At 52.0% G+C, this 105,028-nt stretch overlaps 8 protein-coding genes and 1 non-coding gene across 15 annotated transcripts; 2 read left to right on the top strand and 7 right to left on the bottom strand.

The window, feature by feature from the left end:
- Window positions 1-2,680: 2,680 nt before the first annotated feature.
- LPCAT3 (lysophosphatidylcholine acyltransferase 3) lies at window positions 2,681-17,893 on the top strand. Its single transcript, XM_054188260.1, has 13 exons — window positions 2,681-2,867; window positions 11,951-12,058; window positions 12,178-12,284; window positions 12,438-12,531; window positions 12,632-12,669; window positions 13,743-13,921; window positions 14,335-14,443; window positions 15,157-15,243; window positions 15,560-15,726; window positions 16,351-16,498; window positions 17,029-17,187; window positions 17,307-17,433; window positions 17,566-17,893. Exons 1-12 carry the CDS (start codon window positions 2,771-2,773, stop codon window positions 17,421-17,423), a joined length of 1,410 nt encoding a protein of 469 aa, XP_054044235.1. The 5' UTR covers window positions 2,681-2,770; the 3' UTR covers window positions 17,424-17,433; window positions 17,566-17,893.
- A 222-nt stretch (window positions 17,894-18,115) lies between these two features.
- On the bottom strand, window positions 18,116-20,392 carry EMG1 (EMG1 N1-specific pseudouridine methyltransferase). Its single transcript, XM_054188261.1, has 6 exons — window positions 20,240-20,392; window positions 20,039-20,140; window positions 19,560-19,701; window positions 19,120-19,178; window positions 18,797-18,946; window positions 18,116-18,437 (listed from the first exon to the last, which is right to left on the bottom strand). The coding sequence occupies exons 1-6, from the start codon at window positions 20,372-20,374 to the stop codon at window positions 18,324-18,326; spliced, it is 702 nt and encodes a 233-aa protein (XP_054044236.1). The 5' UTR covers window positions 20,375-20,392; the 3' UTR covers window positions 18,116-18,323.
- A 156-nt stretch (window positions 20,393-20,548) lies between these two features.
- Window positions 20,549-26,839, top strand: PHB2 (prohibitin 2). Of its 2 annotated transcripts, XM_054188254.1 has the most exons (10): window positions 20,549-20,728; window positions 20,823-20,907; window positions 20,987-21,066; window positions 21,363-21,547; window positions 23,395-23,524; window positions 24,000-24,103; window positions 24,519-24,596; window positions 25,147-25,223; window positions 25,456-25,461; window positions 26,270-26,839. In XM_054188254.1, the coding sequence occupies exons 1-10, from the start codon at window positions 20,602-20,604 to the stop codon at window positions 26,301-26,303; spliced, it is 906 nt and encodes a 301-aa protein (XP_054044229.1). In that variant the 5' UTR covers window positions 20,549-20,601; the 3' UTR covers window positions 26,304-26,839. The 2 variants fall into 2 exon arrangements, with proteins under 2 accessions (XP_054044229.1, XP_054044230.1); XM_054188255.1 differs by lacking the exon at window positions 25,456-25,461 and having other exon boundaries at window positions 20,550-20,728.
- Window positions 26,840-30,458: 3,619 nt separating this feature from the next.
- PTPN6 (protein tyrosine phosphatase non-receptor type 6) lies at window positions 30,459-45,729 on the bottom strand. 3 transcript variants are annotated; one of them, XM_054188247.1, is made up of 17 exons: window positions 45,584-45,694; window positions 45,303-45,393; window positions 40,325-40,620; window positions 39,930-40,052; window positions 39,437-39,631; window positions 36,133-36,355; window positions 35,296-35,412; window positions 35,015-35,128; window positions 34,510-34,606; window positions 34,020-34,099; window positions 33,773-33,922; window positions 33,522-33,653; window positions 33,084-33,238; window positions 32,735-32,802; window positions 32,182-32,333; window positions 31,336-31,433; window positions 30,459-31,215 (listed from the first exon to the last, which is right to left on the bottom strand). In XM_054188247.1, exons 3-17 carry the CDS (start codon window positions 40,330-40,332, stop codon window positions 31,107-31,109), a joined length of 1,821 nt encoding a protein of 606 aa, XP_054044222.1. In that variant the 5' UTR covers window positions 40,333-40,620; window positions 45,303-45,393; window positions 45,584-45,694; the 3' UTR covers window positions 30,459-31,106. The 3 variants fall into 3 exon arrangements, with proteins under 3 accessions (XP_054044222.1, XP_054044223.1, XP_054044220.1); XM_054188248.1 differs by having other exon boundaries at window positions 45,303-45,390; window positions 45,584-45,604; XM_054188245.1 differs by lacking the exon at window positions 45,303-45,393 and having other exon boundaries at window positions 45,584-45,729.
- Window positions 45,730-46,732: 1,003 nt separating this feature from the next.
- C1H12orf57 (chromosome 1 C12orf57 homolog) lies at window positions 46,733-47,572 on the bottom strand. Its single transcript, XM_054188259.1, has 3 exons — window positions 47,419-47,572; window positions 47,167-47,343; window positions 46,733-47,062 (listed from the first exon to the last, which is right to left on the bottom strand). Exons 1-3 carry the CDS (start codon window positions 47,474-47,476, stop codon window positions 46,914-46,916), a joined length of 384 nt encoding a protein of 127 aa, XP_054044234.1. The 5' UTR covers window positions 47,477-47,572; the 3' UTR covers window positions 46,733-46,913.
- Window positions 47,573-47,574: 2 nt separating this feature from the next.
- On the bottom strand, window positions 47,575-47,634 carry LOC128904701 (U7 small nuclear RNA). Its single transcript, XR_008464616.1, has one exon. It is a non-coding gene; the product is annotated as a U7 small nuclear RNA (small nuclear RNA).
- A 604-nt stretch (window positions 47,635-48,238) lies between these two features.
- Window positions 48,239-75,491, bottom strand: ATN1 (atrophin 1). Of its 2 annotated transcripts, XM_054188240.1 has the most exons (10): window positions 75,312-75,491; window positions 57,422-57,615; window positions 57,084-57,221; window positions 56,586-56,699; window positions 53,253-55,279; window positions 52,831-53,053; window positions 52,005-52,722; window positions 50,594-50,737; window positions 50,166-50,346; window positions 48,241-49,598 (listed from the first exon to the last, which is right to left on the bottom strand). In XM_054188240.1, exons 2-10 carry the CDS (start codon window positions 57,497-57,499, stop codon window positions 49,565-49,567), a joined length of 3,657 nt encoding a protein of 1,218 aa, XP_054044215.1. In that variant the 5' UTR covers window positions 57,500-57,615; window positions 75,312-75,491; the 3' UTR covers window positions 48,241-49,564. The 2 variants fall into 2 exon arrangements, with proteins under 2 accessions (XP_054044217.1, XP_054044215.1); XM_054188242.1 differs by lacking the exon at window positions 75,312-75,491 and having other exon boundaries at window positions 48,239-49,598; window positions 57,422-57,463.
- An 8,290-nt stretch (window positions 75,492-83,781) lies between these two features.
- Window positions 83,782-93,181, bottom strand: ENO2 (enolase 2). Of its 3 annotated transcripts, none has more exons than XM_054188250.1 (11): window positions 93,086-93,181; window positions 89,854-89,945; window positions 88,804-88,899; window positions 87,332-87,401; window positions 87,012-87,145; window positions 86,098-86,320; window positions 85,443-85,640; window positions 85,110-85,311; window positions 84,790-84,898; window positions 84,594-84,652; window positions 83,782-84,254 (listed from the first exon to the last, which is right to left on the bottom strand). In XM_054188250.1, the coding sequence occupies exons 2-11, from the start codon at window positions 89,917-89,919 to the stop codon at window positions 84,185-84,187; spliced, it is 1,227 nt and encodes a 408-aa protein (XP_054044225.1). In that variant the 5' UTR covers window positions 89,920-89,945; window positions 93,086-93,181; the 3' UTR covers window positions 83,782-84,184. The 3 variants fall into 3 exon arrangements, with proteins under 3 accessions (XP_054044225.1, XP_054044224.1, XP_054044226.1); XM_054188249.1 differs by lacking the exon at window positions 93,086-93,181 and adding an exon at window positions 90,324-90,435; XM_054188251.1 differs by lacking the exon at window positions 93,086-93,181 and adding an exon at window positions 88,452-88,510 and having other exon boundaries at window positions 89,854-89,938.
- A 267-nt stretch (window positions 93,182-93,448) lies between these two features.
- Window positions 93,449-100,414, bottom strand: LRRC23 (leucine rich repeat containing 23). Its single transcript, XM_054188253.1, has 7 exons — window positions 100,036-100,414; window positions 99,846-99,958; window positions 98,720-98,973; window positions 98,493-98,623; window positions 94,894-95,030; window positions 94,084-94,303; window positions 93,449-93,797 (listed from the first exon to the last, which is right to left on the bottom strand). The coding sequence occupies exons 1-7, from the start codon at window positions 100,147-100,149 to the stop codon at window positions 93,759-93,761; spliced, it is 1,008 nt and encodes a 335-aa protein (XP_054044228.1). The 5' UTR covers window positions 100,150-100,414; the 3' UTR covers window positions 93,449-93,758.
- Between the last annotated feature and the right edge of the window lie 4,614 nt (window positions 100,415-105,028).

The following is a 105,028-nucleotide window of genomic DNA, read 5'->3' as shown; positions in this document are numbered from 1 at the left end:
TCTCTCTCCGATCTGCCTCTCCATTTTCATGAAGCTTCTACAAATTTAGAAGTTTGAAATGCCCCTTCCTTGTCAAATGTGACTGGGGGGAGGACAGAGAGTCGGCATGCTCACATACTCGTGGGAGGTGTCCCTGCCCATGGCAGGGGGGGTTGGAACTAGATGACCTTTAAGGTTCCCTTCCAACCCAAACCATTCCGTGATTCTATGATTCTTTGAAACTGGCCTAAACACCATAAACACCCAATTAAACATGGCAATGACAGATGGATATTCAGTCAGTCCTTGGACTTTGCGAAAAGTTTGGCAAACAGCGACCAGTGAGGGTGAACAAATACAATAACCTATTTGTAAAGTCTAACCTCATGGACTCAGCTATCCAGGAGGGTTTTTAAACCCCTACTGACCATCTTGGTCTGCCACTCTGTACCTTACACTGCCTTCAAGAGACTTGTGGAGGTCAAGGCCAAGATCTCCCTTTCTTCAAGCACTTCTTTACCGCACTGCTTACTCTTCATTTTCATTTTTCTCATGTTCTCTGAGCCTTGGGGCCTTGTCCAGGCATCTTCTGATGATGTCCAAGGCTGAAGATTCCCCAGCCTCTCTTAAGCACCTGTTTCCATGGTGAAGCACTCTTTGGTCCAATTGAAATTGCCTTTGTGGCAGCTTGAGGCCGTTGATTCTCACTGCTTCACTGAGGACCTCTGAAATTACTCTGGCTCAATTCTTCCCTAGCCCCAAGTTAAGCCACACGTTGTCGCCTGCATTTGCTTTTGTGAACTTTGTGAGGTTTCTGTCAAGCCATTCCTTCATTCTTTTTTCATTCCTTATCTATTCTACTCTCTGCACTCTCTCTGTCTTCTGCTGCACTGCCCAATGTGCAGGGAAATTTGCTCTTTTGAGACTATTTCCTCTTCCTCCTCTGGATCTGTGTCTTTGCCACTATGGGGCAGGGAAATGAAGTCAGGAGAAAAAACCGCATCACTGAAAGTTAAACCCACGCCCACCAAGGCCAGTGCTCAGGAGGTGAGCCCACCCCACAGCCACACCATAACCTCACGGTCAGAGCTGCACCTAAGTCGGAGTAATCCTATGGACCAGCACAGACTGGGAGACAACGGGCTTAGGAGCAGCTCTGCAGAAAAGATCCTGGGGATCATGGCACCTTGGCCCATGATGCACCCTTGTAGCAGTGAAAGCTAACAGCACGCTGGGTGGCACGAATAACAGCATAGTCAACTATGGGTGGAGAGGAGCGATTATTTCCCTCTGCATTGCACTGATAAAGTTGTGTTTGGTATGCTGTGTCCATTATGGGTTCCCCAGTACGAGAGAGGTGCGAATAAACTGGAAAGAGCCCAGAGCAGGACCACTGGATAGGGGACTGGGGCGCTGATACTGAGGAATCTGGATTTGTTTAGCCTGGAAAAGAGAAGGGCAAGGGAGTGGCGGCAAGGTTTTTAGCCTGTTCTAAGTAAATGAAGTCTCCGTGGGCATGTTGCCTGTCAGTCCCTCTCCCAGTCAGATTTGACAAAGAATGGTATCTAATAGGTCCTACTGCCTAAAGGGTGGTTATAAAGAGGATGGAGTCAGACCCTTGCCAGGACAAGAGGCAATGGGCATAACTTGCAACAGAGGCAATTCAGAGTATAATCAGGATAAAAATACTTCCCGCAAGGCATGATTCAGCACTGGCTTAGGTGCCCAGGAAGGCTGGGAGCTCTCCATCCTTGAAAAAGTATAAAAATCGCCCGGGCAATGCCTTGAGCAACTTGATCCACCTTTGAAGTCCTGCTTGTGAAGCAGGGGTTTGGACCAGAGACCTCCAGAAGTCCCTTTGCATATAAACCTCTGTGCGAGTGCGTTTGCCCCTCCAGCTAAGTTTGGGCAATACCGCCCACCCGAAATGACACAGCAGGAAAACCGTAATGCAAGCAAGGGGGAAGAAAGAGGATCGCACCCATTGCGCCTGAAGCTTTTGCTAAGGAGGAGAACTTAGGGTGCGCTCATGGATGCCTGCATGAAGGGACACACCTGGCAGAAAGCCCTCCAACAGGTGAGTTACAAGGAGGCCGTGGAGGCAGAGCTGGCCAGTGACTACAAAGAGCTGGGAGCTGCAGGGACGTGTGCTGCTGTAAGGCCTGGTACAGGTCCCTCTGGGCCACCAGAGCCAGGCAGCCACTGTCTGTCCTCCAGGAGCCACCGAGAAGGCTCGGGAGAGTGCCTTGTCCCCAGCCAGCACAGCAGTGCCCCACGCCGAGGCTGACGGCGAGGCCGAGGCCCGGACCCAAAGCCAACGCGAAAGCCAGAGCCGGGCCCGGGCCCTGCCCGGCTCGCATGACCGTTGGACCCGCGCCACCCTCCCCGCGCGCCTCCTGCCCGCGAATAACCCCGACCCCGCCCCATCCCCTACCCCTCCCTGCCCGGCTCTCTCCTGTCCCGCCACAGCCAATGGGGAGGCGGGCTCCGCCTCGCCTGCCTGGCCCCGCCCTGATGTAGCCCCGCCCCCGGGAAGCGGTTCCTCCAATCATCGGGCGGCGGGGGGCAGCCCCGCGGCACCGCCCACTCGCGGGGTAACCTTTGCCTTAGTGAGAGCAGGGCCCTGCCCCGCTGCCACCGGCTGTCCAATCGGAGGCGCCGAGGGGGCGTGGCCTGCCCGGTCGCAGCCAATGGGTGCGGAGGGGGCCGCGAGGCGTGCGGGGGCCGTGGTGGCTGGTGCCGCTGCCGGGTTCGAGGAGCGACCGGCCGGCGAGGGCGGCCGGGGGAGAAGATGGCGATGGCGGGGTCCGGCTGGGGCCTGGCCCAGGTGGCCGAGGCCCTGGGCTCGTCGGAGCAGGCGCTGCGCCTCATCGTGTCCATCCTGATGGGTAAGGGAGGGCGGAAGGCGCGGCGCTGGGGGGTGACGGGTCTGGCGCCCCGGGCAGGACGCACCGCCCTCTGTGGGGCCGGGCGACCCAGCCGCTCCGCCAGCGGGCCGTGCCGGGGCCGGGCAGCGCCTTGCCGGTGGGGAGCTGCACCTGTGTCAGTCCTGCCGTGCCAGGCCACGTGTGGGCGCGGAACCGGCGGGCGAGCCCCCCGCCGATACCGGCCCCGCCCCAGAACGCCCCGGCCCGGCCCGGGCGGCGGAGGGTGGCCTGTGCCCGGGAGCTTGGGACCTGCCTCGCAGGGAGCTGTCGGGGCGGGAGACCTGGGCGACCCTCCGGCTCTCCCAGTGGAGCGGGGCGGGACAGCCGGTGGGTGTCCCCGCAGGGAGGTGGGGGCTCGGTGCCAGCCGGCTGCCTCCGGGGCGGCGGGGAGAGCCTGGGCGTGGAGACCTGCGGAGCTAGTGGCCGTGGTGAGGAACGGGTCCCGTTCAGGTCTGTTTCTTGAGAGGTGGTTTGGGCACAAGAAGTTTGGTTGGGAATGGCCCCGCTGCCTTTGCCACGGCATTCCCTAGGAGCAGGTGTCCGGAGGGGTGCACGCTTTGGAATCTCCACAACCCCTCTGAGATGTTGCCCCATCCAAGCGGCATCTGTCTCTGCCAAGGGACGTTTTTAGCGTCGGCAGCAATCACGGAGCTATGTGGGAGTGGCGTGCCATCACGGGGACTACCAGGTAGGGTGAGCGAAGCCTGTGAGCTCAGTGGCCAGAAGACCTGGGATGTTGTGGTGCGCTCCACCTGCAGCGCGAGGCATGTTGCAAAACACAGGCTTCTTATGCTTATCTCAACATGAGATAGTTAAGTCGCATGTAAAATGGTTAAGGCAGGGCTAGGGCTACGATGTGGGCTAATAATTGAGGGGGAGGTTATAGCTCCCAAAACATTAATTCAAATGTATGTACACATGCTGTCTGCATAAATGTGTGCAGATGCACAATGAAACTTTGGGCTTTGAAAGCTTTCGGTGGTGTAGTCACCTAGCAGAAAGGAATGAACCGAAAAGTATTTTTGAAAGGGTACAGCTGCTACTGTGTCATCTGTCAAAATAAAGTTCCTTTGGCTAACTAGAAGCCTAATTTTTAAAAAGGGATACAAGAAAAGTTGTGTCACTTCATAGCTGTGGTCTGGACCAGACTGGTTTCTGTCCTGTTTAATCTACGATGTATAAGGTCAAACTGAACCAAAACATTCTTCATGTCAAAGGTAAATATAGGGGATTGAACTGACTATCATTTTGAACTTAACTTAGAAGTTAGTTAAACCAAACTTCTTATGTAATGAAAAAAATAATAGGAAACATATACGGGACACGCACATAAGTCAGCGTGAATTAATCTAGCAGCTCCCCAGAGCTGAACGGGAAAAGTCCTGCTTTCCTTTCTCCCACGTCTGTCTCTGGTACTTTAATTGTGATCTGATTGAATTTACTTGCCTGGCAGAAACCTAAACCAGAAAAAGCAGATAGTTTACTACCAGGTCAGTCAACCAGCCAAGGGACTAGTCTAACAAGTGCTGATGCAGAAAAGGCGTTAGAGAGCGTGTGTGGAGGCAGACACACAGAGTGGTGTGATGCCTTTGCAGAAGGCACCTTGAACATACTCTCAGGGTTCCCTCTTACTATCCATACGCTAGAACTCGACACTGGAAGGCTGTTTCCTGCTTGATGTCCCATGGGTGAGCAAAACCACTTACTACTTTGAAAGGAACCGCAGATAATTATCATCTTAATGGTAAGAAGAAGTGCCCACTGCAGTCAGGAGATTCATTAAGTCCGAGATTCATGCGTGTTGTTACAAATGTCCCACGAACAGTGTTGACACAAAGCAACTGAGACGGCACAGTGTCCCTTCCTGATGTAGGCCTCTGTCTACTTTGCATAAAGTCTTAATGGATCTTTACCATTTCTATTAAAAGTCTGGGAGGCCACTCACATCTTTCCCCTGCATACCTGAAATGTATACCAAACCGGGAGGCTAGAGCTGCACCTTTCCTTGTCCTTTCTCCCTTGCTCCGTATCTCTTAATTACATGCAATTGAAGGCATAACTTCAGACGGAAGGCTTAAAGGCATGCAAAACAACCTCGCCTCTAGTTTGGTACTCTTGCACATCATGTAGATTGAACCACTTGGGCAGAGAGGATTGACTCCAGCTTTCCTGCTTAATAGACGGGTAGTAAAGCATTATACCATTGCATTAAAAGGAAGCGACAAGCACCACTCTGAGCAACATGAGAGTAGAGTGAGAAGAGTTCCTTAACCTGGCACTAATGTGAAAAGAAATTTTCATTTAATTGCAGCTTAGCTTGTAGTCCTTTTAATGTGACTAAAAGCCTTGAGCTTGTTAGTAATGCAACTAGTGCTGATGACCACTTGATAGGATGGCATGGGGTATAAATGAAAGGCATTTCCAGAAGCTGGAATGGCATTAGGACAGGTAAGGTATGGCTTTTCCTTCACTTCCTCAGTTTCAGGTGTTTGCATAGATTCAGGAAGAAAATTATTTTTGTTGGCTGCAGCTAATACTGCTGAATTGTTTCAGAACACGACGCCGAGGATGAAGCGCAGTCTTCTGTTCCAAAGATGGATTAAAAAGCTGTTGCTTATTTCTCCCTCTGTGATGCAGTTCACCATCTACACTGTGCAGTTCTGCTGCGACAGCTGTTTCTAGGGTCTCAGTGTTCAGGAGATCACCAGAAACTAGTAAAAATAACCTTTTGAAAAAGGAAGAATCGCAAAGGGCTTTTTAACTTCTTACATTAATTTCTGGAGAAAGATGAATTATTGTTGAAAAAATAGCCTGAATGGACTCTCTTGATTTTGAATAAGAGTGTTCACTTGGTCATGATCTGAAATAACCAAGCCAGGTCACTTTAAACTGTTAAAATGAAAAAAAATGACTCCTGAAAAAATTGACTACTGAAAAAAAAAAAAAAAACCAAACTAAGTACAGGGGAGAACGAGAGAAAGAGGAAGGAAGAGCAACCAAGAACAGAAATTGGAGTAGTCCTAAAGAGCACCACATTTTCTCAGTGAAGGAGTGAAGAATTTAACAGCATGCTGCTGAGTACATGATGGGGTTTTTAGTCACAGTTTTGTATTTAAATCAGAGACACCTTTTATACATCCTGCAATTTTGAAGCAGAGCATACAAATAGAGTCCATTATTCAGATTGCACAAGATTAAAAACTAACTTCAGACTTCCTGTATGTGAAGATTTACATAAACAACTTTTGAAGAAATTAGGCTGCAATTTGGCGGTATTATCAACAGCAGTAATACTTAAAGCATAGTTCTGGACCCTGTCATTTAAAAAAAATTTGGTATGTCTAGTACGCTAATGCCTGTCAATCATATGAAAATGTCTTTTGAGACATTTGCATTCTCTCTCTTGCAAAGATTCTACTTTCCATTCTTCAGGAGGTCCAGGGCCGCATGTTCCCCCAGGAGAAACTCTGTCTTTAGGTCAGCTTGGAAGACACCAATGCTTTCAGCTCCGTACCAACAGAGTTACTTGCCATTTGGCAGAGTAAGCAGCCTGAACCTATGCTTCCTCGCCTCTCGGAGGAGAACGGGAGGGAGCCCCTCCAGCGGTGCGAAGGAGAGAAAAGTGCTCCTTCTCCTGTCCTCCCGTGAGAGGAGACAGATTTCTCTCCTGCTGTCACTGCTCAAACCGTATGTGAGGATACAGAAGGCCTCATGACACTGCATTTAAAACTTTATCTTGATCTTACTTCTTGTGTGGCTGTATGATCCCAAAGAATTAAAGGCGTTTATCTGGCCATACTGTTACACAGTGGCTTGCAAGCTGCCTGACATGTTCTGCTGCATAACATGGAGGGGGGCCAACATGCTGTTTAGAGCCCTGAGCCAGAAGTGGCCCTGCTGATCTGCCCAGAACTGCCAGGAAAAGCACTGTGGAAGTGTTCCCTCATCTACAGACAGAGCAGTGACCTGCAGAAATCAACACATTCCTACTGAATAGGTGCCAGAAACCATCTGCTTTGCTTGCAAGTGGTCTTATCTCCTCCTCTCCTACCTCTCAACAATTTGTTTTACGTCCTCGGCTTATTCCCGTTCTCTGCGTCTTGTAGAATTTTAGGCTCAGTGAAATTCTGCCTGTGGTCACCCATAGCTGATGAGTTATCCCAAATCAAGTGCCCAGCTGGTCGGCCAAGCAAGAACCTTGCTGAAGGGGAGGCAAACAACTGGTTCAAATGGGTAAGAGATGGGAGAAGTTGTAAGAGGCAGCACCATCCTATCACAAGGTGCTAAAACCAGCCCTGTCACAGAGCACTTTTTTCACAGAGCTGCCTTTTTTAAACTCCCAACTTCAAATACATCTCGTTCCTTAAATAATAATAAATAAAAGAGAGAGTTGCGTGATGCTACACACTGACTGTGCCTACATTAGCAAATAAAATGTCACAGTAGGAGCAGACCTGTAGAGCTGACTAGTTTGTGTGCGGTACCTGATGTCCTAGCTGTGTGGGTTTGGGGCATTTGCTTTGCATTGGCTTCAGTCCAGTCATAAAGACTGAGCACCCATTGGAGTGCATTTTCAGTTCAGTTTCGTCGGAAGAGAGTCCTCTTCACATGCTTTGAGACAGTTCTGCTATGTAAGCTAAAGCGCCGTAAGTGGACTTCAAAAGTACACTCCTGGGCTGAATTAAAATACTCATATATATGCACCCAGTGTTCAACAAGGTGTGGGACTTTTGCAGTATTATAGACAGAAAAAGAGAATATCTTTGAAGTCAGAATATTAGGTAAGGCTTTTATTTTAACATGTCTTTTTCCTGTTGTCCCCTTCGTTTCAGTTTTAGCATTCTAATGAGAAAAAACAGAGACAATCGATCTGCTGGATGTTAACAAAGGTGGAGTTAGCTCATCAGCAAAAGGGAGAAGGGGAAAAATAGTCTGATCTGCTGTCTTGAAGATGAAACGAAGGGGAAATAAAGGGAGCAGAGATGAAAAGAATGTTTCTGGTGTTCTTATTTGCAGCTTTATCGCTGGAAAAAGACAGGTATCTTAATCACCCATTCCAGAAGGCAGCAAACTTGACAGCACTATTTTTGCTTGGAATTTGCTTTTCCTTCTGCCTAATCCAGCTTCTTGATCATTTACTTCTTTTGCTCAATTAGATTCTTCTATCGGTGGACAACCTGGGCGCCGTGCAGTTACCCTCCCAAATGGCTGTGGCGAAGAAGCTGGCTTTGTCCTTTCCTTCCAGCGCTGGGGTTCTCTTAACCAGAGATCGTCCTCATATTCCTCTGAAGGGGGGGGGGGGGGAAGGAGGAATTTATCAGCAGCAGCATGTCTTGGCTAATTTGTCCCTTTTATATCAATTGCTAATTCCCTCCTATAGAAGGTCTATCTAGAGGCAAAAAATCAACTCTGCGTGCAAACTGCCTTTTGACTCCATGGTGCATGGAGAAGGAGAATTGGAGGTCAAGAATTGTAGGATCAGGAGGTCACCTTCTGTTTTCTCCCAGAGTTATTACAGCTGGTTTCCCGCCGGGGTCCGCTCTGCCCGAGGGAGCTGTGAAAGCGGAGTTTGTCAGACCGGGGAGCTCCCGTCCCTCGGCAGCAAGGAGCCGGGAACTCCAGCCCTGCCATTTCCCAATGGCGAAAGCAAAGCAGGGCTGACATATCCGAACGTGACGGCCAGGTGTGCTTCCAAAACTGCTCCCCGGCTTTTTGTTGCGCTGATTCAGGCTCCTTCAAGAACACCCGGGTGAGGTGGGAGTACCGCCGTTGTCATCTGTAGGAATAGCTCGTTATTGAATAGGTATTTTATGGGTGTTGAAGAATGCACAGGCCTCAGCAGAATGGCCGCTGGCATTCCGTGTCCACTGCCGTTTGGGGGTTAAAGTTTCTGTCTGTGGCGTGGAACTGGCCCAGCTGTAAAACTGAGGAAACTACCTTGCGGCAAAACTGGAACTAAATTGCAGTCCAGAGTACCGGAGCTGCTCTGGATATCAGAAGAATTTAGGCTGACGTTGCGACTTTCGAACTGGAACAGCACCCACGTAGTACAAGACCGGGATTTAAATGTGTGGCTTTCTAAAAACATACATACTAGTAGCTCTGTATTTGCAAGGGCTCATAATTATTTCTCCTTCAGAGCAGCGTTGCCCAAGCCACGATACGGTCTCCTGTGTAGAGCTAAAAAGGAGTACGTGTGACAAGTGAGACAGGTCTTTAAAGAGTAGGAACACTAGTTGGGGATGGGAGAAAATAGATAAAATTTCTGGCTTTTAGAAACTTGAGATACATCATAGTATTCAGGCATAATTTAATTCTGTCTACAGCAATGGCTGGAGTCAAAAAGCAGATATTTTCTTCCCGATGAAAAGGGAATGTTTTGCAAGATTGTTCTGATTTTTGAGAGGATGGGAAATCCTTGAAAATGTGGTTTTAAAACCATAGGTGTCAATGAACAGCAATAAATTATGCTTTGCCTATATTTCTGATCTGATCTTTCTACCCCTTGCTCTAAAGGGGGAAACATTTTTCCACAGTGAACCTCAGCATTTTAACTTTTGATCTAAACCTATGGTAACGCTTTATATTTTTCTACCGCTTTCCATTTCACAAAGCTGTTGTCAGTTGTTAATATGTTTATTAAAATTCCGCAGGAAAATGGATAAGTGAAAAAGGAATCCGAGAATCTGTATGTTTCTCAGTATAAGGCTGGTAGGCAATACCGCCTCTTCTTTTTTTTTAAATCATGTGAATTGCTCTGATTCTTTGAGTTACTTCTGTATCCCCAGAGGGCCTGTGTGACGAACTCTCTTTGCCAATTCCCTTTTCCCCCCCTCAGCTGGCGTTCAGGGAGGCAATGGGGCAAATGGGACAGAAAGTGCATGCCAGCTAATGAAAAGGCGGCTCTATTAAAAATAAATAAAAGCATGGGGGAGCAGGAAGGGAAAGGGGTGGTTTGGGTAAGGCGTTTTGCAGGGGAATTTGGAGCCGCTGCTGTGGCAGGGAAGAGTGAGGTTGCCAGGCTCCGCGGGCGAAGGGCCGTGGTATGTGGGGCTGGCCGGCTGCTCAGCCCGAGAAGGCAGCCTGTGGCGTGGAAACCGGCTAAAAAAGATACAAAAGGAGGAAGGAACAGGAACAAGGAGGCAGGGAAGACCGAGAGAGGGGTGGCCAGAGGCTGAGGAAGGTTTGTAGAAGCAGCAGGTTCACACCTGGGCTCAGTAGAGCATGTCGCTGGGGATCTGGAAAGGAGCCCCAAAGTCCCGAACTCTGGGACTGCCTCCCAAGGGATCTGGGGGGGACGGAAAGGACCTTAAAATGGCTCCAGTCACACCTCACTCTATTAGCACTGACAGACTGCACGATGTGTATTTTACATAACACGATAGAGTTCCTCATTTCCTCGCACAGTAGTGACTAGATTTGGCCTTGCTTATTGGAAACCTTCCATCCATCAAACACTTCTCGGCAAAATGCGCATTTCATCACCTTTTATTACTGCTCCATATAAAACATGACTACCTACTGCTGCTGTTGCTCCATTAGTGCAAGTAGCAGAAATCCATCCACTGCTACAGATTTCAGCTAAACTAATAAGCAGTATGGATTCCAGTATTGTGGTATGTGATTAATTTCCTTTCTTTTGTTGTTTTGTTTTTAATCAGGATAAAAAAAAAACACAAGCTTGCAAAGTAAAGCAATCAAGTTACGAAATTCCAGAATTAAAGTTGCTCCTACTATGCCAGTTCAGCTCATGGTGCACATGCCTTTAGAAACACTAATTGCATGAAAAGACTTCACATACTCATGAGATGGACAATGCTTCCTGTGTCAATATGTATTAAAACATAATATATTTATTGCCTAATATGTGGCAATGTTTATTATGTGCTATGTGAACCTCACCTAGACTGCAGAATTTAATTTACTCGTGGGTTTCTGTATGGCACTTCTCACCGTACTACCAGAGTGCTTCACAAATGTTTGCTTCTCACTAGAGCCACAGATGAATAATCTGGCAGCATTCCTAAATTAGACTGAGAGCTAACATGCAGAAAATGCAAGGAAAAAACTCTTTCCACTTATCTTAGCTGCTCCATATGAAATGCTTCTGACTGATTTTTTCAGAAGTAGTACATGCGTAGTCCCAGAGGACTTGAGCTACAGCTTTGTGTGCCCAGTAGTTCACAAATCAGATGCAAATCTGAAGTTGGAGAGTTAGAAAAGAAAGAGTATGCTACTGGTGATTGCTTGAGGAACTCTCAGGTTAAAGCTGGTCAGCATCATGTAAGAACTCATTGAGGTGGGAGCGGGGATTGAATTTTTTAGGACAACGTCATAGTGTTAACCAAAAAATTCCCCCCTCTTTTTTCTTTTTTTAAATCTAGCCTCTTGTCACGTTCACTGTATTTGTCACAGAATTTGGAAGTGGAGACTAAAGTCTGTTTCATGTATTTCGGCATTATCCATTTCATGTATTGACAAACTGTAGTCCTGGAATTTCTTGCGCTTCAATGTCAACTTTGATATAATTATGTTCTTGCTAAAGTATTTTCTTCTGTGTAATATACAGAGTAATTCATCTGGCATCTATCTCCTGAGATGGAAGCACAATATCGGGAATGTATACCATTGATGTATACTGCGTTCGTGATGTTAGAATCATAGAATTGTCTAGGTTGAAAGGGACCTTTCAGATCTTCAAGTCCAACCATCAACCGAACTCTGACAAAAACCACCACTAAACCATGTCACTAAGCTCCATGTCGACCTGTCTTTTAAATATCGCCGGGGATGATGATTCCACCACTTCCCTAAGCAGCCTGTTCCAATGCTTGATAACCCCTTCGGTGTAGAAATTTTTCCTAATATCCAATTTAAACCTCCCCTGGCACAGTTTGAAGCCATTTCCTCTTGTCCATGATGTATCTATGTAAAGTGCACGTTCCTAATAACATGTTCAAGAAAGCTATGATATGGACCATTACAAATGCTTGTCTACACTAATTTACAACTCTCATCTTTTTTTTTTTCCCTTCTCTACTCAGGATATCCTTTTGCCTTGTTCCAGCGCTATTTCCTCTTCCAGAGGGAGACCTACCTCATTCATCTATACAATGTGTTCACAGGAATCTCAATTGCTTACTTCAATTTTGGTAAGATGAGTTTGGGAAGAGAGAGCCGCCTGGCCTCGGGCGTGCTGCGGTTTGGGAGGACCTATAATGGGAAAATGTCATTTCTACTTCATATCTCTCTCTCTTTCCCCCCTCCGCAGGGACGCAGTTCTTTCATTCCCTGCTATGTGTCCTAATCCAGTTCCTCATACTGAGACTAATGGGTCGCACAATCACTGCCGTCTTCACCACGTTCTTCTTTCAGATGGTAAAACTCTCTTTCTTACTGCGTCGGTTTGTAGAAAGGAACCCTCTGTTCAGTTTTGTGTTTCCCAGTAGCAACTGTGGGTGGAAAAGTGGAGACAGATCAAAACCAGCTGGACGAATTAGTTTGAATAACCCAAACAATGGTTTCTTTCAGACATACCTTATGGCTGGATATTACTTCACAGCCACAGAGCATTATGACATCAAGTGGACAATGCCACACTGTGTCTTGACACTCAAGTTGATTGGTAAGTGCCACCTCCTTCCTATCTCTTCCACTCTGCAAGCCATGCCTCAGGGAAGAACCAGCCCATCATAGGGCTTCAAATAATTGTTTCTCACCCCTAGGTCTGGCCATCGATTACTATGATGGGGGAAAAGATCCGGTGAGTAAGACACCATTTCTCCTTCATTCCCCCTCCCCTCTTCCATGTCATTCCAGTGATCTAGAGATCAGAAACTCAAGTTCAAAGGATGCGAGTTAGCAAGCTGTATTCATTGTTTGGTAAAAGCCATAGCTGAGAGGGGAGCATCTGTGAGTGTCTGAAGGCACAGAATAATGGAGTGGAAAGAAATAATTTGGAACAGAAACAGGAGTGATTAGAGATGGACAACAGTTGTTTCAGTCATGTCAGAATGTTATTCTGCCCCCTTCCAAATTCCCCACCATCTCCTTCCCCCAGATCTGTTGCTTTAGATTCCCGATCCCTAATGCTCTGTGTCTTGTGGGTAGTGTACCTTTAACTTGCAGACCATCAGCACTGGATCTCAGTTCCCATCTTCCTTTCCTTTGTTTAGTCTTGCCATATCCTTGTGAATGGTTGCCCTTTACCATTTGTTAGGGCCCTGCTTTTAGAGCAGTTGAAACAGCGAGGGAAGTCACACATCATAGTGTGTGGGAAAGGACAGAACGCTTGCTACAGTCTCTTAATCCGACTTCCAGTATCTGCATTCCCCACCTCCTGTTTGGGGCCTGACCCAATCTGGAGCATCCATGGAGTCACAGCTGACTGCAAGAAAACAAGGTTGAGCTGGAATTTCCTAACCTGAAGTTTCAAGTATTTAAAGACAATGAATTCTTGCATCCAGAAGTAGGAATTGTAGGACGATAAGGTCTCGGGAGAGTACATGTGATTGCAGTCAGGGACTGGTAGAGGTCAGATACAGTGCTTTTACTATGCTCTTGGGGATGCACATCAACAGATCCCTTCCATGTTTTGAGATTTTTTCAGAATAGAGATCTGTGCAACTGATCTCAACCATTGGATCTTGTTGCTATTTAGAAGGGGTGGGGATAGAGAGGGCTGAGGAGAGGAATGGACGTGAAGTACAAATTGGAAAGTTCCATGTACGTGGAGAGCAAGAACTGAGACCATTAAGGAGGTAGGCTGAGAACATAACATCCAGAAGTAGTATGAGATCCCCTAGGATGAAGTTAATGCCACTCCCTTTGGTGCAGGAGTTCCTGACCCCTGAGCAGCGGCGATTTGCTGTCCGGGGAGTTCCTACCTTGATGGAGGTCTCAGGATTCTCCTACTTCTATGGTGCCTTCATGGTGGGGCCTCAGTTCTCCATGACAGACTATCAGAAACTGGCAAGGGGAGAGATGACTGACGTTCCAGGCCAGAGACCCAATAGGTAATAAAAAGCCACTTAGCTCCTTGCCTTCCTAAGATCCTGAAACGCTGAATCCTCCACATGTTCCCTGCAGCAGAGTGCCTTCTTACCTGGACGCTAAAGTACTGTGACCAAAAGTCATTTATAAGACAAGGCAGTCTTTCAAAATCTGCTCATAACTCTCTGCTTAACGTCCTAGCATTGTTCCAGGGCATGAACGTCAACTACCATTTGGCATCTTTAGTACAGACTTGGTCCCAACCTGGTAATGCTGGCATCCCACCTTCCAAACAGAGGCATCTGCTGCAGTGGAACATGGTCAATCCCTGTCGCTATCTCCCCTACCTCCTCTTCTCCACTTCTGTTTTTAAAATTATGAGTTTGATGGTCTCTTTCCAAGGCTTTTCTTTGACCTTTGTATTTTTCTTTCTCAGTTTTGTGCCTGCTCTCAAGCGCCTGAGTTTGGGTCTCCTGTTTCTAGTAACCTATACCTTGTCAAGCCTGTACATCTCTGATGAATACCTCCTCTCAGATGATTATATGGTATGTATTCATGTCACAGTTCTCAGGTGTGGAAGAATTCCACTTCTCTGGAGGGCGCTGGATCTACAAGAGGGGATTATTTTATATTTTTTTTAGTTTTGTCTCAATTTAAAATAAGTCAGCAACTAGTAATAAGCCTTTTCACAACTGATTTGGCTTTACTGCCTGTCCTGTGGATTCCATTTGATGCAGAACAGGAAAGTGTTAAGATGAATTGATCCAAATGAAAACTTTTACAAATAGAGAATTAATCTTAGAAGCTACTGGGTTTTTTTGAAACCTAACAGATGTGTATTTGTGACTTTTTAATGACCTTGTATTGAACCAGTACATGCAAAGAACTAGAGTAACTCGCAAGGTTTACCAAAATCTTTGAGGTTCTTAGAAAACTCTTGACAAGTAATTCCTACCTGCAGATTATCAGCGTTTCTGTGTCAGTATGAATAAATGAGGGTGTAACTTCCGCAAGGATTATGCTAATCCCAGGGTCTTCCCAAAGTAGCTATTAAAGTACAGCCAAATATTACCAAAGGAAGGAGGATGATGTGTGACTTTGTATAAGCCGATAGCCTGGCAGTCCAGTCCCTGTAGGAGTCTCCACACATACATCAGATTAAAACAGAAGACAGTGATGAGATCTCATCTACCTTGTCTCATTATTGCCACTCAACTCTGTTTTTCATTTTTATTGTATTTCACTCTTATCTCTGCAGGAGAAGCCTTTCTGGTTCCGTTGTGGTTACATGTTGATCTGGGGAAAAATTATACTCTACAAATACGTAACCTGCTGGCTTGTTACGGTGAGTCTAGATGTCATTCTAGAAACCAAAGACAAATGAACGAAGGTAGAACCTTTGCAGCTACTTAACATGCTCTTGGACGTAGCGCTAAATGGAAGTAATCCAAATTTCTGGAGATCAGTGCAGGTCAATTGAGTTTGCTTTAAGTTAGCAAAGGCTAGCCAATTAAAAAGCAGACAGTTTTTAATCCATTTTTTCCACCTGCAGTGGTGCTTTCCACTCAATGCAGTCAGACCTTCCCCATCTCCCCATTTTCCAAAAAAAGAAAAAGGGGCAATGTTTTCCTCTCATCTTTCTCGTGAATCTTCTTCCATAGGAAGGTGTCTGCATCCTTGTTGGTCTGGGGTACAATGGGAAGGACGAGAGTGGAAAGCCTTTGTGGGATGCCTGTGCCAACATGAAGGTCTGGCTGTATGAGACAACACCTTTGTTCCAAGGGACCATTGCTTCTTTCAACATCAACACCAATGCCTGGGTGGCCCGGTGAGCAGGACAAAATCCTCCTCCTGACGTAGCGTGTCAGTAACGTCTGTGTCAACAGAACCAAGATCTTAGGCTGAGAGGGAGCACTGGAGGAACAATCTGCCAGTTCTCAGTTCTTACACTCTTTCTTTCTTCCATGTTTTGTTGCCGTCCCATTTGAAACAGGCTGCTGGGTTAGACAGATGTTTTAATTCAATCTAAAAGGGCCATTCATTAATACAGGCAAGCAGTTGATGGCAGCAGGAAGGCAGAAGCTAGAACGGGACTAGAGTGAGCCCTTTGGCCTGCCTGGTCCAACAGCCGCAGAACTGCTCCATCAGCTGGTCCCCACATCACGCCTCCCGATGCTCCCTGTGCAGTGACTCAGACAGGTTTTGGTTCAGCGCTTGCTGGGACACACAACTGAGCTCTAAAGTCCCTTCGTTTCTCATTGTTGGATGAGACACTTCTCCCAGTTAGCTGGGACTTAAGACAAGGGCTGAGGTACCTGGTATGGGGAGATGTTTGTCACCACAGGGGTACGCAAAGGCTTATGGTCCCTGGGCCCTGCACCTCTTGATGTGGAGAGATGGGAGGACAGACAAATAAACTAGAAGCACTTAGTTTGTTTCTTTTCTGCTCTAGCTACATCTTCAAGCGTCTGAAGTTCCTGGGTAACAAACTGCTGTCACAGGCACTGTCCCTGTTCTTCCTGGCCATTTGGCACGGGCTGCACTCTGGCTACCTGGTGTGCTTTCAGATGGAGTTGCTTATAGTCATCGTTGAAAGACAGGTGCGCTTTGTCTGACTTACCAGGATGGGGTGGCCGGCGTTAGCCTTTCCCCAGGAGTCTGGAAACGGCCACGCTGCAAGCTTTACTTGGATTAAATATGAAAAATAAATAGCTGCTCGCTTTGGAATTGGTGTTCAAACATGACACCGTTGTGTTGTCAGGAGTTCAGTAGGTTGCTGGCTTCTGCATGGGCGAGCCTTAAATGTATTGCAGAAGCTGACAGGAGTGGAGAACTTGGCATACGAGTAGAGGGCAACATGAAACGCTTGGCAGCTGGAGAAGCTGGAGGACAAGCACATGAGCTGAATGCCTCTGCTAAGTCTCCCAGTACTGACAGAACAATATTCCATATTTAAACTTTTTTTTCTTAATTAAAACATTGAGCAGGATGGGGTACTTAACTACTTTTTTAGACTAACTGCTTACTAAAATTCATTTTACGCAGCTGGATAGATACTTTGGCCCCAGAGTTTGCACATATAGCCAGAGGACAACCAACTGAGGAGGATTCTGTTTTTTCATTAAATTAGGTCATAAACCTTGTTCGGGACAGTCCTCCCCTGAGCACTTTGGCCTCCATCACTGTCTTGAAGCCCATCTTCTACGTGCTGCAGCAGGCTAACCACTGGCTGTTCATGGGTTACTCTCTGGTGCCGTTTTGCCTTTTCACCTGGGACAAATGGATGAAGGTATTTAGTAGCTACAACCAGACAACCCACGCAACCAGCCCTTTTCCCCTCCGTCTTCTCTCAAACGTTCTTGGCTCAAAGCTGCTTGTTGATCCCTAACCCCACCTCTCTCTTTACAGGTGTACAGGTCTATTTATTTCTTCGGCCATGTGTTGTTCTTCACCTTATTATTAGTGTTGCCTTACATTCGCAGATTAATTGTGCCACGAAAAGAAAAGCTAAAAAAAGCAGAATAATAGCCAAAAGGTAAGGCTGTACTATGTGGAGAGAATCCCGCACTTGGAGCGGGAGGTGAAGTGGGACAGCAAGGTTACATCCCAAGGTGAAAGGCAAACATGAAAACATCCAAAACAAACCCAGCACTTTTCTCTTTTTCAGATTGTACCACCTGTGCATTTTTAGGAGTCAATTTAGCACTCCGGAAGCAAAGCATCACCTGCCAAGTCTGCTGTGTTGAAGTATTACTTTTTTCAACGCGAGGAGGGGGATAGAGAAAGCCCAGGGCCAGAGACCCAAAAGGAGGGGAACGGAGTAAGCCTCCTTCCAGATCCTCCACCTTCTGTATGTTGCCTTATCTCTCTGCCGCCCTCCGGTGGACACTCGTGTCTCTCTGCTGATATCAGACGATTGTAAAACTCGATTGGAGCCACCTTCTGACTTTTCTACGTTTGTCATCCGAGATAAAAATTGCTCCTGGTCTTTTTCATATTGGCTTCAGCTCCTTTCCTCTTGGGTGCCTCGGTGTGGGCGTGCGAACTGTTGCACACCACCGAGCAAGGTGATTCTACAGGACTGAGTAGCTTCAGCTGCAGGGCCAGCAGGGCACACTTAAGAATTTCAGTTCGTGACAGACTTGGGCTGAGTCTCTGCCATAAAGGGATCAAGCCTGCCCACGTGTTAAAGATGAGAAAGTAAAATACACAAGCACTCTTACCAAAAATGACCTTTAATAGAAAGGAAAAAAAGGTCGGTGGGGCAGTCCATTTAAAGTCTCGTTGCTCCAGAAGCTACAAGGACAAAATGGAAGCCTTTTCCCTTCCGCAAGCCCAAAGTCCTCTAGGTCCATACCTAAGTAAAAGAGCCTCTCCAGAATGTGGAGTCACTGTACAGGAGTCCAGCATGACAGCAGCAGACGCTCATACTACTCCCCAGACTTCCTCAAAGGCAGTAGTAATTTTAGCACACGTCAGGGCAGCAGAAAGGGGATAGTTACTGATGGAGACCATCTTTTCTGTATAGTCAACATTGACCTAGGGGAAAAGAGAAAAAAAAAAAAAAAAATCAAGCTAGAAGTTTTCACTTAGTCCCATCTATCTCCATTGTCTGGAGGCACAGTATTTCTCCAAGGCTGAACACTGCCACAGTGAAACACAGCAGGGTAACTGCTAGCCCTCGCTACCACCCTCTCTCAGGAGGGAGGGAAGTCCCAAATGTTGCACCGTTGGGCCTTTTTTTTTTTTTTGACAAGCCTACCCAGGGGAAGAAAAGAGGGGGCGGGACAGGAGGGACCAAGCAAAAGAAAAAAAAAAAAAACCCACACTCGGAACAAGACTGAAATCTATGCTGCTAAAAATTTTTACAGCTCCAAGTAAGGGATACATGCACTTACTGAACCATGGGCAAAAGCTCCCACAACAATGGCAACTGGCTCCTCCGCAGGAACCAGTTTACGCAGATCCGACACCTTTGGAACTGCAAAAGAGGTGCCTATCTTCAGACAGCCCACAGGGAGATGATCACTGACTGGGTTTTTAATCACCTACAAAACGCAGAAAGTTAGCAGGGGCATAGAAGTAAGACACCTTGCCACATAGTTAAGTCCATAGTTTGCACAAAAATAAAATAATAATAATAAAAAAATTTACTCCTACATCACTAGTTGCAAAGGAGGAATGTTGCAACATTACCTGTGAACAGTCAAAGAATGCTTACCTTCAACAGTTTTTGAGGCCCATCAGCTGCTCGAACGCTGAGCTTATGCAGCAACTGAACTGACGAGAGAAGAAAATTGGTTAAGCTGTCTGTTCTTTTGCTGGAGGAATCCTATCCTCTACCTGGTGATCAGAGCTAAAGTACACAAGAAGTCCATCCTTAGAGTTCCCGGCATCTTCTAAAGCAGTCCTAAGAAATACTGATCAACAAGTTATTTTGCTGCTAACACAGTCTCATGCTGGCACTCCCCGCTGAGCTAAGGAACACATACTTGACCTATGCATCCTGGAACTCACCAAAAGACACTTTAATTTCTCTGCTCTTTTCTCACACTCACATTTTTGAGGTTGGTGCAACTTTTAGCCTCTTCCCAAAATTCTTCTACTCCTAACCACCTTCCTGCATTATTTTGTGACTGGTATAAAGTTTGAATCACTTACCCATAAGACCACAGAATCTATCAAAAGTTCTTGGGATTCTGGTTTGTGGATTGACTTCAATTAGAACATTCTTCTGGGTATGGATATAAACCTGCAGGAGACCAGCCCGATTCAGTGGGCTGTCCATGAGCATCAGGAGACTCTGAAATAGAAAAATGCACAGTAGGGGAAACAGAAAAGGCACCAGAGAGAGGGCTCTTGGAAAACTTCAGGGTTAGGCCCCACAAATGCAGAAGAGACCAATATGGAGGCAGAAAGGAGTTATCTAGCTGCATGAGCTCTACCGTAAAGCTGAGAAAAAGCATTCCCATAGCCAAATAAAAAGGATTACTAACAAACCACGAAAATAGCGGGTAAGGCCAAACTCAACCCTGTTTCAGGGGCACAAAGCAGAACCCCAGACCTGAGGGACAACCTCCCCCAAGCCGACCGCCGGGCAGCCCAGGCCGGCACAGACGCCACGCCGGCTCGGCCAGTACCTGGTGGGCGATGTCGGGCCGCACCTCCCCGGGGTCCCGGCCGTTCCGCAGCAGCAGCGCCTTGTGCTTGTCGCAGTTGAGGAGCTCGAACGTCTTCCCCACCTACGGCCAAAGCACCGACACGGTGGGCAAGGGCGCCCGCGGCCGCCTTCGGCCAGGCCCGGCCCAGCCCAGTCCGGCCTGACCCCCCGCCACCGGTACCTTCACGGTCTCCAGACTCGCCCCCTCCAGCACCACCAAGAGCCGCCGCTGCCCTCGGGGTCGCTTCGCCTCCAGCGAAGCATCTTCAGCCTCCTTCTCCTCTTCCTCCTCACGAGGCCGCCTGGGCGCCGCCATTTTGCGAGCACCGCCCCCGCCCCGCCCCCAGCCCGCCCACCGGCCGCCGCCACCACCCAAGATGGCGGCTGGGGCGCTCTCGTTATCTCCCTCCGGCCGGAGCCACTTCCGGAGGGCAGCGCGGCCGGAGGGCGGCGGCGGCGTGGCGGCAAGGGGGGTGGTTTCCTCGACGGAGCTTCCTCGGCGGCGGCACCTTCCGGTGTCCTTCCCGGCGGCGCGGCGCGGCCATGGCGCAGAACCTGAAGGACCTGGCGGGGCGGCTGCCGGCCGGGCCCCGCGGCGTCGGCACCGCCCTCAAGCTGCTGCTGGGGGCCGGCGCCCTGGCCTATGGCGTCCGTGAGTCCGTCTTTATCGGTGAGTGTCCCGTCCGTCCGTTGTCTAACACTCCCCACCACCACCCGGTGCTTTCCTCCGCCTCCCGCCCTGACTCTTCTCCTTCTCCCCGCAGTGGAAGGCGGCCAGCGGGCCATCTTCTTCAACCGCATCGGCGGCGTCCAGCAGGACACCATCCTCGCCGAGGGGCTGCACTTCAGGTAAGGCCCGGCTCCCCCAGCCCCGGCCCGCCCTTTCCCCGTCGCCTCGCCTGAATAACGGACCTCCCGCCCCTCACAGGATCCCCTGGTTCCAGTACCCCATCATCTACGACATCCGAGCCCGGCCGCGGAAAATCTCCTCCCCCACCGGCTCCAAAGGTGAGAGCGGCCCCGCGGGCCCGGAACGTGAGGCCTAGGTGGTGTCTGTGGGGCGGCAGGGAGGGAAAGGAGTCATAGAATCATAGAATGTGTTGGGTTGGAGGGGAGCTTTCAAGGTAATCTAGTCCAATCTCCTTGTAGTAAGCAGGGACATGTTCAACTAGATCAGGTTGCTCAGAGCCTCACCAAGCCTGGCCTTGAATGTCTCCAGGGATGGGGCCTCCACCACCTCTCTGGGCAACCTGAGTCCGGCTGCAGTGCTGGCCCCCCCTCATCATCTCTTTTCTCTTCTTCAGATTTGCAGATGGTGAACATTTCGCTGCGTGTCCTCACACGCCCCAACGCTGCAGAACTGCCCAGCATGTACCAGCGCCTGGGCCTGGACTACGAGGAGCGAGTCCTGCCTTCTATCGTTAACGAAGTGCTCAAGAGCGTGGTAGCCAAGTTTAACGCTTCCCAGCTTATCACGCAGAGAGCCCAGGTGAACTCTTCTGGAGGAGAATTACACTCCCATTGTAAAGAAACAACTAAATTGTGCATGTGGGGAATGTTATAACAGATAAAGGATAAATATATTAGGCTGGTAGATGGTGCATCCAAACAGAAAGGGTGTGGATCTGTACCCAGCTTACAGTTTGATTCTAATGCAAATAGAAACACTAAGGCTGGACCACTAGCATCTGAGAAGAAGACTGGATTCATTGTATAGAGTGCAAAACTGCACCATAATGTTATGATGGGTGAGGGAGAGATAATTTACATCATAGTTCACAAGTAACAGTAGAGCTGGCTTTTAAAAAACTATTACTTGGCTATAGTAATAGCTAGTAGTAAGAGCTATCAGTGCAAATTAAACAGTTTTAAAGGATCTGAAAAGCAAAGCGAGTGAGCAGTTAACAAAGCTGTAAACTTTCAATAATGTATGCTACAGACGGATGGTAAATATTTGTGTTTAGAAAAAAATTAGAGGGTAATCTGGAGGGGGTTGCAAAATAATAGAAATATTTAGCTATAAAAAGTCTATACCTGTAAGCTTGTGTTCTGATAATGTGATTGCCAGGGATTCTGAGAGTATCTGTTACTTATCGCAGGGGAGGGAGAGAGAAGTTGCTGATCTTCTTCTAAAAGATCCTGTGTGAGGCTGCTAGAGAGGATAAGTTGTCAGAAAGGTGAAATGCAAAGCTCTCTTAACTAGTGTGTGATCCATGACAAAAAAACGAAGAGTAGAACTAAGCGTCCAGGTCTCATTGTGAGAACTGATCTGGAATAGGGACTTCAGGGTTTTGTGGTAGGCCATGTGGTATGCACTGGAAAGATTTGTTAATGATCTTGTATAAAGAGAAAGTGGAAAGGAAGGATGTGACAGCAAAGAAACAATGTCTGCAAACAATTTAGGTTTATTGGAAGCAAAGACGACTGTAGGGTATCCGAAACTTCTGAACAAACTGGATGAATTTGCCTTCTTGTCATCTATTCGTTACTGTAAAGTGATGCATACTGAAGCAGTTGATAATCAGAAGAAAATAAAGTGACTTTACATAGTTAAGCACTTGCAGCTCACACAGTGAAGGATTCTGGCATCATTTTAGAATTGTGCTCAGAAACAGCTGCAATAAAAGTGAAATCAAATGCTAGACTGATCAAGAATGTGATACCGTAGCAATAATTTCTATTTAAGTCAATATTTGGTGCAAGACTTGTCAGCCTGCCTGAAAAAGATACTGGCAAGTTAAAAGCAACTCAGAAATTAGTAGGATAACAAAAAAAAATGTCTACCCAAAAACACTCATTGAAAAAGACAAAAAAGCAGAGTAGCCATGCTAGATGAGTAGCTACAGTAGTTAAGAGATGTGATATGTCTACAGTGTGTAGCAGTGCGTAGTGGTAACTTCTATTTTCTTCATCTGAATACAAAGATGAGGGGACAGCCAAACTGCCAAGAGTGGCAAATTCAAGGAAATGCTTATTGCCAGAACATGTGTGGGAACTGTGGAACTAGATGTGATGGGATGTGGAAGCAAAAAAACCTTTCAGGAAGGTTTTCATTTTTGTAAAATGAGTTGTGTAGTATAGTTAAGTAATAACTGTAAGTAAGCTGTAGTTTACTTCTGAAAATGCTGTATGTAGCTGTGGATATGCAGCGTTATTTAGAGGTGACAGATTTAGAGATGGTATTAACTTCAATGAATCAAGGTTTGCTTTAAGTAATGTCTCTCTTGGGCCCACTGTGAACGAACTGTGAAGAGCAGTTGTGCTTCACTTTTGGGGGGCGCAGGAAGTGAGAGTCAGCCTGTGTTTGATACTCTTTTTGCTGTATTTGTGTTTCAGGTGTCTCTGCTCATTAGGCGAGAACTGACAGAGAGAGCCAAGGATTTCAGCCTCATCCTGGACGATGTGGCTATCACAGAGCTGAGTTTCAGTCGTGAATACACGGCAGCTGTGGAGGCTAAGCAAGTGGGTGAGTTCGATTTACGCCTGGAAAGAGTGGATTGCCTTTGCCTCTTTAGTGAATTGTTAAACAAGGAAGCAGAATTTGGGATAGCGTATCACTGCTTTTGCATTGTTACGGCTGCTGAGTTATACATCTCTGCCTCCTTCGTAATGGAGCCAAACAGGTTATTTCGCAAGTATTTTCAGAAAACTTTGGGTGATAGCTAATGGGAGAGACCACCGGTGGGACTGAGTTCCCAAGACCGTAGGGTTCCTCTTCATACTGGGACTCTTATCGCTTACTATGTGGATTGTGTTCACAGGGTCTGAATGCTGTTTTAAGAAAAAATAAAGTGTACTCAGATACATTTCTTACTTGTGGATCGCCCCAGAATGCTATCTGTTCTTTCGGAAGTGAAGCCCCCAGGCCTCAACTGAAGGGTTCTGGTGGGGGCTCAGAAGATGGGATCTGCTTCCAATGCTTTTGGCCATTCTCTCTGCAGCCCAGCAGGAGGCACAGCGTGCACAGTTTCTGGTGGAGAAGGCCAAGCAGGAGCAGAAGCAGAAGATTGTTCAGGCTGAAGGGGAAGCTACAGCTGCCAAGATGATATCCTACTTCGGGAGATTTTGTGGGATGTGTCTTGTGAGCTTGACAGGCCCGAGAATCTGTCGCATTGGGCTCACGCTTAGGAGACTGTTATCAGATGATAGCTCTAAGTAGGTCACTGTCATTTATTATTTTCCCCCTACAGTTGGCTGGAGTGAGATTTGCCTGAGATTACAGGTCAGAGCAGAGAAGGCTATGAGCTCCCTGTTGTAAGGTTTAACTTTTGCTGTGTGTGACCATAATCCGTAATGTTGTTCTTGATTTGGGGTAGTAAAAATATCCCTGCCCAAAGGCCCAAGTTACTGGGACAGAGATTGCTTTTTCCCCCTAAGATGTTTGATTGTATGGCTTGGGAAAAATTCCTTGAGCGTAGGTGGCTTCTGTTAGCAGATTTTTCCCTTAACTTTTGCTGTACCTCGGTGAAGCTCTTAGCAGGAATCCAGGCTACATCAAGCTACGTAAGATCCGAGCTGCTCAGAACATCTCAAAAACGGTGAGTAATGGTGCACAGAATTACCTTTGTCCTTCTGCAGTCCTTGTGCTGTCCTCCTAGTCCAGTGGCCACATGATGAATTTAAGGCGAATGTGACCTGCCCTGTCCTGATCTTTGTTCCTGCCCAGCCGTTCTCTGCTCAAATAGAGCTTAAGATCTAGCTTGCAATGATTGTCAGTTAGATGTGAGGCTAGGAGTTCATGCCTTCCATATGACAAGGCCAGATCCACATCAGATTCCATCACCCACACCCAGCTGCAGCCACCGAAAGCTCTTGGTTTCCTGCAGGCTGGGAAAAGGGGACAGCTAAGCCTGGGATCAAAGGTCTGTCTGACAGGGAGACAGAATGAGCACTTCTTTTAGAGAGTCTGATGGCACTGGGATAGGAGGTCGGGAAGTTACAGAGTTGTTTTGGGGAATTGCTTTGATTTAATGGAGATCTTAAGTGCTGTATCTGGAGGGGGAGACAGATTCTTCGTTAGTGTTATTCTTCCATGTGCGTTTATACTCTTCTCCTTTACGCCATCTCTGCACTGGATTTCTTTTTCAGATTGCTGGCTCACAAAACCGCGTCTATCTCACAGCAGATAACTTGGTACTGAACCTGCAGGATGAGGGATTCACCAGGTAAAGGGGCCAGATGGCTGTTGTGGGTGGATTTAACTGCACCCTACTTGCGAAGCTGGTCCCCTTTCTGGAGCTCTCTCGATATCTTATTCTCTGAGAGGAGCGTGATGCCAGAGGACACAGCCAAGTTGGGAGCAGACTTACTGTGGAAATGGAGATTTTTGTTGAATCTAATCAATTTACTCTTGTTTTTCTTCCATTCCCGCGCTTTACTACATCTCCTGACACACAGAGGAAGGTAAGGCACTGTTTATTTTGATCCTCCTGTTGGGGCTTGTAACAAGAGTGTTGATGTTTGCCTGGTGCCTGGCATGTTTCTGGCTTGGGCCTTTCTGGCGACAGGAAGTTTATTCCGCCTCTACCTCAGTTTCCATTTGCGATGTGAAGCTTGAAGCCCTTCCTTGCAGGGGCCGCACAAACACCCACATCAAGTAGGAGATAATCAGTAATTGGAGCTCCGCGTGTGTCCCGTAAGGAGCCTTGCGTGGGGAAGGCAGGAGTGACTGTGGAGCGTCCTCCGATCTGTTCTGTGTATACAGGGCATCCTGCACGGGTGGCAGAGAGGGCTGTGAGAAGGCAATTAGATAATTGTAGGAGTTTGTGTTGGTTTGGTTGGATCTCTAGGAAAGATGCTCTTGTTGCGCTCCAAAAGCTTTCCAGTCCATGCTAGAAAACCCCATTCCCAGCTTTCAGAGCTGGCAGGAGCGTGGTAGCTTTGCCTAATCTGTCCAGTGTTTAGTGGGCAAGGCAGTGCCAGCTGAGCTAACAGCATGCAGCTAAAAGCTTAGATGTTTTAGAGTCACGAAGGGAAGCCAGAGCTGGTCTCTTTCTGTGGATTGTGAGATCCTTCTTCTTTACCTCTGACCAGATTTTGTCTTACGCATTCCAGAAGGCTTAAGGCGTTTTGAAAAAAGTCCCGAGTAGGAAGGGCTTAAAGTCCAGATCCTTGAGGTGTGACATCCCACACCCCCAAGTCTGTAGCCAGGGTCTGGTTCAGCTTTGTTTGTGCTTTCTGGACTAATGACTCGCTTCTCTCTCCCTTTCAGTGACAGTCTCCTACTCAAACAAGGGAAGAAATGAAAGAAACTAAAGCCTCTTAGAGCCACCGGTGCTGACCAGCAGAAGAGATGAGTGAGGAAATCTGAACTCCCTCCACTGGCGTTGTTTGCCCTCACTTTGAAGTTGTTGATCCAGTAGCCATGTTTGGTTCCCATGCCCCTGCTCCATTTGTGGTGACCCAGTTATGGGATTGGGCTCTGCCACTAGGCAGCTGGAATCCCTTCCTCACCCCACCAGTTAAATTTGGGGAGGGGGCAAGGGTGCTTACTGGTAACCCATGTGGATATAGTAATTCACCTCTAACCTTCATTAATCTTTAGATTTCTGTAGGGTAAAATCAGAGTAATTTTTTGGCTGAGCTTGGGAGTTCTGCTGCCATCAGCACCAGGCTTTTTTTTCTAGTAAATTTTGTTTCTTTCACTCTTGATCCCAAGAGAACCTGGGACTCAATTCAGGAAAATGTCATTCATTGGGTGCCTGTCACTGCTGGAATATGCGTCACTGTCTGCTCAGTGATTCTTTCAAACATTTGTAAAAATTAAACCCCCCCAAATTTATACTGTGTCTAAGTGTGCTTAGTGCTGGAAAAAGAGGTTGTTTTCCATAGGGGGAGGTGGAACAGAGCTTTTATTTGGGTGAAGGCAGAAGCAGGATGTCATGGGGAAAGGAGCAAGGAGTGGGGGGCGAGGGGGCGGAGAATGAGCAGGTGTGGGTGCCCGTATGGCTGCACCGGGTGACCAGGGCCAGTTCCTTAGTTGCCTATAGATGCTAGAGATGAGCAGAGGTTTACCTGCTTTCCCATGTCACAGCAGCATGTGTGTACTCTGTCCTGACCTCCATTCTTACACCTTTCCCCCCCCCGCCCCGCTTTCCTGGCCAAAAGCATAGGAGAAGTCTTCCTCCACTGACCGAACTCTTTTCTGTGCTTGGGTTTCAAAGGCAAAATCGCGTCTGCTTCAGGGGCTGGCTTTTCCCCTCTCTCTCTGGGCTCCCCTGTACTAGATTTAGGCCTTGGAGATTTCACAGAATCACAGAATCGTAGAGTGTCCTGAGTTGGAAGGGACCCACAGGGATCATCGAGTCCAACTCCTCGCTGCACGCAGGGCAACCTGAAAGTTAAGCCATGGATAAGAGTGTTGTCTAAACACATCTCAAACAGAAACAGGCTTGAGGAGCTCGCCATCAGCCAAAATGCCCAGGTCCCTTTCTGCAGGGCTGCGCTCCAGCCTTCTGTCCCCCAGTCTATAGATAACGGCCAGGATCACACCGTTCCGGGTGCAGCACGAGGCATTTGTTCGTGTTAAATTTCATGTGGTTGGTGATTGCGCAGCGTGCTAATCTGGCAAGATCTTGCTGTAAGGCCTCTGTCCAGTCAAGGGAATCAACGGCTCCTCCTAATTTATTACTGCCAGCTTTTAGCGTGCACTCGACTCTTGTGTCTAGGTCATTGATACAAGCTTTGAAGAGAAGCGTCCCTAAAATTGAGCCCTGGGGAGCGCTGCTAGCGACTGGCCACCAGCCTGATATTACGCCGTTTACTATAACCCTTTGAGCCTGACCCTTCAGCCAATTGTTCGCCCACTGGATTGTGTGCACGTCTAGCTGGATGCTGGACACCGTCCAGAAGGATGCTGTGAGAGACAGTATCAAAAGCTTTGCTAAAATCCCCCACATCTGTTGCCTTCCCTTAGGCCACTAGGCAGGTAACCTTGTCCTGTTAAGTTAGTAAGGCATGGCTGTCCCTTCATGCAAGGCTTTTTCAAAAACTCCCAGAATAACCTTCTCCATAATTCTACCAGGCACTGGAGTGAAAATGGGCGGCCTGTAATTACCAGTGTTGTCTTTCTTGCCCTTCGTGACAACTGGAGTAACGTTTGCTAGCTTCCGGTCAACTGGGACCTGAAGTCCAGCCCATGGGGAAGAGGGTCTGATCACAAAGTATCTTCTGTCTTCCGAATGCTTCCAACCACGTTTCTTGCCGTATCGAATGGACAGCAAGCAGCGTCCTTCCTCCCAATATACTGTGTCTCAGGTACGTGTCTTTACCCCAGGCAGCTTTCTCAGCCACGTGCTCCAGAACCAGCTGCTGATCCGGGAAAGGATGGGATTGCTGCTGTGGGGTTGTTTCTGCCTTTGGTTGCTTGAGGCAGAGTCTGCCCCCCTCGTATGTGCAGGACGGCAGGTGGCACTCATCCTTGGTGCTGTGATCCGTCCCTCCTAAGCGTGCCTGGTGCCTAGACGTAGGGTGAAGTTGCTTTTCCTAACAGGAGGAGTTCTTTCGTCTTGAAATTGCATTATTGCTGTACTGGCTTGGGAAATGCTATTCTCAGTGTTGGCGTGGCTGAAATGCTGCAGCATCTGTAGCGCTTGCCCGCTCCTTTGTACACCGTCCGGCCCTGCCTCGGCTCTGTTCATGTGTTTGGCACCAGATGAAAAGCAGGGAAATGAGCTGAGGTTGCCTGAATCACCCTGCCACTGCCTTGCTGGTGGGGTTCCTGCTCCCTCCTGCAAAACTCACGAGCGTGGGCCTGTCCGCTGGCCGGTGGCGGGGTTACAAGGATGCAGTGCCTGCTGCCAGCTGGTTCGTACAGGCCAGTAGCTGCTTCACCTTGCTGGCTCCCAGGCAGGGGCATCACCTTGCAGGCACACTGGCCCTTGCCCCTGTCCCACAAGCTACATGGAACAGAGCTCCGTCTCGTTCCTTCTCTTTTCTACCCCTTCCCCCATCTGCATTTGTGCACTAAACTGAGAGGAGAGAGCCTGGTCCTAACATCCCCACGCCAAAGCAGGGGACGATTTACAGCTGGGCTTTTGTCATAGTGGTTGATTGTGCAATTATCTTCCCACATGGGGCCTAGACATGTCTCAGACCAGAAAAAAAAACCCTGTCCCACATTTCCAAGTGTTCTTGGTCTGGATCTTAAGGTCAATTTGTGACCCAGTTCATGCTTTTCCCTAAGTGGGACTGAGCTCTTCGGGCCATTAGCTCTAACCAGGTCTGAGTCCAGGACACTTGAGCCATCTTTTCCTTTGAGTAGCAAATGTCCACAGCCTGAGCAGTATCTGTACCTGTAAATTAAAGGATCCCTGAGCACGTTCTCTGGGATCTAAGCCAGCTGCCACAGAAAGGTTCAGCTCTGCACTCTTCAGCTGTGGCTTTAGCTAAACTCTCTCAGCATTCTCCCAGATGGTTCCTGGGTACAGTTCACAGGCTGGGGCTTGGTTTTAACTGGCAAGACTTTAAAAACTATGCTGAGCCCCATTCCAACACCACCAAGGATAGGCTCCAGCGCTAAGGAATGCTCTCTGTCACTCACAGAATCATATAAATAGCGGTGGGAAGGGACATCTGGAGGTCTTTAGCCCAGGCAGCTGCTGCAAGTGGCTCTGTTGCCAGCACTAGGGTCAGATCAGCTGTGGCTTTGTCCATTCAAGTATTGAAAACCTGCAAGGACAGAGTTGCCCCGCTGAGCGTCTGTTTGGATGCTGTCTGATGAAAGCAGGCTCAGGTGTTCAACCCGAACCTCCCAAGCTGCGATTTGGCAGCGTTGCCTCTGGTTTTATTATGTCACTGCCATCATCTTCTTACCAGCCCTCTGTGTAGTTGCAGGTGAGGTGTGTTGTAGCTTAGCCCTCAGCCTCCTCTTTATCAGACTAAACAATCCAGCTGCTTTAGTCCCCCCTGGCAGGTGACTGACGAGCATCTGTGAAGTCACAATACGGCCGTGCTCTGGTCTACCTTCTCCAGAAGATGAAGTTTCGTTTCTACCAAGCAGTATCTAGGAAGGAGCAGTCAGGCTGTTTGCTGAAGCAGCCCTTATGCCTTACCCTCCAGCTCAGGCTGGGTACCACCAAAGGCAGAGGAGACTAATGATTTGGAGGCATGAGGATGACTTTTCCAAATACCAAAATTTAAGCGCAAAACCCCCCACGTCTGAGTTTGTCACAGCTAACGTTTTGTGTTCGCTTACCTGACAACTACCAACACTCAAGTGTCACAGCAAGAAGCCACCCTAATTGGTCACAGCTTCTGTTCGGGCATCCGAAGGCCGCAGGAATTGATGAAAACTAAGCAAGAGCCATTCTTGCAAGTCTTTGCAGCGCTGCAAGTGAAGCCAGGAGTACAGCTATACTCAAAGAGAAATTACAGGGGAAAAAAAAAAGTGTGACTCAGCATTCAAACAAATACATGTTTATTTACAAACAAAGGAGAAAACACGGCCATCACATTGAATTCTGGTATATTTACAGCATCCAGTCAAAAGATCAAGTAGAAAAGGGAGGATAGGGCAGAGGGTTGGTATTAAGGCAAGAGGAATTTTCCTGTTGAATTGCAGAGGAGCTGAGCTGAAACGGGGCAAAAACTCCAGAGTTTAAAAGGTGAGGCTTCAGGGAACACTACCAGGGTAAACTCTAACTCTCAGCAGCGGGCAGAGATGTAGCTCCCGTAAAGAGCGTCCTTAGCTCTTCCTCAAGAAGTCAGCTGGAGCCGACACAGCAGAGGTGTGTTTGGGCCCCAGGGTGCAGAGAGCAAAGGAAAGAAGGGCTGTGATTTTATCCCCCCCCCGCCCCCGCCCCGTTAATGAATGATGAAGGGGCAGCAGGAGACTCCACTGGCCTGCAAGGGCAAGGGACAGTGAAGTCGGTCAGCTGAGCTGGAAAGCAGTCTGGCTCAGGGCACTGAAAGGCAGCACGGAAGAGAAAGGGCAGGCCTAGTTCCGGCCCAAGCGCGAGGAATGCGAAGCCAGGACAGCCTGGATGTGAGCTCCGGCCCTGCACCCCAGGTTCAAAACCCGCCATGGGGCTACTTGCTTATTTTTATGCTTATTTTTTCTTTAGTGAGCCTTTCAGCTTCTTCTCTGAGGAGTGCTGTTTCCGCACCTTCTCCTCCTTTTTCCCCAAGTTCTCATAAACCGTTGACTCCTCTTTCTGCCTGTAAGACCAGGGAAAAACAAGGGGAAAAGTGAGCAAGAGGAAGAAGGCAGCCAAGCCAACAGGGAGGCTATTGCCAGAGGCAGGCGTAGCTGGGCCTCTGGTTTAGGTGAGCTCTTACTTGGAGGATTTTCGTGAAACCTTGCCGTGCACGTTCCTCGCTGCAGGGGGGTAGGCGATGTTCCCATATTCAGACTCGTTCGGCTTGCCTTTCTGAGACTACAGGAGAGAAAAACCGAGCTGGGAAAAGTGCGGTCTGGGAGAAGCACATGAGGAGTCATGAAGAGTTCTGTCTGTTTAACCAGAATGCTTCACGCGAGGATCTCAGCGGATTTTGGTGGAGTGCTGAAGTCCTCTGGCTCAGAGCACTCTGCCCACTGCTGTCGCAGGGGTGAGCAGCAGGGATGCAAATGTAGCCTTGTAGGGGGGTGAACAGTGGGGCAACAGATTTCTAGAGGCACCGGAATGCCTGGGAGCACCACGTGCCAGCTAAAGAATATTAAACAGGTAGCAGCAGCTAGTGGATGCTGCCAGAGGCTACAAGGAGAGAGAAAAGATGCCACTTATCAGCCAGTAGGAGAAAAGCCTTTCCACAAGGGCATGGGAGGCAACTGCAGGACCAGGATGGGAAAGACAAAGAGGAAAGGAAGGGGGCAAAGTCTTTGCCTGTCTTAGATTCAGCTTGTAACAAAACAGCAGTTGGCGGAGATGTGATATAGAACTTCTTAGTTTAAATTAAAGAATAACCAAACATCTTACTGCTCTTTAGCGGTTCAGAAGGGGTTGGTACTTGAGCTGCTAATGTTGTCCCCTGAATTTTAAAGGGACTCAAACCTTGGTGCACCATCGTAGCCTGTGTAGGTCCCAGTGCTAGCTCAAAGCTTGGGAAACGGAGCACTTGGGCTCAGAGGCAGCACCATGCAGGGCCTGAACTCGCAGGACAGGAAAGTAGAGTCCCCTTCCTCACCTGGATAACTTCCAGCTTTTTCTTGGTTGTCTCTATGAACTGGCAGATGGCCATGTAGATGAACTTGTACTGGGCCTCCGTCTGCACCATCCCTGAGCGTTGGGCCCTCACCATCTGGATGGTCTTCTGGATGTCAATGTCACAGTCCAGCCCTAGCAAGGGGCACCGGAAAAGCTTATGGATGTGTCCACTGACCCCCCCCTCCCAATTCTCCACCAAAAGCAGTCACACCAGAGGTCAATCAAAAGGTTTCCACCTCCCTCCATACTCTTTACTCCTGTATGGACCTCCTATCCCTCCTTCCTGCTCAGCATCTTCCAAGTCTGGCCCTGGAGGAAGAGCCCCAGCTCAGGGAAGCTTGAAGCCACGGTTAGTGGATACGGTGCAGAGGTCCAGCAGCTGCCACATAGCAAGGACAGCACAACATTCTCAGGGCTGTGGCAGGATCTCTCCCTCTGATACCTGATAGCCTTCATCCCTTTGCAGCTGGCTTTAAGGGCACAGCCCTACTGGGTAGGCCAATTCACTTCAAGACACTTTGGGGTCCTCTTACCGTTGGTGGAGATTGTTTCCACTATCATATCAATGACGATGATAGTCCCAGTGCGGCCAATCCCAGCACTGCAAGGAGAGGACAAGCAGAGGTCAGAGCAATGCAGCTCCCGAAACAAAATGCAGCTGCTTCTGGGGAAGGACGAGGCGCTTGGAGCAGGTGCTCAGCAACACCAACAGGCAGCAGAGGTTGGTTTGGGGGCATCGAAGAGGAAAAAGCAAATACTGGGGCTGGCATAAGCTTCGCTCGCAAGTCTCCCGGGGAAGAGCTGGTGCAGCAGGACAGACTTTCTACACCTGACCCTATAATAAGGATGGAGAATGCTTCAAACCCCAGCCTCTGTACCAACCTGCAGTGCACCAGAATAGGTCCTGCGTGTGGGATGCTCTCCTGCTTCTGGTTTATTTGGTCGAGGAAGCTGAGCACCCCTCCTGGCTCGCTGGGTACACCGTGGTCAGGCCAGCTCAGGTACTGGTAGTGCCAGATGTCACGCACAGCCTTACCCTGATAATAACAAAACACCCTACTGGTAAAACTGCAACCCAGCCCTAGCCCTGGCCTCTGTCCCAGGGGGAGGCGGATCTGAAGCCAGAGGGAACCTCCGTCTCCCACGCGCTTCTTGGTGATTCCAGCAATGTGATTCCAGCCCAAACCAGGTGGGAACAGCAGCCCCAAGACTGATACAACAGCAGCATCACCACAGCACCCAGCAGTTCCCAGCCTTCCAAGCCTACAGTGACCGTTAGGCCCACGGGCTCCATGACAGCCCTCGACCAGGCACACTCACGTTATCCATCGGACACACGCAGAGGTGCCGCAGTTTGTACTCCAATGCATCGTGCTCCCCAGCGTTCTCCACAAGGTAGGGACCGTATTCCTTCGTGCTGCCCACCTCTGGCCAGTAAGGCACACATTTGTTCTGTGTGGGCAGAGAGGTCATGGTGAGGACGGGCAGAAGGCAGGGAAGAGATAAAGAGCAGAGCAGTGGTTGGACGGGAAAAGAGGGCAGCTCCGAGGCACCTACAAACTGCTACTTACCCGCCCTTTTTCTACCTCCCGTGTGGTCATCACAATAATGCGCGTGTTCTCCTGCCACACCATTTGCCAGAAGTCATTGACTGTGGCATCCAGGCAACCCTGGCTAGCGATGTAGGTCTTGGTGCGCTCATCCGGGCTGATCAGGTTGTTCTGAGTGCGGACAAGGGGAGATCAGGATCAGAAGGGCTTCAGGAGCAGGCAGGCCCTCCCCCATTTTGGGCATACAGACATCTTTCAAGAGTCTCACCTTGACGTAGTTGGCATTGATATAGTCAGATCCAGGGATATTTGGGTCCCTTCCTTGGAGGATGACTCTGGAGTGATCAACTGGGATGCAGTGAAAGAATAAACAGAACGATGAGATACTCTGTGCCCAGGGTATCCTTCACCGAAGCTCCTTCACCGCCCCACACCACCACATTCACGTAACCCAAGTGCATGCAGCATGACCCATAGCTTTACCTCTCCTTCTCTGGAGTCAGACTGATCTCACCCCATCCTCCCACCTCTCTACCGCTATGATGGACCATGAGGAATTTGATACATCCCTCCCTCCTTCCTTCAAGGACATGTGACCTCTCTCATCATCTCTTAAATCCCCAATGCTGCACACCTCGTAACCCGCCCAGGAGGACAGAGTGGGCTGAGGCAGGGCCAGGGATGACTGGGACAGCTCTTCGTTGCCTGTCTGTGTCTACTTGTTGGTTTGGGTTTTTTTTATAGTGGAGAAGACTCACAGGGCAAGATGTTCTTGTATCGGTTCTTGCTCTTGTTTTCAGGTCTCTGGCCCTCATGACGGTCAAACAGGTGCTTGGCTTCCTGTTTTTGCAGACTCTGAGAGCAGAAGAGAGAATAGTCATGGCAAGATCGCAATGACAGGGGAGGTGGGCACTCAGAGGAACAGTGGAGACGCTGGGGACACATGGGCATGCTTGGGGGGAAGCAGAGAAGTGAAAAGCAAACCTAGACTTCAAAAGTCCAAGGTTTACACCCTTACTGTCTTGGTGACTCGTTCTCCCAAACATGAAAAAGCACATTTCTACCTTACGGGGTTCACTTAAAGATGACACTCACTCCCCAGAGGAACAGATTCCAAACGGACACTTCTTTCAGAGATAAATTGACGAGAATTTACAAGACACCTGGGGAGTTTGTGTCCAGGGAGAAATCAAGGGTGGAGAATGAGGCGGTGCACAGAGACTTTCCAAAAAGCCAGAATAATGTCCCTCAGCAGTTTCTTACATCAAATTCCTCCCAGAATCCAGCCTTGGATGTCTCCTCAGATAGACTCTTCTTGTTCAGTTCCTGCACTCTATTCTCAATGTCAGCAGCATTCACCCTCGTAGCATAGTAGGGCTGGGGATGGGAAAACACAATGGGTCAGCATGAATGAGAGACTCTGCTGGACACCAAAGTATCCTCTGTGTGCTGGGGAGAAAAGGAGGAAAGGGACGCAAAGCAGAAACAAACAGCAAGCAGGTCCCTCCCAAGGATCCCTAAAAAAGAGAGGAAATGGGATTTACCTGCTTCAGGTACACAAAGGAGCCAGACATCTCCTCAATTCCAGTCTTCTTGAAGTGCTCCACCAGATCTGCCAAGCTGTCAAACGTTTCAGCACCTCCAACTGTGTAGCGTCCATTCTAAATGGAGGAAGAACGTGTAACGTCCCACTCATAACATTCCTATAGACAAAGCTGTTAACGCTCAGGAAAAAGGTAACGCTGGGGTGCAAAGCCACGTGCAGCACCCTGTGCTATCTAGAAAAGCATTTCATCTGGCAGGGAGGTCAAATGGTAGCGTGCCTTGAGAACACTAAGTTCTGAAGAATTGACTCCTGTTCTCAGTGGATGGAAGCCCAGAGAAGGTATATTGCCCTCAGCTCTCATTTAAGGTCAGTTGCTTTCCGTCCTTGAAATCTCCCTCCACTCTCTGCATCATCCCACATGAAAGAAATAGGAGAACTTGTGACAGCCAGGTTGGTAACATCCTTCAGACTAAGTGTGGAGGCCTTGCAGATGCCCTTCCTCCCTCTCCTCCTCCAAGAACTTTTAACTCTTTCAACGAACTCATAATTAGATTGTGAATCCTCCCCTCTCTTTCACCACAAGCTCCCTGTACTGGGGCGCTCAGTCACACTGAGCCCCGCTTCCTCCCGTGTCTGAGCACCCCGCACTGCCCATGGTCGCCCAGGTTGGGGCGAGGGCATAAGGAACCTCCAAAGGTGACAGCACTTTGATCCAAATTCAGAAACACTGCTGGTGGTGTTCAAGCTGACAGGGCCCGTGCTTTTGAGGAATGATCGTCAGAGATCAGCAGAGATCTCTTCTACTCCCTTTCCTTTTGCTCTCCCAACTGCTCACCTCACACATGATCTTGATGTGCGTGACTTTGAGCCGGGCCCCAGAGGCACTGGTCGCCCCAGCTGGTGGGGCATCAGACCCAGGTTTAGGCTGGTCAGTGAGGACAGACAAGACAAAATCCCCAGGTTTGCTGAGGCTCTCCCGCACCAAGAAAGTCCAAGGGGTGGCTTTGGCCTGGAGAAGTGACTCAGCTGCAGAGCCTGACAGATGCCCATGGTACCACCTAGGAAAAAATAAGAGAGGGTCAGAAGAGAGGTGGAGATGCAGGTAGGTGGATGCCCTTTAGCTGATGGGTGAAGGACAGCAACAGTGGGGAAGGGTGAGGGAGGAAGAAAAGAAAGGGGAGACAGAGGGGAGGGAAAGAGAGAGGGAAGGAAGCCAAGGGAGGAGCAGGGTTTTGGGAAAAGCAGATGAGACAGAAAGAAGTAGAGAGCTGACAAGAAAAGGAAAGGTTTCTTTCCTTTTTCACCCCCTTTGGATGAGGTGGAGGTAGAAGGGACCCGGGGAGCAGAATGCTGGTAGCAGAGGATACAGAGGGAAAACACCAAGCGTGATACACACAAGCACAGGTAAGCGATGCTTGCTGGCTTGAAGACCAGTTTGGGGAGAGTAGTCCCTGGGTTTCAGCGTCTCTTAGCATTACTCAAACACTAGGGAAACCAAAATAAACCTCCAATGAGTCAGAAACTCTTCCATTGGCTTTAGCAGCACTCAGATGGATGTGTTGAGATCAGATCCATTAAAGAACCATCCCAGTGACCCCTCTTTCTGAAACTCAGTCACCTCTTCAGTCAAAGGATAATTCCCATTCTCTGGGCACATCACAGTGCAGCAATCAGCCTAGCCGTGGGAGTGACCACCAGGAGCCACCTGCAGCCTGTATTCTGCTCCTGGTACTTATCGCTGTTGTCGATCCATGTGCGCGTTCCTGTCGTCAATGCAAACACCCAGTCAGCAGCTCCTTCTCTCCTCTCAGCACAAGGTGAGGAGCATCCCCATTTGTCCGAGGTGTTCCCTGCCTTGCTGCAGGACTGGACCCAGGGCACAGAGGGATACAAGCAAATGGCACAGCTGCTGCCAAGCCCCTTCCCACCTACAAAGGTCACTGGGGGAGGTTTATGCCTGCCTGGTGGGATCTCACTGCACTGTGTGGTGTGGGTACAAGTGATGGTCACCAGAAGCAGGCTGGGAGATGGGATAATCCTGGCCTCTCCTCCTCCTGCAGGGCTCTGGCCCTGCAGAAACTCCAGATGTGACCCAGGTTGTCTCTGTGAAGATCCTCTAGTTCCTCACGCCTGTCCCATGCTCCACAGTCTCTTTGGACCACACCAGAAGGTCCTGGGGGCGCTGCTGAGCTGCCAAGTAGAGATGCTAAAGGCCATTTCATAGCAGCTCTGTCCTGCCTCCACAAAACTCCCTTGGAAGCTGGAGCTAGAGATGCAAACCGTAGAAAGCTGAGAGATGCTGTAAATCATCCCATTCCTCCTGGTACCCATTTCTGGTGGAGCCTCTGCTGGCTCTGGACCCATGTCAGCCCAGGGGCCACCACAGCCCTGGTGCTCGTGCTCCAGCCCCTTCCCAGCTTCATGTCAGGGAGGGGATTTGGGCCCTTCCCCTCCAGCAGGGATGGGCCTGGTTCAACCAGGCCCCTCTGGTCGTGGGATGTCCCCACCTCCAGCTGGGCTCTGCGTTCAGGGGCCTTCGTCCTGTGCCAGATGAAGGCCATGTTTGCTGCAGCTCTGCCCCACTTCCACAGAGCTGCCTCGGCAGCTGGAGACACAGCCGTTTTGGCCATCTCCCCTGGCGAACAGCATTTCAAAAGCAGGCAGCTGTTGCATCGGGCTGACTTGCAACGACCCTCCCTGTTCCCACCTGTGTCGGGTACTGCAACAAGGACCAGCCACGTTCCATACGTCACCGCGTGCACTGCCATCAAGGCCAAGCTGGAGCTCAGTAGACGAGCCAGTGTTGGTTAGAGCTGCGGGAGCGGGATTGCTGCCCACGGAGCAGCTAACAGTGGAGGCCTGGGGCGGTACTGGTATCTACAGTGAGCTTCACATTGTTAGGGCTATCGGTTCCCAAGAACTGAAATGGAATTCAGGAGGCCATGCCCCAGTCACAGAAGCTTTCATGCACTCCTGCATCTGGCCAGGGCAATGCATTCCTCTCTCCACACAACATCCAGGACCCATTGCAGATGTGGCAGACAGTTATCGTGCCTCAGCAAGTAACTTCTGTTGATCCTCACCTCACACACGGCAAGAAGTAGCCAGTGACTTTCACTCCGTGGCAGTGATTAATTTCGGAACTTCCCCCCAAAGAAGCATTCAGCCACCATGTGCCGGCGCTCAGACACGCCCCCCAGGGAATGGCTGACCCCTTCTGCCCATCAAAGAGGTCTCTGGGCCTCCCCTCCGCAGGTAGGACGTGGTTAATGGCTCCCATCCCTCCCTCCCTTCCCCCAGTAGAGCCCAGCTCTTCGAAGACACGTGATGGAAAATCACTTGGGGAGCGAGTGCGAGGAGCTTTCGTAAGAGCCTGAGGGGGGAGAGCAGAAGTTTCCAACCGCAGGGAGGAAGGGAGGAAACTGCAGGGCCACAACCCAACGGGCGAGTGGAGAGGACAATCGGCAGGCAGAGGCGAGCCCCTCTGCAGCCTGACCCCAGAGCCAGCAGGGGTGTACCCAGGAGCTTCCCCCCCGGCCATCTTTGCTCCCTGTCTGCAGGAGCACAAGGAGGAGCTGCCCGCCCCAGAGCCGGGGCACGACTGCTCCCCGCGCTGCATCAAAGCGCCTGACAGCACAACGCAAGGGCAAAACCACCTGATTTGATTTAGGAACTTGGTTGTCAGAGACATATGCAAAGCGGGGACAGGAAGGAGACTAAGCAGGCTAGGAATAGCAGGGGAACATGGTCCTGCTCTCATCTACTTGAGTCATCCAGGCCTGGAATAACCAAGGAGGTTTGGGGCAAGGCTGAGGGCTTCCACGTAACAGGTCACTCTCCATACCGCGACAGACCCATAACTAACGCCACAACCTTTGCTTTTAGGAACAGTATATAAATAGCAAGGGCAACAGGAAACCACAAGTAAAAATAGAGCCCTATTTGGTCTGCTGTGATGGGTTAAGGTACGTCCAGCTACTCCTGGGGATGCTGCCCCCACGGAAGCACAGGAGGATACGGGAGGGAGGAGAAACTTTTTGCAGGGTTTGCCCTGGGGATGCAGGCAAGGCACAAAGGCGGCCATGAAACACAGAGGAGGTCTAATCACAGACACACCAGCTGCTTTGCCTTCTCTGTACCTCTCTGTAGTGGGGTCGGAACAGTTGAGCGGGTATCGCAAGTCGATGATGGTTCCATCTTTGTCCTGCAGTGAGCCCTGTTGCTGCGTGTAGTACTCCACCAGTTCTGACAAGGTGGCAAACTTCTCCCCTCCATACAGGTCATAGAAATCCCCAGTATTCTGGATACGGATGTGGGTTACCTGGTCACCAACCCTGTGGGATAATGCACAGTGAGGCAGCTAGAAAAGAGGCAGAAAATGTTCTGCATTACCTCCTGCCATGGAACCAGAGCAAACCACCCCAGTGAAAGGAGGTGACTGGAAAAGGAAGCTCCTGGGGCAACTTGAGGGAGGGGTCTAGAAGATGCTGGGAAGCTCAGGTCCTTTTACAGCTTGGAAAGAACTCAAAGGAATAAGGACAGGGTGAAGAAGGTGCCACAGGACATGTGAGGGTCTAAGCATTCTGCGTATATAACTCTGGAAAGACAGAAGTTGGGGTCTAAGTTACGTACCGAACTGAAAGAGAAAAATCCCCCTGATTCTTCCGACTGGGTCTGGCCAGAAAGCTGCCATGGACACCCCGTCCCTTCAGTAAGGCTTCAGCTTCCAGCCCACTCAGGTCACGGTGAAACCACCTAGGAGAGGAGATAAAAACAAGACCAAGTGAATAAAAAAGGCCAGGTGCTACTGTGGTGACCTGTACAGTGAAGAATGGTCCCCAGTCAGCATCCCTAGAGATGCTCATACAGATGACAGCGGCCAGCAGCATCCCTTCCTACCTGATACCTCCCCCAGCCTACAAAAGATTTCTATTGGGATATGCCTTCTAGGATGATCCCCCCCCTCTGATCTGTCCTACTTTCACGGTCCCCCTCCCTACACACACACACTTCTCATGTCCTCTTACCTCACCATCGTGGAGGGCGAAAGAAGAGCAGGCCAAGTGGCTACCACCAGAGCAACTCAAAAAACACAGAGGAAAAATCAGTTCGCGCTGGCGAGAAAAGGGAAGTCGGAGGTCCGTGCTGGAGCACCCAATGCCAAGCTGTTCCTGCGCCTCTTGGGAGCTGGCCATGTATCTCTCCAGGCGTCTACTGTCAGTCCATTCAGACCCTCTCCATCCACCACTCTCTGGATGCACGTCTTGATCTCTGGTCCCCGGCGCAGCGCTGTGGGCACAGGCAGGCGCAAGCCCCTGCGCAGCTGGGCACGCGCGGCGCCAGGAACAGGAAGCTCTCTGAGCCATCCGCTCCCCAGCCCCAAGCTGCTTTGCACACACTTCTGCTTCTCCTTTTGCCTCTTTCCTCCCCATCCCCCCTGTTGTTTTTGGGTCCCTGTCTTTTTTTTTTTCTTTTTTTTTTTTTTCCCTGTCCCCACCAGGGTTGACTCCACGAGTGCATCTCAGCTCCCGGCCATGCTCACAAAACTCAGTTCTGCACATCCTCCCATTCCCCTTCTTCCCCAAAAGGCCAGCGAGAGCCACAAGTTCTCCCCACTCCCAAGCCCTCGCCGTGGTGCCGAGGGGACCGCGGCTGCCTGGTGTCACCCACACAGCGTCAAGGCTGAAGCGGGCAGCGCGGGCTTGCAAACATTGAGCAACGAAGCACCCTAGGACAGGTTACGACCGCCCAGCCACGCGGCTCGGCTCTGCTGGGCTGCCCTCAGCTACCCGACCAAAGCCTCCATACTCCAGCTGATGAACCCTACGGGCAGGTAAATATCCCAGCGTGGGCTCTGTAGAGCCGCAGGGGGAATCCGTGCAGACCCAGAGGCGCAGACTTCGAGGTGCAGGCACTCTAGCACTCCAAGCACAGCCGCTGCCTTCCTGAAAAGAGCCTGCTGGGGGACGCGACAGCCTCGAGCAGAGGGAGGTAGTTTGAAAGGCTACTTTCAGCAGGCCCACGCAGCACCAAGAGAGCTTAGCCTGGGACCTTCAAGATCCCAGCAGACCGATGAGGCCAAAGCTGTCAACCTGGACAGCCAGATAAAAAGAAAGAAAACTAACCATTTCCAGTTACCTAGCCATTTCCAGACACGGCCCCTGCCTGCCCTTTCCCATAGGACTGGTTTCAAGGTCTGCAAGGCTCGTGAAGCTAAGCAGTGGCCAAAGAGAGCAATCCCGCTGGCAAAGGAGCCAGGCTCTTCCCTGTGGCCATCTCAGCCCCCGCTGCGTGGTGGTGCGGGCAGCAGGAACGGTGAGACACTTGCTCATTTCAAGTACCAGCAGCTGCAGACTTCCCTGCACACCACCAGCCTGGGAAATCCTGCAAAAAGCTGAACTGGTTGGTAGCAACGATCGAGACAAAACTCGTGGCCAAGACAGAAACTAACAACAAAGGGAAGTAGAGGAGAGACAAGTGGGAAGCTAAACTTCATTGCTAGAAAGGCAGCCCAGGCACCTAACAACAGCTTCGTTTGAAATACTTCTGGTTTCACACACATGATGTGCTGGGATGTGGTGAGCTGCAGGGATCCAGCTGTACTGACTTCAAAATGATATTTAAAAAAAAAAAAATCATAATGAGACTTTAAAGGCACAGAGACTTGTGGCTCAAGGGAACAACTTCTACAAAAAGTTGTAGAAGTTGCACCTAAATTGCTGCACCTAAATCAGAGCCAGTCTAGCACTGGCATGGGAAAGAAATATCGTTTAGTGCTAGGGGAGAAATGTCGGGAACTTCTGGGCAGAAGTCCCAAAAGAGAACTCCTGATATCAAAAGAATATGAGATTATGTAGGGTGGATATGAAGCCACGGCAGCCAAAAATAAAACCTGGGCATCCCTACGCCTTATGAACTGGCTGAAGCAGCAAATCTGCCCGAGGAAGAGAACATTAGTGAGACACCAGGGAACAGGGGAAAAAACAAGGTAGCAAAGAGTCGGGATCAGAACAGAAAGGGTGAGTTAGCACTGAACTCATGGAATCCCGTATCCTCCAGCAGGACAAGCCACGGGGTGCGGCGTAACCCACATGTCAGTATTTGTGTGGATACAAATCCCAAATCACATAATTTACAGGATGAATTTATACTTGTGGTTGCTTTCAGCTCCGGAAAGGACTGGATGCACGCAGCTGCCCACCGGCGTCTTTTGATCTGGGCCACCTAATTAAAAACTACCAGTGAGGAGCTCCTGCTGGTAAGGGAGGGAAATACCGCGGTAGAGAAGCAATCGGTTGCGTATCTTTGAGGTTGCTCTCCCAAATGGCTGCAGCACGCAACAGCAGACTGTAATTGAGCCGCTAAAATACTTTCTTAATATAATTAACAGGTCAAGAGATTTCAGCAAAGAGACTACTCTTACGCTGCTGTTTGGCTTTCAGTGCAACACAGATGGTAGAACCTCATGTTGTAAATCCCTTTGTGGAGCCAAGCCACAGCTAGCACAGGAAGAAATTTAGAGGTGAAGATAAGTGAAATAGCTAATTAAAAGACACCCACATCTGGACTACTGGAAAAGAGATGCCGAGAAGCTGGACAGAATCCAGCATAAGGCCACTAAGGCGGTGAGGAGCCTGCAGCACAGTGGAGACGGAGGAAGCTGGGTTTGTTCTGCTTGGAGGAAAGATGCTGAAGGAGGGATTTGACAGCCGTCTGAGACTACCTAGAGGGGGACTGGGGGTCGTAGAGCCACATTCTTCTTTGTGGGACACAGCAAGCGGACGAGGGGCAACAGACATAACTTGCAGCGAGGGAAATTCTGATGAGGGATCAGGAAAAATTGCACAGTCGCTCCCCACCAAGGGCGGTTCAGCCATTGCCGCAGGTCCCCAGGGAGGCTGAGGACTCTCCAGTCTTGGAGACATTCTGGACTCGCCTGAACAAGGCCGAGAGCAACCTGACCTAGCTTTGGGCTTAGCTCTGCTGCGAGCAGGGGCTTGGACGAGGTGATCCATGGGTCAAAATGGTTGTCGAAGGAAGGGTAGAGGAAGAGGCCCTGTATAGAGTTTCTTTTCCCCCTGTACTCCCTAAGTCTCTGTTAGCAGCTACTTGTAGAGTCAACTGTCAAATCCATAACAAATTTAGCATCACTGCGCAGCTACAGAAACACACTCCCTCCTCTGGCATGCTTATACCCTGCTCCCTGCCCATTTTTATTAATATCTGGTTGTTGTAAAGATAGAAAAATCAACGACTGATTCCTATTCGCCCCCTCCAAGCTGGACCCGTAACGCCCATATCCTTCCTCAGCTCTTTGCCAGGCTGAACACTCCAACCCTATGTAGGTGTTCTTCGTACAGAGCTTTTCTACACCTCCGATCATCTTTGCTGTCCGTCTCCAAGATGTTTCCAACTCTATTGTATTGTTTTGGAGATAAAGATGAAGGGTGGCACAGAACTGCAGTGTTCAAGATGCTGGTGAGACATGAACATATACATATATGTAGAGAGAGAGAGACACAGTGATGATTTCTGCTACCTGTTCGCCATAACCAAGCATTAAGCTAACAATTGCGTGGACTTACATATGATCACAGGCTTACTTCAGACAGGTTACAATTAGTTCACAGTCCATTGTTTTGTATGTAAATTTTGAATTATTCTTCTCCATGAACACGGTTTTCCATACGCCTGTAGTTCTATTTCACCTGCGGTTCTATTGCCCACTCATTCGTTATCATAACGTCCTTCTGCAGTTATTCACAGTCAGCTCCCAACCTGTTATCCTCAATAACTTTCTACCATCAGCCAATTTTCTCACCTCACCACACAAGCTCTGTTTCCAGGTCACCTGGGAATATACTGAACAGCGTATATTTTAGGTTAGGCCACTGTGATCTCATCAATGATGACTTCCCTTTGCTGTAAAAACTGGGTGTTTATTCCCACATTCCGTTTCCTATTTTCTACTAATTATTTACCCAAGAAAAACATCATCTTCTTTCTTATGCCACGACTTTAGCTTTATTTAAAGACTTTGGTGAGAAAATCTTGTCAAATAATTTATTTTGGAAATCCAAGGAAACTGTATCAGCCAGGCCTCCTTTATCCACAAGCTTGCTAAGTCCCTCAAAAAACTCATTTTTACAAGACAGGATTTGCCTTTACAAAAGCAGATGCTGAGTCTTCAATATCTCACTCATCATTTCCTCCATTATACTGCCTACCCTCTTGCCCAGACACCAACTTCCTTGTTCTGTGTTTCCCTCACATTTAAGGCATCCCACCTGGAGCCCTTTCGGAGAATCGGCATTGCATTTGTCGCTTCTAATTCTCAGCACTGAGACGACTTGAGGCAGGAGGTTTTGCCATTCTGCACATCGTACTTCGCTTGCTAGTGCAGAGCGAAGGGCCACCTGGGCTTGGGGAACAGGCAGACAGACCACCTTCCGGGGACTTGCCAAGATGATCTCTGTCAGGCCATGGGACACCAGGACAGTCCTGGACCACCGTGGTTGCCCAGATCCTTACCACAAAATAATGCTGTTGCCAATCCCATTTCCTTACACCACGCCACTGCAGTCCCCAGAGCTCAGCACCTGTTTGGACTGACCGTGAAGATTTTATGTCCTGCTGCTCCATAAAGAGCTATAAAGACCGTAGCAAATCGAGAAATGACCAGGATTAAAAAGGGTCAGCCACCTGATGACCTCTCCCTCTGTATAAAAACATTCAGAGAAGCAGCTGCGGGGCTGGAAGACTACCTGTAGCGGACTGGGCAACACAAATCCTGCTTGTTCTTTATCAAAGTGAGAAGGAGCATTGGTAACAGCAGTAACAATCTAAACCACCATGAACTCCAGTCCTCAGCTATCCTCGAGCTCTTAATAGAAGGTGAGGGTTTTTTTTTTTCCCCTTCTGTGTCTGATCCCTACTGGCGGTATTTTTCTTTTTCTCACCAACAATTCTTGTTTTCTTCCCCTAACTAGCATTCACAGCACTCACCCACAGGATGGCATCAGCTCAGGTCCCCACTGACAGGGGACTGACAGCAGCTAGTGAAGGAAGTACCACAGCCCTTAACCAAGGGGTCCTACTAAAGAAAATAAAGCAATATTGGAATTATCATGACAGTATCTTGAGACAGACTTGGGAGAGAGATCAAAGCCCTTGAGAGAGGTGGACTCGCGCCCTCCCGACAGAGCTGGATGCTCATGGCAGTGAGTGCCACGGCTCTGGAGGAGCAGCTGGCAGCGCTTGGGGCTGTGGCACCTCCCGTGACTCACCTGTGTCCAATCCGCACAGGCACAGTCCCAGACTCTGCCCTGTTCCTCGGAGGACTAGGAAGGAGATAGCTCTGGGCCAGGCAAACTGCAGGCCTCACCCAGAAGGCTTAATTCTCACCATTTGCAAAGCACTTCCTGGGCTGTAGTTAATGAATAATTAGAGGGGTGGGGGAAGGCCAAGGCCAAGCTGGGAGAGGTGGATGGAGACGGAAGGGACTGACGGCTCTTCCTGCCTCCTATCCACTAAGCTCACGCCCTCGCTGGCTACATTCCTGCCTGGTTTGTAACCTAAACGCACAGAAGGCAAAACCGGACGCGTGCCTATCACACCTGGCTCGCAGCTCCCCCCTCTCCCTAGCTCTGCTTCTTCACCCCCAGCCCTGCCACCCTGGTGCCCACCGCCCTCCCCAAAGATCTCAATGCTTCCAAGGGCAACAGGCACGCCGGCCAGGAGGCTGCAAGCGGATGCACCTGAAGCCCCTTCGTTTGAAATCAAGCCATAAACACAAAACCTCACACTGGAGCACGGCTGCTCCGCGGGGTTTGTCTCTCTCCAGTCCCAGAAGACACAAGACAGAGTTTTACATCGTGTTCTTCTAGCTCAGGCTGCAGCCAAATGGGGCAAGCCCCGTCCTCCCACACCTTGCCGCTCCCTGCCGCATATCTGACACCTTTTTCATTAGGGCTGACGTGTTTGATAGCACATTCAGCCCAAAAACAATGCGGACACGGCACCGGTGGTAAGAGAGAGTTAGCAGCACCGACGCTGCTGGGAAGAGGGGTCTCAGCTGCATTTACGACACTTGCTGAACAGCACTAGATTGTGTTTATGGACGCAGTATGTTTCAAATAGTGTATTACCTGGTATGTTTCAAATACCACTTTTGTAAATGCTTGCTTTTAGGGCTTAGCACCTCTGAAATGTTTAAAAAGAAAAAAAAAATCACTTTGAGATCAAGTCCTAGGGCTTCACACCAAGAACTGCGTAAGCAATGACCTTTTTGCAGAACTGGGTATGTGCTGGGCTCCTCAAAACACTAGCACAGGTTTCACCAGGCGTGAGGTATAGCACGAGTGCTACAACTGCCTCTGCACCGGGGAGCAGCAGCTGCGCCCGAGGAGCACCGCACGTTCTTCCATAAAACAAAGGCATTTTCAAGACATTTTTTATTCAGGAGCAGACACACACAAGCATGCACAGAGCGGTCCATTCCCTTCAGAGCAGCCTCTCCCTTCTTCAAGCGCTCCGTTCCCAGGGCTGACGGGAGGCCAGCTCCGGCCGGGGCACGGCCAGCCGGCGGCGGGGCAGGGCAGGGCAGGCCGGCGGGTCTCAGGTGGCCGCTACCCCGCCGGTCCCGGCCCCATGCGGCGGCAGCGTCATGGGCGGCAGGAACATGGCCTTCAGCTTGCCCGACATGCTGGCGATCTCCGGGTCCTGCGACTCGTACGACTTGATCAGCCGGGCGAACTTCAGGACCCCTGCAAGACACGGCGGCTGGGAAAGGCGGAGCCCGCCCGCCCCCTCGGCGGGCCCGCAGCTCCCCGCCCGGCGTCGGGGGGAGGCGGAAGGGGACACAACCCACCTTCGCCGTCGTTGCTGAAGCCGTAGGCTTTGATCACGTCCTGCTGGATCTGGGTGGCCACGGGCAGGAGGAACTGCAGCATCTTGCCCATGTCGTTGCAGGCGTTGTCCCGCGCCTCCTCCATGCGCTGCGCGTTCTCCGGCGCCCCGAACGCCTTGATCACCTCCGCCAGCACCGCTGCCGGGAAACGGGCACACAGCTACCAGCCAGCCCGCCCCGACGGGCCGCCGTTCAGCCGGCCCCAACACTCACCCTTCGCCTGCTCCGCGCTCAGCGACACGGCCCCCGGCGCTTGAGCGGAGGCGGCCATCGCGCCCGCCGGGGCGGCCGCGCTCCCACCCTCCTCACAACCCCCTGCTGAAAACACGCATGCGCATCTCCTCCTTTTCCTGCCATTACACCGCTGGGTGAGGCTTCCCGCTCGGCGGGAAACCTACTGGACAAATACTAAAAGAGCTGAAATCACTGCCTGTTTTGTGGCCCAGCGCCGGGCCCCCCCCAGGCCGATTCGCCCCTAGGTGAGGGCGAGGAAACCCCGCATGCGTCCAGACGCCTCCAGCTGCTTTCCGCCCGAGCTGCCCCCACATCCCCCGCCCGATACCGCCGCTCGGCTCCGCTCCGCCCCGGGCAGCGGCGGCAAAGCCCGGCCCTGCCGCGCCGGTCGGGCTGTATGCAAATCAGCCGCTTCCCATTGGTGCGCGGCGACCACGCCCCGCCCCGCCGAAGGGGCGGAGTTCGCCGTTGTCGCCACCGCCCCCGCCGGCAGCTGCCCCCAGACCGGGGCCCTGCGCGCCTCCCGCCGGCTTTCCCGGGGTAGTGCCCGCCGGCGGGGCACCGGTAGGCCTCTCTCCCCACCGGCAGCGCGCCGGCGGGCCTCTCTCCCTTCCCGCCCCGCCGCCGGCGGGGCCTGGTTCACCGGTTCCTCCGCGGCGTTTCCTGCGGCCCCGCCCGCTCCCAGCGGCCCCGCGGCGGGCTCCGGTTCCCCAGCCCCGGTTTTCACCCCCGCGGCCCCGCACAGCCGGGTCCCCTCCTGGCCCCTCCGCGGTAAAAAAAATGAATGAAGACAATGGAGTCTGTTTCTGGAAGGGTTTTTTTGTTTGTTTGTTTTTGGTGTTTTTTTTTTTTTCCTTTTTTAAGAGCTTCATATATATATTTATATATATAAATTATTAGAATGTGTGTTGGGGCTTGGGAGTGCGTGGGGAAAACTTCGTTTTGGGTGTTTTTCCATAGCTGGGTTGTCAGTTTGGTTTTCTTTTCCTTTTAATGGTTAAGTAAATATATATATATATATATATGGGGACCAATCGAGAGAGATACAACTGTGAAATCAGACACGCACGCTGGGGAGGGATTGGGGGGGACGGGGGGACGAGGGCGAGGGAGTCACAAGTTGCTACATAAAACTGCCACGTCTAATAGGATGTGCATGAGTTAAAAGTACATCAATTTGGAATGGGTGAGGGGAAAAGGGCAGCCGCCATCTTAAAGATTTCAGTCCCAGGACGCTCGGCCACGTCGTCATTGTCGTCCTCTCCCCGCCGGGCTCAAAGGAGCCGTGGTGGTGGCGGTGGTGACACGGCGGGCTGGAAAACAAGTCTCCCGGTGCTTTGCACCTGGTGGCCGTGCCCCTTTCCCCGCCAGCCCTGGGAAAGCACGGCCACCACCTTGCAAACGAGTCCTTTTGCGGTGCTTTGCACCCCATCCCCCCCGATGGCTGGGACCGGTCCCCTCCAGGCAGGCAGGAGCTTCTGAAGGGGTCCCGTCATGCTTTGTTGGCACCTGGAGGGATGTCGGAGAACGGGAAGCCGCTCTGGCTAATCTGAAAAAAAAAAAAGTTCCGCGTTGCTTTCCTTGTATCGCTAAGCAGTTATCTTACACCTAGGAAGGGGCGGTGGGGTGGGAGGAGGCATCTTGAAAAAAGGCGCTGTGGGGTTTTGAGCTACTTCTTGGCCGCGGCTCCTCCTCGCAGAAGCAGAAAAGGCAGCAGCATCGCGTACGTGGAGTCCTGCGATGCGATGCTCTTCGGATTTAATGCAACCGTTGCCCCCAAACAAAAGATGGAGCTGCTGCCACCCTGCATTCACGTCAGTCTTTTGTCTTTTTGAGCTCGGTGCGATGCCGATTCGGTTTTTCTCAGAGCTCTGCTGAAATCACGTACCGATCGTTTTTCATGTCCGTTAGTGGCGTTTCAGTCCCCCCCCCATTTTCTCTCCTCCACCTTCTGCTCCCAGGATGCCATCCTGTACTTCTCGTCCCGTCGTCTTCTCTTGCACTCTACTGCATGGTGGGATCAGGATGTGTCACTCCGCAGCTTCCCCTCCCCCAGGATTTGGTTGACTGATTGCTCCTCTTGAGAGAAAGACATGATGATGTCACATTGACAGTAGAAGTCCATTTAAAGGGGTTTGTCACTTTCTTTCTTCAGGTGGCTAGGGTAAAGAAGAGGAACAAGGCGATTGTGAGAGAGAAAAAAGCAATTTAGTACCTCCCGCTGCCTTTTGTTAGTCTAGACCCAGACAACACACTGCTGGCTTGGAAAGATTTGCAAATCCTTGAAGCAGGAGATGCTACCGAGAAGGTACCACATTGCACTCCTCTCCTTCCCAACGTGCTTCCCCATGCACTTGTGAAAGCCTCATCTTGGCAAAAGCATTCAACCCTTGCGTTGTTTGGTATTTTGGCAAGGGTGTATTAGTCATAACTGTATTAGCATGGGTGAAACACGCAAGTTTACCCCGCCCAGAGGAGAGGAGCTGGGACCCCACATGAGATCAGCCACCGAACAACCGCTTGCCAAGAGCGACCATCCTGGTGGCCAACCCACAGCTGTGCCCCAGTGGCAAAGCATCTCTGCTCCCAAGTGCAGGCTCCGTCCGAGTCACCCACGCCAGGGGCAATGCTTCCCTGTCCCCACTGCCTCCACCATCCCCAGGGCTGGGCCTGGAGCTGTACTTTGTGAGGAAGCCGTGGTCTGGGGGAGAGGAGGTCTTACGCACCTGTAGTAATCCTCCTGCGTCGGGAGGGGCACGCCGTGCAGAGGGTGGTGGGCGTGAAGCCACTGCTGCTGCTCCAGGGCCAGGCGCTGCAGCTCAGCCGACTGGGCGTGCATGGCCTGGAGCTGATGTGCTGCTGACATGGGTGCAGAGAGGGAGCCCGGCAGGTCCCTGTAGGGTGCAGCTGCAGCCAAAGACAAAACAGAGTAGAAACAAGTTAACGCAACAGCTCCGTCCTCACCCATGGCCCCACAGCTTGGCCAAGACTCTACTGTGCTCGTCCACTGACAGCGTAGGCCTGTCCTACGCCATGCCAGAGCTCTGTTTCATAGACCTCAGTTTGGTCCCGGGACCCTTCACGGCCACCCTGCCCCTTGGGGCTCTGCCAATGCTTTTCAGAGGAGACCAGCAGTCCCTGTGAGCATCCTTACCAAAAAGCTGGTGGCGCAGCACTTCGTTCTCATGTAGAGGGTGAGGCAGGAGAGGGTTGGGGATGGTTCCAGCTGGGTACGGTATCCGGGTGAGGTGTGATCCCGAGGCGAGTGGGTCAATAAGAGGGTGAACAGAGGCTGAGGCTGGGAAGAAAAGATACCACAAGACAATTGTCCCACGCTTTGTAAGAGGTAACACGGAGAAGGGTGCAAGGCACAACACGAGAGACATGGAGAGGGTCGGCATGTGTTAGGGATGGGATGATTTCAAGGCTAGACAATGGAGCACCACGTCCTTCTGAGCATTACTCTTATTGCCTGTGTCGAATTTCACATGGACCAGCCTGGCAATAGCTCTGTCCCTACACTCCCCAGGGAGAAGTAGTACTGCTCCTTAAAGTTGATTCTGCAAGGAGCTGCTCTGTACCCAGCGTTGTGCCTCTCTGCCACCCTGGCTGTCGCTCACGTGCATACTCATATTGGGTGCTTCCATTTCCAGGTCTCATGCAGCACAGGCGCTCAGTGCCAGGCACTCAAGTTTGCAAGTACTATCCAAGGCTGAAATGCAAGGTACTGCATCTACAAAAACTGCTTTTTACAGTGTTTTGGACTCACTGCCAGAGGTGCCCAGCTACGGACCGTGGGGGAATGGACATTCATTTGTACCTGATGCCACCTTTGAGTAGTTGTGGCTGCTTAGAGTGAGTGACTGTGACTCTGCCACCAGATCCCACTGACCGCTCACAGGATCTGAGCAGGCACAGCACTTTCTCCTACCATATTGTAGTTTGGGCTTTGCTTCCCCAAGAGTTTCATCCCTAAACATCTTCTTACTTTACTTTCTGGTAGGATGTGGAAATGGAAGGGACCACCAACTCCTTACAATTAGCCAATCTTCTCTCCCATCCCATCCCATCCCATCCCATCCCATCCCATCCCATCCCACCACCTGCAGCAAGGAGCAAACTAGAGAACCAACATTTCATTAGTCCTAAGGATATGGTCACAACTGTTGTTAGCAGGGCTCCCACTCCTTCTGCAGACCACAGTGTGAGGGATACAGTCCACAGTCACCCTGGTAGCTAGTAGGATCCCAGCACTTGTATTGTGTCCCCAGAGATCCAGAACTAAAGACATGGTGCAGATAACTCTGCTCGCCACTAAGCAGCAAACTCACAGACACCCCAATGCTTGCAACAGAGGTCGGTGTCTTTGGTGGGATGGGAGTGAGATCAAGGCTGAATGACCATGATGTTGACCACTTCTGGCTGAAGAGGTGGATCTGGGGCCTCAAAGTCTAGTCTCGGCAGCTTCTGGGCTTCCCCAGGGCCGGAGGGAGGGAGCGTAAGGAGGGAGCACAAGGAGGGTGAGCAGGGCTTTGTGCAGGGCACCACCACCGTGGTATCCTTACCTGCATGTATGGCATCCTGCTGGTGGAGATGGAGGTGGGAGTGGATGTGGGAATGCTGATGATGATGAGGGGTCACATTGAGCATCTGCAGCCGGGCCAGAGGGTCGTTGCTGAGAGCAGCCACCCGTTCGGCATGCTGGCGCTCAGCCGCCAAGCGCTCGGCGTAGGACATGTCGGGACGAAGGGTCGGGCCGGCTGCCAGCGCCAGCCTCTCCCGCTCCAAGTGGCCCAGCCCTGGGTGGAAAGGAAAAGCAGGATGAAGGCCGGGGGCCGTCTGCAGACTCAGCCCGCCATGGCGTGGGAACGGATCCATGGCAGCAGCCGGCACGGCGTGGAGCTGCTCCAACTCGGCTGGCTTGACTTCAAAGCCGGGCTTGAGACGTTCACGCAGGTCCCGATCCCTCAGGTCTCGTTCACGGGCTTCCCGCTCCCTCAGCTCACGCTCCCGTGTCGCTGGATCGCTGCTGTAGATGGCCGGCACGTTGTACCCCAGCAAGCCTGGGTCAACAGCACCCAGCGGCACGTAGAAAGGGTGGTTGCGGTTGCTGGGGGACATGACGTGGGGCCGTGCGTATTCGCTGAGGGTGCGCAGAGCCGGGGTGTCAGGGCCCAGGTACGGGGGAACAGTCGCTACAGCACTGCCCTGCTCAAAGGAGGGGCGGTGGGGAACCGGCCCCAGGGACGAGCACTCAACCGGCCGGCCCTCCTGGGCCATCTTCTGCAACAGAGCAGAGAAACCAGCGTCAGGGTACCAGCAGGGAGCAGCCGAGGAGGTCCTCGAGCACCCGCCCCGGCTGTGCTGCGGCAGTGGAACCCCCAGACCTACCACGCTCCTCTCCAGCTCCCGCTCCTTCTCCCGCTCCCGTTCCTTCTCCCGCTCACGCTCCCGTTCCCGCTCCTTCTCTTCCCGCGCCTTCTGCTCAGCCTCTCGCCGCACTTTCTCCACCAAGTCTGCCCTCTTCTTGGCTAGCTTGGAGCCGTCGAGGGGCACGAAGTACAGGTCCGTGCGGGAGCAGGAGTTGAAGCCACGGTCCAGGTGTTTGTTGAATCTGGGGGGCGAGAAGCAAAGCCCGTCAGCGCAGAAGGGGATGGAGGGCAGGGATGGGGACCGGGATGAGGACAGGAATGGGGACAGGGGCAGGCAAAGCCAAGCCCAACACTGCAGGAAAGGCAAGACCATCATCGAAAAGCTAAAAGGGTGCACCTACAGACCGCACTTGGGGTGACCTCCCCTTCCCCGCCCCTCACCTGGCTGACTGGCTGGCATGGCTGGGCACGTCCACCACCTTGGGGGGCGGCGAGGGGCTGCGAGCTGGGGGCACGGGGCTCTCGGGGGGCTCGTACTCCTCCGACGGCTCCTGCTTGATCTGCGCGGCGCTGAGGGGGAGCGGGGGCGGCGGGGGGGCCGGGGCGGCCATGGTCCCCGGCAGGGGTGGTGGGGCAGAGGGGGCGGGCGAGGGGGCTTTGTAGCCCCCTGCCACGGGGGAAGAAGCCACCCGGTAGCCGGGAGGGGTGGCTGCCCGGAAAGGGGCAGCCGAGGATGCAGGGGGCGAGCCTGGCTTGTAGGGGGCTGGGGGCTGGAAAGTGGGGACGGGGGAGGCCGCCCGCTTCCCATAAGGGGCCACGGCCGACGGGGGCACCGGGGGCGAGACCGTCTTGTAGGGGGCCGCGGAGGGGGAGGCCATGGTGGCGATGACGGTGGAGAGGGTGGTGGCAGCGGAGGTGACGGGAGGGCCGGCCCCATGGGCAGGGGAAGGGGGCGGCGGCGGGGGGAAGGTGTAGGTGGCAGGACTCTGCCCCGGGGGGTGAGCACACATGCCGGCGTAGCTTCCCTGGGAAGAGGCGGCAGAGGAGGAAGAGGAGGAGGAAGAAGAGGAGGAAGAGGAGGAGGAGGAAGAGGAGGAAGAGGGGGCTGCGGCGGCAGCCGCCGAGGGGGCCTGGCTGTAGGCGGCCTGGCTGTGGGGGGGGTAGAGGCGCAGCCCGTAGGTGGCGTGGGAGGGGTGATGGCTGTTGGACTCCAGGCCGTGGGGGTAACCCCCGGGGGGCTGGGGGGGAGCCGCGGCTGCCGGCGAGACCCCCCCGCCGCTGCCGTGGCCGTGGTGGTGCTGCTGGGGCGGCTGCTGGTGATGGGGGGGCGGCTGGCCGGGGAATGGCGGGGCGGCAGGGTGGGAAGCGGCGTTGCCCAGGGGGCGGCTGTAGGGGGGGGGGCCCTGGCTCCAGACGGGCTGTGAGGGGAGGGAGGGCTGGGTGTACTTGGGGGGCTGGCTGGAGACGGAGAGGCCGCTGGGGGGGGGGAAGGAATGGCCGTAGGAGGCGCTGTAGCTGGGCAGGGGCTGGGCCGGGGGGTACTGGGCCGAGGAGCTGGAGGGGGGCAGCGGCGGCGGGGCGTAGGGGTAGCGGGAGGGGGCCAGGGCCGGCGCCTTGTCCTGCCCCATGCCGTGTGGGGAGGGAAGATGGCCGCTCAGGGCCTGCCCCACCATCCCCGGCGAGCTGGAGGCGGCCACCGCGTTGTTGAGGGGGCGCAGGGCCGGGGGGGGAGGCAAATTGGCGGAGACGTGAGGGAAGGAAGGGGCCGAAGCCGGGGGGGCGGCTGGAGGGTTGGCGGGGGGTGTCTTTTGAGGGGGGAGCCCCCCGGCCACCGACGCCAGCGAGATGGGGGTGGTGGGTGGCGGATTGTGCTTGGCGCCGAGGGTCTGCTCGCGACCCCCCGGTGTGGGGAGACCCCCAACTCCACCAGCAATTTTGGCCCCAACCTGGACCACGTTGGCCGTAGGGTAAAGAGGAGCATGGGTGGAGGAGGAGGACGACGACGAGGAGGAAGAGGAGGAAGAAGGGGGAGCAGAAGGGGCAGCAACAGCAGAGGCGGAGGAGGAAGAGGAGGAGGAGGCGGCGGGTGTCTGCGGGGCTTGAGCCTGGAAAATGCGGGACGCCTGGCCCTCCAGCTGGGAGTGGTAGCTCCCTGACGGGGGTCCCTGGGGGTGCACCTCGCCCGGGAGCCCAAAGCTGGGCTCGGGTGGACGGGCCAGGCTGTCGGGTGGGGGAGCTACCGGCGGGCTCTGGGGAAAGAGCGGAGGGTGGTGGTAGGAGTGAGACGGCCCCTGGGACAGCACGGAGGAGGAGTCGGAGTCATTCTCCACGCTGCCAGGGCTGTAGACGCTGGGTGAGGTGCTCCTGTTATCCTGGTCAATGTCTCGTGGGTCACTGCTCATCTCATCGTTGAAGCTGTGGCCATCAAGGCTGTCAACATCGGACGGGGATGGAGGACAGGGCAATTCCTGAAGTAGGAAGGAGGGGGAAGGCATTATGAGCCTCCCAGACCATGCACGACACATCTCAAGTTCCCAGAGAACTTGCTTTCTGACCTTTCTCTGCCAGACCCAACACTAGAAAACCCCAAAGAGAGAAGGAGATACCATCTGGCAAGGTATAAATAACACCGGTCCTCCTGCCTCCCCTCCAGTGCTCCCAGGTCCTTCATGAGCATCCCACGCTCGGGAAGGAGGTAATGATGGGCCTCCCTTGTGTATGAAAGCACCGAGGGAGGGCAGGGAACTGTTACAGGTGAGGTTTAGAGTGAATAGAGACAAAAGGTCCTAGCACCACCACCACCGGTGATGGGCTGTTGGCCAGGGTATGATACCACCAGGTGGCACGGAGCAGCACCCACCACAGTGCGCCCAGCCCAGCCACAGTCGCTTTTCTTGTCCCTTGGGCGAGGAGACCCACTCCCACCCCGGCCCCCTCTCACTGCCTCACTCCTTGCCTCCCGGAGCCCTCCCTGTGCTTCCCAATCCCTCCCTCCTCCCCACCACCTCTCGCCTCAGGCAACAAAGCTTCGGCGACTGAACAGTTAGCATGGACCGCGGGGCTTACAAGAGAGGCTAAACTGAAAAAAGATCACTGTTGAGCTAAACAGAGTGTCCGCGTGGAGAAATTACATAGGTGTAACCACAGTGGTTTAATTACGACAACCTCATTAAAGTGAGCAAATACCCCCGTGTTTGCAGGCCTTTAAGGCCAGTTCCCTGAACAGGCTAATGGGGAACTGAGAAGAGCAAGAGCTGAGTCTTCCTCCAACCATCTGACCACTGATCCAGCCCGGTGCTGCTGGCGTTTCGGAAAAGCCCTGCCACAACTATGCAGAGCGTGTGCGTGAGCAGGTTTTGCACAGCCATCACCCAGACCCCACCACGACTTAAGCACCTCCGTTTCACACTGCTCTGGGGGAGCAAAAGAAGCTGAGTCTAACCTGACCTGTGGCCGTGTGCAGAGCCAGGCTCCTGCCACTGAGCCGGGAAAAGCAGAGCACGTGCCCAGCTCCGAGAGTGTGGCAGCTCCCCCCAGACAAGGCAAAAGAGACGGAGAGCCTCCGTTTGGCTCAGTCGTCACTCCTGGTGGCATTTTTGTAGCCAGGCAGATGCCATTTAGGTGGGAAGAGCTGCAGTGTGGAACTCAAGGTGCCAGGGCTCCCGAGCAGTGGGAACCTCAAGCCGGGCAGGTGTGAGCGGCACAGGTAGGGAACAGGAGATTCCTTTGACCCGGACCCAGGACATGCCAGCGATCACAGCAGGGACAACTCACCTCAGTTTTTGTTTTTTTGGGAGCGTTGGTGTCCTCCCCTTCACTCTCCGAGATTTCTTCTGTTCGGCTCTGCTTGCTGCCCTTGGGGGTGCAGGATTCCTCCACCCGGCCTTTCTGCAAGGCAAAGAAGGAGAAGAGGGAGGTGGGAGGGTCACAGGAAAACTTCCCACCCTGCCAGACCTTCAGAGACTGCAGCAGGGGAGACACTGTCACCATGGCGCATGTGTTGAAGAGTTTAGCAGTGCAACACTGAGCCAGAATATGGCAAAAATTAGCACAAAACAGGGCTGGTCAGACTGAAGACCGGTGTTTGGGAGATGATGGGAAGTGCAAGATGCTGAGGATGAGAGGTATGAGGGATCCCATCCATTCCAGAGCTAGCCTGGCATGGGTTCCTCGGTGGATCCCTTCTGGTATATGTCCCTGGATCCCCATATAGATCCTACCCGGAGTGGGCAGTCCTCAGGCACCCCACGCTCGCGTATGAGCTTATACTACCTTTGTCGCTTGTCGGGATTTCTCAGCCTTGCCATCGCTGCTGGAGGTGCTGACGCCCCCGGGGGAAGCTCGACCCCGTGACCTGAGCTCCTCTCGGGGCCCTGGAGTCTCTTTCTTCCGTCCACTCCTCATCGACATCTAAGAGAGGGATCACCGGATCAGTCCTGCTTTGCATCTCCCCACACTCCTGCCCCGTCCCCCAGTCCCTCAAAGCGCCTGAACCCCTGGCACTCTGCTAAGCCAAACTCCTGTCCCTGAGCTTTGCCGTGAGCCTCAGCCCCATCCCAGAGCTCCAGCTTGGCTCCAGTGTCCCACCCCACCTCTCCCATCTCACGTACTGAGTCTTTGTTCTGTCGTGTCTTCATTCTTTTGGGTGTGGGACCCCCATTCTCCTTGGCCCGGCTTGATGAAAACATAAATTTTTATCGCTCCGCACCCCCCTTGGGCTCTTCCCGGGGAGGTGGAGACGGGCAAGAGCACTTCTGCTGAAAGGGGGGCTTATACCAGCAACGCAACAAGATCCCAGTGAATCCTGAAAGGCAGACAAGAAGATGAGAGGGGAGAAAGAGCGAGCAGACTGCAGGACACCCTTTTGTGGTCTGCTACAGAAATATGACAAAATTATTAACGTTCCCTTTATTATTATTTACAGATGCAAGGATCTTTACCAAAAAGGCAATACACTTCCCCAGCCGAAAGGGAAAAGATTTGGCCACTCTCACATCTGATTTCCAATTCCTAGCAGTGATACCCACACGATGCGAGGCAGGCAGCCCTCCAATTTTTTGGAGGAAGCAGGGAGGAATGGTTATCAGTATGTTGATTGCCCTCTGAAATCATTTTAGTATTTCCATTTCCTTGTTTATTTGATCTTTAGAGACAGACAGGGGGTGGTGGTGGTGGCGAAATAATGGGAAAGTGTTTTAAAATGTTCCTAACTACAACTTCTCTGACTTCGTAAGTTCCTCCTTGCGCTTGTTGTCAGTGCAGTATGTCACACCACCCTTAACTGGCCACGTGCTGTCATTAGCCAGCTCTGCACAACGAGCCCCCCGTGGCCTTCGCTGAAGGGGTGTTATACAGCCCTGCCCTCTCCAGAGCACGCGCACGTACATACGTGCACCAGCACCTGATGCAGAAAATGTGACAAATCTTGCTTAGGCTGTTCGGTGCCCAAGGTACGCAAACAGGTGCGAGAAAAGGCATTTAGCTTTGATTTTTGCACAACGCAAACAGAATCAACTCTGTTTAGCCTGGAGTGCCTGCCTAGGTCTCCTTCTCCATACACTGGACTGCTTCTCTGTACCACCTAAGAGTCATGCCCAGAGGCGCAGAGTACGTCCTTCCACTTTGCAGCAGCGGGAAGATTTCTCAGCTCCCTCTGAATAAATGTACAGCTTTGTGCGATGTCCAAAAGCACCGTAGATACTTAACGCCCTGTTATGCCCCACAGTTCCTAGAGTTTGGAGTATGAAAGCACTGTGATTGTGTTAGCCTGGGATCTGGACTGAAGTGATTCAGGGATGCTGCTCCTGGAGCTAGTTTGCTCGTCTCCATCCAGCTCAAGATGTTTTACACTGCACTGTACTACGCAGGTGGAACCAAAAAAAGACACTCCTTCCCCAGCCTGTCATTCGAGCTCCTATACTCGGCCTCTGGAACAGACAATCTGCAAGACAAGGAAATGTGTCCTGTGGATGATGCATCAGGAGAAAAGAACCACATCTCCTGGGTTATACTATCGGATCTGGAAGCGCGGGGAAGTTTTTTGAGTAAGTATAAGAAGACTTGAGATTTGGGACTCCTAAGGGCCATCCCAGACCTGGGAAGATGAGCCAGTGCAGGAGCAGTCTGGATGCACTTTCATTTCTCTGAGAAGGCAGCTGAAACCAGGGATCAGAGCAAAGGCACCAGACAGGAGAACTCCTGGACCTCCAGCCCTGCTGCTGGAATGTGAGGCCCTGGAGTCGCTACTCTCCACAGCCTCCATCTCCCTACCTGTGAAAAGGGAGAAATGACACTGGCCCATCTTGTGAGGGTCCACATCTTCCCTGACCAGTGTTTAGAGAAACCCATCTGGAAGATACTTGGGATGAGCAGGGGATTGTTTGTTTTAATTTCATTAATATTTTATTTGACCCTCATCATGAAAGCCACGGGGGACTCATCCAGCATTAACTCCCACACACAACAATTCATTAACTGAGACCTCTTCTTTAATAGAAAAATAGCTCATGACGGTTTATAACTGACCTAATGGAGGCAGAGCACTCTCCTAATCCCCACCAGTTGACGTGTTTTACAGGCTTACATTTCTGCCATACTTCGGCCTTCGGTTGCTAATTCAGCCAGTTAGACCGAGGACGCTATTCTAGATAAGCATCTAGAATTAACATTTCTTACACGGAACAAACGTGGTACGTAAGGCGATCCTAATTTAACTCAACTTCAGCAACACACACCACGTCGGCAACCTTCAAGTACCAGCTCAGCCCTGAACGCACAGAAGCAGCAGCAGCCCATTGCCAAGGCGTCTCTGCTCTTTGCATTCAACGGGGGCGCCACCCACACCTCCCACACCAAAGAACCCAACATCACAGCGCGGTGCACAGGCCTCACTTCAGCTTTCCAGTAACCCTGCAATGACAATTATGGTCTTCTTTCCAGAGAAGTCAGTCAGAGAAATAATAATGCAGCCAACCACAGAGTGAAACTTCCCTTTTTAAAAGAAATACCAACTCGGTACTTATGTCAACCGCTGAACATGCAGCACCAAACAAAGCCATGAACAAATAGGTATGTTTCAGTAGACGTAATTAACCATAGGGCAGAAGCTTCTACCGCTTAAGAGAGCGAAGACTTTTCTAAAATATAAAGCTACCGCTTAAGAGGGTGAAGACTTTTTTAAAATATAAAGCAGAACTGACGCACGCATTATTAGGCTCAGTACAGCAACTGTTAGGTCGGAGGCCAGACGACAGGATCACAACACCGCCTTCCATGTTTATCATTTATGAAATAAAAGCTTGCAATGCGAGCCTTAACAATTAACAAAGTTACACCTAGCTCTTCCTGTCACCGAAGATCCCTGTAAATGTCTCTGAAGAGTTATTAGGGCTCTGTGGTTTTGGAAAGGAAATAAGATACTTGGCAGGGCTGCTGTCGAAGGGATAACCTTTTCCTGGCCCTGTGAAGCCCTTTGCAGGTTTGACTGAGTTATGAGGCATCGCGAATTGCTATTTTCTGTTTGCGTTTCGTACAACCCAGCTTGGTTTGGCTTCCTGCCCAAACCCCTCCATATTCTCGTGTAAGCCCTGGTGCAGTCTCCTGCGAGCAACGCGCGCTCAACAGGCATCCCCACACGGGATCCAAAATGGATCCCGCTCCTCCTCCTCCTCCCCAGCTTCAAGAAATTCTCCTTGCCAAAGGTGGACTGTCCTGCACAGGCAGCCAGGAGATCATGGGCTCCAGTTCCTCTTCTGTTGAAGGAGGCAGCTAATCTCTCTCCTTTTCAGGCTGTAGTGTGGAGCAACTCTTCACGGGTAACAAAACAGGAATCAAGTCCATCTCAAATGAGATGCACCCAAGTTTTACCTACTTCAGTATGAACCCTTGGCCTCTCTTAGAAAAATCGGGTGAAGGATAGCATTTACACGTTAGACTGAGGGCCTGAGAAAATACACTTTCCTAGATGGCAGCAGAAGCAGAGGACACGGGAACAGGACCAAGTTGTCTGGGATGGTGTTTGGGTGGTTGGCCAGGGCTGCAAATGACAAATGAGTCATGTGCCCCGAAGGCTTGCACATGCCCGGGCTGCACACACAGGTACACCCACCACATGTTCCAACAGCAGGCAGGCAATTTCCAGTGGCACAGGGAAGTCCGGGAGGTGCCTCCAAATCCTCGGAGGGCTGAAAGGTTTTACTGCGGCGGCTGGTGCTCAATGGCCGAGCAAGCTCCAGGATGGGCAGCCCAAATCTGTAATTCCAGTGTGCCTGAGAAGGTTAAAAGCCAGCTAAGGTCCAGCTAGCCCTCCCTGGGGCCACTGACAGAAGAAGGAAGAGCTGAAGGCTCCTAGCATCCTTGCCACTTAAGAAAAAAAGCTACCACCACCATTATTTCAGCAGTGTTTCTTTAGCTATCAGACATTTAAGGCCTCCTCTCTTGGGGAAATAAAAAACCCAAAACATCTACTTGTTTTTATTATCCACTACTCCTGATCTTCTCCAACTGTAGCATCCAAATAATCTCAGGTGGATTCAGACCTGGTCCAAGCAGGAGCGGAGGTGCAGCAGGCAGAACATGACTACGGTACGTGACAGAGGAGCGCCCCCTGAGCTACCCAGTGATGATTTGGGGATGGAGGGGAACAGCAGCGATGTAGCCTCCTCTCCTGGTAGACCTAGTTGGAGGCACTGAGTGCAAAGATGTCAAGGTGCATGGCTGGATCATTCAGTCTCAAAGAAGAAATGAATTAAAAACTCTGCCACCCATCCGGACCACACATGCTGCAAGAAGGGACAATTTGACACCATTGGTACTTTTAAATAAAACAGGACAGTGCCTGTTCTCTGGTCCTGGGGGTGGTCAGCGTTACACAGCTTGCACCTGGATGGCAACATTCTCCTACCCTCCAAGAGGGGAGGGAAACATCTAAGCTGGCCACTGGCCATCAGCACGGTCCAACGCTAACTCCTAAACCATGCTCAGGCACCATCTGGGAGAGCCGTTGTTGGCACAGACCAAAGCCTGTACAAAGGGAGGCCATGGTAATGGACAGCCAGCGCTGCGCACCAGAGTTGTTACCATAGACATAGCCAGCCTTATCTTCCACTAGATGCCGGTCCGTGGAAAATAATTTTGGAGTGAGGAGTCGGTTCCTCCATTGGTGTAAGTACAGATGTTCTGAAGTTCAAACCTCTCGTTTTCTTCAGTTGCGAGTTGCTGAAAGTACGCAGTGACTATTCCTTAAGTCATTTTCTGAAGTGTAGGAACTACATCCAAAATCCTACATGAAATCAAAGGCATTTGGCTTGCAAAGGCAGGGATTTAGAAGTCAGAAGATGTGAGAATCAAACTGAGTCTGTTTCTCTGCAATTCATTAGCTCTGTGTTCCCATCCTGGTTTTTCTCTTCCCCCTTCTGCAAAGGGATGGGTTTAGCACTGGAGGGAGAAACCAGGGTAGCAAAGCGAACACAGCTGCTTTCTAACACATTGCAGATGCTGGAAAGTGTCCTGAAAGTAAGATGGGAGGATAATCAGTGGATCCCCCTTGACAGGTAAAGATGACGCAGGAGGGAATGCCCACTGGAGCAGCATAGCCAGGGGAGTCGCACCGTGAGTGGGAAGTCAGAATTTGGCATATTTATACATACTGCCCAGTGAATGACGGTCCCAGGCAATACATTTTTAATTCCTGTCTCCATTTCCCTCATTTATAAAATGAAAGAAAAATTCCCAGAAATTTAATCTGGGTTAACAACCGTGTAGTATCTTGAAAACACAAAGTTTCATGCAGAATACTGCAAACAGACAACCTGAAGTACATTTCCCAATGGCTAAGTACCCGACTTCATGTTTGAACCCTGGTGTCTTTCTACAGGGCATGGGGGAGACGGGGAGGGAAGGAAGGGGAAGGGTGATGCGTTCAGCATTAGATAGCAATAAGTGAATAGATCAGGGTTCAGGTTGCATGTCACAGTCTTATTATCAGCCTTTTGATTGAGCATGACATTACCGTAAAAGGGAAAAATGATTGTGTGAGCAAAGGGATGCCAAAATGGTTGAATACCAAGATGGCGGTGAGCAAACACTTGCAGCTAATATTATCTTGGGCACAACTATTCCCATGACTTGCATTTTTTTTTTTTTTTTTTTTACACAGTAAACTTTGTGAAGAAGAAATATATTTATGCGACACCAAATGAAAGGTAATTTTAAGACATGGGCATTCTTCTGTCTCCTATAAAACAATTACAACAGTGGGTAGATGCAGGGGCTGTGAACTCAGGATGGAAGGTGGATTAATCTAGGAATAAGACTGCAGACCTGGTCAAATAATCATACTCCAGTTAAAACTCTTGCCTACCCAGTGGATGACGCTTAAGTGCATCCCTCCCGCAATACTAACGTGAAGCTGAAGGATCCCAGGGGACCGAAATCTTCACGAGCCCAGGCTGAAGGCAGCGAGCATTAGCTAAAGCTTCCTTCACCTGCTCGCTCTGCTCCCTCGGGCCACTCCTGCACCACCGCAGACACGCACCCCGTGATCGGAGCTCACACCTCCCTGTCACTCGCAGCCCCGCAACACTGCATGTGTGACAGGAGCATCCAACCACCAGCAGCTGTCAGACACGGCCAGGAAGGGCTGAGACCTGCCCTGCTGAGGAGGCTTGGCAGCACGGCGTTACGTGGCAAACTTAGACAGAAATACCATGAAACGACCATCTGTAACTGAAGTGGAAACTGCTGTTACTGCTCAAAAATAAAAATACAGTAACCAAAATTCAGTATAAAACCAGTGAGAGTTGCCAATTTTTGTAATTTTCTATGAGTAAATTGATTTTATATTGGCAACATACTGGAATCTCACTGGATTCTTCTACGTTCAAAATATTGCATAAAATGAATCACTATGCAATGTTTACATACGCTTTCAGAAACTTCATTCTGTACTGAAGGGCGAATTACGCACACTTTAATAGACAGGCTGAATGAACCCTCTTGAATTACATCTACCCATGTATGTAAGAGAAGACGAGATTCAAGACCACCTGAGGAACCTGAACATACACAAGTCCATGAAACCCAATGAATGAGATGCACCCCCGAGACCTGAGGGATAGGCTGATGTAGTTGCCAAACTACTCTCCATCACATTTGAAAAGTCATGGCAGTCACATGAAGTCCCCCGTGACTAGAGAAAAAGAGAGTATTGCACCCATTTTTAAAAAGGGTAATATGGAGGACCCTGGGAACAACAAACCAGTCAGCCTCACCTCAGTGCCTGGTAAGATCATGGAGCAGATCCTCCTGGAAGTTAAGTCAAAGCATATGGAAGACAGGACGATGATTAGCAACAGCAAACACGACTTCACCAAAGGCAAATCGTGCCTGACTAAGCTAGTGGCCTTCTACGATGGAGTGACTACATCAGTGGACAAGGAAAGAGCTACAGATGTCATCTACCTGGACTTCTCTCAGGCCTTTGATATGGTCCCCCACAACATTCTTGCCACTAAATTGGAGAGATATAGGTTTAACGGATAAGAAATTGCTGGATGGACACATCCAAAGAGTTACATTCAACAGCTGAATGCCCAAATGGAAACCAGTAACAAGTGGTGTCCCTCAGGGGTCCCTGTTGGGACCAATACTATTTAATATATTCGTCAATGACATAGTGGGATTGAGCGCACTCTCAGCAACCTTGCAGATGACACCAAGCTGAGTGCTGCAGTTGATACACTTGAGGGGAGGGATGCCCATCCAGAGGGACCATGAGAGGTTTGAGAAGTGGGCCAATATGAACCTCACCTCATGAAGTTCAACAAGACCAAGTGCAAGGTCTTGCACCTTGGTCAGGGCCACCCCCAGTGTCAATACAGGGTGAGGGATGAAGGGATTGAGAGCAGCCCTATGGAGAAGGACTCGGGAGTACCGATGGATGAAAAGCTGGACGTAAGCCAGCAATGTGCACTTGCAGCCCAGAAAGCCAACCACATCCTGGGCTTCATCAAAAGAAGCGTGGCCAGCAGGTCAAGGGAGGTGATTCTGCCCCTCTACTCCACTCTAGCACAAGAAAGACATGGACCTGTTAGAGCAGGTCCAGAGGAGGGCCACAAAAATGACCAGAGGCATGGAACACCTCTCGTATGAGGACAGGTTGAGAGTTGGGGCTGTGCAGCCTGGAGAAGAGAAAGCTCCGGGGAGACCTTATTGTGGCCTTTCAATACCTGAAGAGGGCTTATAAGAAATACAGAGACATTTTTATATATTTTTTTTTACCATAGCCTGTAGCAAAAGGAAAAGGGGCGATGGTTTTAAACCGAAAGAGGGTAGGTTTAGATGGGACATACAGAAGAAATTTTTTGTGATGAGGGTGGTGATGCACTGGAACAGGTTGCCCAAAGAAGTGGTTGATACCCCATCCCTGGAAATGTCTGACCTGGAAGTCAGGTCAGACGGGGCTTTGAGCAACTTGATCTAGTCAAAGATGTCCCTGCCCATGGCACTGGGGTTGGACTAGATGATCTTTAAAGGCCCCTTCCAGCCCAAACCATTCTATGATTCTATGCCTAAAATAACACCTCCCAGACTCAATCTGAGCCAACAGCTTTAATCCTTTTCTTGTACTTACTTGCTGACTTATTTGTCAACAGTACTTGTTGACAAATTCACTTGTCGTGCTATCTAGGTGCTCATTCTCCCCGCTAAAATGATAAATAAAAATTAAAATGCTCACATTTCAGGAAAGGGTGCCAAATAAGAGTACTAAAAATAAACTTGCAGAGTGCTGGCAGTCTTAAGAGATAAAGCCAGTTTACATTTTATTAAGTCTATATTAATGTTTTGTTTTCTTAATTCTGCAAAGCCATGAGGAGCAAGAATGTTATTTTAAGTATGAAAGCTGTAATTCTGGAACCTTCATTCAATGAAAAACTTATATGAGAAAAAAATATTTCCTGATGAGCAGAGTGAAATAAAAACAATTAGAGCTAAAGCAAGGTAATAAATAATAAAAACACTCATCCATTTAACAACAGCTTAATTTACAGCATAGAAGAAGATACTAATTTTTGCAGAAGCAACTGAAAATAAAGTTTGATTCACTAAATGAAGGTTAGATGTACTAAAGAAGGTTACGTTAATCGTAAAACGATTCCCTGAGGGCACACTAAAATGACTGTAAGTATGTAACAGATTTACTTAAAAACCTCAGAAGAATCATCTAGTCTCCCCAGAGGAGGGCCTCTGGATCTCTTGGAGACACAGGTTGGCAGAGCCCAGTGGATCACAGAATGCAACACACTGGGCTCTTCCCTCTGCAAGTGGGGCGGAGGCCTACAAACGCGTGACGCAGAAGAAGGACACATCACACTCTCCGTACTCGCTATTTTAAGAAGTCCAGCGTCTTCTGTATCTGCAATGCCTGAGCACACCTCCCCTGTGGAGCTGATAGGGGTTAAGGGTCTATTGTAATACGTAACTCCCCCGTTTTACCCACAGAAGTCCCTTTACTAAGGAATGCAAAGTAAATTACCCAAAGACATCACAGGCTACCCAAAGAACAATGTCAGCTGGAAAGGACCTCTGCAGGTCCAAACTCCTGCTCACAGCAGGGCTGACCCCCATTCTAGAAGAGGTTGCTCAGGGCCTCATCCAGGCCAGTTCTGAACATCTCAAGGAGCGAAACTTCCCCAGCTGACCTAGGACACTCATTCCAGTGCTGAAACACCCATTATCAGTCGTAATTTCCTTGTTGCAACTTGTGACCGTGACTCCACATACCATAGCTCCTCACTCTAGATACCTGGAACCATTATGGTTCCAGACTTCTGCTGCAAGTCTTTATTGGGGAAGATTGCTGGTAACTTTGCAGCTGCAGGACATATATAAGAATACAGGAAACCAGAAGCTGAATCCCAAGTCAGAGTAGCCACACCATCCGTCCCTTCCTTCAATAACAGACCAGTGAAAAGCATGGTCATCTCTTTCTGCTAAGACACATATCGTTCTGAAGCTGGCAGAGGGAGGTCCGAGCAAGGATACGACGCTGCTCAGAGCCCACAGTCCCAGGCAAACTAGCCAGTGTGTAGAGAAGAACCAGAGAGAAGCTCAGTAGCTAGAAGGATCAAACTCTGCAAATGGATTTGAATGAATGAAGTGATGAAAGCATCAGTCTGGATGGAAAAAAAGCCTGGTGGATCCTCACAAGGATCAATGTCCTACCTCCCAATGGCATTAAGTTAGGAGACACTGTCAGTATCGCAGATGATCACGATTTAAGAGAGAACTTAAGAGAATAAAACAAGAAGTAAAACCAGGATGGATACAGAAAAGGGACAAAGGGAAGCCAATGTAGCTGACAAGAGTGAATTAATGAGGGTAATAACGATGATGAGAACTAACTGAGGAGAACTGCAGAAGGACTTTCCAAGAGGAGTGACTGGGCAGTCAAATGGCACGTGAACTTCAATCTAGATAAACACAAAGCAATGCACACAGAGGAAAAACAACTCCACCTCCACATGTAAAATGTGGGACTCTGAGTTGACCAGTGCCACTCAAGAGTGATACCCCTGGGATATGCAAGGCAGATCCACGAAAATGTCACCTCGGCACTGAGCAACCATCAAGAAAGTGAACCTAATTCCTAACAAAGTAACTGAAAACAAAACAGAGAATGTCATTATGCCCTTGGACAAACCCATGGTTTTTCCCACATATTGAAAAGTGTGTGCAGTTCTGCTCCTTCCATAGGAACTAGAAAGGGCAATGAAAAGGCATGACTGAGTGGGTTAGACATCTCTGTCCAGAGAAAACGTTATTATGTGAGGATGTGATCAAGGACTGTAAAACCATATATGAAAAGTAGAGGTTGGGTAGGAAATATTTTTTCACTGCCTTGCCTTGTACAAGAACTGAGGATCATCAAGTAATGCTACAAAGAAACAAGCTCAAAACAAACAAAAAGAGACAGTTCTTCTTGAAATGGGTGGGTGCAGAACTTCCAGACAAAGGACAGTACGGGTGCTAGAAGTTGGCATGGACTTGAGGGGAGAGTGGGGAGTTTCATGCAAGAGACAGTAACTGCTTCTTACTGAACAGAGAGAAACCACATCCAGCTATGGCAATCCCTGCACTGAAAACAGTTGGAAGCTGTAGGAATACCAGAGGAAAACAGCACCTAAGCTTGCCTTAAACTACCCTCTTTCCTAAGGACTTGGCAGTGACCGCTGCTGGAGCGGCGAACTCTGGATGGATCTAGTAGGGTCATTGGTATGTTTTTAACATGTTCAATAGTACAAAGTGCTGAGTGGTACACTGAAGAGAAGTGACAAGCACATCCATCCTAGGAACTTCTGCTCATCCGTAGGAACAGCTGAGGAGGAAAGGGATTTATTAATCACAGGACAGCTATGGGCACCGTTGTTGTTTTGAAGGTATCAGACAAGGTATTATCAAGAAATGAGAAAAAGTATTAACACCACAGGACACTGCACTTGTCAAACATCCTCTGGTAGACCACGTAATGCTTCAGTTACCCAACATCAGGAAAGATGAAAGTGGACTGGAGAAGGTGCAGAAAGCAGTTTCCAGAATGCTGAGGGACACGCAGAGTCTCTCTGTTACGTACAAGGCCTATAAAGACTTTACTTTCTTAATCTCACAAAATAAAAGCTGAGGTGATGTGATTACCGTGTGTAAAGTGCCAGAAACTAAACACAATGGAGTCCAGAAGGGGTATTTAAGTTAAGAGCGAAGGTTGGTATAAGACCAAATGGGTATAAAAAGGCCACCGACAATTCTAAGATGGAAATGAGAAGACTCCTGGCCATTTGGTGAAGCTCTGTCCCTGGAGCATAACAGGGGCAAAAGAAAATCATTATTATCAATTATTCACTAAGTTTGCAAAAGAACGTAGCTGGCATGGTGCTCAAAGGGAGACAGTGACCCAAGGACGCAAGGACTTTGCAGCCAGCAACCCAAGGATGCCCTTTGGATTCTCCTGTTTCTAGGGATTCATGACTGATGACGAAACCAACGAGACAGCCATTTGTGCAAAGGGCAAGTGTCTGCACAGGATGAAGATGGACAGTAAAATCCAGAAGGAAACGAGTGAACCAGGGCCAGGGAGATGGGCACAGGAACAACCATACAACAGACCTGAAACACTGATAAGCTTGGGATCCCACAGCTTTTCCTCGGTCTACAGAACTGGCCAAGTGGGATGATCCTGCCCTCACCTGTGGGGCTGTAGGAAGGAAACCCAACGGTATGTAACAGGAAGATTTACAGGGGAAGAGATCACTGGAGGTCTCCACCCAAAAACCCTGTTCATAGTACACTGCAAAGCTAGATGAGGTTGTCCTGAACACTGCAGAGAACAGAGTCTCCCCAGCCTCCGTGCGAACTGTGACAGTGCTGAACCACCCTTGGGAGGAAGGAGAGGTTTTGTCTTACATTCTCCACCAAGTTCATGGTGAAGTATGATTTTAGTCCTTACAATTTTATGAAATCAGAAAACATGACGGCTATGGCTAAATCAGGGTCTTCCTGGTTTCAGGAATTCATGATACAATGAAGGATTAAAAGTCAGAAGTATCTAAAATTCTCCCCCGTCCCAAGAGAATTCAAAGGAAGCAATTCATGCTAAAGTTCTACCACCAACCTGCCTTACCAACCAGAGACACAGGCCTCTACTTCTCAAGTGGGCACCTGAGCCAAGAGACTGAGGCCAAATTAGGCTCAGACTGGACCGCCAGGAGAGAACACACAACGGCAAGTGAAACCACTGCCTAAGAAATCTTTAATGCCTTGGGTCCTCTCTGTATAGCAGCACGTGACAACCTGTGGGCTAAAGCTTGGTGCACAGCTACGGCACCGGCAAAGAAGACCTCATGCATGGATTCTCTGTTAAAAAGCAAGTTGCCCAAAGCCTGCTGTTGAGAGGCCTCAGTGGCCCATCATGGAATATTGTTGGTTGCTGGCGAAGGCACCAGCTGAGGAAAGTTTGCAGAAGCATGGGTAAAATTTGCTGGTGATGCTGAGGCAGGTGAGATGGTAAATGATGGAATGGGAACTCTGGCACAGACCAGCTGGTGTTACTGCTGCAACAGGGTCACACAGAAAGACAAGCGTTCTAATTACGGAAGATTTTCGCATCAAGAACAGAAGAACATAGACAGCTTTCAAGGATTAAAATCCAAGTATTCAGAGAAGCTCCGAAAAGGCCTTGTAATTAACAGCTGATGGCAAACTGAACACGAGTCCCCAGCACGAGACTTCTAAGGGGGCTATTCCCGAATAAATGAAACCCTCCAGTGCATAAAGAGAGGAATACTCTTCAGGAGCAGGAATAGAGAGAGAGTTCTTACCTGACTATATACTGCATTAGTGGGACCATTATGGGAGTACTGCATGCAGTTTTTACCTGCGTATTCCAAAGGATGCTGACAAATTGAAAACTTCCAAAAAAGAACAAGAAGGAAGTCTGATAATTCCTCCCCCTTACAGTAAGAGCCTTAACACGATCAGTATGTTTAGCTTATCAGAGAAGAGGTTAAAAGGTGGCTTGAAGATGGTGGCCTATGAGTACTACAAAGGGAGAAGGTTTCTGACAGCAGAGGGCTCTTTAATCTACAAGACAAAGACCCCAGATTCAATAGACAGGAGCTGACGCTAGACAAATTCCACACAGAAATAGTGCAAAATCTGAAAAATGGGAGCAATCAATCACTTGAAAAACTTGCACAGGGATCTAGCGTATCACTGGAAATCTTTAAGGTTTTTTATTATTATTTTATTCTAAAATAAATACTCTAATATTTCCTGCAAAGACCGCCAGGTGACATTCTCTGCCATGTGCTGGGCAGGAGAGAGGACCAGCCAGTTGGCCAGAACAGGTTTTTCAATGCTAAAAGTCATTAGCAGTCATAGAGAGGTTGGCCAAGAGGTGATGGGGTCTAGCTCTGGGTGGAAATGTGCTTTGAAAGCAACGGTCTAGCAACGCATGAGGAAAGCTCGATGGATAATCGTGACTGGATAAACCACCCTTCACAGAGGATGGACCCTCTTCGTGTGTCTGCCAAACTCTGAATAATTCTGGGGATAATCACTTCATCTATTGCACTGCCCGAAAGCAGTAGTGTACCCAAAATACCACGCTATAGACACACTTTATATCCAATACACTACGCTATATATATCAATATAAAATTGAATATAAGATATATCTTATATAATACATGTTATGTTATGTAGACTATTTTACAGATATTGTGACATATATACAGACACATAAATATATATACACACACACAGTATATCCAATCCACTGTCCAAAGAGATGAAGGTTGCTCAAATGCAATCTTCGCTTAAGTGATCTATAACACAGAGAGACCTCATGGAAGATATTGGGTATCACCAAGTGCCTTGTAAGGCAGGGAAGTACAAGACTAAAAATTTCCAGCTAAACTGATCTATGATGAACAATGTCAGCAGGGCAGGAGACATGAAGGAAGACTGAAAGCAACCAGCTACCCTTCTTCAGCAAAGCCCAGACAGACCATCATTGGCTAAAATTGCTCAGAGAAGATACTGCGGTTACCCTTTGGTTTGTAGGTGAAAATACTGCCACAGCAATCAATCAAACATTGATATTTTTTACAGGAGACAATAACAAATCAGTGTTTGCTGCCACAACAAACACAGAAGAGTCGTAGATTTCTCCAGGAACATTCTCTGAAACAAGCCAATGCTTCTGAAGGGATTGTTTCCTTACCAAGTTGTCTTGCGTTAAACTTTTAGCATATGCCAAATCCTCACCCCTAAGCACTCGAAGTCCATATCAGCCAACCAGAGTAAAGCAGAGGTGAAGCTCACACCACTTGAGATGGAAACATCCCCTTCTGCCTCACTGTTCTCCATACGTGTCTCACTGAGGACATGGGTTGTGGATCCATGATTGCCCACCACACGACTGGAAGGACAGAAAGATTCTCTGGTGTTCAGCTCAGAGTGACACAAAGAGCCATGGGAGATGTACCTGGCCAGCCTGGCAACAGACACGTGTCTTGGGCACTGCTGCAACGTCAGTAACTCAGGCAAGGCACTGAGATGGAGCATCTCGTGTTCACGTTAAACCATCCGCTGTGACCAAACTCAGGCATTGATCACGTGAATTAATTCCGCAGAGGATACATACCCTAGGTGTAGCTCACTTGGTTAAGAGCATGACTTTTTTAGAGATGCCTCCACTTTTACACACACTCAGGACTTGTGATGCCTTCTCCTTTGGCCTTTAAGAAATTTGTAAAGCATTGCTATTCTGTACTTCACCAGGAACAGTCCTCAAGAAGTACAGATGGAAGAGATGAAGTGATAAATGCAGGAAATATAATTCCATAGCATCTCCTAATGGGGGAAGAAAGAGATCAAAAAATCCACTGGAGGCAAGAAAATAGTTTATTTGTCCAAAAGAGAATGGGAGAAAGAAAAAACAGAACTGGGGAAGACACAATCTGACAGAGGAGGAAACTAGGTTCTCAACAGAAAAGGCAGACACACAAAGAGAAAAAGCAAGATTGGGTAAACAGTCAGGTAGATATTTAAGGAGGGGCACAGCTAAATAAATGCTCAGACCAATGCCGGAGACTGCATTTGCAAAAGTATTACACCCCAGATCTGGTAAATAAATAATTCTTCCTACACAGCAACTGCTCCTGTCGACTCCACTGCCGTCCCCCAGAAAAATGCTGATGAACATGAGGGAGCTCCAGGAGAAATCTGGAAGGTATACAAGGAGTGACAGAGGCTGAGCTTTGGGAAGAGGAAAACCCACCTGATTCATTTCAGCTACAAATAAAAATAGAACGGAATACTTCTGTTGGAAGGGAGCTACAATGATCATCTAGTTCAACTGGACTAGATGCTCCCCTTCTTGAAGAAAAATACAGATCAGGTTGCTTTTCATCTAGTGATCCCACTATGCTATAGAATCATAGCTCCTTGCATGCCCGTTATTATTTTGGAATACAAGTATGCCCACAAGGAACCTCATTGTAATTCCTTGAGCAGACAAACCTAAAGGTGAGAATGCCAGAACTTTTCAGAGGTATCCAAGGGGTGCAAAATCTGGGGGAGGAGGTAAACGCATATAAAGAGAGGTAAAGGCAGGCCATCGCAGCAGGTTAAACCTGTTAATCTTCTTCATTAGGATTCACTGCACATTTAGTTTTCAAATGTTTGGAGGGTTTTTATCGTTTCCAGCATGAACCATGGTACTACTTACTATATGTTCACTTCTTAATGGCCATGCTTGAAAAGCTCCATCATGAATCCCAATCGGAAAAGCCTGGTTTGAAAGACCAGTTCATTCCCAAGAAGCTGGGGAAATACACAAACGATTGTGTCACCAGTAACAAACGTAAAAATAACAACTCGGCCAAGAAACAGCGGGGAAAAGGACGAAATTCATTCCAACCAACAATTTGACCATTCACATTTACAAGCGTCCCATCCATGGGTGATGTTCTTAGCGCTCCAGCCCCTCGGGGATGCATATGCAGCCCAACAGTGACGCACAATACCCTCGGGCTTACAAGAAAGGAGGGTCCAGCTTTCAACTTAAACCGCTGTGGGATTTGAGGGACTTGGCTGATGCACTGACACCAACACGCTGATTCCGGTGGGAAGCCAGGGCTGAACTCTGAAGCTTTAGGCATATGCACACCCGCAGGACGTGCAACCGTGCTCCACCATTCAGGTGGACACAAAACAAACGGCATTTCCAGCTCCTTCTCCTCTGCTCTCCTGCTACACGCCTTAGGATAATGGCCCACGACTTTCTCCTCACTTTCTCAATGCTGGAAAGCGTAGCGGTCCCCGTGCAATCCACCCAGTGCAATCAGAGATAACAGATTTGAGCAGCTAGCTCGGTAAGGATATGCTGCTGCTCCTCAAGAACCACAGCACTGCAAAACAGACCCTGCAGACAAAAGCCATGGAAATTGTTACAGTAGCCATCCTGGCAACTAAGTAACTCGCCAGAGGCAGCCACAGCACTGAGCCGAATGCAGAGAGAGAGAGAGAGACACTGTCTCGGAAGCAACTTCAGGAACGTACAATAGCCATCGAGGCAGAACCCGGCGGCAAGCAAAAGGCAGCCTGTAAAGTAATGCCACGGTGACCAAATGGCTGCCACTTCAACAGCACACAGCGGCCACTCGGCAAAATACAACCCGGCAATTCGCCGGGCAACAACAGCCGCGGCAGCCACGGGGGCCAGCAGCCTGCACAAGCCAGCGGGGCTGAACCGCCACCGGCTGGGTGGCACAGCCGGGAGGGCAGCGTGGGAAACACGGATGCCGCTTCCCCCTCCCCTAAAAAACCATCTAAAGAGCAAACGGACAGCCAGCCCGACATGCCAAGGGATCTCGGCCGGTTCAAAGGCAGCGCAGACGCCATCCTGATGCCACCCAACCGTACGGGTCTTGTCCGCTCCCCGGTCCCCAAGTAGCAACCTGGCGTTTCAGCGGAGGGGGCGGCGGGTCCCCAAGGCCGAGGGTGTCATCGGGAGGGGTTGAATCCCCCCCCACACACACACTCCGCCTGCCACAGAACCGGAGGGGCAGCCAGACTCACTCCTCAGCGCTCAGATCCCGACGGAAACACGATTTCCAAATATTCCTGCCCGCTGCCCGGCCGCCCCGGGGAAAGCGGGGACAATACCAGCCTCCCCGGGAGGAGGGGGCGGCTGGGAGGGCGGCTTCGGGGCCCGGGGAGTGACACTCCCCCCCCTTCCTCCAGCGTCGCCGTACGAACCCCTCCCCGCACCGACCCGCAAACTCACAACTCCCGCCTCGCCCCGCACCCCCCGCCGCCGGGGACTCGCCCCCCGGACCCCCCGCCGAACTTCCCGCGGCGAGGGAGGGGGGGGGGGGGGCTCCGCGGGCGGTGACGTCAGGCCGGGCGCGCGGCGGGGGGTGTCCCCGCCCCGGGACCCCCGGCAGCGGGAGCGGAGCCCCCCCCTACCTCCCATTGCCCCCCCCAACCATCACCCCCCCCCGGCCCCTTTCCGGAGCGAAAGCGCTCCCGCCACCGTCCAAAGCAAAGAAGCCCCGGGCGGGGAGGGGGCGGCGGTCAGCGTACCCCCCCCCCCCCCCCCCCGCAGTGATTTACGATCGCTGCCCCGCCGCCGCCGGGAACGGGATTGCCCCCCCACCCCCACCCCCACCCCGAGCCGAGCCGCGCCGCCGTGACCCGCGGCGCCCGGCCCCCTCGCCGGGGCAGGCACCGCCGGGGGCCCTTCCCCAGCGCCGCGGGGGTTAACCGCCATCCCGCCCCCACCCCCCCAACTTTGCTGTGTCCCCCCCCCCCCGCCTCCGCAGACGGACCGGAGCGGGGTGAGGGGGAGAACCCCAAACCCACCCGCGGAAGAACGCAGCGAGTGGGCGAAAATGACAAGCGGGGCGGGAGCGGCTGTGGAGCGGGCGAGGGACTCACCGGCGGCTCCGGAGGGGAGGTCGAATGAAGGGAGGAATGGAGGCGGCGAGGAGCGGGGGAAGGGATTTAAACGCTGCTCCCCCCCCCCCCCTTTTTTTTTTTCTCCCCTTTTCCTCCCTCCTCCTCCTTTTCCGCGCTCCCTCGTTTCCTCTCGCGGCTCCGGAATAAGCGGTGGGTGGCGGAGAAGGGGGCGGGGGGCAGCGGCTCCGGTGGAGGGTCGGGGGGGGGGGGAAGGGGGTGGGGGGTGCGGCGGGGAGCGGGGCCCCCCCGGCCCCGCGGGTTCTCGTCGCCCCCTCCGCCGCCGCGCACCCCGCGCTCAGCCGCCGCCGCCTCTGCCCCGCCGCCCTCCCATCGCTCCCACCGCTGCCCGCCTTAGCCACCTCCCATTTCCGAAGAGCCCAGAACGAGCCCCCCCCCCTTCCCCCGCCTCTCCGCTCCGTCCCCCCCCCCCCGCCCCAGACCCCCCTCCCACAGCCGCGCTCGCCGCCGCCCCTCCCCGCCTCCCTTCCCCGCGGGGGCCCCGCCAAACACCCACCCCGCGCCCCCAACCCCCCTTTACCCCGGCCCCAGCCCACCCGCGGGGGGCGGCAGCGGGACGGCGTGGGGGGGGGAGGAGCAGGGGGGAGACCCGGGCGCGGGGCGAGCAGGCGCCCCGGCCCCCGCCCAGCTCCCCCGGTTCTCTCCTCCCCGCCCCGGCGCCGGCACAAAGGCCGGAGAGAGCCCCCGGAGAGGCCTTTTTGGGCAGGGACGGGCCCGGGGCTACCGAGCCCCCACCCGGGGCGGGGGAGACACCGAATTGCGGGCCGGAGCCGAGGCTGCCGGCGGCTGCGGGAGGGGACGAGGCGGGGTAGCGGGGCCGGGGCCTGCGGCGAGGCCTCCCCGGGCGGGAGGGGAGTTGAGGGGGGGTGGGGGCGGCGGCCGCCTGCCTGGCGCTCATCAGCATGCGGGGCGGGCGCGCGCCGCCGCGCGCTCCCTCCCTCCCATCCCCCGCCCGGTTGCCAGGCAACGGCACAAAGGGAGAGGAGCCCGGGCGCGGGGGGAGGCCGCGCCGGGCCGCGCCGCGCCGGGGACTGAGGGAGGGGGTGTCCCGGACCCGTTCCCCCACTACCGCCACCCCCCCCACACCCCCCTTCAAAGCGCGGTCACGGCAGCGGCGGGGCTGCGGAGAGGCGCGGGCCTCGCCCGGGCGGGCCTTGAGCGGCGCTACATCGGCCCCCCCCCCCCCCCCCCCCCCCCCCGCCCAACTCCCTTCACCCGCCGCCGCCGGCAGAAAGGCGGCCGTGAGGTGCGGTGCGGGGGAGCGGTTGGGAAAGCGGCTGCCTCCCCCTTCGCTGGCAAAGTTCATGGCCATTTTGGAAAAGTTGCCGTGGAAGGGAGGCTTTCGGGAAACGGGGGGAGGCTGTTGCTTTTGTTTCCCGGTAAGTCAGTGAAAGGGTCTGCTCCAGCTGCGGCCTGGTTGCTCTGGGGGGGCACGGCCAGCGGGAGCTGGGGAGCCTGGGCCCAGGAGAAGCTACAAGTGACCAGACACTGCGCTCTTACTGACCATTTTAGATTTTCAGAAGCCAAGGCTGGTGGTACAAGCGCAACCCAGGCTGCGTTGTACAGAGGCGGGCACGTCTGTCCGCACGTTTAAATAAGAGAGGGTTGGTATGCGTATGGGCACGTCCCTGTATAACGCTCTGATAGCCTTTAAGTGTAATCACAAAATATTTCCTCACCAGGACCTTTCACTGAGCAGGCTGGATGGTGCGCTCTCAATGGGGTTTTATTCAGTAATTCTTATTGTCCGTTACATGGCTCCAAGCACTATTTACTGTACGGCATCCAAACTCGGCGCTGGATAAAGATGCATTCATCTCCTCTTGGATTTTTTTCTGTAGTGCTAATCGCCCGAACACTTTAAAAACATTAATAACAATGTCCCTGCAACAGCCTTGTAAGCCGACGGGCTCCCAACGCGTTTCTTCCACACCCTCTTCCCAGCGGTTACTGTACCATTTCGGGGCCTCCCTATTTATCCTGGACCCAGTGTGGCTCTTGGTGCCTCTCGCTCCAGAGCCAGCCCCGCTGGCACGCAGCACCCTGTTGCACAACGCAAGCATGCCTCATGTCTCCAGCCTTCACTCATTCTTTCATCCACCCTTCTCCCCAGCCCACCTCTTTGTCTTGACCCTTGCCGAGAGCCTCCGCCCTGTCAGCAGTAATCCCGGGGTGCTATTGTTCCCTAGGACTTTCTGGTTTCCACACGTGGAGCCAGGGAGGGGTGAAAAAAGCCCTGCCTAACTAACATTTGCAAAAATGCCCGCTGGTTTTGGGTGGTCGGTCTGAAACATTTCAGAATATTGTTTTGCAGAGGTGCCACGTTGAAGAGAACGCCCTGTTGATCCCAAGCACAGAGGAAAGGATTATCTGCTTCACAAAGTGCCTCACCGAGCTGAGCCCCAGAAAACATGAAAGAATATTATTATTGCTGTTGAGGTGGTAGTATTCGCAGTTGTTATGGCTGCTTCAAACTGTTACCTTATGAGTTGACACCTGGCATCCCGAGCTCATAATGAGTGTGATCCTTAGAGGCCAAGGTAATGATTCATGAAGGAGGAAGATCTTGTCCAAATCTTTGTTTTCTGGATGCTAAACATAATATCCAGATCCCTGAGGCTTGTGATTTGGGGAAAAGCCTCTGTGAAAGCCTCTGTGAAAGTGGAAGGTTGGACCCTTTAGTCCCAGGGTCTTCTGATCACTAACGTGTGACACCAAGTTTATTTAACCACAAAGTCAAGCCCCAAATGGCTTTCATGTCATCATCTCCCATAACCAGGTCAGTTGCTTGAGTTAAAAAATTTGACTTAAACAAATGTTAAACCTAATATTGAGATTTTAGTGTCATTTATTATTTCCATAACAGAAGACGCAGACACCCCAATGCCTTATGAAAATCTTACCGGGTTTAGCATTATTTCAAGAAGCCAAGGTGGCCTGTCTCCTGTAAAGCCTCTGGGCGTACTTTATGAAAGGACATCAGAGGGGATTCAAAAGAGAAGCAGGACCAGGGGGTAGGGTAATAACTTGCATTTGGGTAATCCAGACTTCCGAGGGCTTACTCGTGGACAAAAAATGGCATCTCCACTAATAAGGCCGAGTTTTTTGGCCAGCAGAATGAAAAACAATGAGTGACTGAAGACAAGTGCAGCTGGTCAGGACCTTTGCTGGGTCTATGGCCAGCTGAGGACAGGCTGTGGAGGATGTGACTAGGAAACTTCCACAGGGCTGTAAGGAGGGTCCCCACAGGCGCTTGTCAGCCTTCCTAAAGGTGACAAACAGCTTCCCCTTCCCCACTAGGAAATCTTCCTAGCCAAATTGCTGCTAGGTAAAACCACCCTTTATTCTGGTGCAGGGCAGTTAGCGTAAGCGGAAAACAGGCAAGAGAAATACAAGTGGTCGTGTGGGCTCCTGCAGAGAGACCAAGCTGGACTGGCTGCAGAACACAGGAAATGAAATGACCTCACCTTTGAAATCAACAAGTTGAAGGCCTCGGACAGATAGAAGATACGGCATTATTAGCTGTACCTTTTCAGGATGGATAAATGACTTGGGGAGCCTGAGAGCCACCGAGGAGGCTGGGCAAGCAGATGCCAAGCTTGACGGGGTGCAGCTGGTCCTCCCTCGGAGCGGGGAGGTGGGACACGCTGCCTCCTGAGGTCTCTCTGGCTGCTTCATCCCACTGCTTTCATCCCACACAAACAGTGTCCTGCGAAACGAGAGGCCTTGGCTGGGACGTAGCCTTCTTACAGAAATTCTGCATGAGAAATGCTGATAAACCAAAGTCCTGCAGGGGAATAATGAGATAGTTCACGTGCTGGCGCCCGTGGCATACAAGGGGAGACTGAAGGAGCTGATTCTTTCAGCCTGGAGTAGAGAAAGGTTAGGGGGGAACTAATTACTCTATTCAACTTTTGGGGTTTTTTTTTTGGGGGGGTTTATAGACAAGTCAGAGCCAAGCGCTTCTGACAGAAGCACAGTGAAATGGTCAGAGAATTTGCAACAAGGGACATGCTGACTAGATAACGCGAAAACCTCCTCCCTGAGCGTGCCTCAGTACTGGCACAGGTGCCCAGAGGGACTGGGGAATCTCCCCCTTGCAAATATTCGGGAAACACCTGGCCAAGGCCCTTAGCAGCTGGATCTAGCTCTGGGGCTAGCCCTGCTGTGGGCAGGAGTTTGGAGTGGAGACCTCCAGACATCCCTTCCCAGCCCAGTCTTCCTCTGAATCTAAAAATACATGGTTTTCCTTTTTGACAGTGCAGACGCACAGCACACAGTAGTCTCCTTGATTAAAAGAATAATGAAGCCAGCCCTCTAGCCTGTGCTAGGCCTGGGGAAAGTCTTTCTCCAAGCCAGAACCCAGCCAGAGCCACCCAGGATGGCTTCTCCTGGCTTGCTCTCTCACACGCAGACAAACGATACCAGCAAACCGGTGGGTGTTGGTAAATGAGACACTGAGAAGGTTATAAAGACCCTTGCCCAGTCTCACCAGTCTCCCAGCAATGGTTGTCCCCATGGCTGAGATGGCTCAGCGACTGGTAATGAAACAGTGAGCTGCTTCAGTTTACCATTTAATCAAAGCCAGTTGGGCCTGGGCTACAGCTCAGGGAGGTGTTAATCGTGGAGGTTCATTCATGTGCCACTCCAGCAGCTTCTAGAAGTGAGGGGCAAGGGTGGCAACCTTACCCATCACCCCAGTTCGGTTGTCCACTGGACGTGCCAGTGCGTCACAGCTGCACGGCTGATTTCTGAGGCACAGCAGGATGTGCACCGTGCCAGCAGAGACCCCGAAGATGCACAGCGATTATCCAAAACTGTGGCACCTGCAGCATTACAGAGGCGTTTTATCTCCCCCGTACATGGCGCAGCACAGAGTTGCCGCTGTCTCCACGCTGAGGCAGGCAATGCTCTAGCAAGCGGATCTTTGTCCAGAGAGCGAGCTTCATAATGTCCTCCTGGCAACCTGTCTGCAGCCAGTCTTCCAGCAACAGAACCTAAGACTCGTCTTCATTAGAATGAGGTGGCCAGCACCTTATAGGAATTACCCAGCACCCAAATTTTTGGACCTCTTGTCAGGTGTTCAGCAGAAGAGCGTCTCTGATGGCCCCCTATGTTAAAGATGTTGGTTTCCCGAGGTTGAATACCACCCCGTCGTTCTTGAGAGAGACAAAGAGATACCAGAGAAATTAAGTGGCTCTTCATCGTTAAGGCTTCCCCATGCACACTACAACAAGCCTAGTTCAGTGACATCTGCCCTTCCAGCTCCTTTATGGGCACACGCACCTATTTAGAAATGAAAGAACAATTCTGCAAGCTTTGTGGGAGGGCCGGGACAGGCCGGGACGGGACACTAGTGTTAAATTACCCCTTTTACACCTCGACATTGCTCTGAAAATGTCATCTAAACTGAGTATGATTTGAGAGTTAAAAGAAAACCAATCCAACAGATGTTTCCCTTCACAGATACTGTCACGTCTCCACCCTGTGCTCTGACTGAGAGCACGTTGTAGCCCAGCGATCCGATGGAGACATCAGCTTATACAACAGGAGCCCGCAGGTGCGGGGAGAGCAAAGCGTTCGGGCATTTCTATCACAAAGAAACCGTAACCAAATCCCTGACACCGAGGCAAAGAGAGAGCAGCGCGTATCTTATGATGCATTGGCAAAGGATAAATATTTGCAGTGACCCAAGCAAACACACCAGGGTCCTATATTCCTTACGTACATTGTGCCATCAAATGACAGACTCTTTTGATTTGGAAAAGGCACCAAGGTGAGGCCGTGCTACGGCGCAACGCATTTGCATCCCCTCGGTGCTTTCACGCGTCTTCGGTGCCACAGGGACGTGGCAGCACCTCTCTGATACTCTTCATTAACAAATGCTCTTCGCTAACAAATTCTTCCCACAATCTAGGGACGTATATACCGGTTCCCTGCTGCTACCGCGTTGCTGCATTTAAATAGGCAACTCGGACTACCTTGGGTACTTAATTTCCTTCCTTGCACAAAAAAAAAAAAAAAAAAAACAAAAAAAACAGACAAATGGGGGGGGAGGGGGAACGGTCTTGGGAATATGAAAGCTAAGAAACTTTTATTTCCAAAAAAACCCAAACCTGCCCTGCTGGCTAAGCAGCAGCCATGCCGTTTGCAAAAAACCCCAGCATCTAAAACAAAGGAAAACAGCAGTTCAGTGTGCAACTGGGGAAAAAAAGACACGCACGAAACGCGCTTTCCTTCCCCCAAAAAAACAACCCAGCCGCTGCCGTGCTTTTGCGGGCGGTGTGACGGCGGGGGACCGCGGCAGGGGGCGACCCGTACCCCTGCCCTTGCGTCCCCCGTCCGCGTCCTCGCTGCCGCCGGAGGGGAGCGGGCTCCGGCGGGGGAAAATGGAGCGTTCCCCGGTCGGCTCCGGCACTACAGCTCCCAGAAGGCAGCCGCGGCCCTGCCGCCCTGCCCCGGGGGCCCCGCAGGCCCTCCCGCCCCCCCAACGCCGATCCCCCCCGTCTCCCGGTCCCCTTGTCTGAGCTGGCGGCGCCGGTCCCCCGCTGCCTGCCCCGGGGGCGGGCGTCGGGCAGGCAGCCCCCGCCGCCCGGCTGCGGGAGGGAGCATCCTCCTTTTGTCGCCGATCCTCCGGCGTGGTGGCCGGCGGCGGCCTCCCCGTGCCTGCCGGCATCTGCCGGGCGTGCGTGGGTTTGTTCACCGGTGGGTAGGAGGTGTGGAGCTGGAGGCGCTCCAGCCCTTGAGTTTGGGGTGAGTTTCACTCCGCAGCTGCGCTTGCTGGTCCAAGAGGCTGCGGGGGGGCGACTTCGCAGAGAGCATGGGGGAGAGGTGGCCTGCAGCTAGGACACAAGCTGTTCATTGCCACCGGGATTTGTTCTGTATTCACTAGCGATTCCCCCAGAAACCAATCCTGGCTTTACCCTTGCATTCTCCCTCCCACCATCTTTTCTGTTCTGGGTCTTTGTTTTCTCTTCTTGAACTTACTCCCCTCACTGTGCTGTTTGGTAAAGAAGCAGCAGTGAAATGCCAGTGTTTTAAAGTGTGGTCTTGAGGTTTTAAAGTCTGCGTTGGGATCTAGTCGAGGGGGCTTGGGACTTGCTGAGCACCCTCGGCCTCCACCCTTGCGTCCTCGCTCATCATGGTGTGGCTTCGGTCTGGAAACTTTCTGTAGTGAAGTGGGGCAGGAGGTTTCCAGGACCTGAGCGCGCCCAAGTACAGAGAGGGGCTTCTGAGATGAACCGGTAACGGTGGGCAAGGTGGTTTTATCGTTTATTCTCCGTCATAGCTTGGATTGGATTTCTCACAGTAGCAACCCCCCCAGCCTCCCGCCTTCGTTGGAGCCTGTCCAGAGTAAGGCTGCTGAGCAGGCGCTGGGGTTTGCTGGCACTCAGCCTGCTGGGGCACCCGCTGGAGCACGGGCTGCTTTCCCCAAGTACTGCTGTGTTGCCCCTGTGGGACAAGGTGGAGCTGAGAGGGACTGACATCCCACCTACCCCTCCATTCACCGCTCTGCAAGCCCCTCACAGGGGAGGAGGATCAGCTTTTGCTCTCCCAAAGGCTTGCGGTTCCAGTTCATCGTCACTTGAGTCCAGTGGGCAGCTGGCCGGTGGCCCACCCTGAGGAGGACACGATTAAAATCCCAGCAGAGCAGATCTTCGTGCAGCGTGGTTTGGGGGAGAGGATGGGGGCAATTCCCACCCTCCCACCTGCCTTCCCCTTTGGCGTTCCCCGGCTGGGTGGCTGACAGTCTGGCTGTGGGACAAGGCTGTGAAAGGAGGTGGAGGTACCTGGGCCTTGCCTTTTCTCTTTCCAGTCCCCTCTGCTTGTTTTAGTTACCTTTTCTGTGCGAGTCTCTCCTGCTTTCATGGCAAAATGTCCCCATTTCCCAAATGCTGGTGTATAGAGAGAAACATCAGGCCAAGCCAGGCAACTCAGGTGTGAAATACATTTTAATCGAGTTTAGGGGTCTGTAGTTTGTCAGTTGCTCAGCTGAGCATGGGCTCTCCAGAAGGTGAAGCAGACATTGTGGGCGGAGGAGAGGGTGAAGGAGTGCAAGAGGGAAGGAAACAGAGAAAAAGGTCACGAGAAGCAAACGAGAGCATGGGTTTGTTCACGGATGTGTTTTAATATATCGCCCCACAGTACTATGTGCTGACCCGGAGACTGACAACACGCACACACACGCACACCCAGTGAGGGACAGCAGTGCACGTCAACGCTAAGCTGCTGGCAAGCACAGCCCAACACAGCACAGCACTTGGGGTGGAAGGAGGGGACGCTCGGGTCCCCACCACGGCTCAGTGCGATCACACGCCTGGGGAACAAGGACGCCGTAGGCCAGTACACATACACCTACACACATGCACAACGAGAGCGAGCCACTGGCGACACTCGTCCAAACACAGCTACAGGTACGACACTTGTCCAAACACACCAGCCCACGCACATATGTTCACCGCACATGCTTCGGCGTACGAGGGGAACACACCGAGCAGCATGCTCCCGCCGTCTAACACGTGAACAGAGTGGCTCAGACGCGGCCCTGCACACAAAAAAACCAAACAAAACCAAACAAACCAAAAGACACACGATGCCTAGATCCAGAAATGCTTACGACCCCAAAGCAAGGGACAGGGTGTAGGCCGCTCTCTCATCCTTCACCTGGGTACAACTAGCCGGGGACACCTGAACTCGAGGGGGTTTGAGGTGAGAGGGAACCGGGTGGCGGAGGGGGGAGAAAGAGCAAAAAAGGGAGCAGTGGAGGGAAGGGGGCTTCAGAGTCTGTGAGGTGGGAAAAGAGCAGCAGGGTAGCTGTGCCCTGGGAACAATGTTCAAAGAACACTTGGGTTGCGGAAGTTGTGTCCAGCAAAGCGTGCTTCATCGCCAAGCTCTTCCTCAATCCTGCAGGAAAGAGACAGCACGTGTCAGGCCCTTGCTGTGAGGGAGCGTCGGAGGCACCAGGGCGCTGGAGAAGCAGCGCATCGGCCGAGGAGCTGACAGGGGCCAGAGGAGCTCAGCTCCTGCCAGCTGCTGCGCTTGCGGGGCTGCACCCTCACGCCACGGAGGAGGGAGGGAGTCTGCTCCAGAGATCTCCCCGGGATCCTACTGTCATCTCTGCCCCTCATCTTCATAACAGTCCCCCCCACAAGCCCCATCTACCTTTGGGCTTTCAGCTTCTCACACCCCAGTTAGTCACTCCCCCCGTTTCTCTTCTGCGTTCCCGTCCCCGGAGCCCCTTACCTCATGAGCTGGTTGTATTTAGCCAGGCGTTCAGACCTGCAGGGAGCACCCGTCTTTATCTGTAAAGCATTCCCCAAAACAAACACTGTAAGACACTGTTATGACTTGCACCAGTTTCCTGTGGTGGGGCGGGGCATTCTGTCTTCACACCTTTTTGCTTTCTTCCAGGCCTGTGCATGGCCTGGGTCTCACTTACCTGCCCGGTGCACAGTCCTACAACCAGATCAGCAATGAAGGTGTCTTCGGTCTCCCCAGATCGGTGGCTCACCATCACACCCCAGCCGTTCTCCTGGGCCAACTTGCAGCTGCAAGAAGTGAGAAAGGCAGTCGTTAGCTCCCACTCCTATAACCACCACCCGCACAGGGTGACATCCAGGCACCCTCTGCTCCCACCCTCAGCATCGTGCACTCTGGTAGAGACAAAAATCAATGGATATCCAATGGATAGCGGGACACCCTGCTGTGGTTTGTTACCGACCCTTTCACAGGACAACAAGGGCAGTGGGCTGGACTTACGCTTGGATGGCCTCCGTGACAGATCCAATCTGGTTGACTTTGAGCAGGAGGCAGTTGCAGGCCTTCTCTTCAACAGCTCGCTCGATGCGCTTGGGGTTTGTCACTGTCAGGTCGTCTCCCACTATCTGAATCCCCACATTGGCCGTGAACTTGGACCAGGCCTCCCAGTCATCTTGGTCAAAGGGATCCTCGATGGAGACCACTGAAGGGACAACAGAAGAGACATGAGCGAAAGCTGCCTCCCTTCCCACCCCAAAAACACAAGAGAGGAGATGTTCCTGTTAAGTATGCAACACCAGTGCTGATTCCCTACTGCCGAGCAAAGCAGCTCACCTGGATAATCACGTACAAAGCTTTGGTAGAGGTCGCCCAGCTCGTCCGCAGAAATGTAGCGGCTTGGGTCATCTGGGGACTTGAAGTCCAGGTCATATTTGCCATCGCGGTAGAACTCGGAGGCTGCCACATCCATGCCGATGACAATCTTGTCTGTGTATCCCGCCTTGTCAATAGCTTCCTTGAGGAGCTCCAGAGCTGGGAGGAGGAAAGTTGCAGTCATGAGAGTCAGCCCGAGCAGGGAGCTCTGACTTTCAGTGGCAACCTCCCCTGGGAGGGTCCTGAGAGCCACTGAGAGTCTAATGGTGCGATGGGAGAGATAGAAGGGAGCACAGAATGCAACAGAAACGTGACAAGGGCCTGTCGAGGCCATATCCAAAAGTATGAGGAGGAATTAGAATACAATCTACGGCTCAGTGACAAGTTGGGGGAAGGCCTTGGAAAAGTCTGCACGTATATGAAAGGTTTGTATGGAAAGGCAGTGACAGATCAGGGGCACCCCAAGGAGAAGGAGCTTAGAAACCATTCCCTAACACAGGAGGTCAATGACACCGATGCATCATATTTTGAATCGGTCTTTGGGGAATGCTGTGATCTGGGTGTAGGAAGCCACAGCACTGCAGGCTGGGGCACCCCGTCTCTGCAGGGCTCTCACCTTCACTGTTTTCCAGGATGTTGGGGGCGAAGCCTCCCTCATCACCCACGTTGGTAGCATCTTTGCCATACTTCTCCTTGATGACACTCTTGAGGTTGTGATAGACTTCAGCCCCGATGCGCATGGCATCACGGAAGCTTTCAGCTCCCACAGGCAGGATCATGAACTCCTGCATGGCCAGTTTGTTGCCGGCGTGGGAACCCCCATTGATCACGTTGAAAGCCTGGAAGAGTCCATAAGAGAATCAGAGCTGAAGGAACCAGTCTTCGCACCACCTAGAGGAGGCTCTCAGGTGAGTCACCATGCCCATTCATGCCACATCCCACAGGGTAACGTAACACATCAACTACAAAGGCCAACGGCACATAAGCCCAGGGTCTTCGTTCCAATAGTGGCTCAACACAAATGGTTGGCGAAGACTTTCCCACCTGTTTCCCTCTCAGAGATCTCCCGAGCTATATGTGTTTATCTGTGCTGTGTTTATCTGTATGCATTTGTCAGCAATGCTACATCAATCTCTCTTCCAGGACCTTTCTCCTTGACGCTGAGAAAATTTTAGCATCCACAATACCCTTTGTGAAGGAGTTTCACAGGGCAGCTACCCCTGGTGTGAAGGCCCATATGCCCTTGTTCTGAACCATGCCCCAGAGGGTTCACATGATGCCCTCTGGTTCTTGTGCCAAGAGGGAGATCCTCACCAATCCCCACCACAACCTCTGCCATATCCTCCTCAGGCCCCTCTTTTCTGTGTTGAAACCTGACAAATCTCATGCCTTGGTTTGCTTCCTTGACAAGTACAGTGCACTCAGGTGATGTTTCAGTCCTATATCCCTTCCTTCTCTACCTCCCAACACACCCTTTGAAGTTTCGTTTGGAATTTATGAAGGTGGATGTCAAGGACAAAGGAGTCTTACAGGCACAGGAAGGATGAGATCGGAGTTGCCAGCCAGGTCAGCAATGTGCCGGTACAGGGGGACGTCCTTCTCTGCAGCTCCCGCCTTGCACACGGCCAGCGAAACTCCCAGGATAGCATTGGCACCAAACTTGGCTGTGGGCAAAACCAAGGAATTAGGCTTCTCAGGCAACAACCTTCTCTCCGGCGGGTAACCCTTGCAAGCCCAGCCTTGGGCTCACCACAGCTCTGACAGTGCCCCCCTACTCTCTAGCCCTGCAGCCTCCCATGCTCTTTACTTCCCAGGGCAAAAAAAAAAAAAAAAAAAGAAGAATGAATTACATTTGTTCTCTGTGCCGTCCATCTCAAGCATCAGATTGTCTATCTTCTCTTGATCCACAACAGAGAGGCCCTGCAAGAAAGAAACAGCTCCTCAGGGGGGGAGGCTGGTAAGAGCTGTTGGCTCCGGCGTGCGAGAAAGGAGGCGCTGATGGAGAAGCTGGGGGTTACAGGGACCTTTTTAGCTCATGGGGGAACATATACACACAAAGCTCTGGGAGTTAGTGCCTTGGAAATTAGTGCCTTAGTCAAGTTAGGTAACCACGATGACGTTGCTGCGGTGCAGTGTAGATGTACCCACGCTGGAGAGGGGATCAGCTGCAGCCCAGGCAAGGCCACGCATTGCTGGGGATACAGGACTCCCTTGGGGATTTACCCAGCCTTTTGGCATCTTCCAAGGAGCTTTGTGGTGCTGTGGCCACACAGAAGCTAGGCAGAACAACAGTACATGCTCAACCCCAAGCAAGCGAATGTAGACTGCATAGAGCCATCCCCAGGAGCAAGGTGGAGAGCAGGATTAGACCCAACACAGGCAGCCCTTCACCAGGCCAGGTGTTTTTCAGGGGTGGAGAGAGCTGGGCTCTCAGCCAGACCCCACCACAGGCTGCACGGGCTGCAACATGTGGCTTCAGCTCAGCTCTCGTCAGAGCAGGCTCCAGGTCTTCAGGTGTGAACGGGTTGAAGCTGTGACAGTGACACCACCGCTCCGCAAGGTTGTGCTGGGGGAGCTGCCAGACCTTGCACGGTACGGTCATTGCTCACCACACCACGAGTGCTGGGTGGGACGAACGGGCGTGAGGCCACAGGCATGTGGATGAGGTTCAGTGCTTGAGGAGGAGCACAGCTGAAAGAGGGAGAGCGCTCTACAGGAAGCATCGAGGGGACTAGCTAGGTGGTACAGGTGCTGCGGTGGACCAGGTAGCGTTAAATCCTTTCCGCCCAGAGAAAAGATCGCTGTGGACACGTACAGGCATGGAGGGCAGGAGGGGCGTGCCCAAGGTTCACAGAGAGCATCACTATGGCTGTTAACCCAGTGAGATGAAGAGAGGCAGAAACAGAGATCGGGGGACAGAGACGGACCAGAGTAAGCGTTGGACAAGGGAGAACAAAGAGAAATCCTTACAGAGCCCACGAGAGCTGGGGCGACAGTGCTGTTGATATGATCCACGGCCTGCAGGACCCCTAAAGAAGGGAAGAGACAGAGAAAGAGAGAGAGAGAGAGAGAGAGAAAGAGAGAGTGAGGCAAAGAGGAGAGTGGAAAGAGGGAGGGAGAGGACTGATAGACAGACTGAGAGGGAGACAGCAAGGGAAGATGGAGGCCCGATCTTTCACTTTACACTAGGTCTGTGCCTCCGTGGTCTCCCTGAGGGCAGTGGGACACATCCACATCACACCAGTGGATGAGCGGTACCCTCCAGCGGAGCCCCACGCATAGGCAGCCCCGGGGACAGGGTGCGGAGCAGGCATCTCCCCACCTTTCCCAAGGAAACGCGACTTGTCGTTGTCTCGCAGCTCCAGCGCTTCATAGATACCAGTGGACGCGCCGCTGGGGACCGCTGCTCGAAACATGCCTGGGAAACAGCAAAACATGAGTGTGAGACGAGCAGAGGGGGAAACAGAGAAAACCCTCATGTACCCGCTTCTGTCCTGCCTTCGTGGGACACGATGTGGCAACCACTTGTGCAAATGGATGGCCCCGCTGGCTGGCTGCTTGTGGCAGGTCTTCGCAGAGGTAGAGCACCTCTTGGAGGTGGAGCACCAGGGTGGCACGAAATAAATGTACCCAGGGCTTCCAGACTGAGAAACCTGGATTTCAGGCACCCAGAGGTCCCCACTGATCCCAGAACTACAGATGATGGGTGGAAGTCTGGCTCCTCAGCCCTCCTCCTGGTTCCAGAGGCAGCCTGACCCACAGCCTCCAGGGGCTTCCTCCCCCTCAGACTGGGGCTGGGTTTCTGCCTCCGTGAAGAAGGAAAAGATTGGTCGTATGCCTGCTCTGGCCCCTCACTGCTCCTCATTCCTCATCCCACCCCGCTTTGGGCCCAGCTCAGATGCAGCTCTTCCAGTTGAGGCACGTGTGGATGTACATGCCGGCACAGCGATCTCGGGGACAAACCTTCCCCTGCCTCACATGCATGACCATGGATGTGTTTCCAAACTTGTATTGTGTCCCAGGACTAAAAGCATAGCTGCAGCAGGGCATCGCAGGGATGCGAGAAGGTAAATATATTTATGTTAATGAAACCTTCCGTCCCTGCTACTAGCAGACACATGGCTCAAGTCACACACATGGCAGCCAGCTGTCTCGTCGTGATTTGCCCAGCACATGCGTGGAGTCGCTGAGCTTGTGGCTCACGCACAAGCAGAGTTTTGGTCTCTGCCTGTTCCCCCAGCTTGCTGTCCACCGGGGGTTCACCTGAGAAGACCCTCCGTGCTCTCGGCGGAGCGTGCCAGGCTGCCGTGCAGCACCAGCTCCGCCGGGGTGGGTAGGACTTCCCTTCCATCTCTTCTTGTCACCCCCGTACCTTTGTGCGTGTACAGGTCCACCTCAACGGTGGGGTTCCCACGGGAGTCCAGGATCTCGCGGGCATGGATCCTCTCGACTGCCATGGTGAGTCTGTGGAGAGGGAGAGGGAGAGGGAGAGGGAGAGGGAGAGGGAGAGGGAGAGGGAGAGGGAGGGGAGGGGAGGGGAGGAGAGGAGAGGAGAGGAGAGGAGAGGAGAGGAGAGGAGAGGAGAGGAGAGGAGAGGAGAGGAGAGGAGAGGAGAGGAGAGGAGAGGAGAGGAGAGGAGAGGAGAGGAGAGGAGAGGAGAGGAGAGATTTTCAGCTCTGAGAGGCCCCAGGATGCGGTGTTCACCTTTCTAATATCTACACAAGACACCGACAGAGAGAAGGGAGCTCAAGGAATAGCGTCCTTTGGAGCTGGAGCTAAAACTATTGGCTCAAGAAAATTTAGAAATTGCTATTAAATCCCAGATGGTAGGAATGCACCCACATTTTGTCCAGGAACTGGTTATCCATTTGAATTTATCCTGTCCCTTTGCTGCAGATGACAAACTGGGAGCTCTCTCCCTCTCTGCCTGCACCATGGCCGAGTGCTGCAGCTGGCGCAGCCAGGAGGTGCCCCCGGCTCCGGCGCCAAGGACGAGGCACAGGCTCCCGGCGTCCCCTTTCCCCTTGCCGGGAGGCAAGGACGGTCCCCGCCAGGGCCAGACAGCGAGCGGCCGCCGTGTCCCTGCGCGGCGGGCAGGGAGCCAGCCCGGCGCAGTGGCTGCCTGGGGCAGAGCCGGGCAAGGCAGGGGGGTGGCCGGCCTTCCGGGACCCTCAGCCCCTCTCTGGCCCATGGCGGGGGGGGCTGCCCCAGCCCGGGTCTCACAGACCCCCAGCCGCCGCGTCCCCCCATCCGAGAGCCTGTCTCAGCCTTCCCCTCTCCCCTGTCACCCTGCAGCGTCAGGCTGTGCTGAGGCGACGGGAGCGTGGCGGAGGCCGGCAGCCCAGGGGAGCCATCTTGCTGAAGGCCGCGGTGCCTCGGCCGTGGGAGAGAGGGCTCTGAAGGGAGGGGGGACCCGCGCCTGCCCCTGAGACGGGGAAGCGGATGAGGCCGGGGGGCGTCTCTTGTCGGGTGAGGAAACCTGGCGTTTTGGTTAAACCTGAAGTGGAAAACAGGCTGGGGGTTGAGGGCGGCTGCTTGAAAGACATGAAGTTTGCTCCCTATGGGGTCCAAAACAACATGTCCCCCCCGCCCCATCCCACCTTCTTATTCCCCCCGGCCGCGGGGCCGTGCGATGCCGGGGAGCTGCGTCCCCCCAAAGAGAGGGAGCAGCAGGGAGATGTGTGTCACCCCCACGCCCCCGGCAGCTTTTCCTCCCCTGGCTGCCACGGATGATTCATCCCCTCAACCCCACACGCAGAACTCGGCGCAGAGGCTGGGCCCCAGCCAGAACCAGGCCATGGTGGCACCTTGCAGAGGTACGGCCACCACAGGGGCTCAGCACGGGGGTTGCGTGCGGGGGGGGGGGGGGGTGGGGTGTGGGATGCTGCAAAAGCACATCACGGCACAGAGGGGAGCTAAGAAGCAGGCTGGGGGAAGCCGGGGTCAGCTCTGGACCCCGTTGCCTCGGGTGGGTGGAAATGGCAGAAGCGTGAGGAGGTGGCGCTGCTCTGAAGTTTTCGGCAAGAGCTTCCCGTACTGGGGTGTTTCAGTCCGCAACACCGGGGCTCTCTGGAGCCTGCGCAGGGCCCTCCACCATGTCCATCTGGGCTGGGATCCCCCATCAGCCGCTCTGGCAGGGCTCCTCACGCCATCTGGCACACACTGCGGGAGCTTCCTCCAGAGCCGTGCCCGCACGGCTGCGATCTTTCTTTGCAGCAGTGCCCTGGCCATGCCTGAGCAGCCTCCACAGGGGAGAGAGGAACAGGACCCCATTAATGTGATCTTTGACAGCAAGACGCCGTGCCGGCTGCGGTGCCTCTCTGCTTAATGTGGTCGTGTTGCCCACGGTCACATCCCTCTGCCCACGTCCACCTGCCCCTGGTTGGGGCCGTCTGCGAGGAAGCCCAGTGACAAGCCCGAATCCAGCTGTGCATGTCCCACCCCATCACTCGCTTGGCCTCTTCTCCTCTCTAGTCCTTCGCACCCTTTTCTCCACTTGTGTTGCTGCCCCATGTCTCCCCGCGTTTGCCCTCCTTTGAATGGCGCAAAGAACCACCCTGAAATCCCTGGCATCAGCTGCACTGTCCTGAAAGGAGGTCAGAGGCGGATAAGCCGGGATAAGGGATTGGGATGGAGCCATAGCCGGCAGCCCATAGACCACAGCGAAGAAGAGAGAGGAGCCAGGCTGGAGGCTGGGCAGGGCACCTGGGGAGACTGTCACTGCTGCAGTGCCTTCCCGTGGGCACTGCTTCGTGGCACTGCGTGTCGCCAGGGCATCGTCTCACTGGAGTTCGCGCCGCAGAGATTCCCCCTCCCCGCCGGGCAGGCCAGCGTGGAGAACACCTTTGCCCTCCGAGCCACCGCCACCGGCCCCCCGTGCTGCTGCGATTCCCCCGGGCTGGGCACTGCTCCCAGGAAGCCCGCACTGCTGCAGTGTCGTGGCTGATGCAGCTATTGCTCGCTTGACTGTCACCTCCTCTCCCTGCTGCCCCCCCCCTCCGCCCCGTGTGTGGCAGATAAGAAAACATCCCCTTCTCCTCCCTCCCTCTCCCTGGGACCCGGCTGAGCGCCCGTGTTTATGTCAACACCTCGGGAGACTTGGGGAGGGGGGGCACTCTGCACTGGGGTTGAGTCCTTTCCCCAGCAGTGCCCAAACTGAGCTTTCCTTCCTTCCCGCTACCCACCCCCCCACCCCCCCCCCCGGCCACGTAAAGCTCCATCCCGCAGCAGCTCCCGGCAATGCCCTTGGGGAGCACCACCTATCCTTGTGGGTTGCCCCCCTCCTGCAATTCCCTAGATTCACATCTGACATGATGCTTGCCGGGGGGGTAGGGAAGGAGGGAGTACCTGAAATTAAAATACGAAAGAAAAGTGAGAAGTCGGGGAGAGGCGGCGGGGGGGGGGTGAGAATGTCAGGAGAAAGAGGTGGGAGGAGCAGGGGGAGGAAGCGAGGGGAGTTTAGTTTTTAATGCCGCTCACCGTGGTCCTTCTCCGCGGGGACCCCAAAGTGCGTGTGGGGTTTGGAGGGCACAGGGTGGGGAGCAGAAACATGCATGCGGGGAGGGGGGGGGGTGGTGGTGTGCTGGCCGTGGGGAGAGACTTACCTTCCTAGGGCAGGGGTGAACGAGAGATTGAGAAAGTGCTGGTAGGAAGGAGAGAGGACGAAGCTGAGGAAGGATGCAGGACCTCAAGGGGAGATGATGTGTCCTCTAAGCCAACGGCGGCGGCAGCAGCAGGATGGAGACGCCCCTGATAGGGCCGGGACAGCAGCATGTGACCCAGAGCTGCGATGAGTCAGGATTTAGCAAAGCTTTGCAAACAGCACGTAGAGGATGGAGAGAGAAGGAGAGAGAGGCAGACAGGGGATAGACGTACACAGACGAGGGTTGAGAGAGCCAGGGAATAGGAGTGGGTGTGCAGGATAAACAATTCCACTCACTCCAGGCTCATTAATTATTTTTATTCAAATCAGAAATTCTTGTAGGGTTTTGGGGAGCCATAAATCGAACCGCAGAACCTGTAACTCTCCCCTTTCCCCTTTTCCCTCTTGGGCCTACTGAGAATAGAGCGTATGAGTGCAGTGACTGCAAAAACACTGCAGTACCTCAGGGCAACTTCCAGGACCAGGGTGGGTAGCCCTCCTCTTTTCTCCAGGGGTAAAATGAGGTGAAGGTAGCTCCGATACCTGCAGTTCTCACTTCTCCAGCTGCACTTGTGAGGGAAGGCAGGCATCTCCAAATCCTGACTGGTTCTGGGAACAGGTATTAAAACCGGCGGTCACTCAGTTGCATCAGCCTGGAGAAATCCTACTGTTTCCTGAAGAAGGAAAGAGGGAGAAGTTAAATGACTCCATGCCTGGCTTCTTTTCCCCTTTCACCGCTGAATTCTGCTGGTGGGGTTGGGAATGGCAGTAGGGTTGCGATGCTGGCCATCCCAATCAGGTTGCGAGGCCTGGCCTCTCTTGCAGGCTCCTCTGCCCTTGGGACTGACCTCCCTTAGCCTTCTCCTCATGTAATCTAGAGGAGGAGAGGCTTGGTCAGCATGTTTGATCCTCTCTCTTTCCCTTCACTTCCTTCTTCTCCCTATGCCGTGCTGTTCTCACCTTTTCTTCCTGCCTTTTCTGACGGATTTCATTTGCCTCTGCCCGCTCATCTTGCTCAACTAATTCCTTGTCGAGGCGTTGCAGGTGTGGCAGCAGGACCAGGACCTCCAGCCGGTAATTGGGTTCATCAGAGCACGGATTGTCCAACAGCACCAGTGCCTGCAGCATGGGGAGGACCTGCAGTTTTGCCACCTCCTGAAGGCTACTGATCCCATTGCTCCTGAAGAAGAGGAAGGACAGAGCGCAGGGGAAAGTGACACATGCAAGTAGTGAGGTCGTTTTGGAACAGTAAGCTGACAAGACAGACAAAGCAAAATGTAGCAGCGTGATAGACCGTAGACCTTAGACCGCAGACCTGTGATCTAAGGTCCAGAGCTGCCTGCAGCTCCCCAGACTAAGGGACAAAAAGAACATGTCCTCTGGATTTCTCTGTCCTCAAAACAGTATTGTGTGATATCGCCATCACCCTGTATGGCAAATGCTGAGAAGTAAAGGGCACTTGCAGTCACGTCCAGGACACAGAGAACACACTTAGAGGGATCCAAAGGAGTTATGGCAAGGAATAAAAAGTATGAGGTGGGATGTGAGAGTAACTGGAGGAGCAGATCTTTTCTGAGAAGCCCAGCAAAGACGCTGGCTGTTATACTCTTAGACAGCTGACTGCTGAACACCAGTTAAGAATGATAAAGATCAACACATCCCCATCGGGTCTTCAACTTCCAAAGAAACCAGAAAAATCCTAAAGATCTAAATGTGAGTACAGCCTGATGAAGGGGTCTCTGGTCCCAACACAGAGCAAGGAGGACCCACCGTAGATTGAGGTACTGCAGGCACTTCATGCTACTACAGAATCCATCCAGGGTCTCAAGCTGGTTGTCACGCAGGTGCAGAGTTGTCAGCTGTCCTAGCCCCTCAAGGCCTTCAAGGCTCCGAATGGCATTCTGGGCCTGAGCACCAGGGAGGCAGGAAGACAGAAGGGAAAAGGGGACGCACAAGAGAGGGAACAGCAGTTATTTCTGGCCTTTAAAGCTCTTTCTACCCTTCAGACTCCCTACCACTCATAACGCAGCCTTCTCTGAAGCTAGATCAGGTTGCTCATCGGCTTGGCCAAATGGGTTCTAAGTATTCAGATTCAGGGACCAAAAGTTTGCTGCACCAAAAACTTCAGATTGAAGGACCAAAGTAGCATCACTTGGTGACTGGGACAAAACCACCCCAGATGAATACTCAGCTGCCAGCACAGCACCCCCTTCCATGGCAGTGCCGAATCTGAGTCCCTAAGGCCTCAGAGAGCGACAGTGTGGAGGGGAAAGCGGGGGCCTGAGCCTGAAACAAGTGTATTTAAAGGATGAATAACCAGCCCCTCTTAGTCACGTAGTCCATGTAAGTCCAGGCATCTTCCACTGTCCGCAGCTTCTGTTGTGGGGGAAATCTACTACTCTCCTCTTTTACTCCTCTAGGAGCAGACGCAGGCTGTGTGCTCCTAAGAGAGGTTGCCGGGGGGCGTGGGGCTTGTTGGCTGGTTTAATTTTAAGCTTTTCCAGATATAATTGCTGTTTTCCATCCATAGGTGCACCTTCTCGCAACAAACCTGACAATTGTACAGCAGGAAGAATGTGTCCTATCAGTTCAAAATTCCCCATCACTGAATTTCATTCCCTTCACTCTGATGTGAGTTATTAGATGGGGAAAAACGAAGTCCTGAATTTCAGCCATAGTTTCACAGCAGGATTTCGGCTGCAAAAGACCACTAGAGGTCTCCTGCCCAAGGCCAGGCTCAGCGCAGTGCCCGCACCAAGGAGAGGTCAGGCCGCTCATCGCCTTCTGCAGCCGAGTTTGGAACATCCCTGGTAACTACAACCTCCACGCCACGTTCTCCAGCCCGGAGCTGCGCAGGGCTCCACTTGGGATCGTGGCTCTGGGCTGCAGTCTCTAAGGGTGCAGATACCTGCACGGGAAATGGGGAGAGAGCTACCGTTGTGCTCTCTTTTCCTTGGTGGAACTCAGGCAGTGATGTGGCCAACGCCTGAGACTAATGAAAGGGGCACAGGCTGAACTGGTGGGGTAAGAGGAAAAGGACGTTTTGTAGAAAAGGTGGACTCTCATGGAAACTGGACAAGGAAGAGTCTGGACCAGCTGGGCCAAGTAAAGAGGGTAACACAAGGACAAAAAAAGGAAAGTCGGAGATGTAGCGAAAACCGTGCAAACAGTTTTAACAACCAGGAAGGAGTAGTACCTCAGAGGAAATCAGGAGCTGGTGTGGGAAATAGGGTGGGGAGCTCACAGGCCACTGGTCTGTAAAATGAATAGTAACCTCCCATCACTCTCACTTTCTTCATTACTTCAGTGTGAACAGTTTTAACAGCTGCAAGCACTAACAGGACAAATACAGAATGGATTTTTTTCAGGGTTGTTTTTTTTCCCCTAAATCAAAGAACATTCCACATGACTGTTTTAATTAAATGCTCACATCATCACCCTACCTTAGATACCTTCACGTAGACGTGATGCCACCATTTCTTATGGACAGCTACTATAACTATGCTCCTCACAATTCCCTCACCCCTTCCTGCATACCTGACCTTGCTCTAGCTAGTCTTCGGCACCACTGCTGCACAATGACCAGGAACCAACACAGCCCTACTGACAGCAGTGATCCTCAAACTGATACAAGTGCCACGTGGTACGGAGCCAGCTCATAGTCTTCCTGCTAGTTGGTATAACTTTTTTAATGCTAAATTTCGTCTGCAACTATGTCATACATTAACCAAATTTAGTTCAGGTCCTTTCAATTTAGCCCTTTGTCTTGAACCCTGTCCTTGAGGGCATCGGCTTCATCTACCCATGGCTCAAGTAATACCAAAATCTTTACACAGAAAGCAAAGCAGTACTGGGAGAGATGATTTAGTGAGCGGGCAGACATGGGAGACAAATTCAAGCCCCAAAGATTCCTGAGAAATGAGTCAGTTCCAGTTTTAATAATCACGTCGTGCAATTTGCCCACTTCATATGTGCAGCTCAGAAATTCCTCAGTCATGCCAGGAACCTTCTTTAAACGCAAATGCAGTGCTTGCTCTTCTGTAATCATTCACTAAAGTCACTGGTTTTAGTTTGAAATTCTGTATTGTATTGAGTGACTTATCCACTTCGTCACTTCTTTCAGCACCTCTCACCCTAAAATCTGTTTTCTACCAGAAAATAGCAGACAATCTCAACAAGCAATCTCCTCAGTGTTTTCTGCCAGGGAGCCTCGATGAAAAGAAACCATATAGCTTTTCAAAGCCTTTATCATCTTTAATTGCTTTTTAAGAGCTAGTGACTCAGGACACCTATCCAGTCTTCGCAAGCTGTAGCACTGTGCGTTGCATGGAACTAAGCCATACATATTTTCTTCACTTGCATCTCTAGGAGTAAATGTTCCTTGAAGCAATTATTTTTGGTATTAGGAAATTGGTTCTCCTATCTTAGTTTCACTTCGATATTCAATTGGTTTCTTTTTTGGCAGCTGAAGGTGTGAATCATATAATTGTGCTGTTTTTAAACCAGTATTTGATTAGGCCCATCAGAGAGGAGAAGGAGGCATCACCTCCCCCTGTCACCCAGAGCAAACCTGTTGCCTTCCCCACTGACCACCGTGGGTCCCAGGACACAGAGAATACAAGCTTGCTTAACACTGCCAAAAGGGAATACCACTCTCCAGTAGGATGCTGTGAGGGAAGAACACTGAACATTGCCAGCTCCTCCACTCTCTGCAGAAGAATTACTGGTCAGTGGCTACTTACTCCTATGAGGACAGGCTGAGAGAGTTGGGGTTGTTCAGCCTGGAGAAGAGAAGGCTCCAGGGAAATCTTACAGCAGCCTTCCAGTACCTAAAAGGGGCTTACAAGAAAGCTGGAGAGGGACTTTTTACAAGGGCATACAGCAATAGGACGAGGGGTAGTGGCTTCAAACTGGAAGAGGGTAGATTTAGATTAGATATCAGGAAGAAATTTTTCACTATGAGGGTGATGAGGCACTGGAACAGGTTGCCCAGAGAAGCTGTGGGTGCCCCTTCCCTGGAAATGTTCAAGGCCAGGTTGGATGAGGCTTTGAGCAACCAGGTCTAGTGGGAGGTGTCCCTGCCCATGGCAGGGGGGGCTGGAACTAGATGATCTTTAAGGTGCCTTCCAACCCAAATCATTCTACGATTCTACTCCCTTCGCGCTATCTGGGCAGACAGCATAGAAGGAGCTACCCCAAAGAAGTGATTTTGTCTCTTTAGGTCTCTGAAATCTGTGCCTTTCTCAGGCTGAGAAGATTGAACTGAACACTGCTCTGAAGGGGACGGCCTCCTCCCCTCTGCCCACTGACTGGAAGCGCCAGGCTCTGCAGCAGCTCTGTCCCACTCCCCTAGCTGGCTGATCCCTTACCAGGTAGAGGTTCTTGAGCTTGGGAAGACTGAGCCCTGCTGTGCTTTCTAGCCTGTTTTCTCGCAGCTCCAGGATTTGCAGGCTGAACAACTGGCCATGACTCAGGCCCAGCGCTGTCTGGATTTTATTTCCTGAGTGCCAGAGGAGGAAGAAACGATGAGAGAGTTAATCCCACCCGAAGAGAGCATCCTACGTGCAAAAGAATGAAGGCAGGTGGTCTGTATCACCTTTCAGGTTGAGGTTGGCTAAGCGGGGGTGAGTAATGCCCTCCATATCCTTGATACGGTTGTGAGCAAAGCTGATGATCTGGAGGTAGGGTAGCTCCTGCATGCAGGCACTGGTAAGCAGATTCCTATCCACCTTCAGCCAAAGCAGGTGGGTTAGGCTCCTCAGAGGAGACAAATCTTGCAGCTTGTTCTCTGACAAATCCACATACCGCAGGTGAATGAAGGATTCGAGGAGGCTGATGTCTGTCAAGTCCCTGTGGGAGGGAGGATGTGAATAAAACATCTCTCATATTTCCCCCTGCTAACAGCTTTTAGTTTGCGCCTCACCACTACTAGAGGGAGGGCTTCCTCCCTCCCACTTTCCTGCTGTCCTAGGAAGCCTTGCTGGAGAGAAGGAGGAAAGGAGAAAGGCGATAGGGACAGGTGGAATAGTGTGTAAATAAGGCTGAATGTTAAGATTGAACCTGCCTTCCTGGCACAGGGAGTACTTATTCTCATTGAACTGCCAGGAGAGGGCAGAACCAGAGCAGAAAAGAGGGTAAGTGTGGGTGGGGTGGTGGCAACAGCAAGGACTGTGTGGAAGGAGTTTGCTAGTTGGAAAAAAAGCTGTATGAGATACCTATGAGACTGCTGAAAGACACAGTCTTACTGAGGCCTGTTAGTTAGGTCCAGGGTTATGTGGGTGTACAGATCGGGCTGAGTCTCCAAACTGTCCCCAGGCCATTGTGGCACTGTACTTACAAGTGCATGGCCTTCAAGGTTAGCAGTTGACGGGAGAGATGCTTAATGGATATTCCCCCAAATGACTGTGGGGAGGTCACCCCGTTCAGGTGCCCCTAGGAAACCACAGTCCAGAGCAATGGTCAGGCTCGCCTCAGTCTAGGGGGACACTGATGTTCCCACCAGTGCGTCTAGCTATGGTGGAGGCGGTCCCCAGCTCAGGGCTGGGGGTGGACAAGCTACGCTGAAGCACAGACTGGAAGCCAGCCAGCCAGAGAACATGGCCTGGAAACGCTCCTGCCCCACAGGGTCTGTCACCAGTGGCCTTATGATGCAGCTGCTCCGTGGCTGCATAAGTGCCCAGGGAGGAGGAGGCCTTCTCCCGGGGCAGGTGTTGCACACTCACTTGTATTTGGCTTCAAATTTCACATAGGCGTGGGCCAGGCCGTTGCCGGTCTTCGAGAGGAGAGAGAGGCCCTCCTTCAGGGCCTCCTCCGTCAGGGGACAGGGGGCCGGCACCTGGGAGAGAAGGAGAGAGCGTGACGCCAGCGCTGGCCTAACGGCAGCCAGAGGGTGCTGAGCCCCCCCTCCCTCACCTCTTCTTCCTCCGACAGCGCCTTCTTCCCCTCCTCCTCCTCCTCCTCCTCCTCTCCTTCCTCCCCCTCCTCCTGAAGGCTGTACTCCTCCCCGTCCAGCTCCTCGCCCTCCATCCTCGCAGGCCCCGCTTCCCTCACGGCTCAGGCCGCTCCCGCCGGGCCGCGCCGCCCCGCTGCCATGGAAACCGGGAGGTTGAGGGGGAGGCGGGGCCCGCCGCCGCTGCCATAGCAACCGCGCTGAGTGACAGCGCCTGCGCCGGGGGGCGGGGCTTCCTGCTTCCCGCCACGGCGCTGCGCGGCCCTGCGCGGATTTGCGGGGCGCTGCGCGGTTGTGCGCGGTGCTGCCGGCACCCTCGGCCTCAGCCGCCTCCTCCTCTGGTCGTTCCCAGGGACGCCCCTTCTCTCACGAGCCGCATCCTCGCTCCTCCTCCTCCTCCTCCTCCCCCCCCCCCCCCCCCCGGCCTTCCCCGAATCCAGACATTTCTGCTGCCACGTTAGCCTTTTCCGCTAATGCGAAACCCAAAATCTCGTCAGCTCGGAGTTAAACCCCCTCCAAAAAAAAAAGGACGACTTCTCCTATTTCACAGGCCCTGTTCCGGTTAGCGCGTCCCGCAGCTCACCCTGCGTTTCCTGCAGCGGCGCGGGCGCTGGTGATTTGCCGCTCGCCGGCCACCCCAGCTCCCCGCGGCTTCTTTCTCATCACCCTGCGGGTAAATACTCCTCCCGGCCGACCGCTTGGGTCAGTTTGCTGCCCCGGCTGCGGTGGCCCGTCCTTTTTGATGTTCAATTCCACGTGCAAAGCTCAGAGCGTGCCTTGCCTTCATCAGAAGCGCTTTGTCATCCTACTCTGCCTCCCGGCCCTTCCTGGCTGGGTGACATCCACGATCATTAGGAGTGTATCCAGAGAGCTGAGAGACCGTTTTGGTGGGAAGGGACCACTGGAGGTCGTCCTGTCCATGCCCTGGGGCCAAAACGGGGCCGGGGTTAGGCTGGGCTGCACAGAGGGTGGTGGCCACTCGGGCGGTGAATATCTCTGAGAAAAGACATTCCCTCTGATAAATGTTTAATTAACGTGTTGAGCAGAATTAGGCTGGGACTCTGCATGAAACCTCCCATGACGTGATCTCCTGGATGCCAGGAAGTGGATTTTGGGGTACGGCGTCCCGACCCGCTGTGGGTGACGATGCTTCAGCCCCCTGCCCCAGGCTGGGGAGGGCTGAGGCTGCTGGTGCCCAGCAGATGCCATCGGTGCCTCCCAGGCTTTGGTGACCCCGTTGTCTGCCGAGCAGAGCTGGGTGTTTTCCGGCCGGGAATGCTGCTCAGAGCTGACAGCCACCAGCGTTTCGCAGTTAATGCCAAAGTCCAAGGCCCTGCACCCTTTCTCTCCAGTGCACTTTGCTCCATCACAACCCCCCTGGGCAACGTCAGTGCTAGATAAGCTGGTCCAAACTGAGCTGGACCCAGAGCTGTCAGACACGAGCCTCACGCTCCTCCAGTGCCTGTGCCGGCCATCACCCCCTCCTGCAAAGCATCCCTCAGCTGCTGCCCGTGTCCCCTGCCTCATCCCGCTTGACTCCCCACCGCTGACCTCGTCTCCCATGCTACGCTCGCCCCATCTGAATTCACTCCCTGGTCATTAACCTGCATATGACGGGGTTTTACACTATATCCCCTGAAAAAAAACCCAAACCAACCAAGACCCTTCTGCACATAAAGCACTCCGGCTCCTCTTGCCTTTGCTTTCCAAGGCTTTAAGGAGCCCTTCAGCAAATCAGCGCTGGAAAAAAAGCAACAACACGCTTTTCTTCCCGTCCCTCGTCCCTTTATGCTGAAGAATGGACCAGTAGGAGTTGTGTGTGCCTCTATGCAGATGTTTTATGTGGTCTTACAGAAGGAACATATGGCTCAATTGCCCTGTCTCTGAATGACCAGAGAACTTTCAAGAAACAAGAGAAATTATACAAGGAAACACAAATCTTTAAAGGAGTGAAAAGTTATTTATGTTACATATAAAAAAGAAAAGATCCCAAACCTAACTATACTGATCATTAAGGAGGTGATGTGACAAAAGCTCACCCTCACGGCCACAGAGGAGCGCGGGGAGAGGACAGCAGGAGGGGGAGCCCAAACAGCACCCTGCTGGGCTGCTCCCAGGCCCATCCCAGGAGCCATCAGCCCACCAAAGGCCCATCTTGGGGAGAACAGCAGCACGATGGCAGTTGGGAACCCAAATTAAGGACTCAGAGGGGGGTTGGGGGAAGATGCAAGGGAGGAGCTGGCTGCCAGGGGGGCCAGGGGGTCCCGGCAGCTGACAAAGAGTCTGAGGGACCTGGAACGCCAGAGCATCATGGGGGACCTGGCTACTGGGGGACCAGGGGGACTAGGGAGGCTGGGATGAGGGGCAGCTACTGGGGAGACTGCCTGAGCCCAGCTGCTGGAGGGAGCCACATTGTACATAAGTGTGTTTGTGTATATATATATATATATATATATGTATATATGCATGCTCACTAGCGCACCTCCACCCAGTTCAGACAGAAAAGGGGGTGGGATGAGGCTACTGGTGCTGTGTTCATGCGAGGGCTCTGTGTGGCCGGATGCGTTGTCTGTGTGGCCATCTGTCCCGGTTTGAGGTAGAACAGAACCAATTTTCTGTTTTGTAATTTTACTTTTTAGCTGGGCCTCTTCTAACTGCCTAAACTCTGGAATTAACAGCATATTGTTCAGAAACTGTTCACCCTCAGAGTGATAAGACCTGATTATACCAAGGGATGGTACGCACAGAGGCTCTTGCTTATACTTATTGCTATAACAGCCAAGGTCAGCTAACTTCGTTATTTGCCCTGTCCTCGTTAAAGGGTCAGAAGCGGAAAAGCGTAGAGGGGTCACACCTGTAGGGAGGGGGGGACAGGGCGGGTGACCCAAAACTGACCAACAGGGGTATTCCATCCCATCTGCATCATGCTCAGTATAAAAGCTGAGGGATCAAAACGTCAGCTTTTCTTTCTTCAGTGGCCAACAGCTGAGGAGGACCCTGTCTGTTCGTCTGCTTTTGACCCTGATCTGAGCATTCCTGACTCCAGATCTGGAATCCTGCTCCTGTCCATCACTGACTCCAGTCTGGGATTTTCCCTGTGCCTGCTGGTGATGCGATTGTCATCCTGGGAGCTGAATACGGTTTTCTATACATTGTATACTTTTTAATTTTTTTAATATTTCATTATTTATTAATATTTTCATTAAAGTACTCTGGTTCTTTTTCTAAACTCGTAAATCTCCTTATCTCTTCCTCTCCTCTGTTTGGAGAGGGCGGGGGAGGGCCATCTGTCATTCTGATTGGCCAATCTGACCAAAACCACGACACCCTCCCTGTATATATGTACATATGCAGTGTGTACGTGTGTGGGTGCCTATGGGGAATACAAGCTCAGCCTGGCTATGGGTTGGGGCTGAGGACACGGAGCGGCAGCAGCCTCTCTCGGGGCTGTCACATCTGGCACGACGCATTTTTCCCCAACAGCAACCTGTTTAAGATCCAACCTCTACCATTTGCAGTGAGGATCTGGCAGCATTTCCGCTCCACGGAGCTGTGGTCCTGCCAAAAAGCAGACACAAAAAAAAAAAAAAAAAAAAAAAAGAAGAAAAACAAGACCTGGCACTCCTGCTGATGCAGAAATCATTTTCCATGAGTTTATTCCTCATTAAAAGAAGGCTTTCGTGCCTCTGTATTCTCCTCCAAACAGCAAGATCAACAGTCGGCTCCCATCTGTTTTGTTTTGTTTTTTTTTCCTCTATGTAGGTCACTCTCCCGGGCTCTGCGGGCAGCAGTGGGAACCCACAGGGGTGTCGCAGACCACGGCTGATCCTGCCTACCCATCCCCAGCAGCCTTCGGCATAGCCCACGTCCCGACCCAGTCACCGCTGCTCTGCTCACGCTGACCCCAACGCCCTTGCAGTTGTAGAAACCACGGAGTTTTCAGGATTTTGGTGTTTTTTTGCGTGCGTGTCTGAAGCATCCTCCTCGCCACATCGCTCCGCACGCACTGACTGCCAGCAGCTGCCAGCTCTGTGCTGCAGTCAGGATCTTCCTTCCTAGGCCACCGCACATCCTTCCCTGTTTGGTGGCTTTTCCTCCACCACGAGAGGCTCCCACGCCTGGGACCCACCACCACCCTCTGCTCCCTAACAGGGATTGTCCCACAGCTGGCTCCAGCACCCACCACACCGTCAGCCATCCAGGATCCCAGTGCTGGTCCCTCCTGACAAGGCTCCTGCCAAGGAAGGGGCAGGGTGGGGGCCAGACTCCTGCTCCTAGCCAGGAAGGAGATGCCCTGCTCTTCTGTCCTGTCCAGTCCAGCAGAGAGGGAAGAGCACCATTAGCAGAGCAGGACCCGCAGCATTAGCGGGCTTCCTAAGATTTTTTGACCTTGATCCCTCACCTTCTGCCCCTCGGGTGATGCTGGCAGGGCAACACACTCAACAGCTGGAGTATCAGGGATGAACGTGCCACTGCTACAAAAACGGTGGACCAGAGACATGAACTGGGAGAGGATCTCTGAGCTGTGCATTGGCAGAGCCCTCCTTCCCATGTCTGCTCTGTACCAGAGCAGCGCCCAAAGGCTCCCAAGGACAGACTGCCCCACAGCTAAGCTCCTCCTTTTGAGACACTTCCTTTTTCCGTTACCTAAAAATCCCCTAGCTGGTGCAGCAGCTGGGAAATAGCATCTAGTCTCGCTTTCTCACCCATCAGCAGACAGCTGAGAGCAGGCAGCGAGCACGGCCTCAGCACACGGCCTAAACACCTTCCCTGCATAAAGAGGGAGCTGCTCCGCTTGTCCTCGCAGGCAAAGACAGTGGGGATGGGCGCGTTACCAAGCCTGCCTGGAAAGCTCAGCTCACCAGTGGAACAGCCAGGTGCTCCCGGAATAGAGATGCACAGAAATCACCGTGGGACCAAAGAGGAGCTGTAACAGGAGAGAAACAAGATGCTCAG

The sequence above is a fragment of the Rissa tridactyla genome, chromosome 1 (genome assembly GCF_028500815.1).
Source record: "Rissa tridactyla isolate bRisTri1 chromosome 1, bRisTri1.patW.cur.20221130, whole genome shotgun sequence".
In the NCBI taxonomy this organism is placed as follows: Eukaryota; Metazoa; Chordata; class Aves; order Charadriiformes; family Laridae; genus Rissa; species Rissa tridactyla.
This window is presented reverse-complemented; position numbering and strand designations above follow the sequence as displayed.

Excerpts from the sequence above, each read along its gene's own strand:
- LPCAT3 (XM_054188260.1), top strand. The coding sequence starts at position 2,771 with ATGGCGATGGCGGGGTCCGGCTGGGGCCTGGCCCAGGTGGCCGAGGCC. Across the intron at positions 16,499-17,028 it reads TAGTCATCGTTGAAAGACAG|GTCATAAACCTTGTTCGGGA; the intron begins GTGCGCTTTGTC and ends TCATTAAATTAG. Across the intron at positions 17,188-17,306 it reads CCTGGGACAAATGGATGAAG|GTGTACAGGTCTATTTATTT; the intron begins GTATTTAGTAGC and ends CTCTCTTTACAG.
- EMG1 (XM_054188261.1), bottom strand. The coding sequence starts at position 20,374 with ATGGCGGCGCCCAGGCGGCCTCGTGAGGAGGAAGAGGAGAAGGAGGCT. Across the intron at positions 19,179-19,559 it reads TAGATTCTGTGGTCTTATGG|TTCAGTTGCTGCATAAGCTC; the intron begins GTAAGTGATTCA and ends TTCTCTCGTCAG. Across the intron at positions 18,947-19,119 it reads GGCCTCAAAAACTGTTGAAG|GTGATTAAAAACCCAGTCAG; the intron begins GTAAGCATTCTT and ends TGCGTTTTGTAG.
- PHB2 (XM_054188254.1), top strand. The coding sequence starts at position 20,602 with ATGGCGCAGAACCTGAAGGACCTGGCGGGGCGGCTGCCGGCCGGGCCC. Across the intron at positions 24,104-24,518 it reads AAGCTACAGCTGCCAAGATG|CTCGGTGAAGCTCTTAGCAG; the intron begins ATATCCTACTTC and ends CTTTTGCTGTAC. Across the intron at positions 24,597-25,146 it reads CTCAGAACATCTCAAAAACG|ATTGCTGGCTCACAAAACCG; the intron begins GTGAGTAATGGT and ends TTTCTTTTTCAG.
- PTPN6 (XM_054188245.1), bottom strand. Across the intron at positions 33,654-33,772 it reads GGGAGGTAGAAAAAGGGCGG|AACAAATGTGTGCCTTACTG; the intron begins GTAAGTAGCAGT and ends CTGCCCACACAG. Across the intron at positions 33,239-33,521 it reads GCGTGTGTCCGATGGATAAC|GGTAAGGCTGTGCGTGACAT; the intron begins GTGAGTGTGCCT and ends TGTTATTATCAG.
- C1H12orf57 (XM_054188259.1), bottom strand. The coding sequence starts at position 47,476 with ATGGCCGCCTCCGCTCAAGCGCCGGGGGCCGTGTCGCTGAGCGCGGAG. Across the intron at positions 47,344-47,418 it reads GAGCGCGGAGCAGGCGAAGG|CGGTGCTGGCGGAGGTGATC; the intron begins GTGAGTGTTGGG and ends GTTTCCCGGCAG. Across the intron at positions 47,063-47,166 it reads CTTCAGCAACGACGGCGAAG|GGGTCCTGAAGTTCGCCCGG; the intron begins GTGGGTTGTGTC and ends CGTGTCTTGCAG.
- ATN1 (XM_054188240.1), bottom strand. The coding sequence starts at position 57,499 with ATGTTTTCATCAAGCCGGGCCAAGGAGAATGGGGGTCCCACACCCAAA. Across the intron at positions 52,723-52,830 it reads GGGAGCTGGAGAGGAGCGTG|AAGATGGCCCAGGAGGGCCG; the intron begins GTAGGTCTGGGG and ends GCTCTGTTGCAG. Across the intron at positions 50,347-50,593 it reads GCTGCGCCACCAGCTTTTTG|CTGCACCCTACAGGGACCTG; the intron begins GTAAGGATGCTC and ends CTTTGGCTGCAG.
- ENO2 (XM_054188249.1), bottom strand. The coding sequence starts at position 90,417 with ATGGTGCAGGCAGAGAGGGAGAGAGCTCCCAGTTTGTCATCTGCAGCA. Across the intron at positions 85,312-85,442 it reads CTTTGTACGTGATTATCCAG|TGGTCTCCATCGAGGATCCC; the intron begins GTGAGCTGCTTT and ends TTGTCCCTTCAG. Across the intron at positions 84,899-85,109 it reads GTCACGGAGGCCATCCAAGC|CTGCAAGTTGGCCCAGGAGA; the intron begins GTAAGTCCAGCC and ends CACTTCTTGCAG.
- LRRC23 (XM_054188253.1), bottom strand. The coding sequence starts at position 100,149 with ATGGAGGGCGAGGAGCTGGACGGGGAGGAGTACAGCCTTCAGGAGGAG. Across the intron at positions 98,974-99,845 it reads AAATTTGAAGCCAAATACAA|GGACTTGACAGACATCAGCC; the intron begins GTGAGTGTGCAA and ends TCCCTCCCACAG. Across the intron at positions 94,304-94,893 it reads CTGCAGTACCTCAATCTACG|GAGCAATGGGATCAGTAGCC; the intron begins GTGGGTCCTCCT and ends CCTCTTCTTCAG.